The sequence below is a fragment of the Gossypium hirsutum genome, chromosome A10, assembly GCF_007990345.1.
Source record: "Gossypium hirsutum isolate 1008001.06 chromosome A10, Gossypium_hirsutum_v2.1, whole genome shotgun sequence".
Taxonomy (NCBI): Eukaryota; Viridiplantae; Streptophyta; class Magnoliopsida; order Malvales; family Malvaceae; genus Gossypium; species Gossypium hirsutum.
The window spans coordinates 7,766,331-7,910,509 of record NC_053433.1 but is presented as its reverse complement, the minus strand read 5'-3'; the positions used below and the strand labels follow the sequence as shown (position 1 = coordinate 7,910,509).

The 144,179-nt window shown below is 32.4% G+C and overlaps 9 protein-coding genes and 2 non-coding genes across 17 annotated transcripts; 5 read left to right on the top strand and 6 right to left on the bottom strand.

Annotated features, from left to right (window-relative positions):
- The first annotated feature begins 16,680 nt into the window (after positions 1-16,680).
- On the top strand, positions 16,681-19,852 carry LOC107897354 (auxin-responsive protein IAA26). Of its 2 annotated transcripts, XM_016822789.2 has the most exons (6): positions 16,691-17,236; positions 17,352-17,958; positions 18,287-18,555; positions 18,985-19,132; positions 19,478-19,542; positions 19,616-19,852. In XM_016822789.2, exons 2-6 carry the CDS (start codon positions 17,453-17,455, stop codon positions 19,648-19,650), a joined length of 1,023 nt encoding a protein of 340 aa, XP_016678278.1. In that variant the 5' UTR covers positions 16,691-17,236; positions 17,352-17,452; the 3' UTR covers positions 19,651-19,852. The 2 variants fall into 2 exon arrangements, with proteins under 2 accessions (XP_040935671.1, XP_016678278.1); XM_041079737.1 differs by having other exon boundaries at positions 16,681-17,958.
- A 10,445-nt stretch (positions 19,853-30,297) lies between these two features.
- Positions 30,298-33,640, bottom strand: LOC107897355 (hexokinase-2). The gene is made up of 9 exons (XM_016822792.2): positions 33,202-33,640; positions 32,689-32,839; positions 32,418-32,600; positions 32,214-32,288; positions 31,948-32,103; positions 31,722-31,820; positions 31,497-31,627; positions 30,975-31,056; positions 30,298-30,870 (listed from the first exon to the last, which is right to left on the bottom strand). The coding sequence occupies exons 1-9, from the start codon at positions 33,471-33,473 to the stop codon at positions 30,526-30,528; spliced, it is 1,494 nt and encodes a 497-aa protein (XP_016678281.1). The 5' UTR covers positions 33,474-33,640; the 3' UTR covers positions 30,298-30,525.
- Positions 33,641-35,340: 1,700 nt separating this feature from the next.
- TRNAI-AAU (transfer RNA isoleucine (anticodon AAU)) lies at positions 35,341-35,414 on the bottom strand. The gene has a single exon. It is a non-coding gene; the product is annotated as a tRNA-Ile (tRNA).
- A 3,114-nt stretch (positions 35,415-38,528) lies between these two features.
- On the top strand, positions 38,529-38,602 carry TRNAI-AAU (transfer RNA isoleucine (anticodon AAU)). Its single transcript has one exon. It is a non-coding gene; the product is annotated as a tRNA-Ile (tRNA).
- A 923-nt stretch (positions 38,603-39,525) lies between these two features.
- Positions 39,526-42,208, top strand: LOC107897356 (uncharacterized). 2 transcript variants are annotated; one of them, XM_016822793.2, is made up of 3 exons: positions 39,526-39,691; positions 39,822-41,737; positions 41,845-42,208. In XM_016822793.2, the coding sequence occupies exons 1-3, from the start codon at positions 39,625-39,627 to the stop codon at positions 41,938-41,940; spliced, it is 2,079 nt and encodes a 692-aa protein (XP_016678282.1). In that variant the 5' UTR covers positions 39,526-39,624; the 3' UTR covers positions 41,941-42,208. The 2 variants fall into 2 exon arrangements, with proteins under 2 accessions (XP_016678282.1, XP_040935670.1); XM_041079736.1 differs by having other exon boundaries at positions 39,555-39,691; positions 39,805-41,737.
- A 6,266-nt stretch (positions 42,209-48,474) lies between these two features.
- LOC107896108 (probable 2-oxoglutarate-dependent dioxygenase AOP1) lies at positions 48,475-50,043 on the bottom strand. Its single transcript, XM_016821245.2, has 3 exons — positions 49,559-50,043; positions 49,133-49,457; positions 48,475-48,885 (listed from the first exon to the last, which is right to left on the bottom strand). Exons 1-3 carry the CDS (start codon positions 49,999-50,001, stop codon positions 48,640-48,642), a joined length of 1,014 nt encoding a protein of 337 aa, XP_016676734.1. The 5' UTR covers positions 50,002-50,043; the 3' UTR covers positions 48,475-48,639.
- A 21,522-nt stretch (positions 50,044-71,565) lies between these two features.
- On the bottom strand, positions 71,566-74,037 carry LOC107895717 (uncharacterized). Its single transcript, XM_016820949.2, has 4 exons — positions 72,917-74,037; positions 72,211-72,339; positions 72,069-72,119; positions 71,566-71,700 (listed from the first exon to the last, which is right to left on the bottom strand). The coding sequence occupies exons 1-2, from the start codon at positions 73,541-73,543 to the stop codon at positions 72,319-72,321; spliced, it is 648 nt and encodes a 215-aa protein (XP_016676438.2). The 5' UTR covers positions 73,544-74,037; the 3' UTR covers positions 71,566-71,700; positions 72,069-72,119; positions 72,211-72,318.
- A 129-nt stretch (positions 74,038-74,166) lies between these two features.
- On the top strand, positions 74,167-78,054 carry LOC107897357 (30S ribosomal protein S16-2, chloroplastic/mitochondrial). Of its 2 annotated transcripts, none has more exons than XM_016822794.2 (4): positions 74,167-74,624; positions 76,108-76,340; positions 76,473-76,518; positions 77,576-78,054. In XM_016822794.2, exons 2-4 carry the CDS (start codon positions 76,208-76,210, stop codon positions 77,805-77,807), a joined length of 411 nt encoding a protein of 136 aa, XP_016678283.1. In that variant the 5' UTR covers positions 74,167-74,624; positions 76,108-76,207; the 3' UTR covers positions 77,808-78,054. The 2 variants fall into 2 exon arrangements, with proteins under 2 accessions (XP_016678283.1, XP_016678284.1); XM_016822795.2 differs by having other exon boundaries at positions 74,171-74,624; positions 76,114-76,340.
- Positions 78,055-108,899: 30,845 nt separating this feature from the next.
- On the bottom strand, positions 108,900-117,091 carry LOC107897358 (DNA repair protein RadA). 2 transcript variants are annotated; one of them, XM_016822796.2, is made up of 15 exons: positions 116,166-117,091; positions 116,013-116,068; positions 115,768-115,826; positions 115,552-115,623; positions 115,276-115,359; positions 114,972-115,079; positions 114,626-114,688; positions 113,827-113,907; positions 112,991-113,056; positions 112,630-112,785; positions 111,505-111,582; positions 110,537-110,575; positions 109,986-110,068; positions 109,626-109,698; positions 108,900-109,238 (listed from the first exon to the last, which is right to left on the bottom strand). In XM_016822796.2, the coding sequence occupies exons 1-15, from the start codon at positions 116,885-116,887 to the stop codon at positions 109,068-109,070; spliced, it is 1,911 nt and encodes a 636-aa protein (XP_016678285.1). In that variant the 5' UTR covers positions 116,888-117,091; the 3' UTR covers positions 108,900-109,067. The 2 variants fall into 2 exon arrangements, with proteins under 2 accessions (XP_016678285.1, XP_016678286.1); XM_016822797.2 differs by lacking the exon at positions 115,552-115,623.
- Positions 117,092-119,732: 2,641 nt separating this feature from the next.
- Positions 119,733-123,340, top strand: LOC107895718 (polyadenylate-binding protein 6). 3 transcript variants are annotated; one of them, XM_041079734.1, is made up of 8 exons: positions 119,733-120,110; positions 120,851-121,160; positions 121,253-121,512; positions 121,613-121,909; positions 122,016-122,299; positions 122,380-122,445; positions 122,637-122,855; positions 122,937-123,340. In XM_041079734.1, exons 1-8 carry the CDS (start codon positions 119,861-119,863, stop codon positions 123,141-123,143), a joined length of 1,893 nt encoding a protein of 630 aa, XP_040935668.1. In that variant the 5' UTR covers positions 119,733-119,860; the 3' UTR covers positions 123,144-123,340. The 3 variants fall into 3 exon arrangements, with proteins under 3 accessions (XP_040935668.1, XP_040935669.1, XP_016676440.2); XM_041079735.1 differs by having other exon boundaries at positions 119,734-120,110; positions 122,956-123,340; XM_016820951.2 differs by having other exon boundaries at positions 119,736-120,110; positions 122,952-123,340.
- An 87-nt stretch (positions 123,341-123,427) lies between these two features.
- Positions 123,428-125,275, bottom strand: LOC107897359 (GDSL esterase/lipase APG). The gene is made up of 5 exons (XM_016822798.2): positions 124,806-125,275; positions 124,581-124,711; positions 124,254-124,487; positions 123,875-124,130; positions 123,428-123,760 (listed from the first exon to the last, which is right to left on the bottom strand). The coding sequence occupies exons 1-5, from the start codon at positions 125,059-125,061 to the stop codon at positions 123,567-123,569; spliced, it is 1,071 nt and encodes a 356-aa protein (XP_016678287.1). The 5' UTR covers positions 125,062-125,275; the 3' UTR covers positions 123,428-123,566.
- Positions 125,276-144,179: the final 18,904 nt, after the last annotated feature.

The following is a 144,179-nucleotide window of genomic DNA, read 5'->3' as shown; positions in this document are numbered from 1 at the left end:
CATGTTTATCTTTTGGTTGATTTAATTCTTTAACTATATAATAATTCTTTTCAATATTTTAATTCCAATTACCTCAATACCTATTATACTATGCATTTGACAACTTAATTTCATTTTTCACAATTTCTCTAAAGTTTTACAGTTTATTCAAATTAGTCCTTAAAACCGAAACAACTATAACTTTCACATTTAACCTTCATTTTTCAAAACGTTTTCAATTACACCCTTATATAGCCCTCCAATTAAAAAACTACAGAATTTCAAGCCAAATTTAGTTAGTTTTCATTTTGGTCCCTAAACTCAAAAATAACAAATATTACTTTACAAATTAGTCCCTGTTTCATCTCTAAGCTTATAAACTAGCATATTGACTCTAAAAGCTTCAAAATTCATCAATGGTAACTTTTATAAACTTTAAAAGTTTCACAAAATAGTACTTGAGCTAGCTAAATCAAGCTTCCGAGATTTCAAAAACATAAAAATTACAAGAAATAGGCTAGTATAACCTACCATGCACCAAGGCCGAATGTTGCAAGCTCTCTCAACGATGGCTTTCCTTCTCTTTTTAGTGGAAACAATGGTGAAGATGATAGAAGAAAGATGGCCACTTTCTTTTGTTTTATTTCTTTCATTTTTAATTATAATTTAACATAGAAATTCATTTAATATTAAGCATTAACCATCTACCTATTTTCAAAATGGTCTAATTGCCACAAAAATCCTTGAACAATCACTATTTAAGCTTTTAAAGAAATAAAATTCAACAATGATTAACTTTTACGGTTTTTACGATTTAGTGATTATACCTTAATTTCTAACCATTTAATAAAATTACCGAACCAAAATTCAACATAACTCTTAATATACTCATAAATATTAATTAATAATATTTGCGGACTCGATCATTGAAAAACGGAGTTTTGTAACCTCCGTTTTCGGTACCACTGAAAAACGGGTTGTTACATATACCAAATGTTGTAAAGTAACTTTCCTAGCAATCACACTTCGATAGCGTTTGGTGTTTTACCATGTTACGATTCCAATGGAATGTGATTGCTAGGAAAGTTATTGTCGGCAAAGTTACTTTACAATGTTTGATATACATTGGAAGGTATTGATTAAAATCCTAGGTAAGTTACATGATCACATTTGGTTCAATAAGTATTATCCCAGGAATGTAATGATAATTTACGAATTTACCCTTATTAAATAAAAGATAATATACATGTATTTAATTTTTATAATAAACTTCATTCTTAACAAATATTTGGATTAAACATTTAATAATAAATTTTAATTGATATTTAAAAAAAATAATTTATAATGTTAATTGGAAGAAAAGTTATTTCAAATTTGCCCTACATATATTTTCTAAATATAATAATGCACATATGAAATCATGCATATATAAAACTTGTTTTGGAATAAATTAAAAAATTTATGTATATATATAATACTTGTGAAGAATCCGTAGAAAAAATAGAAAAAAAATCAAGTAGTAGGACAAATGAAGAAGACAATAGCTTCTCTTTTTTAGTTTATTAGTAAACTAATATCCTAAACCAATACAAAATAGGGTTAATTTCGTCTTTATATTTTTTTAACTTTTCAATTAATTAAATTCTTTAGAATCACATTCCACTAAAATGATAACATGGGAAAGCACAAAATGCTACCATGTGTTAAGGAAAATAGGAAAATTCTAGGGAAAGCTCATTATGGTAAGCTTCATAAGCTCGCTTGTAATAACAAATGAGATACTTAGTAAACAGTTAAAAAATTTTGACAAATAAATTCTTTCATATTTTTTTGGTATTCTCACATAATTTTGGGTCGCTTTCATAATAATCTCTCATAATTTTTTATGTACTTTCAAATTTAAGTTTTGACATGAGAAATCAATTTTTGATATAAAAGAAATATTTTTGCATACTAATAAAATTATTATATATACTAATAACTTTTAAAATTTAAAAACTAAATAAATAAAACAAATTTTATAAGATGAACTAATATTTGGTAGTCCCTCATAATTTTTGATATTCCCTTTTTTTTTTTACTTCATAATTTTAGGTACTTTCCCAAGCTTTTTGGTACTCACCTTATAATTATTGACATTCCCTTTTAATTTTTGGTACCCCATGTTTTTAGTACTCCTTTATTATTTTTGGTATTCTCTAATAATTTTTGGTATTCCTTTATAATTATTCACAATCTCTCGTAATTTTCTATGTTCTCACATAATTTTTATATGCTTTCAGAATTTTTGATATGCTTTCAAAATTAAGTTTTAGCATAAGAAATCAATTTTTGGTATAATGAATTCATGTTTACATATATATATTACATATACTAATAAATTTAAAAAAAATAAAAAAAATAAAACAATATTTATAAGACAAAACGAATATTTAGTGGTCCCACATAATTTTTTATAATCCCTCGTATTTTTTGGTTGGTTATACTAAATTTCTTTCATTTATTTAATTTTTTTAAAAATTAAAAACTATCATTATATATAATTTATTCCGTACGAAATATTAGTATAAAAACAATAATTTAAAAGTTACCAATTTTTCCATTACAAAATCTTTAATGAAATCTTTAATATTAAAAAACAACATTTTTATACACAATAATTATATTCCTAATTTCAAGTCTTTATTTCAAAACCATACAAAAAAATTATGAGACCATACAGAAAATTATGAGGGTGTACCAAAATTTTAGCATTAAAAAATTATTCTTTCTTTACTCCAAAATTTTATCTCGTACCAAACCTTCTTTTCGAAACAATACAAATAATTATGAGGAAGTATCAAAAACTACGAGAGAATAAAAAAATTATGAGAAAGTACAAAAAATTATGAGAATGCATCAAAAATAAAATTATGAGAATGCATCAAAAATTATGAGGGAATACCAAAAATATATTGGAGAATACCAAAAAATCGAAGGATATACTAAAAAACATGAGGAAATACCAAAAATTATGAGGGAATACCAAAAAATCTAAAGAATTACAAAAGATTTTAGGATGTATTTAATAAAAATTTTAATGGTGCTAGCAATTTTTAAAAATTCACATTATCGTTTTAATTAGAATGAAGTATTAGACTAACTAATGACATCATAAAAGTTGAAGTATCAAATTATGTCAAAATTAAAGTAAATAAATTAAATTTCAAATTTGAACAAAATATAGGGAGCAAATTGAAATTTAACCATTTTTATAGTCTAAAAATTAGAGAGACTAGAATTAAAATTTACCCCTAATATTCTCATGTCAAAAAAAAAAACAAAAAACAAATGAAAGAAAAAAAAATGGACAGTTGTCCATTGTGGAAGGCCTTAATGCCTTCATTTTATATAAAGTGGTAAAGATTCTACTTTTTTTTTCTTCTTCTTTTTTTTCTGTTTTTCCTTAAAATTTCTTCTTCTTATTTTTTTTAAATTCTATTTCTAAGATTTGTATGCATTTTTTTAGTATAATAGCCTTCGATTTAGTGATGGTAGATAATATTACCGCTCAAATTCGAAAGGAGATGTAGCAAACACAATATTGTCAAATTGAAAATTGATTACAAGAGTTTTGTAAGGAAATTGAAAAACGATACATTTTCATGCCCTTATGATTTTTTTTATTAAGTTATAATCATTTGCCTAAATTGTAACAAAAAAAAGTTTAGCTTAGTAGTATCTAAAACTGTTAACATTTAAATTAACCACTACTTTATATTAGGCCAGTTGTTACTAAGGAGCATCCAAATTAGAAAGAAGGTACAACAATCCTTGAAAGCATATAGTCCATTCTCTACCCTATTTAAACACATAAGATAGTTTGCAAAATGTATAGTGTGTTTGTTGAATAAGGTTTGTTTGATTGGAATGTAGTTGTTGAAAATTCTTCACATAGTGTGTAGAATTTTAGAAGAACGCTTATGCTTCATAAGTGTTCGTAGAATTTTATACATGAAGTGTCTACATTTGTCTCTGTACATTTGTTTATGGTAGCCTTTGAGCACCTTGTAAGCACTTTTCATGAATATTGCCCAATAGTATCAAACCTCCATACCGAAGAATCCAAAGTTGAGATATTAGAAAGGGGAATTGTTAATACCAATTCAATTGTTAGGATTTTGTGCCCTTAGTGTAATGATTTTGTCATTGTACTTGTATTTTTTTTAAATCTTGATTGATTATTCTAAGATTTATCTACCTAATTAACTTAAAAAATATCTCAAAATATATGGGGCTTCACGTATTTCAATACCCTCCCTCAAGTTGGTGCATATATATCAATCATGCCCAACTTGCTTATAAGAAAATCAAATCTTGTCTTAAAAATCCCTTTGGTGAGTATAGCAGTAATCTATTGTTTCGAAGGAACAAACGACATGCACACTTAGCCTTCTTCAATCTTCTCCTCGATAAAGTGTCTATCAATCTCAATATGTTTAGTTCTGTCACGCTGGATTGGGTTGTGAGCAATGATAATGCCAGCTTTGCTATCACAGTACACTTCATTGGTGAAGTTATTGGATTCCTCAACTCTTCATAATTCTTTTTAATCACATCATTTCACAAATTCCTTGAGCCATTGATCTAAACTTAGCTTTTGCACTACTTCTTGCTACAACACTTTGTTTTTTACTTCGTCAAGTCACAAGGTTTCCCCAAACAAATGTACAGTACCTTGATGTAGATCTTCTATTTGTTACTAAGCCTGCCCAATCTATATATGTATAAGCTGCAATTTCCCTTTGCTCGAATTGCTTAAAGAATAAACATTGCCAGGTGAACTCTTCAAGTATCTCAGAATCCGAAACATTGCTTCTTTATGTTCCTCCATTGGGGAGTGTATAAATTGACTCACTAAGCTTACTTCAAAAGCTATGTCTGGCCTTGTATGTGATAAGTAGATTAACTTACCAACTAATCTCTGGTATTGCCCTTTATCAACTAATCTTCCTTCTTTATTTTCGAATTTTACATTTGGATCAATTGGTGTGTCAACTGGGCAGCAACCACTCATTCCAGTATCCTTTATATTTTTTTCTGAGAGACCACAAGACCCTTCTTTGATCGAGTAACTTTTATTCCAAAGAAGTATTTTAAAGGACCCAAATCTTTGATCTCAAACTCCAATACAAGATGCTCATTGAAATGCCTTATTTCATCTACATCATCTCTTGTAAGAATGATATCATCGACATAAACTATAATAATTGTTATTCTACATCTTTGTGAGTTTTGGTAGAACATTGTGTGATCAGCTTGCCCTTGTGAGTAACTTTGTTTTTTAACAACCTGAGTGAACCATTCAAACCAAGCTCAAGGAAACTGCTTTAGACAGTACAAAAATCTCCTAAGCGTACATACTCGAGTTCTAAATTTTTCTTCAAAACCTTGAGGAGGATCCATGTAATCTTCTTCTTCAAGTTTCTCATTTAAGAAATCATTATTCACATCTAGTTGTTGTAAAGACCAATCAAGATTAACAACAATGGATAAAAGAACTCTAACAAAATTTAACTTAGCTATTGGAGCAAATGTCTCATGATGGTTTATCTCGTATATTTGAATGTACCCTTTAGCCACAAGCCGAGCTTTGTATCTGTCTAAAGATCCATCCAGTCTGAATTTGGTTTTGAATACCCATTCACAACCCATTGTATTTTTTCCTACAAATAATTCAACTGTTTTCCATGTACCTATTTTTTCAAAAGCTAGCATCTCCTCTAAAACAACCTCCTTCTATTCAGGAACCTGTAAAGCATCTTTCACATTTTTGGGTATTTTCACAATATCGAGATACGAAACAAAGACTGAGAATGTTGAAAACAAGGCTTTATAGGACACAAATTTAGACATGGGATATTGAACAACATTTCTAACACCTTTTATTTTAGCAATTGGAATATTTATATAGAAAAAAAATTCATTGGCCAGTTTGCGAGTTTTACTTGGACTTTTGACAAGATCTTGTAGGTTGGATTTTAGGTGATGAATCTAAAAGATTCTACTTTCTTGATTTTGATTCCTTCTTGAGTAAACCATCAACTCCTTTATTTGTTCTTGGTTCTCATTATCAAACTCTACATATTCATACTCCTTTTTATTAACAACATTAACATCATTTGAGTCATTTTTAATTAACAACATTAACATAATTAATTTCTATATTTATCATAAATTTGCCTTCCCCATTATTAGAATCCCTATATTATATATTTTTAGTCTTTTTTTTATTAATTCTTAAACCTTCCTTGCTATAGTTCCCTTCCTAAAGATTAGAATCAAAATAAGATTGTGTTTCAACAAATGTGACATCCATGATAACAATAATCTTCCTATCAATCAGATCATAACATATATAACCCTTTTTATTAGAAACATACCTAACAAAGACACATTTTTTTGCTCTAGGATCTAGTTTGTAACACCCTTAACCCGTATCCGATGACGAAACAGGGTTCGGGGCATTACTAGAATTTGTAGATCACCTAAGAAAAAAATTCAATTAAATACTTACTGATTCAGTGTATCATATAAATAAATATATTACCATTCAATTAATAGCTTGGCACTTGTATAAGCATCAAACAACGACATTGTTAGTATACTAGTACATATTTCATATAAATTCAACACTGATATACTTATTTTCTCGACATGTCATACTTAAGTTTAATAATTGTCTTTACCTACATAATTTTCTTGTATCAACATATCAAAGATAATCATATATGTACATGTCATGAAACATATCACTCTCTTACCGTTTCTTCATAAGTATATATAATTAATTTCATTATATCAATATTTCATGCTCCTTCATTTCCATATATTTTATGTATATTTATTCCAGTAATAGTTTATATCAAACTTAATATAAATTATATTCCATGTACTTATACTTATTTCGTTTATCTATCTTCATAATTATTTCATACAACTATTTTGTACATATATTTCCATATGACCAATTCTTGTAAACATTTCACACAACCATTTCATATAACCATTCGTCATTTGATACATATTACCTGAATATCAATTGTTCAACAAATGTCATAGCGTCTCCCATCCACGGTCTTATTTATCTTTAACATGATGCCATAATGTCTTTCAACTATGGTCTTACTCATTTTCTGTCATGTTGCCATGGTATCTTTCAACCATGGTCTTATTCTTTTCATGTCACGTTGCCATGGTATCTTTCAACCATGGTCTTACACATTTCATATCACGCTACCATGGTATCTTTCAACCATGATCTTATTCATTTACCGTCATGTTGCCATGGTATCTCTCAACCATGGTCTTATTCTATTCATGTCACGTTGCCATGGTATCTTTCAACCATGGTCTTACATATTTCATTTCAGAGAGCACACTCCCGCGAACCTCATCCTTACAGCGGGATTACCAGTCCAGGCTAAATCCCCTGTAATATAAACTCATAAAGTATTATCGGGATTACCAGTCCAGGCTAAATCCCCTGCAACGACAATTACTCTAATGAGCTTGGATCTAAATTACCAATCCAGGCTAAATTCAGACCTTAATTTGGATTACCCGTCCAGGCTAAATCTATTTTACACATATTCTTCGGAAAGGCTATATCAGGATAGGATCACCCGTCCGGGCTAGATCCTTTTTTACCGTCAATTCCTTTTCAGAGATCTATCGAATTTTCCTTTCATTCAACTGGGATTACTTTCCCTTTTTATCAAATATATCAATGTTTCATAAATTTTCATACAATGAACATTCAAATCATATTCACATCAATAACATACATTTCAAGCATTTAAGAATATAATTCAAGTTGCATGAACTTACCTTGCGAATTTGCAGAAATATCAAGATTCAGGGGCATTTTGGTAATTTACTATTTTCCCAATTTTCACCCGATCTTAAATTGATAATTTCATTCAATTTATTAATTTAAATAATAATAAAATTCATTCCCTTCAATTTGGTCATTTTTGACATTTTTACAAAAGTTACTTTTATTCAATTTAGTCCCTAAGCCTAAAACATGCAAATTAGCCATGCTAGCTGAATATTCATATATATTTTCTTCCTCCTCCTCTCCATTCCACATCCTTAATGTATATAACACACTTGTAAGTAACATTATCTATAATTTTTATTATTTACTTTTATGAATATTCAAATTGTCCATCTGTGTCACAGTCACTAAATTATTTATATCTGGAGCTATAGAACTCAAAATTAATATCCGCTAATTTTTACTGAAACTGGACTAATATATATTCTTACCATAAAATTTTAATAATTTTTGGTTTAGCCAATAAGTACAGTTTATTCTTTAAAGTTACCCCTATTCTGCTGTCTGACAGTTTTGACCATTCTTCACTAAAAATTAATTATCTCCTTGTACAGAATTTGAATGATGTTCCCGTTTATTTATCCTGAAAATAAACTCATTCAAGATTAGAAAAATATAAATTTAAGCCCCTAATTATTTTTCTCCAATTTTTTATGATTTTAAAAAGTTAGAATAGGGGAACCCGAAATCATTCTTACCTTGTCTCAAACAATTTATTATATCTCATGATTTACAATTCCATTGCTTACATAATTTATTCTATAAGAAACTAGACTCAATAATTTTTAATTTAATATTTTATTCATCCTATAATTCGATTTCTACAATTTTTGGTGATTTTTCAAAGTTAGACTACTGCTGCTGTCCAAAACTGTTTTAGTGCAAGATATTAAGTACCATGTTTATAACACCCTTATTTTCTTTTTCTACATTATTTCTCATCACTTTCTCTTATTTTCTCTTCACTAACATATCAAGAACATAGGACCTTATGTAAGGAAACTCTACATTAACATTAATTCCATACTTTTTCAATAATATCGTACTTAAAAATATATTAAAATCATGATGTTCTTACCTTGTTCTATTGAGTTCAATCTTCATCTTGATTTTCTCTCTCTTTCAGCTTCCATTTCTTGAATCCAACTTGATATTCTAACTTCCCATAGTCTCCTTAACATTTTTTCTCTCTTGGTAGCTATGGAAATTCTTTTGATTTTTGGATGAAAATGGTGAATTTTTGGTAAAAGGACCAAATTATAAAGAAATGAAAACTTCTTTTCTTCTTCTTCTTCTCACGTTGGTTTTGCATGAGAAAAATGGATGAGGATTCCTCATCTTTCTTTCTTTGTATACTAATAAAATAATAAAATATCTTATTAAAATATTAATAAAATAATAATTATCTAATTAAATAATTATAAAATATCAAAATATCTCTAGCATCATTATTACTTTCTAGATTTCTCTCTCTTCCAATTAACCATTTTCCCTTTATTATCTTTTAAAATTCCATCATTGAGTCATCATTTAATTTGGTAAAATTGTAATTTAAGTCCCTCATAGTTCTTCACCTATTCAATTTGGTCCTAATTCATCCATTTTTCTTAGTTTCTAGATCATTCCACACTTAAAATATTTACACTGTTGGTCCTTCAAATTTTTTATATTTACACTTTAACCCTCAAATTTTGCGTATTTACTCTTGTGCAACAAAACTTTTCTCTCTTTTACAATTTAGTCCTTTCTTAAATTAATATATCATAATATACTTCCCAATATTGACATAACTCAAAATTTCCCTTTTTGTCACTTCATTTTCTTATTTTACTATATCAAGGGTAATATCTTATTGTAAAAATTTTTGGGGTATTACATAGTTTACCCTAGTTGTGAAGATGAACAAAAATCCTACAACCAAAAACTTGAAGGGGAAATCTGTGATCAATTTAGCGTTAGGAAATTTATCTTTAAAAAGATTGAAAAGAGTTCTATAATTTGGAGTTTTACTATGCATTTTATTAATAAGATATGTAGTCGTTAATAAAGCATCTGCCCAAAGATAACGTGGTACTTGACTAGTGAACATGAAGGCTCTTATTACTTTCATACAATGATAGTTTTTTCTTTATGCAATCCCATTATGTTGTGGCATATTTATACAAGAGCTTCAGTGGACTATTCCATGTTTGGTTAAGAAAATTTCTAATTAGTCACTAAAAAATTCCTCACCATTGTTACTTGGAAATATTTTTATTTTCACACCAATTTGTGTTTTCACCATAGCATAAAAAGACTTAAACACATTTTTAACTTCAAACTTATCTTTTTAAAAAAAACACCCAACAAATGCAAAATCAATAATTGTGACAAACCAATGTTTTCCTTAATAATGTTTTCCTGAGGTAGCACTAGTTGTGGCAAAGCAATTATCAGACACTATTTTAAGGCATGCCAATTTAGTTCCTAAATTGTTTATTGATGCTGAAATGCACTCTATTAAGCATGTTAATTTAATTTTAGTTGTGACATATGATGTTTATCTATGCTGTAATCTTTAGGATGCAAAGTCTACAATTTGTTATCTCATCTTTGTGTGGATTCAATCGTTATCTTCCTCTTCGCCTCCGTATTTACTTATTATTATTGATGTGGTTAACTAGGTATTTTAGCCTTGATATTGAAACTTTGAGTTCCCCTTCTTGCTTTTTACTACTTGCTGAAGCACACTGTCCAGTTATTTTATCTAAATTTGTTGGTGTTTTGTTTTTATTGAATCTTTTTACACTTATAAATGTTTTATTTCAAAACTGTTCCACTTTGAATCCTTTTTTTCATTATGTTCTCAAACAACTTTTCATATGTGATTACAGCTCTGGCATGATCAATTTGAAGCAACTGTCATTGGTTAGTGGAAAAGCTGCTTGGATGGCATATTTGGTACATGATTATGGTTTTAAAATGTCTTAATTATCCATCTTAGGACTTGCAAATTGTGTAAGATTTTGAACATAAGCCATCTAGTGTTCATGCAAGTTGATATGGAAATTCAAGTAATATCATAGTACCTTTGTTCTCTTTGAGTTTGGAAGTAACATAGTATTTTATTTTTTTAGGACATATACTGTTGGTTGCTATTAAAATAGAGGTCATGACAAGTAGTTTGGCATATAGCCTGTTTTTTCTATGTAGTTTGGTATGACAATTCCATTTCATCTTAATTTGATTACCTATAAAAATGTCCTCTTAATTTTGCATTCAATCAAATTTCGGTAGGGTAGTTTGACATCCTAATTTTGCATTTAATCAAATTTTGTTTGGCAAGGCAGTTTGGCATGACAATATCCTACACAAAGTTTATATAAACCCTATCTCATGCAATGCAAAACAATCATCAACAAATCAAATCAATATATACATAACGGAGGAAAAATCAGGGGTGTTGATGTTCTGCTTACTGTTGGGGATCTTTGTTAGTTCCTCACATCAAGTTGTTATAGCACTCATCCAATTGGGTTAAAGTATACTTTTTTAAAGTACCTGTGTCGCCAATGGATCTTTCCTGGAAGACTGCATTCAACATTGTCTGGTGTAGAAAGCACTGGTGGAGACTCTGGAAGACACCTACCACACTAGCAACTCAATATTTTACACTTGGATGTGCCACCACCAGGTGTTCAAGGCTAAGCAGCCAAGGGAAGCCTGATAGTTTTTTCTTTTTTCTTTTTATATTAATATTTTATGGTAAGTAAGAATGTATATGAACTCAACGATTTGTTTTGTTTTTATTAGCTACAAGGGAAGTTGCAGGCTATGTCAATACTTGCATTGAGCGATGCGCCATGAAGAATTGATGATCATCGCCTATGAATGAAATAGTAATAAAAGGCCTTGAATTACAATGTTTCCTTGAAAATTTTGGGACTCTTAAAAGTAGTGATGATATCAAGAAGGACTTTTATTCTTAAATGGATAAGGTAACAAATGTCTTAAATAGTAAAAATTAGGGTGTCCAAGCTTATAATGCCAAAGTATAACCTTATTAAAACTAGAAACAAAGTTTAAACCCAAGTAGTTGATGGTCAACTTAGATGATCGTCATCAAAAAAGTAAATCCCACCATATTATTTAACACTGCTAATCATCCTCCCCGAGATAATGTCCTAAAGTTTCCAGATAGATGAGTTAAATATAGTACGACAATTCGAGGACTGAGATAATTTATTGACAGATATGAGATTAAAAGCTAGATTTGGCACATGTAAAACGAAGGAAGGTGAAATTTTAATAGTGCATTTTTTTGCTATTGCCGTGAACAAGGTGTATTTCTTGCACAAGGTGTGTAAGTTGAGAAAAGGAAATGACTATTAGTCATGTGATCACTAACACTAGAATCAATGATCCACGTGTTTGTTTTACAAGGCTTGACATTGAAAAAAAATAGAAAAATCAATTGTGTAAATGAGTTAGGAATAGAAAATTTCATTTGAAATTGTGGTGATTGAAAAAGCTTGTATAGATGCTCTAGTTATTCCTTAGTGAATGAAGACTCTTCCAGAGAATTTTGCTGCCCATGATTTTCATTAGTCATTTGGAAAGCTTTGCTATCCTTAGATTATGAACCACAACCATTGTCACTCTTTTTTTCTCTCATTCATCGATTTTTCATGGGAGTTTCCAACACGTTTGTTAAGTGTGCCAATATTTTTTGTAGTGGTCGCACCAAAAGGTTTCTTCCTTTTTCACTATCATAATCATTTTTAATAGTCACAATAGCAGAATTTTCATCATTAGCTTCAAATCCTGACCTTAACATTACTTTTCTCTTAGTCTCTTCTCTTCTAACCTCAGAAAAAATCTCACAGAGTGTTGGAAGCGATTTTTTTTCTTAAGATTCGAGATCTCACTTCATCAAATTCTTTGTTTAAACCAGCCAAAAATAAATAAGCTCACTCATTCTCTTCTTTTTTCATAACTTTAACACTATCTCCAAGACACTCCCATTCATAATTATAACATTGATCTAGTTCTTGCCAAAGAGACATCCTCTCATTATAATAAAAAATAACCTCCTCTTCCCATTACCTAGCCTTTTAGAGTTTTACTTTTAACTCAAAGATTTGTGGAACATTTTCTAAATTTGAATAGGTGTTTTTTACAACATCCCAAAACATCTTTAACAGTCGGGAGAAAAAGAAAAAGGTTTACTTATGGATGCTTCCATGGAATTAATAAGCCATGTAATTATTATAGATTTTTTTGACCTCCACATGTTCATCCTCGGATCACCCGTCTATGATTGCTTGACTTCTCTAATTAAATGACCTAGCTTGTCGCGCCAATCAATTGCTAACTTCACAAACTATGACCATTCGAGGTAATTCTTGTCATTTAACTTAGGAGATGTCAGCTGAAAAGAGAGGTGAGATGCCTTTATCCTTTGAGTCATTGCACTCTCTGTTGTTGTTCCTACTACAAAACTTTCTATCTCCATTTGGTTGCTAGATCACTTATTTCCAGTGAAGCTTGTTTTAACCATGGTTTTCTTAAAGATTTAACCTAGCTTTGATACCATTAAAATTTTCAAGAGTGTATTCAATAAAACTATTATAATTTTATTAGGTAAAGAAGTAAGTTTAAATAGAAAAAAGACTCATAACCTAGTTAGGAAAATTATTCTCTTATTCTAGTAAACTACTAAAGATAAAAAAAATATATTCCTAAAAGATCCCAATTGGTTATTCTAAGGCTTATCTACCTAAATAACTTTAAAAGCATTCCAAAATATATGGGGCTTCACGTATTTCAACAAGTTGCATCATAAGGAAAGGATTGTGATACAAGAAGACAATTTATATTAGTAGGTAATCTAAAATTGCTAATAGTCTACAATGTTTTTTAAACTAGATTGATGGTCGAACTGGTCAAGCCATCGATTTTCGATTCGATCGGTCAAACGAATCTAATTAAAAATTATTAAAAATAAAAAAACTAATTTAAAAAAAAACTCATTTCAATCGATTTTTAGCCGATTCAATTGGTTTATACTGATTCCCGATCTAATTCGTTCAAAGTCACTCTTTAAATTAGTACCCGATTGATTTTTGATCCAATTGGCCCAACCAATTGATTCGGTCTGGCTCAAACATCACTGATAGTCCAAGAAATCAAAATGAACAATTGATTCAGAAGGCTATAATGTTATTTATTAAGTTTAAATTGAAAGATACAATTTGTTGGGTATCAGAGCAGTTGACTCTAAAAAATAGAAACATATATGTGATTATTTGGATTGATAATACATCGAACAAGACCTAAATAACATTTATCCTGGATTCATTTATGTAATTTTTTTTCATTTGTGATGTTCATGATGTAACTTTCTTCAATCTTGATTAAGTGACTGATCACATTTACCTAACTCATATGCTTTGAAATATCGAAAGCTTGTGTTTCATTGGTATCGAAGCTAAAAGCTGATATGTTGGCTATATAGCTTATGTATGACATGACTACACTTACAATAGTCGAATTCATAGTGGCAATTGTGGAATTCATAGCTTAGTTAGAAAGTAAATAACATCTTCTCACTAGTATTTCATGTATTATGAAAAAAGAACGTGATCGTGGGTCATTCATCGCTTAGGAAAGACTCTGTTCCCATGTGTACCTAATTGCTAGTGTACACTCACTTACATAACATATATATTCATCACTTTCTAGCACGAAAAAATTGCAAGCATAATGGTCTCAGGTTGTAATATAGTAGTATTTATTTACAATGGAAAACTTAAGTAAGCATTCCAATGATTGTTTTTTGCAAGGATTACTTAGTAAACTATGCAATAGTTATTCACTTCACTAGTTAGGCAATTACCACTGTACTTAACTTAAGGATTATTAATACAACTCAAATCAAGTTGATACAAAACTAACCGAGAGTATTTACAAAGTAAGCAAACCTAAAAATCCTCTTTCTTTCTGTGACTAATGTAATTAAGAAGGTAATGGTCGATTGTTCAAATAGTTACTAATATAGCCACCATACACATTTTAGATTGTATCAATTGCTATTCTTAAGAAAAAATCTTCTTTCAGGTTCATTTGTACTTAAGAACTACTACCAATGATCTCCTCTTGGGCTCAACTAGTTAATAGCTCACCTTTCGGCCTCACTATTCGACATGATTGTATTAAGGTTCTAGGCGATAAAAATCTCCTCTCGGACTCATCTATCAAAATCTTCAACTAGAAGCATCAATTATAGTTTACTAAGCATATTAACACATTTAAACAATCAACCAATCATTATGTATCTTAACTACATTAGCAACTAGCATTCCAACCAACCATCAAAGAATTTTAGAACATCATGGAATGCAAAACGCAAGTAGTCATTCTAAACATCAAAAAAGTTAAAATGAATTAAAGTAAAGAGTTTAGAATTGCTCATTCATGGATAAGAATCCATATTCAGAGTTGGAGCTTACTTTGATCTCTATATTACGTTGTTACCCATAAGAAACAGTTGTGATATCTATAAAAAAAATATACTTTAAACAAAGTCTCTGCAAAAGTTTACATTTCAAAGTCTAAAATTTGAAAATTTTTAGAAAAGATCTCTCTAAAAAGTTTTCAAGTCTCTTTAATTATGATACAAAGCAAGTATTTATAGTGAGGAGCTAAATGACCATCTTTTTACCTATTAAAAATAGCTTAAATAAAGGACGCAGACAAAATTTCCCTTTAGTAACCTTCACAACTTCCAACTCTGCAAATAAACATCATGGCCTCTATCCATCATCGCGACATTGACGAAGGACTTCTCACTTGTTGATGTCTGGGCATTAATGTCTCGACCTGAAAGATCAACATATCGCGACATAACATGCTGACGTCATAGCTTTAGCACCTCCTCTGTTGCAATATAACTCACTTTCATTTTCTCATTCAAGCTAAACCCAATTAATGTCGTGCCCTTAAATCACTCACATCACGACGTTACATTTAAGCCTCATCTCCTCATTTCAAGTAGTTTATGAAGTCGCGGCTTCTTTTTCATCCATGTCGAAACATCCCAAGCTAAGCATTTCTTTGCATCCTAAAACAACAACTCACATCGTGACATTGCCTTGTTTCAACTAATCTACCAAGCCTTGCATGCCATGGTCCTCTTAACTCTCTTATATAGCCAAATTAAGCACCACTTGAGTATCATTTACTACATAAAACTAATTTAGTATTAAAAAAAACACTAAAATTGGCATAAAAACACAACTAAAACTAAATACAACATGGCTAACCACTAATCAATTAAAAGATTCAATTTCACTTAAAAATAAGCTGAAGTAAACATGAAAATGCCCTAATTGCATATGCCAAATTATAACATATCAGTATCAACACCTCCTAAATTAGAATAGATAACTTAATCCCTTAAAATAGACTATCATGAAGATTTAACTCTATATTCACTTATTCAAATCTCAACTTACTAGACTATCATGAAGCAATCTTCATCTTTTATATTTTTTACAATCTTTAACTCTTTAACTCTAATAATAAATGAGTTTATTCAACTTCAATTTTGTTATTTATAAGCTTGAGCACAAGCTCAAGTTGATGTTCAAAACAATAATTGTTAATATTAATTAAAAATATAAATATATAAAAGCACTCAATTATTTATATATGGCCGGAGTTGTGATTAAAAAAAGTAAAAATTTTATATAAACTTTTATAAGTTTCACCATTTCTTATTCTTACAACAATTCACGGTGCATAAATATGCTATATATATTTCTATGTAATAGCAGTATATTTCATATTATATTTTAATAATATTCAGTTGTATGCACTGATTGTTGTATATCATTTGTGAAATGTGCATCTTGTCCTCCCTCCTCTAAAGAATCACGTACCTATATGGAGTCCTAGAAAGAGATAAAAGGGACGGTAAAGAAGAACCCACTAAAGCGTGCCCAAAAAAAGGGGAAAAAAACTCTTACCATAGCTCCCTCTATACCTTTGTAGTTTTGAGTTGTCAATAAAAACACTTTGTTCTTTTGGGTGGTTTCCTTTCACTTGGTGGGATTTCTCTATTTCAAAGGTGGCTTTTCTTAACATATTATATATATTATATTTATAATATGATATAGCGTTTTTGGTCTGATTTTCCTCGTTTAAAGGTGTCGGTTTGTAAAGATTTTAATGGTTGAGAGGCTCTATAAGCTGGACAGTTCTTGCTTTGTCAGCTAATATCTTCACAAGTTTAGAGTTGTATCATTAGTTCCTTCTTTGCTCATAGTAAAGATTTGTTGGTTTCATGATGTGGGTCTTCATTATTTTGAGCTCTGGTTGAGTGACTCCTTTAAGGTATACCTGCAACTTCCCATCTTTGCATGGTTTTAAATAACCATTAGCTCCTTTTCATTTGTTCTCCACCTTTGTTTTTATGGTACTTGGCTTCTAAACCTGGAACACTTTATAGACATATATTTTCAGATTATTGCTAATTGTCGGTCTTCAAAGTAGTTGAAGAAAGGTGATCCTATTGGTGTAGTTGGAGATCATATCTGGTGTGTGAAGGAGATGGAGAGTGGTTGCTCTAAGAATGTTGAATCATGTCCTAAACTTCTTGATTTAATACCTCAAGAAAGAGAGTGGCATTTGAAGAGAGAAGAGAGAAGGGATGGATCCTCAGAGGAGAAGAAGCTGGAACTGAGGCTTGGTCCCCCAGGCGAGAGCAACTGGTCCAACAAAAACAACACTGAGAGAGATGAGTCTTTACTCTCACTAGGGTACTTCTCTTCCCTGAAGAGCAATGGAAAACAGACACACAAGTTTCCATGTCCGGAGGACCACCCTGTTGGGTCAGTTTTGTCCACTCCATGGGCCAAAAACCACCATCAACAGCAGACAATGCCTCCATTTCTCCAGTTCCCATCAACAACAGCCCCACCACAGACCTTGCCTGTTATAGCTAAGGAATCGTCACAGCCCTGTTGCAATAAAGCGGTAGACTTGCAGGAAGCTGAGAGAAAGGCATTTAAACCTCCTGCAAATACAGCTGTGCCTCTCAATGGTTCTCAGAAAAGGTACTCCAGCTTTTTACATCTCTCTCTCTCTCTCCTGCACCTCTTTTAATTATAATTTTACTTTTTAAAATCTTTTTTTTTGACAGAGGATATTCACCGCAAGTCACAAGTGTATTTACCTTTCTTGATGTTGTATGTGGTCCAGCATCCATGCATGCTTGTTACTTGGTTTCATTTCTTTATGTCTCTCATGTTAACCTGAAATACTTCATTAATTCTTTCGTATGTAGTATTAGTGCAAGATTTTACTTTTTATTATCTTTCAGATGTTCTTAAGAAACCTTTTTTTTCCCTTTTTTTGGGGTCTAATTATGATCATGGTAAACAGAACTGCTCCTGGTCCAGTTGTTGGTTGGCCTCCAATTCGTTCTATAAGGAAAAATCTTGCCAACAGCAGTTCTTCAAAACTAGCTTCTGAATCACCAACTCACAAGGCTGCTAATGAAAAACCAGCAGCTGAACCTAATGGCAAAGGCCTGTTTGTGAAAATCAACATGGATGGAGTTCCCATCGGTAGGAAAGTGGATCTCAAAGCCTATGATAGCTACGAAAAATTGTCAACTGCTGTCGATGAACTCTTCAGAGGCCTCCTTGCAGGTAAATTTGTTATGAAATATATAAATATACAGCTGAGGTTTTTTTTTTCACATGGATTAGGTAACTTAGAAATCATAGTACTGTCCATTAGCCACTAGGGGTGAATTTGTTTTATTCATTGTTTAATATGGGCATCTATATCATCATCAGCTCATCTAGTATTCGACTATCCCATCATTTTGTTCAGTGTATTAGAAGCTTTTTGTGTTGCATCTGGGTTACTATAATGACCCATCAATTCACATCAGTGTTAGTTTTCAACTGTTTAGGTGACGGAAGTGGGGGAGGGATTGCATATTTCAAGGGCCAAAGTTTTGGACTCACCTGCTTGTTGTTATTGCAATTAAACTCGTAGCTTAAATTAATGGGATCCTAATTGACAGATATGGTTTGATCTCATGTGTTTGTCTTTTGCTGCCATCCATGTAGCTCAAAGAGATTCCTCTGCTGGTGGAATAGTGAACAAGCAAGAGGAAGAGAAAGCGATTACGGGCGTATTGGACGGAAGTGGGGAATATACACTTGTTTATGAGGATAACGAAGGAGACAGTATGCTTGTTGGGGATGTCCCATGGCAGTAAGCATCTTTATCTTTATCACTGTTGATCTTTGTTGCAATTTGTGATTATACTATACCATATTATATTATATTCCCACAATTAGTGACGGAGCATATAGTAGAGTACCCTTTATATTTTGCATCTTTTGTCCTCTAGTTTCCCCCTAAAAACAGCATTAGATTCCTCATATCTTCACCCAAATTATGATTTCTTTAATGTTGGCATGTTCTTTCTTAACCTACGTATTACCCAAACACTAGAGAAACCAGTTTTGTCTTATTATGGTTATTTAATTATTTATATGTTGAACTAATACATGCATAAATTTGTAATATCTGGTTTTTTTTGCATTGGATGTGCAGCATGTTTGTGTCGACTGTGAAGAGGCTGCGTGCGTTGAAGAGCTCCGAGTTATCTGCCCTTAGCCGTGAGTGTCGGTTTTATTATTAAAAAACAACTAATCATTAAATGTTTAATTATGTGTTGTTGTTGTTTCACAGTTGGAAGCAATAAGCAAGGAAAGCTACAGGCTTGAAGCTCTCTAAAGATCCTGATCACATTTCAAAGAAAGAGACTTTGAATTATGTTTCGCGTTTTCACAATTTTCTCCCCTATTTTGGAATGCAACTTATTGCACTCAACAGTATAAATATATATATTTAAGTGGTTTTATATGTAAGTTTTGATGTCTTTCCCTTAAATGCTTAATAGCAACTATCTCGAGTTTGTTATGTAAATTTTATACTTTTAACTTTGCATTGAAGTATCCATCTTGAATGCTGAAAAACCCAAATTGAGGCCTATATTAAGTTCAAGTTTAATAATTTATACAACAACCAACTTCAAAGGGAAAATTGAAAGAATGATGGGTTGTAAAGTTGAAACCATTTCCTTCTATGTTGGATTCCATTGAAGTTTTCACTACAACCGAGAAACAGTAGCCTAATTCAATACAAGGGGTGTGTTGTTTAGGGTTAAAGGAGAAAGTGGAGGAAATAAGTGGCCTTTTTGTTCCAAGTGACAGACAAGACAACGCAACAAAGAGCTAAATCTATATTCCCTTTTGGAATTGAATTTTGACCATTGATGAAGCAAACACTAGTCAACCAGATATGGTTTGATTTGGAGCAGTGTCTGTAAATGTTCAAGTGTAGGGGCGGTACCAAGCTCAATGAATGAATGTGTAGGAGGGAGCAATAAATTTAGCTTTTAAAACAAAAAAAAGGGTAAACTAAGAGCGTTTGGGGGGGAAGGGTTGAAGGGTCATTATCGTTGAGAGTTGCCTAACTTTGGGCCCTAAAATTAGACTGGTCGGGTCTCCTCTGATTTGGTCTAATTCCTTTCAAACCCCTCACGCGTCAAAATGTTTGCGTGTTAACACACCTGCCCACTTGCTGCACTTATTCATCACTGCTCGCTACGTAGTGCCTGAAACATTTAACACTGGTCTTAAGCATTGCTTTTGACATGGCTCGAATTTACTTGCAAATATCATTTTATAATAATAGTTTGTGTATAATATGTTTCTTAATATCTTTGAAAGGTAATTTTTTTTGGAATTTTATAAGAAAAAAATTATCATTTTTAGAAATTATACATTTAAATTTTGTTGACACTCCCTATTTATGATATAATCTAACAAATATAATAGGTGTAATAAACATAAAAGTAGTATGAAAAAAAATTATATTTGTGTATATAGTTAAAGGAAAATATATGGTACATTATCAGTGAAATTTTTAAATTTTATAAACTGAATTAGAGAATTGATAAATATATTTTAAGAGTATAGTAAAATATTTAGAAAAAAAGATACATGTCAATTTTTAAAATTGCTAGTGGAATAAAAATATATATATTACCAATTTACCAAATGATTACTCATAATTTTAATCCATTAAAATGTTTAATTAAAAAAAATTCATATATGAAAGAGAGTTTGGCTTAACCTCGAAGAAGAGAGTTGAGGTATGAAGTTTAAAGATGTGAGTTTGGCTTTGTTTATTTCGAGGATTAGGAAAAGTGATTGAAGAGCAAAATGACAACCATAGGAACAAAAGTGAACTTGATAAAGAGTTGAGACGACGATGATTGCCTTTGCCAACGTTTAATCAAATCAATTCCGTCATCAACTAAATGCCATTTTCCCCTTTACACATGTACCTCCCGTTAATCCTCAGGTTCATGAAAAACCAAAAACCATGCCAAATCTTAAGTTTAGCTACCCCAATTTATAAGAAAATTTCGAAGTTACGGGTGGTCATAGATTCTGGTTTTTGGTAAAAAAGTTGTGCAAGGAGCTGTTTGGTTTGTGGATTCAGTTGCAAAGATAGGAGTGGAGAAACCCCTGTAAGAGTTTGGGTGTTATGTTGGTTTAGCGTAGGGATTAATCAGATTTGTTATTGGTTATGTAGGTGCAGTTTCCAGAAAAAAGAGGAAACAAGCAACTATGGAAGCATCATGCATGAGCTAACCATCCCACAATTAATTTAGATGAAAACAACGAAAACGAAAACGAAAACAAACAAGCGCTTCCACAATTGCATCTTGGTTTTAAACCATCTTAAGCTTCGGGTTAGCCATATGGTTTTTGGGCCTAAATCTACAACCCCTACTTCATTATATCATTCATAACCCTTATTTGGATTTGCTCCTTAATTAATTAGGAGTTTTGAAACATCTTCGTCCTTATCGATTTGACAAGGTCATGGTGCTGCCGAAACTATGATAAACTTTACATAATTGAGATCATCGCTATTGAACCGCCTTGCATTGGGAGTTTTTAGCATTTAAACAAACCCAATCGCTGGTGAAAACCAATTTATAGAGCACACATTTACATCAAGTTTGGTTTACTGGAATAGAATATGATTGAAATGGAATAAAATTGTAATAGAATAAAACTGTAATCAGTAATTTAATTGTTTAATTGAATAGAATGGAATAAAGTTATAAAATATTCTTGTATTTGGTTGAATTGAATAAAATAGAATTATAATAATATTCTTGTATTTGGTTTGATGGAATAGAATTGTAACAGCATAAGAAAAAAACTTAAATAACCAGAGTACCTTAGCAAAAAAAATTTAGATAAATAATTATTGTTATTGTTATTAAATTTTAATAAAATTATTATTAAATATAATTAAATAAAAATAAATAATTTAATCACAATTTAATATAATTATTATTCAATATGTAATATGTATATTCATATTACTTCAATAAAATAGTAAATATTTAGTAAATATAGTAATTTTTAATTAATATATAAGCTACTTTTCTTTTCTTTTTTGACTTTCTTTTTTATTTCTCTAATTTATCCTCTCGCTCAAATGCTTTCTCGCTCTCATTTTGAAAGATGAAGTTCATCCTTTTTTCTTTTCCTTTTTTTTTTCTAGAAAATCATTTCTCTGGTTTCCTTTTTTTAATTCAAACGGAATGTTAATTGTTTGACATAAAACTTTTTATTAAAGTCTAAATTCTGACAACAATCGTCACTGCTTCTGCTGCCACTTTGTTTGTGACCAACTCAGAAGAATCATTTGATTTTCCTCTTTTTCTTTCCTATCTTAGTTTTTTTCCCTAAAATTCATCACAAAAGTTTAGATCTACAAAAATTACTTGTGGCTTTCACCATTGTTTTTGCCATCATCTGTTGCTTGCATGTCATATGTTGCCATCAATTGTCGATGTTCACTCTTCCCTCTCATGTCTCATTCTCTCAAAAACCTCAAAATTAAAAATTCTTTTTTCAGTTTATGGTCGTCAACTACCATGCCCATCGTTTCCATCCATCATTCACAACCAATTGAATACCCAAAAATTTAAAGAATTTCCATTTACAATGACTATGAATTAACTCAATCAGAGTTTCTCTTCAATTTGCCACAAGTTTTCCTCTTGGGGATGTGTTGAATGATTTTTGTTCTTACCATTTTTTCTTTTCCCTCTTAGTTTTTGGTAGGTTAAAATGGAAATAATAGAGAAATATCTATTTTGAATTATTTGAAATAAACATTTAGAGGATGAAGTAAAAAATGACTATTTAGAGACTTTAAGAAATAGTCTTATAATGAACTATTCTACTAAATAGCATTCGGCCACTCAAATATATGGAAAATCATTACGTTTAAAATAGACATGAAACCGATTAACTATTACATCCAATCCAACGTGGCGTTAGTATAATCTAAGACATTGAAACTTCTCCAGATTCTTTCACTTTCACCCCAACACCGACACTCCACACTTGCATTTCGTTTGAAATAAAATAACATTATTGGTAGCAAAATCAAAGTTGCCACCATCAAAAGAAATCAAACATGTCTCCAGTAAGCTACCATTAATCAAATGAAATGTCTTTTCAATTTAGGCAAACTCTTGGAAAGTTGGGCCAAAACAAATATAAGCTTAGCACCAGCATTTTCATTTGGGTTCACCCCAGATTATGTCGAAAGACAATCATCTTTTCAACAAATGTTATTTATTAATAATGTTGGATGTACTCACTGAATTCCATGATGGTAACATCGTCCATAAATTTTAAACTAAATCCTTTTAATTGGCGTGACTATTAACGCATTAAATATAAATAAAAAATGATGAAAACTAGAAAGGTACAATCAAATACTACAATCATATCAAAATTATTTATTAAATCAACTATATAATTGGGGCAAACCCCATATATATAAGTATTAATTATGTCAAACTTCACCCTAAGGCTTTCAAACCTCTGTATCTCATAAGGAACTGCTTTATAAAAATCACACAAGTTACTTTCTCCATTTTAATATATTAGAAGTTAATTCAATTACCGATAAATAGATAAATTTTAATTGTTGATTTTTATTAATTTTTTGTATTTCCTTATATTTTACATTGTGATTTTTTGGTCAAAGTTTAACAATTGAACTAAATTCTCATTTTTTATATAGTAAAAAACCAATTTTTGATCAATAAAAATAAAGTGATTAACTTCTTAATTCTTATAGAATAAAGGGATATACTTCGAAAAGAAAAGAGTTAAGATTCAACTGTGAATTGGAAATTGTGATCATGAAATAGATTCTTACAATACTATAGTTCACCATTAATATTGATTCGATATCTTGCTAAAATGAAGTCACAAAAGATTATTAGTGTTTAACATAATCAGCAAAACTTTAGATAGGATCTATCATATTCTAAACAACTAAACAAGGAAAGACATAAAAACAAAACCACTAAATTCTTAGAAAAATAAATCATAAATTAGAAACATTAATAGATCAAACATAATACCATCAAAAGAAACAGAATAAAAACCCATCAAATATCAAAATTACATGACAAACAGAAGGCAAATAAATCCAATATTTATTCTCTCTTGATATTCTTTTTTAATAATAAATCAAGAGATTAAAATAGGGATAGAAATACAGACATGTTAGAAGAACATGTGAGCTTATAACAGTTATTTACCTTTTACTTTTGGTTTCCCTGCCTGGCTTCACCCTGTGTGCCATTCATCTATTTAAGCCGTATAGTATGTATAGGCTGTGTTTTTCACCGTATGCTCCACTGAACCCGGCGGTGGTGTCGCCAACAACGGTGGGGATTTGCAGCTTGATGAGTTGCCATTGAGAGGATGAAAGGTTTCCAGGCTATATGTGTGTGTTTTATCTCTTTTTCTTTTTATATAATTTTCTCTTATTTATATATAACAATAACACGTTCCAGCTGTTTTTTCATGGGGAGAAAAACTTGTTACGTATTGGTGGGGTTTTAGGAAGTTAGGTTTCTCTTATTAGGTTAAAAAACCACAATAATGATATTTGGACATTGATCTTCTAATTCAAACCTTTGGACATTGATATTCTTAGTGGAACTTAATTATTATTAGAAGAAAGTAAAAGGACTCCCACCTTAACATTTACAGTTCATGTAGTAAATTTAAAGTTGAATCTCGATATTTACAATTTAGGCTGCGACTTATTTTTGGTGCATATGTTTAGTTTAACTATGCCTACCATGCTGAATATAACCCAATACAATTTTTAATCCTAAATTGTTTTATGAAGCAATTGAATCAAAACATGTTAAAGTTGAAGCAAAATGCTGAAAAATAATAAAGGGATTATTTGTTAGGTGTCCTGAGTGGCCCTTGTATTTAGATTCTCTGTGCACATACCGAAATGGGTGGTTGATTATGCCCTTGAAATGTTAGACTTCTCTCTTTTGGACTATAGCTTGTAAAGTTAATAATAAATGAAGTTATTGAAGGCAAAAACTATAGTTGATATATATATGTGTGTTAAATTGAGAATAAAAGCAAATAATTTTTTACTAATTCTATTTTGTTATGAAAATTAGGGTGCTTGAGTATATAATATAGTCATGGCGTGTGGAGTTGGAAGTAGAAAAATATAATCTGATATATAAAATAGGGTCCAATATAAAATATATAGTGGTGAGTGGAGACGACAGGGAATCCTTTCAGGAAATTCAACTCGGGAATTCATTACCATTTGGACTCAAAACATACAAAAGAAGGGAAACATTTTATTCAAGGGAGAGGGCAAGTCAAGGCAACAATACATGGTCAGTTGGTTGGGCAGCCTCCACTCATTTTATTTTGGCATAATCTTTCTTTTACCCTCAAACTAAAATATTAAATCATTTTATCTTTTTATTTTCTATGCAGTTTTTTTAATCCTCAAAACTTTTAATTTTTATTAATTTGATTATAATCTGATGGAGAAGTTGACAACAGCATTAACTTATTAATGTAGTATCCATGTGATATTCTATATGTATTTATTGTCGGAATATATAGTATTAATTTATCTTATACGTTATGTCAACAAAAAAAAACTACGAAATTTTAAAAAAAATCTAAAGTTAATAAACAATTTATAACAATAAATCATCAAAACTATTAAAATTTTTAAGAAATTACAAAAATTATAAAAAATTGAAAACCTTGATCAAAAACCAAGTTTTGTATGGGATTTCGGATATATATTTGGTTCAACGTTTTCTGGGGACAATTTTTTTTTGAGGATTTTGGAAGGAGAGGGGAAATGGAGGTTGACAGTGTTGGATTGGTAGCCAAGTCGAAGTAATGACGGTGCCGGAGTGAGGAATAGTTTCTGTAGTTAGGATAGGAGGAGGCGCGGCAGGGGCGGAACAACGTTGGATTTTTTGTCTTTTAATAATCTTTCTATTTTTGTTTAATAACCTTTTGAATTTTTAAAATTTTATATAATTTTATAACTTTTTAAAATTTTCTTCATAATTTAATAATTTTTTTTATTTTTTCTTTTGCATTTTTGTGAATTTTTAAAATATTTTTATTAATTTTTTATGAATATTTTTGCAATATTTTTACAATTTAATTTTTTTATGTTTAAATAATTTTTGAATTTTTAAAAAATTTTAATAATTTTCTAGCCATTTTTTTAAAAATAATTTTAATTTTACATTTTTTTCAATTTTAATACTTTCTTTATAATTATATATATTTTTATTTTCATAAAATTTTAATTAATTATTAATGTGAGATATAAATATAATAATGACGCGCTAATAATAAATACACAAACAGACTTACCACATCAACACTCGAACTTTTTCACCTGATCATGCTTGATATGTTAAAAACACCATATTTAAGCCATTTGCATTAAGCCTATCAATTACAAAGGAAGAATTATAGGCAAGTGTTGAAGGTTGTGCCAAAGATGCTCTGGGACGCTTAAGTCAGTGAAGGGGGATGTTACTTGATAATGTTTTATCTGGATTTGGGTTTTCTGAGTGACTTAGCTTTAATAATTAAGTGGTAGCCAATTTTGACAAGAAAAACTACAATGACCATAATTTACGAAATGAAATGATGCATGCGTTTTTGTTAAAATGTGGATTTTATTAATGTGAAGTAAACATTATATCGTTTGAAGAAATGGTGTTCAAGCGTAACGATGGGCGAGCGAAAGTTTTAAATTCGTTTTATTGTTATCTAATTTACCGCAATTTGTTGTGCAAGATCATTTCAACACTTAACGACGAGTGTTTTTATTGTTTTCAGTTTTTATTATCTTCAGTTTAATTTATATAAAATAAGTGTTTTTACACAATTTTGAATAATGTCACAACCTAATGGATTACTATGGGCCTAGGTATGATTTAGCGGCTTCATTTAGTGTGTAAGACACTATTTTCGGACTAAAAAGACGAAGGACGACTGTAGTGTTGCAACATTGAGGAGTGGTGTTGTAACACCGGACTTCGAAGCTACATTTTTTTCATTCGAAAGGTAGTGTCGCAATACCGTTCCTATGGGCGACGATTAGAATTTTTAATTATGGGTATTTTAGCCCATACAATGTAATGTAGTAATATTTTTCGGCTGCTAATCAACCCTAATTAGATCAGATCATAAACTTTATAAATAGACATGTTTAGGCTCATTTGAGGAGGTTTTGGTCAAGCGAGCCACTTATAGGTTTTTATTTCAGTTTGTATTTTCTTCCAATTTAGTCTTTTAAACAATTTTTTTTCTTGTTTAACTTGAATTTAATTTTGATCCAACCTTTCAATTTAATAGTTTTAGTTACTTTTTAGTTTCCAATTGCAATTGGAATTATCTTTACAATTGTTAAAGGAAATCCCGCTTTCGTGCAAAAATTGACATAGAAACAGATTTATTTTCTTTTTCCCTTTTTTTATTTAATTTATTGTTCTATATGTTGAATATGAGTTTAAGCATTATTGCATCTAGATCCATGAGTGGCTAGTTTCCTTAGAGAGATTAATGAATGGATGTATGACTGGTTAACAGATGAATAAAGGTTTAAATTATGTACGATTAACCTTAGGAAGTGGTGACCCTAGGAAGTAATTTAGGATAAACGAGATCGAGAGATACGTTTACCAAGTAAATTATAATTTATCCCGGTCAAGAAATTGAGGTCGAAAGATAAGCGTGTATTGGTCGATTAGTTAATTAGTTAGAGACTGAGAGGTAATAACTGGTTATGTAACACCCACACCCAACCTGTTAGCCGAATTCGGGTACGGAGCGTCACAATTGAACCGGGTTGATGTACACACTTAGAATTCACTATTTAGAATCAGATTGTATTACCTATTTAATTAAAAAAAAAATCTTTACAACAAAGACACTCATTTTAATCCAAGAGTTCACTATCTCAGCTTCGGACACTAAGGGAATTTCATAATTACAACGTAATAAACTCCGAGGCAAAGCCTCACATACTACCCCCTTCCTATGTGCATAACATCGTATCGACGTTTAATCCTTGAATTAACTCAGTTTGGCTTAGTCCCTTCTCAAGTTCCTTGGCACACGCGTCTTGCAGCCATAGGTTGAACCCTTGTAAGTTCGGATGAACTTAGTGAGTTTCTACGTTACACGAAAATAGGCTCCATCTTACATTGGTTTAAATAGAAAGAACTAAATATAAATAACTCTATGCTTCTACGAGTATATTTCTCTTAAACCCGACATTGCGAGCTTTGATTTATTTTTGATCCTATCCATTAGCGAATAGATCGTCAGGCAATTTCCTCCCTGTCAATCCTATCAACCATCAATCAGCCTTGACGGTTTCTCTTATGTCTCGCCCTCTCTACGGGCTCTATCCTTTCCTTTACGTATTTTCTCTCTTCCACTTTTCCCTAAGGTGGATTCTTCTTTACACCATGTACTTATAAGTTGGTCCCTTAGGTCTACCCTCTTAAAGGTCCTTGGGTATGTTTCCCCTTAGTGATCATTTCAAATCTATTCAGTCCGTGACGGACTCCTTATCTTACCATAGCTTGCGAGATAAATTGTTGGCTTGGTAATTTCTCAATAATTTTCCCTTTGAAGAGGAATAGTGTTTATAGACATATCTATCACCCAAGGTATCCCTCTTTGTCAATGGATTCGACTAACCCCTCTTTTCCTTATGGACTAACCGACGTGCTTTCGATCAACCACTAGCATACGGGGTTCCTTGAGTAGCCCCTGGAGGCTCTTGGTGATGGATCCTTTTTTTGTGATCCTCAGATAAACCTTAATTCATTTGCCTGTGCATCAAGCATTACTGGTACGTCATCTCCCGTGACTATTTCTTGCTGGGTTACCACCCATATGCTCTACTAGTTTCTACAACTACTATTTTAGTTGTCTTTTTCCAATTTCATATGCTTCCCATTCATTGGCGGATTCCTTCGGCTTCAGCTCGCTGGCTAACTATTTCGCCTCATACTTCCACTTTACTTTTAACCCTTTTTCCTAGTTTGCAAAATTTCTCGTGATTACCGTCATGATTCACCTCCTGTGTTTATTGTTTCGGCGAACTACCCCGTGTTTACTGTCTCGGCGAATTACCCCATGTTTTCTTTCCTGGTAAACTTTTTCGTGTTTACTGTTCTGGCAGACTACCTGTTACCATAACCAAATTTTTATTAGATTTGATTGGGCATGTGTTTATTTTAATTGGTAAATATTTCAAAATTGAACTACAGTTTTAGAAAAGCATGGGCTATTTCTTTATTTTGAGGTTGTGTTTTGGGATTAAGTGAAATAATCTGCCTTGCCTCAACCTTGTGGAATATTATAAGATTTTTAAATTAGACTTGAGTGCTAAATTTTCAATATTACTTGTGAATTAACAAAATCTTATGCTGAGAATATGAAAATATTAACTCCTACTAAGACACCCAAACCAAAGAATAAAAGTGTTGACAATATTTTCTTTATTTTCCAAATTTTTATGTTTGAATGTTTCAAAATGATATGATTCAAAGGTTGCTTCTTAATCTATATTTGTCGGACGGACCACTGTCATTTTCTGCCAACATGCCCCAACTACATGACACAGCGGTGTCATTTTCTCTCACAAAAGTCTCCTCCACTTAAAGTACATACAATCATTTTATAACATGAATATTTTCACATAAATTTCACCCATGTCCAAGAAATATGCTAACCTATAATAAAATTCTCTCAACCGGGTCACACCTCTCAACTCAATAAATGCATCTTTGATTCATGATTGAATTTACAGCCCTCCAATTTTAGCTAAATACAATCATCTCAATTATATTAAAATTCGCAATTTTCAGATGGATTGAATTTATCTGATATATATCATTCAATTGAGAAATAATTGAATTGACTAAGAACTCGTTAAACCGGCAAAAAAACATATATATGTAAAAAACTAAAAAAAAAATACATCAAAAGAAATCAAATTTGAACTTATCTGTGAACTGAATGCCTGACAAACAATAAGGATTAGGAATTATTTTCATGAAGCAGCACTAGCCACTTTTAGACCACAAGAAGGAAACACAAATAGTGAATGCCAATAATTTCTCACAAAATAACTTGGAAAAAACAGTGCAGAACCAGTTTTTATTCATCCGTTTCCAGATACTTTGAATGACAAGCAGCAAGAATAGCAGCTCCAATGCCAGAACCATCATTTGCAAGCTCGAGTACAACGGTTTCGGACACCTCTTTTCCGACCAATTCATTTAGGGTGTTCTCCAAGCAATTACGGTATTCCGTATAGTGTTCATATAGTCCGCCGTCCATTGCTATCACCGTCCTTTGTTTCTCCCCTTCCCTCATTGTATCTCTTCCCATTTTCTTCAGAATACTTAGTATCCCGGCAGCCGAAAGACGTGCCCCGCGCGTTGCTACAATGTTGCAAAGCTCAACAATTACTTTTCTCATCTTCAGGGAGGTATTTGATATCTGCAATTGTGATGATATAAACAGGCAGTAAAATACATAACAAAAGTTTTGATGATCAAGAATCTGAAAGAACCAAGTTTTGGTGATCAATAATCTGAAATAACCTCAAGAATGTCTTTCAAGCGATTGGCTACCACTTTGAGGTCAGGGGAAGTGTCCTGATGCATGGCAGATATGATAGGTGTTCTGCAAGTTAACAAAGCTCAAAAATATTCTATTTTGCAGATCTTGAACACTATAGGAAATTGTAACTTTCATTATAGAGAAGGCAATAATATCTGATAAAATTTTCAAGTAAAACAAAATTATTAGCTATGTTACTTGGACTCTTCGTTTTTCTTAAAATAGCGAAAACTGAAATCAGATGAGCCACTAGGGATGAGAGGCTGTGGAGATTGGAGGTCCTATGAGATATTTCATTGCAAGGGAAAAAAAAATGTCAGATACCGGTTTTCTTATTTCGAACATGGAAATGAATAGCATGTGCACCAAGCTATTGCAGGGAAAATGTTAACCAATTTATAAAAATTAGAGTACAGCTGATGAACAATAACCAGAATCAAACAAAAGGAGTACCCGGAGTTTGAAAGAAAAGAAAAGATCCATAAAAAGCCAGAAGAAATTACCCCAATATAAACGGCACTTTAAGTTTCGGTGGAACTGTGTCACCAAAAAAAGCGGCTTCCTCAGCCATCCTACGCAAGACTTTACGGACTATTTCTCCCAAGTACATACCAGATGTTACCTTCTCATAAATCTATAGCAAATCAAAGGAATATAAGATGAACAAATTCTGTTATAGAGAAAGCAAAAGCTAAAGGAATCAGAAGAGTATGAAATTATGAACTTACCTGCTCACCAGGGTGTAAAGTCTCAGCATCAAGTTCATGATCGTACTCTGTTAGTGGAAGATGCGACGACTTAAAGTTACCCCACTCCGTATTAATGACCTTCACAAAAATACCAACAGAAACTTTAGTTAACCTGAATAAATATTTAAATTGTGACATCAAGAAAGAAAGAAACGATCTCGAAGCTATACAAAGTTAACAAGAGAAATTAAAAAGATCAGCTAACCATCTCTCCTGATTTGAGCGGTAGACCATGCCATTTTGGTATCGCATGGGCACGTTCAACATATGCGGCATTTGATCCAGTACCGAGGATCACAGCAGCAACAACATCGTTGTTGGTGAAACGACCTCCAGCTAGTGTCCCAACAGGATCATTGACCTGGTTTCAAAACGGTTGCAGTAAGGCATGGGAATTGGGAGGAAACTAACAATTAAGAAAAAGCAAGATGCTGAAACTCAAGCATGTAAAGGTCCACAACATGAACCTACAAAAGCTGAAACACGCATGTTAAGGCCTTGTTTTTCCATGGCTTTCGTCAATTCTGCTACCACATCTCGGCCGACCTGTCAATTCAGCACCCAATAACAGTAAAGAAATATAAGTCAATGACAAAAAATTGTACATTCCTTAAAATTTGAGAAACACTGATGCATAATAATTATGAAAAGAGCGAATGAGCAATTAGCACCGACTGTTTCTTCTATAGAGAAGCCTTTTGTCCACCTAACAAGTGTTCCAGAAGAAATGGATGATTGCAACACGGGAAATGAGAAAGTAAAACCAAGTTCCCTCTGCCTACCGGGACGTAGTTCAAAATCCATGCCTTCTTGAGCTACAAATTTTGCTAGTTCTGCTACAATAAAGTCAAACAATGCCTGAAACCAAGATCACCTATCATACATTAGAGACCTCCATATGCCTCAACCAGTTTCCCTTCATCTATCAAAAAACAGAAGCACTTACATCTGAAGTCCCTGTCATCAAACTCCGAGGAATTGACACCTCCTCAAACTGTTTACTGACGATACCACGGCCCTTCCCTCCCAAATGTAATCGTAACACACGGAAGTTAGTTCCACCGAGGTCCAATGCATAAAACAATCCCTTTTCATTCCTTATTTAGGAAAAGAAAACATATAAAAAATATTTACAATCTCAGATGAAATATAAATTTCTAGATGTGCATCTATGTAGAGACTCCAACATGAATTTGGTCCTACAATCTCAAAACACAGACAACCTCATATTAACTGATTCGACAAAATTCCATCTAAGACTTAGCTTGGCTGATGCAAAATACTCAGGCGTATGTATATAAACACACACATTTATAGAAGCAATATATGAACGAACATTGATATTTTATGCATGTTAAGTTAGACACAAGTGAGAAAACACCCTATATTTAAATCCAATCAACAGCAGTAAATACATAACCACTGATGTTTATAAACGAAGTAAAAGAAATTGAAATACCCAGTAGGTAAATTGCCAACATAGCTGATGAGCATTTTGAGTTTGCTGCCACCTTCAGAGGCAAGGCCCGCATGCATCTCTACAAGCATGGCATCAGCAACTTGTCTCAGTTTCGAAATCGGGGTCGCGCATTTCTCTTCGAACTCTTTCACTATCTCCATTGCCTTCTCCCACTTCCCTGACTTCTTCATTTTACAATGAACCACCACCGCTGCTGTCACTGCTACCGCTACCCCACATACCACCGCCACCCTAACTGCAACCTTCCCCATTTTTCCACCCCAAAAAAAGGAAAAAGAGAAGATCTTGGAAAATTTAAATGGGAATTCTGGGTGTTTTCCGATTCAAATCAGTGAATGGTCATTGAATCTATATTGGTTTACAATCCGAGCAATGGTGCGTTGGTGACCTCCACTTCATTCTTTGAACTTCAATAACAAACAAAAGTCCGTTCATTGATAGAAAACAATTCTTTGACTAATTCTCTTATATTTTAAGGAGAAAATAAACCCTTTTACAGAATGTCATGACTACACGTGTGTGTAAAGAACAAGATAAAGAGTTCATTTGCTTAGTCAGATGTTAGATTCGGTGGGCCTACTTCGTGTTATATTTTATATTTTTAATCTATAATATTCAATGGGATTATATCATAAATAATACCTGTAATTTGGCCAAATGTTCTATATTATACCATTAATTTTAAAATTATTTATTTTGATACCTAAAGTATTCACAATTTAATGCCCGTTAATAAGTAGCAAGACAATCAACACAATTTTGATACGTCCAAATTTGTTATCTAAATTTATTTCTTTTAATATTTTTTTTCTTCAATTAAATTGATACTTATCTAACTCATGACACCACGTCTATTAGAATGTATAAATCTATAATATTACTTAAACTCCTGATTGAGTTGGTGTCATACTTAATTGGATCACCAATTCGATTAGGAAAATTATGAAAATACCCTTCCATAAATAAAATAAATTATATTATTAAAAGGTATTTTACTAAAAAAGTAATAAGAATATGCATAGGATGAGAATTAAGCCCAAACAAATTGCATTAGTAAATGCTTTAATACACTACTAAACTAAAGTTTTATTTTGATAGTTTTATATATTTTAATTTTATTATGCACACTTTATTACTTCCATCAATTGTATATATTAATAATATATTTGATTGAGTTGGTATCAAAAGTTAAATCGACACCGACTCAAGATTTAGGACAACACAATGATAAATAATTTTATTTATTTTTTTAATTTTAACGTCGTAGATATTTCATGTGTTATTATTAATTAGTTTCAAGCCATATATTTTATTATTTATTGTATATTATTTTTAAACACACATTTGTGTTTTATATTTGAGGTTTCCACCCGCATGTTGAAATGTCTTGTGAGTATAGGTATTCATAGGCTAAGTTGAGCTTAATTTTTTTTTTATTTTAATCCAAGCTCAAGCATAAACCTAGCCTCATGCCAGGGAACAATTCATTTCAATATTTAAAAAAATAATAAAAATATCGTTATATTTAGATCAAATTTAAGTTACACCTTAAACAGGGTTTATGTTTGAGCCTAAACAAAGATCATCATAAAGGCAGAACCATCTCAAGCTTAGGTCAACATATAAAAAACCCTTCAACTCTAAGAAGAGAGACAAGTAAGAGACTCTACTAAGATAACTTCCAAAAAACCATCATCCGTTAAGATTAACAGTTGTTCGTATCTTTTATGGAAGATTAACTTATTTGTCTACTAAGATAACTTCCAAAAAACCTTAAAATGTGAAGCACACTTGTTACCATGTCTTTTTACACACTTTATGATAAAAGAAAAACTTCATAACTTTATTTAAGTAAAATTTATATTTTTATAATATCCCAATAACTTTTTAAATTTTTACTAGGATAACTCATAAAAAATAATTTATTCCTGCATAAGCTTTGCAAATGATAAAAAGAATTCCATCTTAAAGAATAATAAAAGACTAACAACTTGGATTCAATAAAAGTATAAGGATTTATTTTGAAAATAAAAAGAGCTGCAAAATCTTAGTCTAATAAATGAATAATAAAATGAGTTAAGAAGAGCTACAAAAGCGAATGGGAAAAATATATAGAAATGGCCCATGCAGGTTTCGAACCTGCGACCTTCGCGTTATTAGCACGACGCTCTAACCAACTGAGCTAATAGGCCTTTTTGTTGGGCGTGCGATTTTATTGTATTAGTTTCTAAATAATATGGGTTTTTGTTCATCCATTGTTATAATTTTGAAAATTTAAAAACGTTAAATAAATCTTGTGCGCAATTAAGTGAAATTATACTTAGACCAGTATCCTTTCACAAATTTTTAATTTCATTTATTAGTTATTTTTTGATAATCAAATACATACATTATATGTAAAAAAACAATTGTGAATCGGCAAAAGGGCATAATGCCAATTTTGGTTGGGCAGAGTCAGGTGAGCTTTGTCACAGGTCGCTCAATCACAAATAATATTATGATTGTTCAGGAGATCATTCATTCAATGAGAATCTGGAAAGGGCGACAAGGATGGATGACCATTAAGATCCACCTTGAAAAAGTTTTCGACAGAGTTCGTTGGGATTTCTTAAATGACACTCTTCGGGATGCAGGTTTTCCTTGTCACTTAATTACTCTAATCATGCGCTCTGTTTCTACTTGTACTATGCAGATTCTATTGAATGGTCCTATGGATGAAATTGTTCCTTCGAGAGGTGTTCGTCAGAGTGACCCCTTGTCGCCATGTTTTTTCATTTTGGGGATGGAAAGACTTGCTCATAGGATCAATAAAGCGATTGCCGAGGGTTTTTGGAAACCTATTAAGTTGTCCAAGGATGGGCCTAGTTTATCTCTCCTTTTTTTCACAGACGACTTAGTTCTGTTTTCTGAAGCAGATATCTCTCAGGCTAGTTCTATTATGGCTTCCCGTGACCAGTTTACCTATTTCTCGGGTCATAAAATCAACAAGCAGAAAACTCAACTTTATTTTTCGTCTCAACGAGTATTTCCATTCAGAATTCTGTGAAAGAGATTCGCAGCTTTAAGCAAGTAAATGACCTTGGGCGATATTTAGGTCTACCGCTTTTTCTCAAACGGATAACTACAAGTACTTATAGTTTCTTGGTTGATAATGTCAGAAGCTGCTTGAATGGTGGGATGCCCGCTTCCATTCTATGGCGGCAAGAACTACGTTGGTGAAGTCAGTCCTATTAGCCATCCCAAACTATTTTATGCAAGTAAGCATAGTTCCCATTACTATTTGGAAGCAAATTGAAAAGCTTGCAAGAAGCTTCATTTGCGGGTCAAGATTGGATAAGAAGAAATTAGCGCTGGTGAACTGGAATGATGTTTGTCAACCATGCCGGAATAAGGGACTTGGTAACCGTAGACTAAATGAGCAAAATATGGCTTTTTTTTTATAAAGCTTGGTATGCAATTGATCACTAAATAGGATACATTGTGAGTCCAAATTCTGAAAGCCAAAAATACGATAAGCGAGAGTTGTCCGCAAAGCATACATCGCTCATGGTGTTCGTTTTACTGGCGCTCAATTGCAAAGTTTGGGATATTGTGCGAGCTAATGTTTTATGGTTGGTTTGTGATGCCCGAATGGTTCGTTTTTGGACTGATAACTGGGTTCCTGATATTGGACCCCTTTGTTATCATGTTCTGAATTCGGACAGTCTTAATATGGATGCTCGTGTTTGTGAGTTGGTGACGGATTTGGGGGAATGGGATTGGCAAGCGGTATCCCACTGTTTGAACCATATTATTCTTAACCGGATAGCTAGTATTTTGCCACCAAATGAGGGTATTGGGTGTGATCAAATGATTTGGAAAGGGACCAGCAATGGTCAAGTTACCGTTTCAAGTGCTTGTGAAGTTCTTAAAGGCCATAACTGGAATGACACCGTTCCTATTTGGTTACTGATTTGGAGGATAAAATACACTCAACGCATCATGAATTTCTCATGGTTACTCACTTGAGGCAGGATCTTAACTAACGTGGAAATATGTCGAAGAGGACTTAATGCTCATCCATCGTGTATGCGTTGTGGTAATATTCAGGAAGTTATTATACATGCAGTGCACGAATGTCCGACAGCAAAGTTTGCTTGGCTTCAAATTATTCCTGCTACCCTTAGGAACAGGTTCTTTAATCTTGACCTTGTGGAATGGATCGTAGATAACCTCCAGTATAATGGTTCTAATTTGAATTCTAGTATTGGGTGGAATGTTTTATTTGCTATGGTTTGTTGGAATAATTGGAAGGACAGAAGCACGTTTATTATTCAGAGTAAAAGTAGCTCGACATTGGCTTTGTTTTACAGAAGTCTAACTTGGGCTGAATATTTTGCGTCTGGACAATCGGTTACTGGCCATTCAAGGCAGAAGGAATGGCAACAAATCGGATGGATGGCACCGCCGCAAAACTGGATAAAGATCAATGTTGGTGAGGCTTCTTTTGGTGGCTGTAAACACTCTAATACAGCTGGTCTCCTCAGCAATGACGAGGGTGGTTGGATCCGGGGATACTGTCGGCGAATTGGTGGCTACTCTGCGATTAGAGCTGAGCTATGGGCGATTCACGATGGTTTGATGATTACTTGGCGAGATACAGGAAGATCTTGCTTGAAACTGATAGTTCTCTGGCTATTCATATGATCAAGAACACAAATGGAGAGGGCGCTAATACTCATTTGGTACGCAGCATTATTCAATTGTGCAAGAAGGAATGGGAGGACCAATTAATACCATGTTTTTCGAGAAGCCAATCACGAAGCGGACTTCATGACGCGCATGGCCACCATGGAAGAGTTTATTCTGAAAGAATTTGCTGAAGCCCCGGTTGGAATAATGCATGTCCATCTAGGAGATAAATGAGGTGTTACTAGGGATCGTTTGTTCTTACTAGTTCTTAAGCCTATAGTACAGGGACTCATCAGATGGTTTAACTAGACTGTGTTAGTTGAATTTAAAAATTAATGTATTATTTATAGATATATTTAATTTATGAATATTTTTATGCTAACATAATTTTAAATTTGAAATATTTATATAATCATTTAAATTTAAAATTATATTTTTACAGATTTCAAATATATTGTCATATTAAATAATAAATGAAATTCATGTGAAAGGTCACTACTCTAAGTGTAATTTCACTTATTTAAGATTTGTTTTACATTTTCAAAATTAAAACAAGTAAATAATTGGTGAAACGTTAAAGATAAATCCAGATCATTTATAGTACTAGTATAATAAATTCGTATTTTAAAAAACATGGCCTATTAGCTCAGTTGGTTAGAGCGTCGTGCTAATAACGAGAAGGTCGCAGGTTCGAAACCTGCATGGGCCATAATTTTCATATGTTTTTTCCACATATTCTTTCGCTTCTGGGCTTGTGAGTTTTGCAGCTCTTCTTAACTCATTTGGGCTTTAGTATAAACACAATTTTGTTTTCTTCGACTAAATAATTTCATTTTTATTTTGAAAGCTTATTTAGGTATAAATTATGTATTATGAGTAGTTAAAAAATTAAAGGATATTGGGATATAATAAAAATATATACCTTACTCGAATAAAGTTTATTGAGGTATTATTTTCCTAAAATGTTTAAATTTTATATCCCTATAACATCTATCATATTTATTAGATGAAAGTAATATTTGATAACTAGAATTACGTTTCTAAATTTAGATTTTATTAATTAATATTATTGATATATTATAGTCTTTTTATTTGAAAATTTAAAAATATTTAAATCTCAAATATTATTATAGGTGTATAACAATTAATTTTCTCTAGCATTCAAAATTTTGATAGAAAAATTGAATTGTTATAGAGGAAATACACTATAATATATAATACTATTAAATACTAAAATAAAAGTAATATAATTTTTTTCAAAAAATTAAAAATAGTATAAATAAGAAAATGAGTTTAAATTAATTATTTACATGTCCAAATGATCCTTTATAAAATTTTAAACTAATATTTTGTATTGAATCAAATTTAAACATGTATTAAATGTGTTAAAATTATGGTTAAACTAATTTTAACCCAGCCCGGCCCAACTCATAATTGTTACGTAGACCTCTCTGCCCAAGCCCCGTTAATATTTAATAATTAATAATTTCGCGAAGATTTTTTTTTTATTTGTTCTAAAATAGGTGACTAAAATGCGGATCTCCATTCTACCGTTAGACAACGGCTAGCTTATCCAACGGTTCAAAAATACAGTGCACTTTAAATTTTCAAATACATCTCTCCCAACGGTCACCAGATTTCATTTTTGTACGTTCTTTCTTCCTGATCTGCCTCCGCATTCACCAGCAAAACAACTCCAAAAAATTCAGTTCCAATCAAAAGCAAAAAAAGATGAAAGGTTCTGAGAGAAAAGTCTCTTTCTCGTCTCCTCCTATCAAATCATATGCTTCTCCCAATGGTAAACTTCTCTCTCTGACTCTTTACCTGTTTGTTTTGTTTGTTGCCCCCCCCCCCCAAGCAAAGAACATTAAGTTATAGTCTTTGAATTCGTATTTGTTTTGATTTGTTTAGTTTGGGATTTTTAATAGGTTCGGATGAGAATGATAGAAGCAATCAGCAAATGGATTTGAATCTGCAAACACAGAAGAAGCAAGCTGGGAAGACTTTCATGTCACCCACCATTTGTGCAGCTTCAAAGGTCAGTTTCCCAAGAAAGAAAGTCTTAGCTGAAAGAAATGAATCTCTAGGATCCAACTCCTACAATACCCATTTCTCCAAATCCCCTTGTCTTGATTCTAAGCGCTCCCCAAAGATCATTTCCAAAGCTTGCCAGAAGAATTCCCCAAATCTTGATCCCAAAGTCGCTTCTAAAGACCCTTTCTCTCACAACACACCCTTATCTTACAATTCCAGAGATGGGACACCCTCACCAGGTCCTTATGACCCATTAAACAATTACCTTTCCCCAAGGCCTCAATTCCTTAGGTATAATCCTAGCAAGCGAAAGGAGATCTTTTTACGCCTTGAAATGGAGGGAAAAGAAGGAGATGATGAAGCTGATACTGTATCTAGTGACAATTCTTCTCTGGCCTCTTCTCCTTCACAAGAAGATGAAGAAATAGGTGACAAATATGAGAGTCTTTTGGAGCAAGAAGATGAAGAATCTGACACTGAATGCGAAGAAGAGGCAGAGGAGGAAGTAGCATGGAGTTTGAGAGGAGTGTTGAAATATTTCCTTTTGTCGGTTGTGTTATTACTAAGTACATCATATATTTCCTCCATGAATTCCTCCGTCTCTGCACCAGCTTTTGAGGCCCCAATACTTGGTTTTCATAATATCTCCTTTGGAGTAGGTGAGGGTTTTGAGATTGGATACAAGTTCTTGGATGGAAAACAGGAGCATTTGGGTTTACTGAGCTTTACCCAAGCTATTGCGGATGAGGCAATTGAGGAAGAGATGACAGAAAATGCTAGCATGGGACACATTGTTAATGTTGGCTTGGAGCTAAAGGATAGAATTGTTGAAGCTGAAGAGTTGGTTGAAGAAGAAAACAAAAAGGCATGTGAAGAAGAATTGATTATGATGGAAGAAGCTTCTGAGGAACTTGCTGAGAATATTGAATTGCAGGAGATAGATGAAACTGGGGAGAAGATTGAAGATGTAAAGGAAGATGGTGAAACACATGATGTTATTGAAGAGGAATTGGTGGAAACAGGAGAAGTTTTTGATGAGATGGCAAGGGATATTGAGCAGCAGGGGCAGCAAACTGCTGAAGAGGTTGGATTCTTACAGGGTGATCATCAAGCAAGTCTGTTGTCTGAAGGAACAGATTCTTCAGAGGAGATAAGGGAGGTTCCAAAGGAAACCAGTGATACTGACATCGTTCAAACCCAAGTTATGCGATTCAGGAATGCAGTCAGTATGCTGGAGAAGTGGAGCGAATCCCTTGCTCTAAATCTTCAGGAAGTGAATCCACTGAAAGGGCTCAACCAGCGCATGGGGACTGAAGTATTTCTCAAAGTTGCGTTTGGGGTTTTAACAATTTCTGCCATTGTTGCATCCTTTGCATTGGGATCCAACATTAGGCGAAAGGGAACTGCGGCCTCAAAGCAATCATCTTTGGTGGATAAGCAATCAACCCAACCGGCAGTGAAGGAAAAACCAAGTTTGCCACTTCCAGTTGAAAGAGAGGAGCCAAAAGAGCTTGCCATTCCTAACACCATGCCTTTGATTACCTCGGCGGTGGAGAGTGGAGCACCTTCAGTTGAGTTGCTGGCTGAATTCGAGGTCGGCGCAATAAGTAGATCACTTAAGAGTTCTGCTATAAGCAGCAGAATGAATGAAGAAATGAGCAGCAGCCATTCTTATTCTTCAGAGAAGGAGTTGGGGAACAAGGATCATCAACAATGTTTCTCAGAGATGTCTGCTGTGAACTCCACTTCATCTGAAAGATCCACCGCCAAGAAGAAACATTTAGGGAAAGAGTTGGGAAGTATTGACTCGGTATGTTTTTCATTCAACTAAATTTAGCATTGTCATCTTTGATGAGACTGTTTTGCATGTTTCAGATTCATTTTATAACAATTGTGTTCGTTTGTTGTATGCAACAGGCAGGAGCGAAGGGAGAAGGGAGGAATAAGGAGGTGACAACTCCACTGAGGCGATCAGCCAGAATCCAAAATCGTGCAGACATTGTATCCCCATGAAGGCGAGAGTGAAGAGTATAATTTGAATAATTTTGGGCATTATCAGAAACAGCATCTCTGCTGTTTCATGTTCCAGAAAAGTAATGTAACGTAGGTAGAATTAGAAATTGTTCTACTCTAATCTTGTAGGAAATGATCATTATAAGGCTGACAAATTGTTGGTCACTTCCAATTTTATGTTAACTATCAGTTTATCACCTTTATAATCTTTAATCTTTTGGCGGATGTGCAATGTGATAGGTTCATGAAAACCAGATTTTCATTATAACAATCTTGTTACTCAATGTACCGTTGGTGACCATTTTTGGTCTTTTAATGAATTTTCCCAAGCCAAAAAATATTAACATTTATCTCATTGAAGTTCAAATTTATAGAGCTCAATTTAAGGTAATTAAATTGGTTACTTTAATAGCAATTAAATCCTAATCATTCATTTGGTAACTTGGCAAAAGTACCTCTTTCTATTAGGAAAAAAAATTAAGAAGAAAAAATCAAATTTAGATTGATGTTTTTCTTTGCCGATTCCAATTTTGCATTAAGTATAACTTTGTTATTGTGGAAATCATATTAGCATGTTCGTTTACATCAAGAGCATAATGAAGCTCAAATACAATTGAAGTAAAATTTGAGGGGCAAAGTCAAAAACTATTTTAGGGAGGACTAAAATTGAATTATAAATTTTTGAGAGGTCAATATGTAATTTTATCATTATTAACTTATGATTTCATCATTTTTTAAGGGGCTAAATAAAAATCTCTTCATTTTTAGTGAAACCAATATGCAATTTTACCATACATTAACTTCTAATATCATTATTTTTAAGGGAAGTAAAAAATAATTTTCCATTGCATAATTTATATATGGTCAAAAAAACTCTTCTGCCCTCCTTTGTGCCTCTTTTCATGCCCCTCTAATCATATTTTGATTATGATATTTTACGTTTGACTAAGGCTGAGTAAAATCCAATTTGATTCGAAAAATTCAATAAAAAAATTTAAAATTTGAATTAAATAGTTCGAGTTATTTGAGTTAATCAAGTTATTTGAATCAACTTGAATAAAAAATTAAGTTTTTTGATTTAACTCGAATATGAATTACACAATTCGAGTTATCCAAAAATCCTAATAGGAAAAGGCAAAATTACGTCGTTTTGATAAATGTTTACTCATTAAGTTAAAAGACAAAACCATTATATTATTTATGTAGTTAAATAATCTTATACTTTGTCTACTAGTTAAATAATCAGTCTATGTAAATGCAATGTTGAGTATAAATAATAGGATTCGTTAACTCGACTCGACTTGGCTCGAAATTTTTTGACTCGATTTGATTCGATTAGAAAAAATTCAAATTGAGTTCGGCTGCTAAAATATGATTCATCAACTCGACTAACTCAAAATTTTTTAACTCAATTCGACTCGACTTGATCGAATTCTTACCCTCTACATTTAACCGAGTGCTTAATAGATTTTGCTGTTACTCTAAACCTTGTCAGTAACCTTTACAACTAAAAAAGAAAAAAAGTCTGAAAGAAAATTATTTATATACATATATACATATTTTATTTGGAAACTTCCAACTCGATTGGTTAATGTAGTTTTGGTAATGTTGTAAAGACTAAAATTTTGGATTTACATAAGAGAATAGTAATTAAATTTTCCCTTACCACCTCAAAGATCATAATATTAAATATCATTTAGATATCGAGATTTCTTACAAGAGAAAGAATTTTATGAAATATTGATATTATTCATTTTCAATAGTTTAATATCACATTAATAATTTTATTTTTAATTTATAAATTTTTATTTGAATTTGATTTTTTTTAAAATAAAATTATTAATGTAACATTAAACTATTAAAAAATACAGATAACATAATGTCACTATTTCGTATAATCTTTTCCTATCTCATGATACCCTTTTGAGATGATTCACTTGTATTTTCAATTAACACCAGTACATCACAAGCGATTTGCTCCTCCTACCATGTTTTTGTATTGTATTATTCTGCTCTTAAAAAAAAATTTCAATTTAGTTATTATTTTATACATTCAAAAATTTATAATTATAAAAATAAAACAATTCAACCATTTTTTATGAAATAAAATTAAATCATGAAAATTATAAAAATATATTTTTTCTAAAAAATACAAGTGAGTGAATATATTTTTTAACAAATTAGTAATATTATCTTTTACTCTTCAAAACTAATCATTCTTGTAAATGATTTACTTCATTTTCGTAATTATTTTTTTCCGTCTAAAAAACCCACAAAATTTCCAGATAAATAAACTTCTAAACTGAAACGGCTCGACCAGATTGGAAAAAACCGAAGTTTCAAGTCAGCGTCATTGAATAGCAAAAATTGAAAATCTTAAGTTTGGGTCCAAGTTTTTTTACATTAAAACCTCGAAGTTTTCTTTCTTTCTTTCTTTAATAAGAAATCAAAGCAATTGAAAGTGGCGACACCATGAACAACATCCTGAAAAACCCATTTCATATTTCTACTATTAACGTAAGTAGATAGGTAGTTATTGATCACTTAATGTTAAAAATATTAGTACGGTTTTATTTTATTAAAAAATTAAAATAAATTATTTTTTTCAAAAAAATTTAAATTATTATATTTATCTTTCATCCAAAACAATATAAAATATTATATTAATAAAATTAATAATTAATAATTAATAATATTTTAAAAATTAATAATTACTTTTATCAAATAACATAATTATATTTAATATTTATATTTACTAATTTAACAAACAATTTTATAATATAAACTCAACATTTATAAATTTTAGCAATAAAAATTCAATACTTAATTTTTTAGCACTTATATTTTCAATTTATCAAACATACTCTAAGTTTTTGGGAAGAGAGATATAACAACCTGTTTTCCAGTGCTGTTAGGAATAGTGGTTTCGGGATCACAATTCTAGTGGATAAGTCAGTAAATATTATTATTTATTATTTACAAGTCAATTATATTGAAATAATGAATTTTGATATGATAATTTTTATTAATTGGATAATTAGTTAAGTACAAGTGGTTTCGTCCTAAAGTCTAATGATTTTAGAAAATGAGATATCGGGATCTCATTTCCATAATTTGAGGTCGTAAATATTTAATAAACATATTTACGGAGTCGTATTATAGCTAAATTGCATTTTGTCCCAAAAATTTTAGTGATTGGATGGTTAATTAAAGTATAAGGACTAAATCATAAAAATAGTAAAAGTTAATCTCTATAAATTTTAAATAGCTAATGGGTCAAAATGGTGAATAGATCATTTTCAAAATTCCAAGCGGTGGTGGATCTTATTGAATTCCATTAACTTTTGGGTTAATTGCTATTAGGCCCTAATTAATTAAGGTTTAATTGAAATAAAGCTTGATTAATTAATCAAAGGACCAATTGAGCAATTGGATCATTTGTATAAGTCTAAACGGCAGTGGATGCCAATTGTATCCCACCAATTTCGTTAATCATGTTTAAAGTTTAATTAGTAATAGATTAATTAAAGTTTAATATAAAATATCTTAATATTTACAATTTTACCAAGCTATATAAATTTATGTTTGGATGGACGGTGCAGTGTGTTTAGTTTACTTTTTGTCTCACACTATAATATCGCTATATTATCTAATCTCACTATCACAGTTGTTTTTACACTAACCATAGGTAAACGCAACACTCAACCAAACCCATCCTAAGTTAATTAAAGAAAAAAAATGACATTTTATCATCATCTTCTTCAACTTTCTCTTCCATGGCCAAACATGACAAACAAAAACAAGGGTTTGGGTTTCAAGCTTTAACTCATCAATTGGTAAGTCAATTCTAGTCCTTTTTTTATAATTTTTATGTTTTTGAGATTGTTGCAACAAGGTCCAACTAACTCATATCTCTATTTTAAAAACTGATAAAGATTTCTAAATTTGTCATTGATGTTAATTGAAGTTTTTGAATATCTATGGTAGAGTTTGAAGCTTTGATGGAAAACAGGACTATTTTATAAAGTGATTTTTGTTAGTTTTGATCATAAGGACTAAATTGTTAATATCTTAAAATTGACATGTAATTTATTTAATTTTTATAATAGGAGATTGTAATTGGATATATTTGAAGTTGGTTTGGAATTTGGAGTCTAAATTTGGAAGCTATGATAAGTTTGATTTTAAGGATTAAATTGAACAAAATGTAAAATTTGAGAATTGAATCAGATTAAAATGGATTGTTGCAAAATGGTATAATGTGAGATTAAACCCCGATGAAATTAGTAAAAGTCTTATATATGAGGTTATGGGTTATTGCCTTCAAGTTTCAAGCTTCAACATGTGTTACGAACTCGAGAATACAGGTATATTAAGCCCGAGCTAGGCTATTTGTTGTGTAGGTTCAACCCCAACGGGTGACCAGGCATTATTATATGATTTGTGTAGGTTCAACTCTAATGGGTGATTAGACACTATTATCCAGTTCATGTAGATTCAACCTTAACGGGTGACCAGGCACTATTATCCAATTGGTGTAGGTTTAACCTAGAAGTGTGCATGGGCCGGGCCGGGCCGGCCCATAAAAAAATTTTGGCCCGTTTTCAAGGCCCGGGCCGAAATATGGGCTTAGAAATTTGTCCAAGCCCGGCCCGGGGAAAAAATTGTAAGCCCGAGCCTGGCCCGGCCATATTAAATTTTTTTTTGCTTTTTTTTATTAAATAAAAAACTTTAAAATATAATAAATCAAATACATTTAAAACATAAAAACAAATATTAAAACAAAAAACAAATAAAAAATAAGACTAAAATAATTCTTAAAATAATACATAAATTAAAAATAAAATAAAAAGTAATTATATTAAAATTGAAAAATTGAAACAAATTAAAATTAAATTAAGAACTAAATTATATTAATAACAAAAGTTTTACAATATTAAAATAACATTAAAAACAACAAAAAGAGTAAAGTAAAATACTAAAGTTACTTAAAATTAAAAATAAAAATTTTTAAAAATAATTTAATATTAAAATTGGGCAGGGCCGGGCCGGGCCCGGGCCAAAAAAATCTTACCTGAGGCCCGGCCCATTTTCTAAACCGGCCTCGTTTTTTGTCCAAACCCATTTTTCGAGCCTATATTTTTACCCAAACCCTCCCATTTTTTGAGCGGGTCTCTAGTTTAACCCAAATAGATAACCAGGTACTATTACCTTCACCTATGTACGAAGTTCCTTTACGAAGTTTCATCTAGTAATATTGTAAATGAAAATGTGGTGATATGTCATTGAATGTTGGCAAAGATTATATGATTTGGAAATAAGATATAATTTGGTTTGAAAGGAAAAATGTGAACAAATGAGATTATAGATATGTTTGAGCTCAAAACCTTATATGTTAATGATGTTGTTTGAATTCTTGATAGGTGTATTTGTATTACATAATGATTTTTGTATGTGATAAGAAATTGAGGTAAGCAAATATTTATATTGTATGAGCTTATTAAGTATTTTAAATACTTGTGTTACTACTTTTCTGTAGATTTTGGACATTCGAAACTTATTGATCAGACCAACAAGAAGCCCACACCTGTCGTTTCTCAATTTGGTAGACTTTGATGTTTTGAACTTAGTTACTTATGGCATGTACATAGGATGTTCTGGCTTTGTTAAGTGAAGGAATATGTTTTGGTATGTGACATTCTGTTTGATGTCAAACTTGTACTTTGAAGCTTAAAAGAAATGACAAAATTTGAATGATGTTATGCCTATGAATTAACAAGTGCTTGTGGTTTGACATTGTTGAGTTTGGATATATGTTGGTGCCAATGAGGGCATATTAGTTGAATGTTTAGATGGTTATGTAGATGGATGTTTTAGCTTTGACATGTATGTGTTTTGGATTAGGTTTGAATGGTATGAATGGCAATTTAGGTCACCTTGTAGGATTGGTATGTTCCTTGCACAAAAAAGGTTATATATACTGCACACAGTCTGCCACACGGTTGTGTGTCACACACAGGTAGGTGACACAATCATGTGCACTGTTTGTTCAAGATGATTTTGGTTTCAAACGGTCCTAGTTAGTTACACGATCGTGTGACCTTGGATTACACGGCCTGACCACACATCCGTGTGGTAGACTATGTGCAAAATTTATACCTTTCTTTTTGTAGAAGTTTCAAAATAGTTCTAGATTGATTCCAAGTCAATTTAATAGCTTTCGTAAGCTTGATTGAGACTCAGTTTTTGTTTGTAATGCATGTTAAACAAAAGACTTGACTTGTATTTATTGATTTATTGAATGTTCTTGATGAATATGTATGATATTGTTTTGTTCACAACTATAGCATCTTGTAGCTTGGGTCTTGCAACCGGATCGGGTAAGGGATGTTACAAGAGAATTATTTATTTAATTAGTTGTAAATGGAATTTAGAGTAAGCATAAGATTTTGTTAAATGTAAACTATTATATCCATGCGTCAAAAGATTATTGGAGAGCATGAAAAGAAGGGGGGGGGGGAAGGAGAGGAATTCTGGTACGAAAACGCCAATGTACTCAAAGAAGATAATTGACTTATTAACAAGTTTAGACATTTAAAAAATAAAACAATATAGGACCCCCTTTATTAGATGTCGTCAAGCCCTTTTAATTCCTCGAAGAAAAGATCTGTGGATGTGTATAACATAAAGCTGGTCAGGTCATGCTCCGCATTTGGCTTGGGAAATAAAGTCAACATATTTCTGAACATTTTCAAGGGAATATAGGCGAAGCATGTCCATATTATGAAAGGGCTTAAACAGCAATGGATGAGCCTCATCCACAAGCTCCTCGGGCGTTTCTATAATCTCCCCACTAAAAGAGAAGAATGCAAGGCTATATCTTTCCTTTTCAGCTTCCACTTTCACACGATGGATTGGAGAGTGTATTCTTCCATTGCTCCATGCCTATTCAACATAACAATCCCATTCGTTAATTTCCATCATCCTTTCAATTTGAATCAACAACTTGTCTAAATATTCAAGAAAACTTCTTTTGTATTTTATCGCTAAAGATGAAAATTTTCATTAACACCTAATCTTAAACTTGTTTGATTTGATTCATTTTACTTAAACTATAGTTATATTTTTACTTATTATTGTAACTTGATAAAAAAAGAAGAAGAAGAAGTAAGAATTATGAGCAGGAACTAACCAAGAATGCATCGCCAGCCATGACAAGGAACATAGAACCAGAGGGCTCAACGCCAATCCAATCACCATCCTTTGTTTTTATCTGTAGACCTGCAACATCATTATCATGAAGTATGGTGATGAAGCTCTTGTCAGTGTGATCGGGACTTCCATTTAAGTCACGCTCATCCTCATGGGGCACCCTATATTTGATGGGTCGAAGAAGATATTCAGTAGATTTGACGTGGGAATCGTAATACTTCCCTACACCATAGCTTTCAAACACCATTTTTTTCACCATTCGATCCAGTTCCGACACCAGCTTCGCGTACGCATGTATTCTCCCACTGATTAACCATTTTCAAACAAAAAAAAAACTGTTAGTAAATCATGCTCAAAATATGGGGTTTGAACTGTGAAAAGAATGAGACTGTGTATCAGAGTATACCAGAAAGTGTTGTTCCCATTAGGCCACATGAGATTGGTGAAACTTTGAGTTGCTTGGAGAATGGTGGGGTTATCAATGCCCATGCTTTCAGAGAGAGGCATGGAAGGGTGTTGAAAGTAACCAAAATAAGGTTTATCAGAAGTGTTTTGAACCTTAATTTGTGTAGGAAGATGGAACAATTGTTGCAAAGAGAGGAAGACATCATCCTGATTTTGTAAAGAAACTCTGTCAAATGTGGCTAAGAAGCACCCGTATTGCTCGAACGCCACTCGAACGTCTTTGCATTTGGAGATCCAAGCCTGAGTACCAGGCTTGGAATTCTCATCAAAAAGATCAATGGCGGGTAGCTTCATAGCAGCTGACTGGTGTGCCATTAATTTCTGCTGGGAAATGCAAATATATCTGGCGTTATAGATAGGAATTTGTTGCAATATTTGTTGCATGGCCTAACCCTGGATTTGATTTACTTATATAGACGAGGAGGGGGGTGTTAAGGCTTGCATTTATTATTAATTAAAAAAATGTAAAAATTGTTAATGTGAAATGAAATGTTGGGCGGGTTAGAGTTGGAGGATAGTCCGCCCCTTGTATCTGTGAGGGCTGTTTTACCGCCTATCCGTCAATGAATTGAGAATTAGTGATACGTAACATTAAAGAAATGTTGCTGACTTTCTTTAAAAAATTAGACTCAATCTCCGCCCAAATGAAAAACTAGATTTCGTTATCAACGAACCAGTTCGGTACTACTTGAACCGACTTTTATTGTTTATCTCTAAATTGATTTCAAAATCTTTATTCCATTAATTTGGATTTAGTACAACTAGTTCATGCAACTTACAGTTCTGTTGCATGATTTTCGATTTTATCCAAAGAAGTTTGTGACATTTACTGTTTAGAGTCACGATATTATTCTTCATCAGGGTTTTATTTCCCTCCTAAAATTGGAAAATATCACTTTTCACCTTCTAGGATTTATAAAATTGTCAAATTATAGTTTGGCTTGCAAAAAATTATAAAATTTTATTTTAGTCTTTTAAAAATTATAAAAATTTAAACTAATACAATGATGAAATTATATTTTAGTTCTTATAAAAATACATAATTCAATTATAGCCCACAAACTTTTTTTGGCTTCGTCCTTGCTCCTGCCTCTACTAAAACACCCAAGTATTTGAAGAGATAGTAAGTTCACATTGTGGGAGTACCTTGTCAAATGCTTGAACAAGCAAGATCATAGTAAAGTGAAGAGTTTGCACATCTCAAGGCTCAAACTCCTAACCACAAAGGCTTAGAGTTAAAAAGTAATTTTATCATTATATTAGCTCATGTATTTATAGTTTTTATAAAGACTAAATAAAAAAATATCATTTTATGAGGTCAAATTACAATTTTATCATAGATAACTTAAAATTTCATAAATTTTAAAGGACCTAAGCGTAATTTTTTCATTTTAAGAAGGCTAGGGCTCTACCTCCCTGACTCCCTCTAACCTAACCTATAGCACAATAATACTTGAGCTAACTCTAGACAAACAAGATTTTGTAGACTTCACCCTAAAGAATTGAAAATCCCTCAACACTCGTAGATCTAAGTTTAAATCATATTACATCTATACAATTCATTCCTTCTTATGCCATTGGGTAAAAAATAATAATGAAATCCACCAATTTAAATTTAATTATGGTATTTATATTTATGTTTATAATTTGTAATTTGTAATATTAAAATTATGTATATTAAAATTATTTTCTGACAATGTAGTTTTTATAGTTCAAGGGCAGAAAAAAATCATTTATGAATTATTATGCACACTTATTAAATAATAAGAAAAAATAAATAAAAATTGAAACATAAATTTTTAACATTTTACAATTATTTTAATTAGAATTTTAGATTATTTTACTATTGGAATATTTTATATATTTAATTATCATTAAATAGCAACTACTTATATTAATTACATGAAATGAATACATATTATTAAATAAATTAAAATAATTAATTACATATTTTTAAATAATGATTTCTTATATTGATTAAATGAAATAAATGTATACTTAATAATAATAATAAAAGAATTAAGAGCTTAAATTTACCTGCAATGCACGTGGCAGGTCTAATTATGCTCTCAGTCCTTATATTCTTTAAAAATTTAAAATTTAGTCCTTATACTTTTAATTCTTTTGCTCTTATGATTTAATAATTGAAGTCTAATTGATAATGCGATAAAAGGATTTTTGTTAAATTGGAGTATCATACCAACTTACATACAGAGAATGCCAAATAAGCAAAGCAAAAAAAAAAAAAAAAGTGTTTGAATAAGGGGTTGTAAGTTTTTAAGCACCATTTTAGAGAAAAAGAGTGAAAGTCAATTCTTTTATTCTTACATGGCTTCCACACATCTTCAGATTATTTTATTTTAAAAAAGTTGCATAATCCAATTCAATGGAATCCTATAAACTGAAATTTAATTATTAGATCAAAATAGTTAGGGCTAAATTCTTAAATTAAAAGTTGAAGGATTAAATTTTAAATGTGCTAGGAGTATAAGGACTACAAGCATAACTAAATCCACGCGATAAAAGAAACTATATATACTCATGGGCGGCGTTGAAGGGGGGCAGGGAAAGTTTTTACTTTAGTCCCTTCAATAATTGTAAAAATTTAAGTTAATTCAGTGGTGAAATTACTTTTAAACTCTCTTAAAATTTAAAATTCAATTTTGTTCCTTCTAGAAATCATAAAATTTTATGCTAATATAGTGATAAACCCTCTCAAAAAATTATAATTTTAAAGAAGCTTCTAAAATGATTAAGAAAAACAAAGTTAAGGAGATTTTTAGAGGAAAATGATTAAAATAATTGATGCATATATGTTAACATAGTTTGTTAGAATAAAATAACATCATTTATTAAAAAAATAAAAGATGGAAGCATTTAAAAATATTTAATTGAAACATAGCTAAATAATTACCAATCATCATAAAAAAATGCATACATAATTTTTTTTTTTTAATATTGTTAGTATTATGATATTATCTTTACCTCATCTTAGTTGGATTTAACAATTGAAATACTAAATAAAGTTTGAGAGAAAATAAAAAAAAATGCATACACAAAATCTATGAGTAAATGTAAGTTCTCCATCCCATCAACACTTTGGATTTTGTTATTATTAAATTTTAAATATTATAATTTTTTATTTTTATATTATTAGTAAAAAATAAAATTTTTAAATAAATAAAATCATAACAATATTACACTTATTACTTTCAATTAATTATCATTTTAGTTATATATCAATTTAAATCAAAATTCACCTTCGTAGAGATAGAAATATTTATATCTAAAATTATACATTAACTTTAATTTAGTATAATTATACATGTAAAACTCTAATTGTGGTTAAAAAAAATATCAAATCATATTTGAACAATAATAACATAAAAGAGTGATTGAGTATTATTTTAATTGATAATAAAATAAAATAATATTATAATATAATATATTTCTAATTTTTCTATAACTTATTTATAGAATACTCTTAAAATCATTTATTTTTTTATTGTAAACATCTTTCATATTTATTATCATAATGGTTGCAAATTGCTTGACCTAAGTTTTTGTAGGGGAGTGTGTACAGCTTGGTTTCCGGCAGTTAGTTGTTGCCTATTGGGTAATGTGTTGTATAAAAAGATGTTAGTGATTGGCCTACCTCATGCCTCTTTCTAAATTAAGAGATGATTCATTTAACATATATATGACTTTGCAGAGTCAAAACCAAGATAGATAAATTGCCCCACAATTTTAAGATCACAATAGATTTGGTCATTGAATCTAAACTTGAATCCTGGTTACATTGCAGCTAGCACCCACCGTCCCATAATACAAAAGAAACAATTACATCGTCTCATTTATGCTAAATTAGATTATGAATATTTATTAAAAGTTTATAATAAATAAATTGAAATTTTGGTTTAAGTGTTTATAATATGTATTGTTTTAATATAGAATTATAAAAAAGACAAAAAAGTGTCCTCTTAATAAAATAATTTATTGTGTAAAAATAATAATAATAATAATAATAATAACATTATTTTAAATTATTTTACAATTAAGTTGGGGATAGAATAAAATTTTATTAGAATAATTGAAGAATAGAACATTTATATAGATAATGCAAGTAGGAATAAAAGAAATTGAAAATACCTGAATTGAGGGACTGCAAAATGAAGTCAACCTTAAAATAGGAATGCTGAAACAGCCGCCCCCTCACTTTCTCACCTCAATCCACATGCTCCTAACATTAAATAAAATTAATATCTTAGGTGATACCAATTACAAATGGGTGAAATTTCTCAAATGTACATTGCATCCTGAATTTCTCTGTAACTTTTGGAGACAGTTATCCCGACATTAATTATGTATTTAATAATTTGTATTATGATTATCTTGATTTAATTAATGCACAAAAACATATTAAATAAGCCGTAAGAAAGAATTTATAACAAATTGATAAACCCTAAATATAAAACAAGTTTGATGCAAATTAAAGAGTTGTTTTCCAGCAAAAAGGGAAAATGGTGTTATCTCTTTATCCATTCAACGCAAAATTAAAGTTGATATTAGTTTGTTAATAGCAATATATTTAAGTTGTTGTGAAAGCATTAACTTGTGAGGTTTAATTAAACAAATATTTTCCCTCTATTCCGTAAAACTTTGTCCTCTACGCAATACTCTATATTCAACTTGTTAATTTTGTCAATGCTACGACTTTGTGCTGAAATTAAAATTAAATATTTAACTTTTAAATATGATTTGATTTTTAAATTCGTTTGAATGCTGTTTTAATTGGCTAAATTAATTATGTTTTTACATCAGCTATAATTACAATTATAAATATTACATGTAGGAATTACTTATAATTACAATCAATTATAATGCACAATTAAATAAATACTCCGAATATATGCAAAGTTAAATTAAAATAATTTAAGAGACCATTCATACATGATGAGATTTAAGATGGAATAAATCTGTAGACAATCTAAACATAATTTATACATTGTAAGAATCAAACTTAAGACATCAAAATCTCAACGCGTTAGCCTTTACCAACACTATCAAAACTTCACTGGTAACTAATTAAAACTTGTTTTTGATACAATGCTTAAATTATCTGTAGCCCTCAAATTTTTAAAGTGGAGGATATTATATTTAATGGTGTTTGAATTCATGTTTTCATTATAACTATAACAATGCCAATTGAGTTAAATTAAATAGACATGGTAAAATTTATTTGTTTATATAAATATAAATATATATATATTTTGCTTATTTCACGATTTAGCATCTAAAATATATTTTTTTTGTATTCAACCTTTTTTTTTAGCTCACTTTGGTACGTAAAGTATTCTACCATTATAGTTTTTAGTCCAAAATCTGTGTGTGTTTTTTTTAAACGGCTTATTAATTCATGACATGTATCTTTTTACTTATTCATTTCATTAAATACTTCTATTAGAATTTTTTAAGAAAAAATATTTTTTAGAAAAGGGTAAACTGTCCAGTTGGTCACCCAACTTTTAAGGCGCTTTTATCTTGGTCACTCAAAATGAAATTCTTGTAGTTTGGTCACCCAATTTTTAAGGTGCTTTCATTTTGGTCATCCAAGCATTCAATCTCTAACGATGATTAACTGTTCACGCCACATCATGTTTACACTTTCATTTTGGTCACCTAAAAAATATTTCTTGAAGTATTGATTGGGGTAAAAAAATCAAATATTAAAGTAAAAAAGCAATAGAAACTAAAATAATATACAAAAATTGTTAAATTGTATTTGTTTAACCCATTGTCAAAATTCTAAATTCATTTTTCTTTTAATATTGAAATTTCAAAATTCAAAACATTAAAATGAATTGAATAAATTGTTAATGTCAACCAATTTGTTACTATAATATTAAAATTAATTAATTTATTCTCCTTTTGAAATTTTATTTATGTTTCCATATTATCCTTAACAAAATCAACTCAAAAAACTCATATTTAATAATTGTCTATGAAAAATTAAATTTCTTTTGATTATATAATTTCGGATATTCAATGTTAAGCAAAAAGTTAACGAAAAATTATTTGCAAATAATTAAATTAATTGCTTGTTTTTGTTTAGGTAAGGAAGCTGCAAAAAAATTATGAGTTTAGTTTGGAATAGAGGATAAAATTAATTAATTATATAACATCCTTAATCCGTATCTGTTGTTGGAATAAGGTTTCGAAGCATTACCGAGTAATCGTAATCTAAATCATTCATTTCAAAACATTTCAATAATCATAATATAATTTATCATTAATATGCATAACGTCCCTTATTCAAGCCTTCGGGGCCTAAAGATCACTTTAGAAACGATTTAGAACTAAATCGGGAACATTTGAAAATTGTGAGAAAAATTAAGAAAAATTTCATGTAATGACCCGAATTTTACCGTTACTGGAAAAGTGTATTTCCGGGTCTCCATTTCTGAAAAATGGATTCGTAAATATTTATTAAAAATATTCACGAAGTTAATCGAGTGGTTAATTAGAGTTTAATTAAGTGAATTAGCTTAAATTAAGGATAATTGGATAAAAGGATTAGATTGAATGAAGTGTGAAAGTTTAATTATAGAATAAAAAAATTAAAAGGACTAAATAAGTAAATAAGCCAAAAAGAGTGCCAAGTGTATGGCAAAAATAAAATACAAGTGTAATAAATATAATACACACATTTGTAATACATGTATGTATTTGCTTATTATTTAAGTAAATATTAATGTATTTATTATTAAATTGATATTATATGATAAATAAATAAAAATAAGGCAAATGTGTGGTAATGATTGGGTACAAGTGTATTAATAAAAATACATATACTTGTAATGCTTGTATTTAAGTATTAATAGATATTTATTATTTATAAAAGGTATTTATTAATTAAATAATTATATTATAAGATTTTTATGTGAAAAATAAATACATAGTTGACAAATGTATGGTATGTATAGTGACATGTGTAATATTAATATATGTACATTTATAAAATACATGTATATTTACTTATTATATAAGTATATTATTAAGTTATTATTGTTATATATATATATAAAACAAAACAAAGTAAAAGAAAAAGAAAAAGAATAGAAAGAAACAGAGAAGAAACGAAACAGGGGAGAAAGGAGGAGAAAAAGAAAGGACAGAAAGGAAAAAGGGGAAATAGGGATTTTGAAGCTTGGAAGTTTAATAGATAAGTCAATTTAGCCTTTTTTACTTAATTTTGATGTTTTAGAAGCCTTGGAACAAGGTTTTGATGAAATTAATTATGTTAAATAAAATGATGAATTAAAAGCTAAATTGATAGAAATTCAAGTTAGAAATGAAATAAGGATTGAATTGTAAAGTAATTCATAAGTTTTATGTTGTAGGGGTTTAATTTGAGGAAATTTCAAAATTAATGAAATAAGCTGAAATTTTAATAGTTAAATTTGAGTTTGGATGAAATTTGAATAGAAATGAAGAATGAATTAAGTTAGTAAAGTGAATGAATTAGTTAAGACCTAATTGAAAATAAGGTGTAAATTGAATAGAAATTCAATTAATTGTTATAATGAGTGCTGAAAGTTAATGGTATAATTATTTTAATTTCCGTAGCTAATGTTGTCTCGGGAAATCTCGGCTAAGCAAGACAAGACAAAGACAACGGGAGTTAGCTTGGAAACTACGGTTTGTATTTCTATAAACTGAACTTAATAGTTAATTGTTATGTTAATATTTGAATTGCTTGATAATGGAAATGCTAAGGTAAGAATTATAATGTTTTATAATTTATTGAATTTGATTATTAATTGTTGTATCATGATTGATATGTGACAAGTAATTAAAGTATGAAATATTTGAATGTGTGATTATTGGAAAATGAATTAAAAGGTATGTTGTATTAAAATTGAATTACATGTGAACTGATAAAGAAAGGTATTGAAATGAAGTGAAATTAAATTACGAATGAAATTGAATATTTGAAAGTTTACTAAATACCCTATTAACAGTGTCGGGCTAGTTGGATATAATTGGCATGCCATAGGATTGGAAGTGTTCAGGGATATTCTGACTGTGTGTCGATGAGACACTATATGAGTCGACTACTGTGACTGTTCCGGATTCGTTCCGAAGAGGTACTCCATACCTGACTGTTACTGTTACTATTTCGGATTTGTTCCAATGAGGTACTTTGTGTACCGCTACTGTTACTGTTACCCTTACGGTGTATTTCGGCTTCGGCCGATAAAACGCTGTATACTATCCCCGGTGTGTGGGTTGGATCCGTGTATCTGTCCAGGTCTGAGTCATGTTAATAGGGGTAATGAAAAGTATTAAAGACTGTCTGCTACTGAATAATTGACTTTTACAGAATAAACGACTGATACTGAATAAATGAATATTACTGATTAATCGATTATTACTGTTGACTGACTAGTACTGAATGATAAAAATCAATTGGTTGTTACCAAAGAATATTGACTATTATTGAAATGAGATAGTACAGAATATTGAATGAAAGGTGGATAATATTATTACTCAAATGAATTGTAAATAAAAGTACTGAAAAACTAATTGTTACTGAATAATGGACTACTACTAAATGTCTGAATGATACTGAACACAGGTTATTACTGAATAAATATGAAAAAAATCGACGGATAATGAACAAACATTGAAATTGTATGCATTTCATCGAAAGTGATTAACAAGATCTTAGCATTATATTTCAAAAACAAATGATTGAACTATTAGGAGTAATAGATTGAATTCTCAAGGTTCATTGATATATGATTTATTATTGACTTAAGTATCGGTTTATAGAAATACCATTGAGTTCATACTCAGCGTATGGTTTGTTTCCGTGCGCAGGTTAGGTTAAAGACAGATAGTCGAATCAGCATCATAAGCCGATCTCGAACTCAAAAAGGTAAAGCATGTTAATTATCGGTAATGGCATGTACCTAGGATGTCTTAAGTGTGTTATATTGGATTGTGATTGTAATAGTGAAATAATTAAATTAATAATTGATAATAATACATGATAAGTGTTTAAATTTAAGTATTAGATAATATATAAAATGCGTTTGGATTGGTTTAATATTTGTATTTATATTGGTTGTAGATTGAAATTTACAGGATTGGTAAATTTTTAAAATACAAGGTTCATTTTGAGTTCACATAGTTTGTTACACGGGCATGTGCCTTGGTTGCCACGGCCGTGTCATAAAGTCAGTTTAGTACACGGGTAGGCCACATAGACGTGTGTCATGGCCGTGTTTAAAAGTCAGTGTTGCACACGTGTTGAGGAGACGGACGTGTCCCATGCCGCACGGGCATGTTAAATTAGTCACACGGGCGTGTGGTACTGTTCAAAAGAAGAAAATTTAAAATTTCACGAAAAATTTACTAAGCTTTAGGATCGAATCCCAGTTTGTTTTAGTTACACTTGTAAAGTACTGTGGACCCATTAAAGTTATATTTAGATGGATAATATTGCATTTATACTTGTTTATGTGCAAATATACTGTAATGACTAGTAATACTCTGTAATCCTATTTCGGTATCAAGATGGGGTTGAGGGTGTTACATTTTAGTGTTGGGGTCACACGCTTATATCATCAATCCATCATTCAAACCAAAATTATAAACATGCCAAAATCCTTCAATTTGGCCTAGCTCATATCTACCTAAAACATCAACTTTAATTCACATACACATAACAAGTTTTGATTCAATTCAACATACCCTATTATGGTTTCAAACAAAAACACATGTTTACATATATATATATATACCAAACCAACATAACACTTATAACTTCATTTACAATTCATCCACAAAATAATTATCAACTAGACATCCTAGATACATGCCAACACAAAAGATCAACATCACCATATTTGAGATCGGAATCGTTGTTGGATGTTGAATCGGTAATCAAAAGTGAAGTACCTAACCTGCGCACGGAAAAAAAACCATACGCTAAGTAAAACTCAGTGATATTTCTATAATCCGAACATTTAAAACATAAAGATACATAAATGCTCAATTTAAATTACATAATCACATTTCTATCTAACAAGCAATTGTAAATTTATCACCATTTCAATTTCATGTATAATAGCATATCATTTCATACTATACTCAAATTGCACATGCTATCATCTTTTATTTGTTTAACAAATATCCCAATTCACATCCCTTGCTATATAAATAGCTTTTCACATATCAATCAACATTGCATTTATACAATGGCACAATTCATTCCATGTTTAATTCATGAATACATATCTCATATATTTCATTTGATCACAACATGTTTCACTTTTCATGTTTCAATTCTCTATCTCATTTCCATTTCACATAAGATGTCATTCCAATCTCAATATAAAAATTAAATATTTAACTACCCCTATTAACACGACTCGAAATCGGACGGATACACGGATCCAACCAGTACACCAGTTTGGCACCTAGTGCCTCATCGGATAAATCCAAAGTAGTAACTGCGCCCAGCGCTATATAAATTGACACCCAGTGTCTCGTCGGTTAAACCGAATTAAATTGGCACCTAGTGCCTCATCGACTCGAAGTCGAAAAAATCCTTGAACTCTTCCTATCCTATGGCATGCCATCTATATCCAACTCAACCCGATACAGTTAATAGGGTTTAATTTCACATTTCAATTACAATTAATATCCAACTTTCATATTAGCACATATATTCATTTCAATTCAAATAATCAATACATTCATAATATATATACCAATTCAATCCATTTCAATCAACTATCAAAATGTCAAATACTCACCTCAAAAACTTACCATATACATTAAATCGAATTACAATAATTAAAAACTAGATTCGGATTTATAGAGATACAAACCGTGAATTCCAAGCTATTCGACGTTGATTTTATCCTTCTCCTTTTTAATCGAGGATTCCGATACGACGTTAGCTATGTAATTAAAACCATTAAAATACATCAATACAACAAAAATCAATTTCACATTGAATATTTCAATTTTCACTCAATAATTGCTTAAATTCCAATTTAATCCTTAAACCAAGACTAATTTTTATTCTTCACATTTAATCCTTAATTTTTACACTAATTTCACTTTAAGCTAAATTTAGTTCCCTATTTTCAATTAAACCCCTAAATTTCAAGTTTTTTTACAATTTAGTCCCTAATACACAAAATTTGCAATTTGTTCTACAATTTAATCCTATTCCATTTCTAGCTTAAAAATCTATCAATTTAATCCCTAATACTAAAACTATTCGCATTAAAAACATTTAAAATATTAATAATTGAAAAAATTTAGACATAGGTTGGGTAGTACTTAATATCGAGATTCTAAAAATATAAAAATTACAAGAAAAAAATAAAATTGACTAACCAATTAAAATTGCAAACTTAAAAGTCCCTATAGCGGTGCGTTACCTTTCTTCTCTTCTTTCTCAAACTTTTGCATGTTTTTTTAATTCTTTTTCTTTATTTCTTTTATTATTATTATTATTATTATTATACATGTTAATCCCATTTTATAATTCATAATATATAACATATATATTAGCTATTATATATGTATAAATACCCCATTAATGTCGTCCACTACCCAATATAAAGGTATAATTACCACTTTAATCCCTCAATTGATTTTTAATCTATAATTCAACTTTCACCTTATACGCGATTTAGTCCTTAAACTGTAATAACTCTTAATTCATGCAAATTTACTTAACCGAAACCAAATTAACTACACAACTAACTTTGTAAATATTTATTAAAAATATTTATGAGTTCGATTTACGGGAACGGAGTCTTGGGAATGCACTTTCCGACACATTTGACTATAAAGTAGTTACAAATTAAAAGAACTTTTCTTTACTTTTAGCTTAGCATGGAAGATTTAATATCATATAATCAATCAAAATTTAAGTTTCATTGACAACTATTAAAGACAATAATTTCCATAGATAATTTTTGAAAATAAATTCAAAACATCAAAATAAATTAAATAAATTATCGAAACTTTTTTTATCCATTGATCATTTTCAGCAATGGGATAAACAAGTAGAATTTGGTAACTTTTGTGTATTATTTTAGTTTTTACCACTTTTTCAGTTTAATCCACGATTTTTGTTATCTCAATCAATACTTAAAAATATATATATATTTTTTAGGTGACCAAAATGAAAATGACCTAAAAGTTGAGTGACCAAAATAAAAGTACAAATATGATATGACATGTGCAATTAACCACCATTAAAAATTTAACACTTAAATGACTAAAATAAAAGCTCATTACAAAAATTTTATTTTAAATGACAAAAAATTGGTTCAACAACTAAATAGTTTATCTTTACAAAGTAAAGCATTATTATTAAAAAACCTACCCTAAACCCATCCCCTGCCGCTGCACACAAATCATTCATACAAGCCTTTGATCGTCCGACTTGCCTGGCACCATTGCACGCCGATCATCCCACATGCATTCGCGTGTTCAATTACTATTATTAAATATAAGTTAAAATATGCTCAAAGTAAATTTACTCTTTATTCAATTGGAATTAGAGGTGAGCATGAGTTGGGTCGGGTCGAGTCCGACTAAAAATTTAGGCCCGTTTGTTAGGCTCAGGCCTAGTCAGGCCCGAAAATGGGCCTAAATTTTTACCCAAGCCCGACCTGAATAAAAATGTTAAAATTCAGGTCTGACCCGGCCCGCCCATATTAATTTTTATATTATTTTTATATAATTTTAAAATATATATAATACATAAAAAATACTAAAAACATAAAAATAAATATTTCCCAATAAATTGAAAACAAATTTTAAAAAATATGTATACTTAAATAACACTAAGATAGATGCAACTTAATAAGCAAAAGTCTCTAAAATAATAACAAAATTAACAAATGTCTTTAAAATAATAAAAAAAATTAACAATAAAATAAGTTTTATATAATATCCAAACAATAACAACAAAATAGTAGCAACATAATAGTAAAATGGTAGCAAAATAAGGAGAAAATAACAAGAAAATAATATTTAAAAAATCAAAAAAATTTTGTCATTTAGTGGCCTGGCCCGGGCCAAAAATGCTTTACCCGAGGTCCTGCCCGTTTTTAAATGGGCCTTATTTTTTTGTCTAAGCCCATTTTTCGGGCCTATATTTTTGTCCAAACCCTCCCACATTTTGGGCGGACCTTCGAGCTGGGCCGTGTGGCCCGAACCATGCTCACCTCTAATTGGAATTAGTCTTTTAATTTTTAAAATTTTAAATTTAAATTCAATTATTAACATTATTAAATTTTTAATTAAATTTAATAATGTACCATTTTGAAATAAAAAAAAATACTTACTTTATAGTCATATAAAAAAAAAAGGTCGATGATGAACCTGAATTTAACAGAATTTTAATAATGTTAACAATAATGCTTACATTTTTAAATCCAAAAAGTAATACTAACTTCCTTGAAATAAAAGTAAATAGATTACATTTTAAGGGTTAACATGTAGTGAACTTATTCAAAAGTATCTAGCTGGTATTTAAAACCTTTTTTTGTCTCTTGTTGTTACCTGAACTTGTATTTTATCACCTAGTTTGGTACCTATGCACTAATCGGGGTTTAAAAAAAGTATGTTTGAAAAGTTGTATGCCTTTGTATTGCCTGCTGTCTCTAGCAAAAAAAATTAGTATAAAATAGATATAGGACTAACTGACCCCCATCCTAAGGAAAATGCCTGGGAGACCCCCCCAAAAAAAACAAAGTAAAAGAAGTGAGAGAGAGAGGAGCGGGAGTAAACTGTCTAGAAAAGAGAGAAAGATAAAATGCCACAAATGTTTCATGGTTGGACACAACTCCAGAAGCTGTCAAACTTCATCTACTTAAGTGTTTTCATGACTAAAAATTTTAATGTAATTGTTAGCTAATTTGAGAACTCCTAATATGTGAATTTTGTATAGTATACCTCCACCAGCTCTTGCTCAAACATCTGCATTCAAAGCATTTGCATTATCATTATTAGCTCCAACAACATCACCCTTATTTGTACCAAGACCAACAATAGCATATCGTTCAGCCCCAAATCATGCTACAATTACATCTTTTATGGTAATCTTTTCAAGACTTTTATTACTATTCTTTCATACTATTAGACTAATGTTACAACATCTATTACAGACACCACCAGCTCCTTCAACACGACCAACTCCTTCCACCATGCCAACCTCTTCAACATAGCAAATACTTACAAGATTCGTAACAGGGGAAAACAAGTTGGCAAGGGATTGGGTTATACACTAATTAGAGGATACAAATTTCGAATGTAAGTTACCAATTGTTAAATTGTATAACAATTCTTGTTTTGTTTATTGTATTTTGGGGACATGTTTTTTATTATGTGTCATTGCATTGCTGCCTGGTATGATAGGGGAAACCATAGTAACTGTCCCAACCAAGTGCACCAATAAAAGGAAAGGAAGCAGCAACATTCAAATTGCTGGTGGGACTCAAGAAAATAGAAACACAAAAAAAACTAAGTCCAAATATCCACTCAAACACAATACTAAGCTATGGGGATGGTTGATGTTGAGTCCAAAATCCTAAGCAAACATGTTTTGTTGATGTCAAGCTGATTTCGTGAATGAGTTTTGGATTCTATTTTGTTGCTTATACCTCTCAATTGGGTTCAATTAGTTAACATGCTATGGATAATTTGATGATTCTATTTTGTTGATGTCAATCTGATTTTGTATTTCCAATGATCCTTTATATGATGATTCTATTTAAACATGTTTTCTCCATGAACTTCAAACCATCATTGTTACCTTTAACCCATCGAAACAAATTTAGATTATGAAAAATCTCAGAATATATCTTCAACCCAAATTGTAATGAAATGTCAATACACAAAATCTTCAACTAAAATAAAAAAACCCTATGTTTCTCACACACCTAACTATGACAGACCAAAACACAAAACCTAATTTACCTCTTTAAAGTTCGCACACCCAAAGAATTTTCTTCCTTTATTCCGTGGAGTATTCGCGTTGCAAACAGGAGCCCTTAACCCACAATGGCAGTACAAAACTCTTTTTTTAAGCACTTAATTTCTTGTTTGGTGAAGGATGCATTTTTGCTTGTTTTCTTCCTTCAAAAGATGTGCTATGAACAGATAAAATGGAAGAGATAGAAAATGAAGAGGTCAAGTAGAAAACGAAACAAATGGTGAAAGAAAAAAATGAAAAAAAATGAAAGAAATATAAGTGAGGTAGAAGACAAAGAGGTAGAAGACAATGGTGAAAGGAAAATGAAAGGAAAAAAATTAAATGAATAATTTTTAAAGGAAAATTAAAGAAAAAATAATTAAAGAGGGTTCGTTTGCAACTAAAGAGGATGGCATGTGGCAGTGCACGAATGGCCAATTCTGCCATGTTAGTGACATTAGGCTCGGTATCAAAATAGTGGACAGAAAAAAATATAGTGGACAAAAAAAATCGAGTACTACTCTAACAAAAAAAACCATAAATACCAATCTAAGAGAAATGACCAATTTTAGATTTCACATTTCCTGATCCATGTGTTCAACTCCTCCCATGGTAGATTCCTATAACTATATACACCAATAATTAGAATAATTTAAAAACTATGTACTTGTGAACTGGCAGAGACCAAATTTAAATTTTGGTTCTTGAACCAGAGACAACAACAACATGCAAACATTTAACCATTTTCATCGAATCCAAGACTATATTTAGCCAACAAAATTTGTAAAGAGATCTGCACTCACAAGCTCATTAATGATGCTTCTTTTAGTTCAAGCCAGTAGTCGGAAAATGTAAAGGTCTTGAGGCTGCACACCACTTGCTTAAAGCCAACATCAAATCATACTAAAAAGGAGAATATCAATCTTTCTCATGAAAAGGAAATGGCGGGGAGATTTAAAATGAATGATCACTGATTAGAGAAACTCTATTGCAAGTCTGCAGCCGCAGATATTTTGCTTAAAACTTAAGATTCTTAGAGGCTGCTCCATGCTGGAATTAAACTCGTTGGATAGCTGGATAGTGTACCTGACAACATTACTGCTAGCCTGATTTTATAATATGGAGTAAGAAGATGTTGACTCATGAATTTCAAGGGAAAAGAAAGGATTTCACCTCTGTCAATTGGTAAAGCCAGGGCGATGATAACCTGCCTATGCATTAAATTATGTATGCTCAATAGTTGGCCTCAACCCTATCAATTAATAACTGAAATGAATGTCTGTAATAACAGATATATAGATGGCACTAACCAGAGATGTCTCTTTACAGCTTTAATCAAATTTCTTTCACTTGTGCAATATCCTACCCACCCCAAAATCAAAACCCGTTTTCAAATCAAATGCTTCTGCGATATTAACCATTATTAAGTTGGTATTCATTTCTACTTTATTTTGCTGCCAACACTAGACAAAATGTCCGAAAGCTTCCAAGTTTTTGCTGTGTCAGTTTTTGTCTTCACATGTTCTACTATCCTCTGTTTCACTATTAACTGCAGTTCTAAAAGCAGACTGATTTTTCTTCATTCCAAACTCAAACATTATTGTAAATGCTAGAGTAGACATTAGTGCTTTTTGAGATGAATTTGGTGTGCTTTTAGGTGCTATCTTCTCTGTTGATTGACTTTTAGTGAGTAGGGAAGCTGGCATCTTTCATGGGTTTGCATTGGAGTCGTATTGTTTGCCAGTCAACTGTTGACTTCCATGAACAGAATTACCCTTGACATTATCAAACTTTTTTTGCCACTGCCAGAGTAGAAATGAGTGCTTCATGAGCAGAATTTGGCTTGCTTTTATGTGCTAACCACTCTGAGGATTGATTTGAAGTTTGTGGAGAAACCGATGACTTATATGACATTGCACTCGCTATTCACCAGCTGTATAATTAATCTTTGGATGAGATCCATTGTTAACATTATCTGAACAGTAAGACAAGCTAGATGATGTACTACTTTTAGAGCTAACCAGTTTTCTCAGAGTGAGATTTATTCCCGGTGGCACCACTGCTAGATGAGTTTTCTTTTGATCTATATTCGATGTAATTGGGGTAAGTTGACTGCTGAATTTACCTCTACCTTCAGTATCACTAGGTTGTTGCTTATATCCAGCTGCCCATTCAACGCCAAACTAACTTTCCTAGTGGAATCTTCTGTTAATTTTTTGGCCTGCAATGCAACAGAAAACCAGCATCCAAGCCTAACCAGTGTAGCAACAACTTTTGTTCATTTGTAACTTGATTTAGTTTCTTTGTAATGTGGCTTCAAGTTAGTAGGAGTTGTTGTTGCTCATTTATGTTTGATGTAATAGCTGATATGTCAGCTTCTTTTGTGTGTAATTTTAGCTTAACTTAAGTAATGTATTAGTAGTAGTAGTTAGATATTAGATAACTGTCTTATTCTATTGTATCATATATACTTTAGCCAGATGAAATAAAAAGTAAGAAAAATTCATTTCTTCCAAAATTTTCTGCTTTGTTGGTAGTTTTTCTCTGCAAGTCTCAAGTTTTTGAAGTTCAAACTTCTTTCATTCTTCATCCGGATTTATTGCTTTGTTGTTCTAGCTTCTAATAGAGCTTCATATTTCATCTGGATTACTTGCTTCTGTTTTCCTTCTCTGCTGTTAAAACCTAACAAATGGTATCAAGAGCCTGTCATCTTTGAGGGCCTCTGTTGTTGGTATTTTTTTTTATGGAGAAAACATAAAGAGGAAGAAGTTGAAGTTGTTGTTTTGTTGCTGTAAGATGAGTTTTACACCACCACCACCTGTGTTTGCTGGAGAGAACTACCACATTTGAGTAGTGAAAATAAAGACATATCTCCAAACACACGATTTGTGGAATGTTATAGAGAATGATGCTGAACCACCTCCATTAAGGGCCAATCCTACCATTGCACAGATAAGGCAACATAGTGAAGATTGTGCCAAGAAACACAAGGCTATGGCTTGCTTGTAAAATTGAGTATCCGATGTGATTTTTACTCGGATAATGGCTTGTGACTCACTGAAGCAAGCATGAGAGAAGCTAAAGGAGGAGTTTATGGGGTCAGACAAGACAAGGCAGCAGCAGCTAATCAACTTTAGAAGAGAATTTGAGAACTTGAAGATGAAAGAGTCAGAGACCATCAAACAGTACTCTGATAGGATAATGGCCATAGTCAACAACATTAGGCTCCTTGGTGATGATTTCAGTGAGAGCAGAGTTGTTGAAAAGGTCATTACAACTCTCCCTGAGAAATTTGAGTCAAAGATTTCTTCATTGGAGGACTCGAGGGACTTATCAGATATCTCATTGTCTGAGTTGGTAAACTCTCTATATGTACTTGAGCAAATGAGGGCCAATAGGCAGGAAGAGCACCCTGAAGGAGCTTTCCAAGCAAAGGCCAAAGAAAGCTCAAGTTCAAGCTACAAAGGCAAGTATTTTATGCTATTTATTGACGATTTCAGTAGATTTTGCTGGATCTATTTTTTGAAGCAAAAATCAGAGGTGTTTGAGGCATTCAGCAAATTTAAAGCCTTAGTTGAGAATCAATCAGGCTGCAAGATTAAAGCTCTGAGATCAAATAAGAGAGCTGAGTACATGTCAAATAAGTTCCAGAAGCTGTGTGAGCAAGCTGGAATTCAACATCAGTTAACAACAGTCTATACTCTTCAGTAAAATAGAGTTTGTGAAAGAAAGAATTGAACAATGCTCGATATGGCCAGATGTCTGTTATTTGAAAGAAAATTGTCAAGCAAATTTTGGCCTGAAGCAGCAAACACTTCAGTGTATCTGCTCAACAGGTTGCCTATCACTGTTGTTTAGGACAAAACTCCTTTTGAAGCTTGGCAGGATCTCAAACCAACAGTGTCACACTTAAAAGTGTTTGGTTGTGTTTGCTACACTCTTACACCAACTGAAAAGAGAACCAAACTTGACAAAAGATCTATGTTTGGGATCTTTGTTGGTTACAGCAGCACTAATAAGGGCTACATGGTGTATGATCCCTCTACAAAGAAGATTTTAGTGAATAGGATATGAAGTTTGATGAAGAAAGAGTTTGGAGTTGGAATGATGCAGATGCAAGTTTGAGTGAAGAAAATCAGCTAGACAGCAGTTTGGAACCAACTGAAAAAGGGCCAGCTGATGAAGACTTTGATAAAGAACTTGTGAGAGGCACTAGAACTATTGCTGACATCTACCAAAGATGTAATGTTGCAATAGTTGAGCCTTTAAACTTTGAGGAAGCTGCCAAGAACAAGAGTTGAAAGAAGGCCATGGAAGCTGAATTAGATATGATCCACAAGAATGAAACTTGGGAATTGGTTGACAGACCAGATCATAAGAAAGTCATAGGTGTCAAGTGAGTGTTTAGAGCCAAGTACAATGCTGATGGCTCATTGAACAAGCACAAGGCAAGGCTTGTGGTGAAAGGCTATAGTCAGCAATATAGCATTGATTTCATGGAGACATTTGCTCCAGTAACAAGGCTAGACACAATTAAACTTCTGTTTACCTTGGTTGCATAGAAGCAATGGAGAATTCACTAGCTTGATGTCAAGTCAGCATTCTTAAATGGCTTCCTAAAGGAAGAGATTTTTATTGAACAACCAGAGGGGTTCAAGGTTCCTGGTGAGGAGGAAAAAGTTTACAAGCTGAAAAGGGCCTTGTATGGTCTAAAGCAAGCATCAAGGGCCTGGTACAATAGGGTTGATGAGTACCTATCTAGGCTCAGGTTCGAGAAAAGTGTTAGTGAACCTACGCTTTTTATAAAGAAGTCAGAAAATGAAACTCTTCTGATTGTCTCGCTTTATGTGGATGACTTACTTGTAACTAGAAGCAAGGGAGAGCTGATCGATGAGTTCAAAGTGCAAATGCAAGAAGTTTTTGAGATGATAGATTTGGGAGTCATGACATACTTCCTTGGCATGGAAGTAAACCAATCTGATCAAGGCATCTTCATTAGCCAACATGCCTTTTCTTTGAAGATTCTTAACAGATTTTGCATGTCCAATTGCAAAATAGTCAGCACACCAGTGGCTCAAGGGGAGAAGCTGAGTAGTTGTGGGAATTAAGAAAGGGTTGATGAGAAGGAATATCGAAGCTTGGTAGGTTGTTTGCTTTACTTAACAGCTACTAGGCCTGATATTATGTATGCTGTTAGCTTACTGTCTAGATTCATGCATTGCTGTGATGTTATCCATTTTAAAGCAGCAAAGAGAGTTCTTAGATATTTGAAGGGAATTTTGAATCATTGAGTGAATTTTGAGAAGGCAAAAGAGCTCAAATTGACAGGGTATTCAGATAGTGATTGGGCAGGGTCCATTGATCACATGAAAAGCACCTCTGGATACTTTTTTACTCTTGGCTCGGGAGTTTTCTGTTGGAGCTCAAAGAAGCAACAAACTGTTGCTCAATCTACAGTTGAAGCAAAATACATTGCAGTTGCTGCAGCTGTTAATCAAGCCATTTGGCTTAGGAAACTTTTGTGTGATTTGAATGAAGAACAAGTTGAAGCAACTGAGATCAGGGTTGATAATCAGTCAGCAATTGCTATAGCTAAAAATCCTGTTTTCATTGGCAAGACGAAACATTTTAAGATTAAATTCCATATTGTTCGAGAGGCAGAACAATCGAGGGAGGTAAATTTGGTTCATTGCAGCTCAGAAAATCAGTTTGCTGATATTTTAACCAAGTCTCTCAGTGCTACATAATTTGATGCTTTAAGAAGAAAAATTGGAGTTTGTTGCATACAGTCTAAGGAGGAGTGTTAAAATTTTGGCCTGCAATGCAACAGGAAACCAACATCCAAGCCTAACCAGTGTAGCAACAACTTTTGTTTATTTGTAACTTGATTTAGTTTCTTTGTAATGTGACTTCAAGTTAGTAGGAGTTGTTGTTGTTCGTTTATGTTTGATGTAATAGCTGATATGTCAGCTTCTTTTGTGTGTAATTTTATCTTAACTTAAGTCATGTATTAGTGGTAGCAGTTAGATATTAGATAACTGTCTTATTCTATTGTATCACATATACTTTTAGCCGGATGAAATGGAAAGTAAGAAAAATTCATTTCTTCCAAAATTTTCTACTTTGTTGGTAGTTTCTCTCTACAAGTCTCAAGTCTTTGAAGTTCAAACTTCTTTCCTTCTTCATCCGGATTTATTGCTTTGTTGCTCTAGCTTCTAATAGAGCTTCGTATTTCATCCGGATTACTTGCTTCTGTTTTCTTTCTCTACTGTTAAAACCCAACATCTTCTAATGAAGATTTTCCAAACGATAGAAAATTTATACCCCTTGGTACCATTTCTGGCTTTTTCTTTGGACTATCATTCCCATTCTGAATTGTGTGTGATTCACTTTGGTGGCCCTGAATCCCAAGTCTGCCACTTCCATTCTTCAGAGATGAGCTACCTTGGATAATTTTACTTGATTCTGCCGGAGATGGCTTTGAAGCAGGACCACTGACACCTAACATCCTTTGATTACTTGGAATTCCAACTCTTCCACTTTCATTTATCTTTTTAGATAAGCTGCCTTGACTAAGTTTAATTGATTCAGCGATAGACGATTTTGAAACAAAAAGAAAGTTCACACCTTTGCAAGCAAGATTAGGTGTTTTAGCGGGAGTATCTGCCACAATTTGTTTTCTGCTTTTGTCAGAAAAACCTCCTAGAGAATAGAACGAGGCATTAGCATTCTTAGGCCTAGCTCTGCTGATATTCAGTCCTTTATCAGAATCACTCTGCAATGACGACTTCAGTGGAAGATCAGGAGCAACTGACAAAGATGCAACATCTCCCTCCAGTGGCTTCTGAAATGAAAACAAAGTCATTATTACCCACCCAAAATCAAATAATTGAAAATATAGTGCCGTTTCTTTTGAGAAATAAGGTTACCTTGTGTGAAAACAAACAATCATCACCTCTGCTGCAGGAACCTTTAGTCGTATAATTGATACAAGGATACTTGGAGACCTGGTGATCAAATGGACAGTCATCTCCCTTCATTCATGACTGACGTGCAAAATGGCTGCAAGGCTGCAACAATGGAATAAGAAACGTTGTAAGACAAGCATAGCTAGAGAGAGAGAATTAAAATTCAATTATTCAAACTAGGGACAAAAAATCTATGCAACTTGTGTTCCTATCAGCTAGTAGGAAATGTTCATGTTTTTTTACGGATTCTTAACTAGAAGGATGCAAAATGAATAGAACTGCAAAAGTTGTTGCTAATAGTAATTAACAATAGCAACAATCAATAAGTCAATTAAAAAATAATAATCTAACAAGCAGGTACCCAACCTGTATAGGTGATAGTGGCTACCAAGTAAACAATGAATTATAACAGAATGCAGCTACTTGCATAATGTAAACAAGGTACCTAGCCAAATGAGTGATGACTATACCTGAGATTTTGTCAAAGGTACTGTATCATGTGAGAATTTGCACTTCTCACCCTGTGTGGAAAAATGATATTTAGGCCACTTAATACCATACCAACATAGAAAACATGTTTGAGAAATTTAGTTAAAGAAGTAGAAGTATAACCTCATGACATCTTCCTTTCAGATAATGGCGACAATATGTTACAGTTTTTGGTTTCAGAACTGCCTGCAGTTTCAACCTTTTAACACCAAGCTGCCGGTTTTTCTCAGCTCATTTCTTTCGTTTATTCTTCTGCAGAACAGAACCATAATAAGTGAATCATTTATACCTGTGAATAGAATTGAGAGAATGTGGAAAACATGAAAGCTATTTCTTATGACTATAAAGTGCAGAATTGATGTTCCGAGAAATTAACTTGAACCATGAGCTGTAAAGTTAGCTAATAAGAGTCCACTTAAAAGTTCAAAAATACAAAATAGCAAACTGAAGTATCTTTTTATTTTCTTTCTTCTGTGCAGGAGTGAGACTTTTGCTTTTTCTTATTGCTGAGACCAACATCCTTGTGCAAAAGATAGGAGAAATCGCACTTGTCACATGTCAGAACTCTCAGACCAATTCTATTTTGACAACATGTAAATAACCTAGTTCATAGGCCCTCATTTACCTTCCAGATAAGATTTCTGGCAGACTCTTGAACTCATTACATGTCTTTTGGTGCACGAAAATGCAGTTGCTCATATGTGCATTCGTGAGAGCGTATGTGTGAAAAGAAGAGGGAAAGACAGAGAGGTGAACATAGTTTACTATTTTACTTTTGATAAACTATTTATCAGTTGGACCTGTTCTAGATCTTTAAAATTTGGCATACCTTTGATTTAGTTTCAATGACTCTATTTTTGTGTCCAATTTGCTTCTGAATCCTTCCACCACCTTCCTTTCTTTGCATCATTCCTAGTTCATACACCATCTGACCTGTCTCACTTCTTTTAAATCCCCCGGGTGTAGCTTTGTTTGCAATTGGAGCAACATTTGTATTAACGAAAGTAAACTCATCACTAACGGTTGTTTCTCCATTGCAATAAGGGTGTTTGTCATCAAAGGAGCCTCCAGAAATTAGCTTCTCCACCTTTTTTCCTGATACCACAGTATCATCTAAGAGTATATCAATTGACTCATTCACAAGCAGACTCACCAAAAATTTCTCCCTCTTCAAGTTCTCCTTTTTCAACCACTGGACCAGGAGAACACATTCCCTCATTGGAGGGAAAATATTCTCCAATTCCATCTCTTTTTGCTGAATTTCATTTTTCTCATGCACCAAGTTAGTCTTCAGCGATGAACTTTGGTCTTTGACTTTCTCACTCGATTTTGATACTTCAACTGCCAAACTCTTATCGGAAGAGATTCCAAAGGGGCCAATATTCTTTTGATGACCACCCTCCATGTCTACTTGTTCCAGATTCCATAACAACAGGTGGACAATCATTATGTTCATCTTGATTATTCAACAATATGGCCGGACAATTATCACCCTGATTCTAGCCCAATGTTGCGGCCGAGCAGTTACTAATCTTATGACAATCTTCATTGCCTTTCATGATATTTTCGAAACCAGCCATTAGCATTTGTTCCAGACCAATCTCTCCATCCTGAAAACCGTTGCCTTCCATGCTACTATTAACCATCATATCATTTTGATTAAAAAAATCCTGACCATCGTCCATTCCCATTATCTGCTCAATTTCATCTATTACCATTTGTGTGTCATTCCCGGAAAACAGCACCTTCAGAACCTCCATTAGCCACCATATTTACAGGCTCCCTGACATCATCTCCACCTTGTTCACCTCGGTTACCACCATTATCTTCAACAAAAAACAAAGAACATAAACAACAAAGTCACTGAACCTAAATAATGAAGGAATTAGTGTATTTACTTGGATTGAATTTATCTAAAAAATAATGGAGTGAATGATGGATTCCAAAAATCAAATGAAAAGAAATGCTAATTACTTTATCAGCGTGGTAACAAAAACAAAATTACTTTAATTTCAACTCAGCCTCTTTTATTATTATTTTCTTAAAAAGAAGTAACACAAAATCTGAAGAATTCAAATAAATACATTACCAGGTGTTTGTGGAAGAGGGGCCGGGCATCGGGCAGAGTATTTTTGGCCCATACCGACCCGAACAAATTTACTAATTTTTTAATAATAAATTTATATTTTTTAATCCCAAATCAGGTTTTAGGTTTTCTACTTTCTATTCCCAAATCAGTTTCTTATTTCCTAAAAAAAAATTTCACTTTCTATTCCCAAATCAGTACCACCTCCACCTGTCCAACGCCGCTGCCGTCGCAGCCGTCTCCACTCCGGAGGCCGCTCTGTCACCCGCTTCCTCTGTCGCCGGCGCCTATCACCGTTGCGTCGTCCTGTTCGTTCTTCCATCAAGACACTGTGGAGTGTCGTCGTTCCGGTCAAACTGCTGGTTCATCTGTCGCCGGCGTTCACCACTTTCGTCACCTTCTCCGCTCCAGCCCTCAGCCGTCTCCGTCCCGCTGTGCCGCCGTTCAACAGGTGTCTTCTAATTTCCTCCAAAAAAAAAATCCCTAATGTCTTTCTATTTTTTAACTGGCTTCATTGTTTTTCTTTTTGAAAATCTGATTCCGATGCTTCGAGTTGTTTATTACCTGAGAATATGTGCGAAATAAGAGGGAAACAGGCCTAGGGTTTAGGGTTTTGATAAATTAACCCCCTCCCCATCACTTTCTCTATGCTATTCTCAGGCTTCTTGGGAAAATGTAATCTGAAGTTTATGCTTAGTAAAGTACTGCATTGGATCCAGATTATTATCTGTTATTGTTTAGTTCTTTCACTGGAGAAATACAATCGGTTGTTTCGTGAAATACAAACTATTTGTTAACTTTCAATGACAAAAACGCTGGTTTAAGTATCAGAATAAATCCTAGAAGCCAGCTTTAATTATTAGTCTCTCATTTCATTTATTAAGGTGTGCTTTACTTAACAGAAATATTATTGCTGGCTTTTTCTTCTTTTTTCCATTTCTTATCGGTAAGAATATGTTCCCAAAGTTTTCTTTAGGCAATCCTAGAAATATTGACAGGTAAAGATTGTTTTTAATATAAATTCCTAAGAATAGATGTGCCACATGGGGGATACTATTTATTTCTTGGAGTCTTCGTAGCTATAGGATGATTTAAGTGTTAACTGGATTCAATGAGGAGGTGATGATTTGCACTTACTATAATTTAGAAACTTAGCTCTATCTGTATTTCATTTAGTTTTTACCTTATAAAAGGGAATTGGAGAGCGAAGCCTTCTTTATGATCTGAATCTTTATTTATATTTATATTTTCAAATTCATTATTACTAATATATGTGTGTTTGCAAGACCAAACTTTGTTTATATTTTGTAAAAATTTGCTATATAATTCAACTTTTGACCTTATTAATGGGGCATTTGAAACCGGTAACTTGATATTTTTTATACATGTTATATTGAGCTATACAATGGGATGGCCCTTTTGCATAGCATACCTCACATCCTTGGGGACAAACCACTTACCTGATGATAATGTACCAGTACTACTATCATTGCTTAATATTTGGTCCAGACATGATCTTTTTATGTTTTCAATTCTTAGTATTTTGTTTTTGTTTTTTTTCTTTTACACTAGTTATTATTATGTTTTTAGTGTATTTGATATATTCTATTATTTAAATTTGTTTTATGTAATAAAATACATTTTTTAAAAATTAATACGGGTTGGGCCTGGGTTTGGCATCTATAATCCGGGCCAGGCTTGGACAAAAATTTAGACCCATTTTTCAGGCCTGGCCTGGGCCTATCAATCAGGCCTGAAATTTTGTTATGGCCTGTCCCAAACCGGCCCAGCCCATGATCACCTTTATTCATGAAGTGCTAGCGTTAATACTCTGTCACTGAAACGACGGCGGGTGCGTTAGAGTTAGACGCTTCGAACCGTTTTACTTTGGGAAGTAAATAATCTTTTTTTCTTCTTTTTTTTTTCTTAAAAAGGAACAGCAAAACCCAAAACCCTAGCAAAACAGTGGTGTGTGTTGAACGGGTTATCGAATCATATCGGTAAGAAGCTAAGAGACTGTGGGAAACAAGAAAAATGGTAGTGAGGATTCGATTGTCTAGGTTCGGATGTAAAAACAAGCCATTTTATAGGGTGATGGCTGCCAATAGCAGATCCCCAAGAGATGGGAAGCATCTTGAGGTCCTTGGTTACTACAATCCTTTGCCAGGTCTTCTTCCTCTTTCTCCGCTTATTAATCTTTGATCACTGTTATTTTTTACCCCTGAGATCAAAGGATAGCTGATTTAATTAGCGAAACTGCTAATAATAAATTTCTATTTCATTTGTTTCTTTTGTACAGGCCAAGATGGAGGTAAACGAATGGGTCTTAACTTTGAAAGAGTCAAGTAAGCTTCAATTTTTCACTCTATTCTCAACTTCTCATTATATATATATTTTCCCATGTGGAGATATTACCTTTTTGTTTGATCTCATTGTCGAGAATTAGAAGTATCTTTCATTGTGAATTACTAAATTTGTGAGGTATTGTGGTGGATTACAAACGTCACGGATTCAGTTTCAAGATTGCTATAGTGTAGTGTTTTTCAAATTTTTGTCGAGTAGAAACAACATAGGGTTTATTTCTTTGGATGTCTGGCTCTGACCTTGATAGTTAAAGGATAAGAGGGAGCTTACTGATGTGATATCCTATGAGAAGTATGACTATTTATAAAGAAATTATTTTGAATGTATACATTATTGTTATAAAGTAGTAGAATGAAAGGATTAACGAGATGTGAAGAAGAAATGCTTTCTGGTTGGAAATTGGCAGGAAGACCCTCTTTGCTCTGCCAGGCAATCAAGGTTGGCAGAATATGGGAATCAAATAATTATATTTAAAAAAAAAAAGATATGAACACTTATATTTGAATTCTATGTAATTACTAATCAGTGTGAAAGGAAGCTTGCAGCTCTTATATTTGCTTCATTATTAATGCATTTTTATACCAAAGGAGAGTCCTTGAAGCTATAAGAACTATCTTGAGGAGTTGCTTAAAGGAGGATGCAATTCAGTTCAACTAGAGTTAACTCAATTTAACATGGAATTAGTTCATGGAATATTCAGAGTTTACAAAGCAGAACAAGTTACAAGTCAACTTTTTTGTTTATATTAGGGGAGACGGTAGGTGCTTCCTGTAGGTCCTTGTATTCATGTAATTGAATGTTGTATCCCTTGCTTGCTCGATATGTTAAAGTTTTGTAGAAAAGAGGGGGGAAAAATCCTACAGTAGTACTACTTTTTGTATTGTTCTGGAGAATGTGATGAATTACTTTTAGTGCATAAGCTTAGCAACTTCTGTAGCCTTGTTCTACTAATTGGCAGTGAAACCACCCAATATAATATAATTTATTTTTTTGTGCTCTGCAATCAATAAAAATTTACAATGTCAATTTTTTTTACAGGTATTGGTTATCAGTTGGGGCACAGCCTTCAGAGCCGGTCCAACGCATCCTTTTCAGGGCTGGAGTATTGCCTCCGCCACCCATGGTGGCAATGGGACGCAAGGGTGGACCGCGTGACATGCGTCCTGTTGATCCTATGACAGGTCGTGTTTTAAATGAAGAGAAACCAGTTGCTGGCAACCAAGAAAAAAGTGGCAATGATGAGGCTGTTGATGAGTCAAACTCTGCATGAAAATTTTATATTATCCCCAGGAGTCCTCACTCTGCGGTATAAGTTGGGGAAAATGAAAAGGTGGATCATATTGGATGATTGTAAGTTTTTGTCTGAAAAATAACATTTGCCATTTGCAGAAACTGCCAGCTTATTTCCAGTGGCCTGGTCCTGGGTACAAGATGAGTTTAATTAAATGTGATCTAATGACAAACTATTTTGGATTTTGAATTCACTTTACAATACTAAACCAAACATGTTGAAATTATTGCTAGGTTTCTTGTTTTCTCTATATTAGTCGTGCAGATTAAGGTGCTTGCTGCTCGAGTAGTATAATTGCTTATTAATTATTGGGTGTATCAGCATGCTTTATATCAAATAATAATGACATATTTACCGCCCAAATATTTGGTTTTAAACACTTGCACCTTTTGTTTAAAATTTGTGTTAGATATGAAATAAATACATGTGTGTGTATGTACAGGAAGAAAAATGATTTTTTTTTCATTATTTACTATTTTGTATAAATACAAAGCTTAATTGTGTTTTTAGATGTCTTGTACCAAGTATATGAAAGAAGGTAAGGTATAAAGTGAGAGCAAACTCACCAATTGTAGCATATCTTTTTATGAAAACTTAATACCGTTTTTCCTTTCAAGGAAGGAATAAGATATTAGTCAAATTACGAGATATCTGGATTTTTATCAATTCTTTTTTCCTAATAATAATGGTTTAGCCACGTTTGATAATCTGCATCAGAGTTTACATCTGTTAATAATATTATTTATGGAGAGGAGTGATTAAGATGAGGTAAAACTAAATAATTTCACACTTTTTTTTATTTAGGTTATTTTTAAAGGAACAACAAAACTCAAAACCTAAGCAAAGAAGTGGTGCATGCTGAACTGGTTACCGAATCATATCAGTAAAAAGCTAAGAGAATGTGTGAAAGAAGAAAAATGGTAATGAAGATTCGATTGTCTAAGTTCGGATGTGAAAACAAGCCATTTTATAGGGTGATGGCTGCCAACAGCAGATCCCCAAGAGATGGGAAGCATCTCGAGGTCCTTGGTTACTACAATCCTCTGTCAGGTCTTCTTCCTCTTTCTCCGCTTATTAATCTTTGATCATCATTATTTTTTACCCTTGAAATCGAAGAATAACTGATTGAATTAGTAAAATTACTATAATTTTCTACATCTGTTTCTTTTGTACATGCCAAGACGGAGGTAAACGAATGGGTCTTAACTTTGAAAGAGTCAAGTAAGCTTCAATTTTTCACTTTATTCTCAACTTATCATATATATATATTTTCCCATGTGGAGATATTACCTTTTTGTTTTATCTCATTGTCGAGAATTATAAGTATCTCTCATTGTGAATTACTAAATTTGTGAGGTATTGTGGTGGATTACAAACGTCACGGATTCAGTTTCAAGATTGCTATAGTGTAGTGTTTTGCAAATTTTTATTGAGTAGAAACAACACAGGGTTTATTTCTTTGGATGTCTAGCTCTGACCTTGATATAAGGAGCTTACTGATGTGATATCCTATGATACGTATGACTATTTATAAAGAAATTGTTTTGAATTTATACATTATTGTTATAAAGTAGTAGAATGAAAGGATTAACGAGCTGTGAAGAAGAAATGCTTTCTGGTTGGAAATTGGCAGGAAGACCTTCTTTGCTCTGCCCGGCAATCAAGGTTGGCAGAATGTGGGAATCAAATAATTATATTTTAAAAAATGATATGATATATTAGTGTATGTTATATGTTATGATATATTAGTGTGTATATTATGTATGTTATGTATTTTATGATATACTAGTATGTTATGTATTTTATGATATACTAATATGGATATTATGTATGGTATGTGTTAGACTCTAATCATTTTTGAAATCTCTTTTTTCAATGTAACAAAGGACGAAAAAAAAAAGAAATATTGTTTGTCAAAAAAAAAAGGAAACTCGCAATTGTTTTTTTATTCCCAAGACAAGACTTCTTTCCTTTGGTTCTATATTCCTATCCTGAAATAATGAATTGAGTTTTTATAGGCATTTTTGACGCCGCTATTGAAATAGCTTTTCTGGCTATATTTTCGGCTACTCCGCTCATTTCATAAAGTATTCTGCCCGGTTTAATGACAGCTACCCAATAGTCGGCTTTATTATGTAATTGCTTTTGTCTATGTAGTGTTTTATCATGACTTGGGATAAATGTGTGGTGCATATACATTTGGGTGGAAGTTTTGTCATAGACTTGTGCAGCCTATGTAGGAGGGGAAGTGCTGCAATGGGATTTCGATCTACATTTCTTATCTTATTACACTTTGTTTGAGATGGTATTGGAAGTTGGGTATAGAGTTGTGAAGAACTTTATATACCATGAAGGTGGATTAGATTTTAGTAATGGATTGAGTGTTTGCTATGGTAATTCATCATTCATACCAATGATTAACCATATTAGAAATATATAGCCCATACATGTAGATGTTGAACACGAGGTAGACACACCTGATGTTGTTGATGATATGATGTTGTTGCCTACCACTAGGGAAAGGGAATTAAATAGTGGGGTGAGATGCCAAATTGTAATGAGGAACTAAATAGTGGGACAAAGTTACCAAATTACAACAGGGAGTAAATAGTGGGGTTGGGGAACCATTTACTGAGTTAGGTGGGGCATCTAATGCGAGACTAGAGTTGGGTGAGAGAAATATAACACGTGCTAAGAGCGGGGAACAAAATTCTGAAAGTAGTTGGTCCACTAACATAGAAAACTCATTGGGCGGTGAAGAGTTTTTAAGGCAAGTTTTGAAGATGAAGAGGTAAGAAATATCAATGCTTGGTATAAAAATGATAAAGGCAACAAAAAGAGCCAAACAGATCCACCAAATAGGGTGAACAATGAGGGTGTAAAGGTAGGTGAAGGCAGTGAAAGGAGAGAAAAAATGATGAGGTATCAAATAAATCAGGTGGAGGAAAATATTACGTTGATTCATCATATTTGGGGTCTAATGAAAGTGATTTAAATGGTGAAGTAGTCTGTAGAAGAGGACAACATATATGTTTTGATCCTACTAACCCAATCCCAAATTTAAAGCTTGGTATGGTGTCTAATGAACGAACAAAATTTAAGATTGTTTTAGCAAAGTATGTAGTAAATAAGAGGTTTAACATTGTCTATCTTAGAAATGAAAAAGGGATGACTAGGGTTAGGTGTAGAAAAGATAAGCGCCCTTTTAAAATATATGATGTCATAGATAATAGTGATGAGTTTTACAAGATAAAAACTTTTATATAAACTCACGAGTGTTCAATAACTTTTAAAAACAAAATGATAACTTACAAGTTTGTTGGGGAACATTTTGTAACAGCTCGTTTTCAGTAAAATCGAAACAGTAGTTTCATGACCACAAATTCGAGTTCGAAAGAAAAATAATTTTAATATTATTTCATGGTCTGCATTATGATAGAAATGTCGTATGAAAATTTCCTTAAGAAAAATTTACTGATTACATGTTTAATTTGATGAAAAGGACCAAATTGCATAAACTGCAAAAGTTGAATTCTAGTAGCTAAAGGGATCAAATAGCTATGAAATTCAAAATTTAAGGTTCTTATATGGCAAATAGACCATTTGGAGGAGTTAGTAGATAATTATGCTTAGCCATCCATGGAAAATTAAATAAAGAAAAAGGACTAAATTGGAAAGAGAAAAGATAAAAGATGATAAATAATAAAATAATTGAAAATATCATCACATTATCATCTTTCCTAAATTAAAAAGATGGAAACCCTAGCCATGAAGACTTGAGTTCAAGCAAGTTATTTTGGCTTAATTAGGTGAGTATTCTTGTCCCGTTTTTAATAATTTTTATATTTTCGAGATCGTAATAACTTAATCTAGTTACCTCAAGGATTAATTTGTTAAGTTATCAAAGTATTAGGGTTTTGCTATGGATGAGTATGTACGAATTATGAAGTTTTATGGTAGAAAATGAAAGGTTGTTGATAGATAAATAACTTTTGTAAAGAGAATTTTGATGAAATTATGGTTTAGAGACTAAATTGAAAAGATGTAAAATTCACGAAAAATTTTTGAATTTTTTGAAATACGTGGGCTGCTAATGTTATATGTAAAAATTGGCTAGGCTTGGAATAGAGATTAAATTGCATGAATTTTATTTTTCGAGTCTAGGAACAAAATTGTAATTAATTAAAAGGATAGGGGCAAAACGAACATTATCAAGGTAGGTTCGTGTAACTAAATTGTATAATTATATATTTGTATTGAATGTTTTGTATGTGAATTGTGTAATTTTCATGTATGAAAATCAATCACATATCCAACAATGTTTGATAAGTATTAAGTCTCGTTTGAATAAATGAAATTTGATGGATATAGGGTTCCTGAATTAGTTGTGGTCCTGCATGTGTTGTGGACACACTACAACTCGAAAGAGCGTCCCGTTATTAGCTCTCATGAGCATCTCGATATTTGGTTTTCATGAGCTTCCCATTATATGGTTCTTATGGGCTTCCCGTTAATAGCTCTTCAGAGCATCTTGATTGGTTGTGATCCTGCATGTGTTGTGGACACATCGTAGCTCTTATCAACATCCTGATATATGGCTCTTCGGAGTTTCCCGATTATGGCTCTCATGAGCTTCTCGTTACATGGCTCACATGAGCTTCCCATTATATGGCTCGAATGAGCTTCTTATTTATGTGCTTGTATGAGCATTCCTGAATATGAATTGATAGAATAAAAATTTGTACACTTTGTGTGTACTACCCGAGTATCCATTAATATTTTAAATGGTTCAACGGGAAAAATTCTGATATGAGATAACATGAATTCAAGAAGAAATATTATGAGTAAATACTTGAAATACATGGATATGGTTTATACATGATATATGGATACATGATGTGGAAAATATATGTATATGGAAATTTGATTATTGTGAGCTCATACATGTTCTTGTTTTTTATATGTAAAACATGATTAACATGATTGTGGAGGATATGTGCTAGGGCTTTTGGCCAATTTGCTTGAGTATGCCTTGTATGCTTATTTTAATTGTAATTAAATGGTAAGTTAATTTCCCGTTATACGAACTTACTAAGAATTAAATGCTCACTCTGTTTTATTTCCTCTGTCCTATAGTACTCTAAAACTCGTAAAGGTTGGAAGCTGGTAAGAGCTACATCACATTATCTATCGGCCCAATTCAGTATATATATATAGAAAATTAATTTTGGTTATAATGGCATTCATAGGGTAATTTAGACAATGTTGGCTTTAAAATATTTTGTTGTAAATAGCCATTGAAATGACTTGAGTTGGACATATTTTGATATGTTTTGTATGTGTGGCTTAATATGTTTATTGTGTTTAATGTGGTTGAGTAATGGATAATTTATGAATATGATAATATATGGATTGAGATAATATGATTGGAGAAATATGCATATAAGTTTATAAAGTCGATTAAGTAAGTTGAATACTTGAATATATGGGGTATTATGATATGTGTTAAACTTGGTTTTGGCTTGATTTAAATGTCTTGTATTGGCTTGTGAATATGTTAAAGTGTTGATGTAAGTGGAAGACAAATTGGGTAAGAAAAGTGGTCCACACGGGCAGAGACACAGGTGTGTGTCTCAGCCTTGTGTGACACACGGCATAGCACACGGGCGTATGATCTGGCCATGAGTCTCCTGCATCTTTAAAATTGAGAAACAGAATGCTCAAAAATTTTACATGGCCTAACACACGAGCGTGTAGATTGGCCGTGTGACCCCTACACCTTATTTAATGCAAGTCAGTATGCTCACACGGCCTAGCACACGGGTGTGTGGCTTGACTGTGTGACCCAAGCCAAAGAGCACCCTAAATTAGAGACAGGCTGGGACACGGCCGTGTGCCCTTGTTTCGAATGCCCACACGGCCTAGCCACATGAGCGTGTGTCCCCTGCACATTGGAAAAATTTTGACACTTTTCGAAAAATTCTTTGAGTACCCGATTTAGTCCCGACTTGTTTCTAATGTGTATTTTAGGCCTCTAGGGCTCATATAAAGGACAATATGATTGATTTATGATTGATTCTGATATGAATGTGAAGTGATATGAACTGTTTGTATTAGATCTGTAAGCTCCTATAATACTCCGTAACCCTATTCCGGTGACAGAAATGGGTTATGGTGTTATACATTTCTTAAGTATAATCAAAGTGATTCCAAAGTTGAAGTTAATTGAGATGCAGAAACTAGCTAAGGAAGAGTTGATCTGAATAGGGATACATGCAACAGGGCTAAGAGATTGGACTGGATGAGATCAATGTAAGGTAAGTTATGAGTTTAACAGACTATGAGACTATTCATATGCACTTAGAAAGACATATTCGAATGCTAATATTTTAGGTTCATGGTAGAAAAACCAACTCCTAATGAGGTTTCCATGTTTAAGAGATTTTATGTAGGGTTTAGTGCATTGAGGAAAGGGTTTAGGGAGTGTTGTAGACTTTTTATTTGTCTGGATGGATGCTTTCTAAAGGAAAGATTCTAGGAGGAACTTCTTTCTGTTGTCGGTGGAGATAGAAATGACCAAATCTACCCTATTTCATGGACTATTGTAGAGAATGAAAGCCGAGATACATGGTGTTGGTTTCTTAATAATCTTATTTCAAATTTACAAGTTGGTGATGATATTGGATTCACGTTAATGACTGATAAACAAAAGGTATGTTTGGGACCTTACTTAACTAATTATGTTCTAGTATGCTTAATTTATGAAACAATTCATCTAATACCATTGTTTTTGTTTGTATTTAGGGATTGATGAAAGAGATAACTGAGTTGTTTCCAAGGGTGGATCATAGAGTTTGTGCAAGGCAATTATATGCCAATTGGAGGAAAGAAAATCCAAGATGAGATCTGCGACAATCATTTTGAGGAGTATACAAATCATACATAATTGTTGAATTTGAAGATAACATCAATAAGATTGACCATATCAAATCTAGTTCCAATGTAAGTCTACTTAGGATTGATCCTGAGCAATGATCAAAGACATTTTTTTAGTAGGTCTATATGTGATGCAATTGACAACAAATTTTCTTAGTCCTTTAATGCAGGAATTGCAAGAGCTAGGTCAATGTCTATCATCTCTATGTTAGAGGAAATTAGGCAATATGTAATGGAGAGGATTGTAAACAATTTGGCCAAATTTGAAAATTGGAATGAACAGTTCTATCCCAAGGTATATGTTAAGTTACAATTGTCATGTTGTCAGTTAGACAATATTCAAATGAGTTCATTCTGTCATGTTAAATGGAATGGAGTGAAGGGTTTGAAGTGGAAAACTTTGGTGATGTTATTGTCAACTTAAGTGTGTAGTCATGTAGTTGTAGGAGATGAGACCTCACTGGCAACCTATGTCTACACGCAGTTGTAGCCATTTTGTGGAAAAAAGTTAGATATTTCTGATTTTGTCTATGCGGGGTTTACAAAAGATATGTTTGAAAAGTTGTATGCTTTTGTATTACCTGTTGTCGCTAGTGACAAATTTTGGTATAAAATCAATATGGGACTAATTGACCCCTACATCCCAAAGAAAATACCTGAGAGGCTGAAAAAGAATAGAGTAAGAGAAGAGAGAGAGAGGAGTGGTAGTAAATTGTCTAGAAGAGGGAGAAATATAAAGTGCCACAAGTGTTTAATGATTGGACACAGCTTTAGAAGCGGTCAAACTTCATCTACTGTAAGTGTTTTCATGACTAAAAATTTTAATGCAATTGTTTGCTAATTTGAAGATTAATATGTGAATTTTGCAGAATACACCTCCACCAACTCCTACTCCATTAGCTCTTACTTAAATAGTTACAACCAAAGCATCCGCATCATCACCACTGGTTCCAACAACATCACCCTCATCTGTACCAAGACCAATAGTAGCATTTCGTTCAGCTTGTGTAACACCCTATACCCAATCCGATTGTCAAGCCCGAGTAACAGGATGCTACATCAAGCATCGAACTCATACATATTTACACAGCCTTAAATACTTGCAGCCATCATCACTTTCAAATATTTAGAGGAGTAATGAGTCTTAAACACCTTAGACAACATTTAGAATGACTTAAAGTACCTTAGCCAACATTAGAAATAATTTAAAAACATGTTTAGGGACCATTTGATAAAATTATAAAGAACCCACGTAGGTATTGATACGTCATCACAAGTATCGATATTTTGGAAGATAAGTATCGATACTAGTAAGAAAATCGATGCCAAACTAGCATTCTGTCAAATTTTAAACGAAAGCATTTTATTGATACATGGGAAAAGGTATTGGTATTTTCACCCTGAGTATCGATACTCGTGATTGGGTATCGATACCAAATTAAACTACTGACTTCACGAAGATACAATTGCACTCCGAGGTATCGGTATTTATGTCCCTAGTATTGACACCTCTGCTTAGATTTGCAAAACCATAGCAAAACAGAATATTAAACATGCTCAACATATCTCTATTTTAACTTGCATTAACCATCACAATATTAAGCATCAAACTTACCCAAAACACAGTCTAACGAAACATCTTTTCCTTGTCGACCCAAATCATGGTAATAGCAATTAAAAATAGTAATAATTACCACAAAAAAAAATTCTAAACATTCACAATCATACTAAACTAACAAGAACATAATGATAACCAGCCAAAGTTCTAACCACATTGCCTTTATTTCCACAATTAAACAAATAATAATATCATCTACTTAAATACTAAAGTCTAACTTGGATCACTTCCTTGGAACTGCACTGTTCACACTGCAAGCGCTATATATTTGCAATGGTTAGAAAGAGTGGGTGAGCTTAAACAAGCTAAGTGAAAGTCAGAATAACCACAAGGTATACACAACATCAACAAAGGTTAAACAAAAACATACTACAACACATTCACAACTAGATTTTAACCAAGTCAAAATAATATATTCACGCTTCATTAAATCATAAAAGTAGCATACACTCTCACATACAATTACACTCAACATATATATATGTAATTCATTTGACGATAATTCATCAAGACAAAATGTATTTATGCTTTAATGACCCACAAGTCTAGCTTATATCTTCAAATGAATTTGCACACAACATTTTCATGTATTAATCAATTAATGATAATTTCGCAACTTGGAAACATGAAACATAAAAGTGGACTCTAGTACTACACATTGGATACACGGATCTCTATCACACTAATGACTCAAAGAGTCTAAAATATCCCATAAGTGTAGCATAAAACTAAACACTCTCCAACACACTAACATATCCCAGTAAATGGAGCTTGGCTTGACATTTCCTTATCCCTTCAATTTGTCTCGAGGCCTCAATGCCCAAATCACAAAACATAAAGATGAGTACTCACAATCCAATGGCATGTCAACTATATCCAACGGTTTCACGATGTCAAAGGCCAAAATATCTGCAAATACACACATTTAATTACTATTCTTATGCATTTAATCTAGGTTCATAAACATCAATTCACATCACAATCTGTACACATAACACACTTATCAGACTCACATTTAATTGCACTTTAAGTGACACAATTATGTTTATTAAGCTATCACATATCCGTTCACATACGAATGCATTAAGAATCAGATTATCACATACCACATATCAATATTCGCTTACTTTACCTGTCATACCAGCATCATATTCCACAATTCAACACATTTGCACTTATCGTTTTCTACATATTTATATCGATAACACAATATCATCACTGTCATTTGACATATTTAATATGACCACAACTAACACATTCACAAGAGCTATCACAATATATATATCACAGGTCACATTATCACAACTTAATACTCATTCAGTTTCACATAGTCACATACTTTGCAAATTAAACGGGAGTTTAAAAAAGCTTACACTCAAAACTTAGGATAGGGATCTAGGATATTCCTAAGCTCTCGATTAACACTATAAATCGTGTTTACAAGTAGCGATTCTAAACACTCACCGTTCACTCTTTCTCATAGTTGCCAAAAGTTTAAACTAGCTTTTCATTTCCTTTTGTCTTGCTCGTCAAAGGCTCCAACAGTCCCGAATCTTCATCAAAATTGACTACACAACAAATGTAATTAAATTATAGCTATAAACACACCCAAACAATAAAAATGCATTTCTAAGATTTCTTCCTCTTAGAACTGAAATTTTTGACTTGCAAATTTGAAACTCTAATATCTTAATATTTACTCATTCTCTTACCTAAAATCGATTCCAATAATCTAATTATTTATCTAAGAATAATTCTGAACCTTCAAACCATTCTAAACTACTCAGAAACTTGGTTTCAAAGTTTCAACATACAATGACCATATTTCATGAAAATTTAACAAAACCTTAAAACCTTTTAACGAAAATTTAAGGAGAGTTTAAAAATCTTCTAATCATTTTAAAACAAGTTGAAAAACACTTTGAAACATCTATTTCATTCAAAATCTTGAATTTCACCATTATTGTCCCAAATTTCATCATTTACACAAATCCTTCGATTCAATAGATAAAAAATCGATTTAGATAGCTAGAGTTCATCAAAAACTATATGGAAAATGAAATATTACCTTGGTTGAGGGGAAAACAAAGGTTTGGTCCAAATCCAAGAAAACCTACAAGTTGAACAATGGTAAAATCAATGGTATTTTTTTATGCTTGTCTTGGAATTCTAGGAAGGCTTAATGCTTGGAATATAATAGAAAACAAGGGATTGGAGCTTTTAAATATTGAAATTGAATATGAAAGTTTGAGATTTTTCCTTCCTAATGGGAAGCACAAGAAAAAAATGAAATGTTTCTCCTCTTTTCTTTTTAAACCTCAGAAGTAGGGTGAACAGGGGGAAAATTAGGTTGATTTTAAAACTTGGTATAATTGCTTTAAACCTACTATTAAATTAGCCTCTTTTACAAAATAATCCTCTATTCAAAATTCAATGTCTTCTATATTATTTTTAGATTTTGATTTAACCTTCAAAAAGTCATAGACTAAGACATTTTTGGCTTACCATGCTTCAAAATTTTGAACTCATTTCGAACTAAAATCTCTAAATTACCCTAAAAACTTCTAGACCTAATTTCGAAATATAATAGCCCAAAATCATGTTATAACTACATCTTTTGTGGTAATCTTTTCAAGACTTATATCAACTATTCCTTCATAGTATTACACTAATGTTACAATACTTACTGCAGACACCACTAGCTCTTTCAACACAGCCAAATGCTTCCACCATGCCAACATCTTCAACATAACAGGGGAAAACAAGTTGGCAAGGAATTGGGTTATACACTAGTTAAGGGACATGGATGCAAATTTTGAATGTAAGTTACCAATTGTTGAACTGTATAACAGTTCCTGTTATGTTTATTATATTTTGGGGACATGTTTTTTTTTATTACGTGTCATTGCAATTACAGCTTGGTATGAGAGGGGAAACCATGGTAACTGCCCCAACCAATTGCTCCAATAAAAGAAAATAAAGCAGCAACATTCAAACTATTGGTGGGACTTAGGAAAGTAGGAACACACACACAAAAAAAAAACTAAGTCCAAAGTTCCACCCAAGCACAATCCTAAGCCATGGAGATAATTGATGTTGTGTAATGACTCGAACTTTACGGTTATCGAAAAAGTGTGTTTTCGGGTCTCTATTTCTGAAAAATAGACTTGTAAATATTTATTAAAAATATTTATGAAGTTAAATGAGTGGTTAATTAAAGTTTAATAAAGTGAATTAGCTTAAATTAAGGCTAATTAGGAAAAGGATTAAATTGAATGAAGTGTGAAAGTTTAATTGTAGATTAAAAGAAAATAAAAAGGATCAAAATGACAATTAAGCCAATTTACTATAGATGAGGCGGCAAACTTAGATAAAATCTAAGATTTTTATTAGATTTTTATATGTTTAAGGTTTTAAATTAATTATATTAATTATTATTAAATAAATAAAAGAAAGACAAGTGTATAGTAAAAATAAAATACATGTGTAATAAATATTGTACATACATTTGTAATACATGTATGTATTTACTTATTATTTAAGTAAATATTAATGTATGTATTATTATTAAATTGATATTATATTATGAAATAAATTAAATAAAGACATGTGTATGGTAATAATTTGATGCAAGTATATAAATAAAAATACATACATTTGTAATACACGTATTTAATTATTAAAAGATAATTATTATTTATAAAAGGTATTTATTAATTAAATAATTATATTATAAGATATTTATATGATAAATAAATAAAAGTATGACAAATGTATGGTGATTTATGGATACATATGTAATAATAACATACACATGTATAAATAATAAATAAGTATTATTTAAGTATAAATCATATAATGTTATTATTATTATATATATATAACAAGTAAATAAAAGAAAGAAAGAAACAAAACAATGAAATGAAACAGAGAAGAACAGGGGAGAAAGAAGGAAAGAAAGAAAAGGGAAAATTGGATTTCAAGGTTTGGAAGTTTAATAGGTAAGTCAATTTAGCTATTTCTACTTAATTTTTATGTTTTAGAAGATTTGGAACAAGATTTTGATGAAATTAAGTTGATATATTGAAAGTTGCTAGATTTTTAAATATTGTTTATGTTGAATAAAATGATGAATTAGGGATTAAATTGATAGAAATTCAAGTTAGAAGTGAAATAAGGATTGAATTGTAAAGTAATTAATAAGTTTTGAATGGTAGGGACTAAATTGAAAGAATTCTGAAATTATGGTTTTATGCTGAAATTAGAGAGCTTAAATTAGTTTAAAGTGAAAATTGAATGAAAATATTGAGTTAAATGTGAAGAATAAAAGTTAGTCTCGGTTTAGGGACTAAATTGGAATTTAAGCAAAAGTTGAATAGAAATTAAAATTGAATGGTAGTGTATTGATAATATTTAATTAATTTCCGTAGATAGCGTTGTTTCGGAAATGTCAGCTAAGCAAGGAAAAAGGCAAAGTTGACGGGAGCTAGCTTGGAAATTACGGTTTGTATTTCTATAATCCGAACCTAGTTATTAATTATTATATTTTATTCAATGCCTTTAGTGAATGTTGAAGGGAGAATTATTGTGTTTGGTAATGGAAGAGGGTTGATTTGGTATGTTATGAATTTATTGAATTAATATTGAATTGAATTAGATATATATATTATAAATATATATATGTGTGTGAATGTAATATTGTGCAATTATAATAATTAAATTTTGGGTAAATGTTATGATAAATAATTAAGATGTGAATTATTTGTATTGTGTTTTTTTTTTATAATTGAAATGAATTGACTTAGTATGTGATGAAATTAATATGAATAAGTGACTATTGTGAAATTGAATATTTGTTATTGAAAAGTGAATTGAGTTATATTGAATTGGGAATAAATGTGATTGTTGAAGTGTATAATGATTGGAAACTGGAAAGTGAATTGGAAACCCTATTAACAGTATCGGGCTAGGTCGGATATAATTAGCATGCCATAGGATTGGAAGAGTTCAAGGATATTTCGACCTCGAGTCGATGAGAGATTGGGTGTTACTATATTTCTTCGGATAGATTCGATGAGGTACTGGGTACCACTTTACTTCGGCTAGGCCAATGAGACACTGGGTGTCATTATATTGCTTCGAACTATCCGATGAGGCACTGGGTGCCATTCTGGTGTGTTTGGTTGGATCCGTGTATCCGTCTGAGTCCGAGTCATGTTAATAGGGGTTATTAAATATAACAGTGATTACATTGATATTGAATGAAGAATTGAAATATGGACTGAAACACACGAATTGTATTATACAGTGAAAGCTATCTGGGATAGCAAGTCGATTTGATATGAATGGTAATGACTGTTATTAAAATGGATATGTACAGAACACTGATTGAAAAGTGAATATTTGAATATGGTTTATTGATATTAAACAGTGAACTAAAGTATGATTGAGACAAATGAATTATGTAGCTCTAGATTGGATAAAAGTGAATATTATAATTGTTTAATGACTTGTGAATAAATCGTGGAAAGCTATATAGGTTAGTAAGTGAAAAGAATAAAATAAGTTATGTACAGGCCAATTTTGGCCCACCCCCAAAACCCAACTAACCTACCCTAACTAAACAAACCCAACGGGCCAACAAAAATAAACCCTAGCCCAAATCAAAAAATGACAGAAACCCTAGCAGCCCTATGCCCATGTGCGCCGCTCAGCCTCGTCTGCCCCTCAGCATCGCATGCGCGCCCTCGCCCCCACGATGCCCATACCGTCTGACACTCCCACCACCAACACCGGCCATGCCCTGCAAGAACAACAGACAAGCAAAGCAGAAGCAAGAATAGTAAAATAATAACAAAGTGTGTAACAAAACAGGCTATAAAAAGCCGAATGAAACACTGTATTCAGGGGGGGTTTTTCTTTGTTTTTTTTGGCATTTTAATACAAAAAGCAGAGAAAAATACACAAAAAAAAGGAAACAAGGAACGAAAACATAAATCGGAAGGTGATTTTGTTTTTCTCTATTATCTTCTTAAATCCATTTTTTCCTTTTTCTTCCACATTTCTAGCATATATATACACATAAAATCGAAAAATAAAAAAAAAAACAAAAAAATAAATTTTTTTTACCTTTTCCGGCCACCACGTGCGGTGGCCGGCGCCGGCGCCGGCGAGCCTCCGGTGGCCGTCCGGTGACCGGCCCCCCTGGCCGGATTCCCCTTCCCCCCTCCCTTCTCTCTCCCTTCTCTCTTCCCTCTCTTTTTTTTTTCTTTCCCTCTCCCCAAATGATTTTTTTTTGGTTAGTTTAGGCCTTATATAGCCCTCCAAAACGACGTCGTTTTGGGGGCTACACTTAAGCCCCAAAACGACGTCGTTTTGGCCATGCCCGACCCATCCGACCCGACCCGCAGAGGATCCGCGTGTTTTCATTTGAATGGGATATTTATGCGCGCAGTCCTTCCGCTTTTCTGATGCTTCACAATTAAGTTTCTTATGGTTTTTAATTTGGCCCTATAATTTCTTGCGCTTTTCGATTTAGTCCCCGCCAATGTGCTGCGTTTTAATGGAAAGGAATAATTGTTGTTTCGGTCCCCAACGTTTCACGCGCGTACAATTAAGTCCCTTTTCTTTGTTTTCATTTCAAATTGGCCCCACAACTTTGTTTTTAATTCAATTTTAGTCTTTTTTTTTCGTTTATTTTTATATCTTTATTAAATATCCTTGTTATTTTTATATTATTAGTATTATTAGTATTAGTATTACTATTATGTATTAGTATATATTTTTATTATGTACGTGTATACATATATATATTTTCATATTTAATACTTTTATTTCATTTTTATTCTAATATTTTATTAATCTTATGTTTGTTTCTTTTATATTCCAATGTTATCATTATTATTATTATTATTATTATTTTTATTAGTTTATGCTTTGTTATATATTTATATATTTATAATACGTATATATACTTGACATATTTGTATATACCTCGGTAATATTATTACTAGTTTTTAATATACGCATATATTACCTAAATATTTTAGTATTATGTATATTCTTCATGTATTATATATGTGTTCTTAATACTATACTTTATTTGTGTCATGTTTTTTATATCGTATTATTATATTTTAATATTATATTATATAATTATATATACATATATCTTTTATATATATTATCATTGTATATATTTTAATATTATTAGTTATATTTTACACTATTATATATATTTTTCTAATATTATATTGTATATACTGTCGTTTATATATATACGTGTATGTATTTATGTAGTGTAGAAAATAGTTTTATTATCATTCTTATCATTTCTAAGGTATGCATATACTATATATGTTCTATGTATGTTATATGGATTTTTAATATCGCTAAATATATATCTCATCATCTTATATATTATTTATATTAAAATATTTTAATATTCATAATTTCAAATTGTTGATACATTTTTATAATATATTTACGTACATACTTTTCATTTATTATAAATATATTTTTTATATTTTTATATCTCATATTTTTATGTATACATAGGTATAAGCATAAATACATACATCTTAATTCATATATATGTATATATACGTACTTATACATACTTAAATATATTTTTCATATTTCATAATTCTTATATACTTACATATATTTATGCATATTTTACATCACATACATACTTATATATATTCTTTATATTCTTAAAAATGCTTTTTGTATATTTCACATATTTTATAATTCACATACATATATTTTATATTATCACAATTTGTAAATATATATAAACACATTTACATTTTATTTTTATAATACTTACCGATTTTATATATATGTATATATTTATCTATGTTTCATATTCTATAATTTATATGCATTTCTTATTTTATGGCTTTAAATTATACATGCATATACATTTTTACATAATTGTATTTACTGTCATCATTGTTATTTGGTGTTTGTTTATTTATTCGTGTACACTTGTGCCTTTTTAAATGTTAGTTCTATTTATTTATTTGTATGCTTTGTTTATGTAATCGCCTCGTCATTTCATTTTGCCTATTGCATTGTTGTTACTCACTTTACTTTGCTCACCTTGTCGTATTCGTTATTGTTTTGTCAAGCATTGACACTAAACACCAAAAGGAAAATTTTTCTAAATAAGGCAATATTTCGCGTTTGGAAACTCGAGAAAACGTGCCCTAACGTGCTGGGTTTCGATTTCTCGTTTGACTAAATAGCCAAATATCCTCTTAAAGCTTCAAAGTATGGTTTCATTAAACTATAAGGTGATCTTGGTTTCGATGGTTTAGAGTATCGTGTCCTAACGTGCTGGATGTGATATTCCTTCGGAACAAGAGAATTTTATGTTTCAATTCACGATATCAGATTTTCTTTTAAGGATCGTATTTTTTAAAACTCTTCAAATTTTCAATTTTCGACACTAAGACACTAATTAATCAACTAGGTACCAATTTTGGGCGTATCGAGGGTGCTAATCCTTCCTCGTGCGTAACCGGCTCCCGAACTCATTTTTCTGAATTTCGTAGACCAAAATCGTTGTTTTAATAAAATTAAATCATTTATTAAAAACAACCACTTTTTGAGGTGACCCGCTCACACCTCGTCAAAAAAGGATTGGTGGCGACTCCCGTTTTCATTCTTTTTTTTTTAAATCCAAGTCGACCCCGTTTTCATCAAAAAAATGGTGTCAACAGCTTGGCGACTCCACTGGGGACTTTAAATAAGAGAGTCAAGCCACGAGTTGATTGCTTTTTGTCTTTGTGTCAAAAATTGAAAACTTGCTTTTTGCCTTTATTTTTGCTTTTATTATTTGTTTATAATTACTGCTTTGTTTAGAGTTTAGGTGTATATTTCTGCACATTCCATTGCATGACCGTTGGTCACACCTTTTAAGTGGGAGTGAGAAACTACGCCTTCGTGAGGTTTTCACCTCCGCATGGGATAGTGAATCGCTTCCGGGATACATCCGTACCTATGTCTTCGTGAGATTTTCATCTCCGCATGGCCATAGAGAAATGTATCCCCCTGAACCGAACTCGGTCCGCATGAGCCTATAATGGGTGAGGATCGAGGAATCTGCAGGTTCGGGTACCCTTACTTTAGAACCAAACCTCATGTAGTGAACCTTAGGAGCCCACCCTAGGTAGAACCACTTCGAACCCCTAGTATTCACCCAAATAGGTGTTCTATTTATTCTTGTTTGCTTTTGCTTTGTACTAACCTGTTTTCTTTTTGTTATGATTGCATTGCATTTTCATCATAAAAAGAGGTGTTGATTCACGTTCAGTTGTTAAATAGAGAGCTTGTCATAAGGAAATGGGTTTCTTGATAAAGTGGATAATAATACGGTTGTCCGAATGTGGTCCAAGAAAACGTGATAAGAGAAGGATGATAGTTTAATGGAGGACCACACAACCATTGCTCCGTGGCCCGAGAATTTAATGTGACAAGGATTATTCGAGAGCCGCTGAACTTTCTTAAAAGAGAAGCCAACGAGCACTATGAGGTTTAGTGAGCAACGAGTCACGGCCCGGATTGAGTAAAAAGAGATATAAGATACGTCCCTTTTGAAGAGTTCGTGAGACTTATCTTAACGCTCGAATGAAGAAAATGATCGAATGTCTCCGCATATGAGGGCAAAGCCGTATGAAGGATGATAGTTTAATGGAGGACCACACAACCATTGCTCCGTGGCCCGAGAATTTAATGTGACAAGGATTATTCGAGGGCCGCTGAATTTTTTTAAAAGAGAAGCCAACGAGCACCATGAGGTTTAGTGAGCAACGAGTCACGGCCCGGATTGAGTAAAAAGGAGATATAAGATACGTCCCTTTTGAAGAGTTCGTGAGACTTATCTTAACGCTCGAACGAAGAAAATGATAGAATGTCTCCGCATATGAGGGCAAAGCCGTATATGTATCCGCTTTATGTAAAGAGATTTGTTTTCTAGTAAAGTTGTTCTAATAGAATTGAATCAAGAATCAATGTCTCTTTTTGCATTCATACATCTGCATTACATTGCATGTATCTCTTCATTCATTAACATTACATTTCATTACATACAATAAATTTCCTAAAATCCAAAAATACGCGTTCATGCATTAACATTACATTTTATTACATACAATAAATTTCCTAAAATCCAAAAATACGCGTTCATGCATCAACATTACATTTCATTGCATACAATAAATTTCCTAAAATCCAAAAGTACGTCGAGTTTAGAACTCTAGTACAAAACCAGATGGATTGGAATTCTTTGAATATATCGATGGTTCGAAAGGTGAATATGTGTATGCCTTTGAAAAAGAACTAAAAAATGAAAAAACCTATCTTGAATTTGTTTCTGCATCCCTAGAGGCGTTTTAAACAACTGGACCGTGGAGGAGATTCTTGTAATTTTTAGGACTATTTCAGAGTAATATTTGGAACGCTCTTATTGTTCTAAGCCTGGGAGCAATAGAAAATCCTTTTGTGAAAAGGCACATGTCCACTATTCTTTATTTCAACGAAATGCATCTGTGTGTCTTGTTTTGGCAAATATTCTTTTGTTCCTTCCAATTCACTCATACTCATACCACCAGGTAATTACCCTTTGATTCGTTAGCTCTTTGAGACTTCCTTCGTCCCTAGAATAGGTCTCCAGATATCAATGATATGAGCGACACTGCTATTGACTCAGAATCTCCTTTTGAGCAAGATATGTGTCTAGGGGAACTTCAAGACTTCGAAGATGATCGAGACTGTAATTTATCTCCTGATTTATTAAGGATGGTAGAGTAAGTCGAAAAGCAAATCCTACCTTACAAAAAATCAGTTGGAAATTGTGAGCTTAGGAGAAGAGAAAAAGGTGAAGATCAGAGCCTGTATCACCGCAGAGACGAAGCGAGATGTCATTGAGTTACTCCAAGAATTCAAAGATGTTTTCACATTATCAAGATATGCTTGAGCTACAAAGACGTATGGACGCCCTTAAGGAAAATAAGATCTTGGAAGAGGTCTATACGGGTGTCTGAGGAACACATGCATTGATTTTGCAATGGCCAAGTGAATCATGAGATATGGGTACTTCTGGTCCACCATGGAAGGGGATTGCATAAGTTATACCAAGAAACGCCACAAGGGCCAAATTTACGGGGACAAAATTCATGTACCTCCATCTATTCATGTTATGACTTTTCCATGACCTTTCTCTATGTGGGGGCATGGAGGTCATTGGGCTAATCTCGCCAAAAGCTAGCGGTCTTCGAGTCATCTTTGTAGTCATCGATTACTTCATTAGGTGGGTGGAAGCTGCTTCATATGCCAATATCACAAAGCTGACAATCAACAAATTTCTTGAAGAATCATATGTCAATATAAAACGCCAAAAAGGATCATATTAGACAATGCATTGAATTTGAACAACCGTACGACATCAGAAGTTTGCAGTCTGTTCAAGATTAACACAATGCCACCCAAAATGAACAGTTCAGTGGAGGCAAAAAAAAAAGGACAAAAAAAGACAAAAAGGTAAAAAAACGAGAAAATAAAAAGCAAAAAAAACCAAATAAAAGAAAAACCTCTACTGGAGCAACTCAGTTCTCACTAGTATATGGAATAGAGGTAGTTTTACCCATCAAAGTTGATATTTCTACCCTTCAAGTCTTGTCAGAGCTGAATCTGGATGAAGCAAATCCAAACCCGATATGATCAGTTAAATTTGATTGAAGAGGAAAGATTCAAGGTTATCCGTCTTGGTCAAAAGTACCAAAAATAAAATACGCGAGCTCACCAAAAGTTCGCCCCAGAGACCTGATATCGAAGAATATTCTTGCCATACAAAAGGACTTCAGAAGAAAATGGATGCCGAACTGGAAAGGACCTTATGTGGAAGGCCTTATCTGAAAAAGCGTTGATATTGACAGGATGGATGGCAAGAACCTGCCTAATCTCGAGAATTCTGATTCAAGAAATAAATGCTTCACTTGAAAAAAACAAAAAGAAAAATGAAAAAATGAAAAAAGAAAAGAAAAAAGAAAAAGAAAAAGGAGAGGCCAAGGTGAAAACCCACAAAGGGCGCCTTGAGACCAGAGGGGCTTGAGTTGAAAACCCAAAAAAGGGCGACTCAAATTTTGGATCAAATTGGGGCATGAGGCGATCAGAACAGCTCAAATTTTGATCAAATCAGGGCATGTAATGATCTTGCTATACCTGATTCAACAGGAAAGGGTAGGTAGCATCTTCGGGCATCGACAAAGTCTTGTAGATCTCCTAAACACATGTCAAACACAAAATGGTCTTTCAAAGAGTTGGTACAGAGAAGTTCAAGCTACGATATCTGGGGCATCTTGTCCTCATACTTTTTTTTTCTCTTGGAATACTTCATTCTTTTTCAAGATACATGTTCCCAATTAATTCCCCTTTTATTCTTGCTATCCTTGATAGTTTATCCATTTTGAGCTATGCTCTCAAATCAATTCTATTTTATCTATCGTTATGATCTTTTGCAAGCATGTTGCATTGGAATAATGATTAATGGACTAATAAAATTTTCACGAAGGAAGTTTTGCATATTACTCTGAAAAGTTTCTAAATAATATAGGAGCCTGAAGTAGGACAATTGTTTAGAACACTCCAAATTTAAAGGTTGGAAATTTGGGAAGGAATAGTCTAAATTTAGACTTTCTCTTTGGATTTTTGTTGTCAAATGCGTTGATTGACAAGATGCCATGTTGGTGACAAAGCTTGAATAAACAAGAAAGTGATGATCTTCAGGCAATAGGAAGAGGTTACCTCGGGAAGGAGAGCCCTTGTTTGCGCATGAGTCTTTGGTACGACACCTTGGGAACGATGTAAGGGACCAGAAGGATTTAAATCTTATACCCTTGAATTACGATAGGAGAAGATTGAAAAAAGCCATATCTTTCTACCCTTGGGTTACAGTAGGAGATTGATGGTACAAATTTTATGTCACAATGGATTGAACTACGATGTTCACAGTGGGGGCAATCAGATTACGTGTTTCTTTGGAAATACCGGCTGGTCAAGAAGGCATTGCGACACGTTAGTGATAAAGCCTCAATAAGTTTTTGAGCGATGATAACCTAAGCATTAAGGAATTATTTTCATGACATTCTGCATTCATTCAAATAGCATTCACACATGTCTAGTTAGGAGCATTTGATTCATTTTGATCATGCCATCCTAATCATTAGGCATAATTAGGTTCATTATACAGGTCATGTTCCCTAGAGAACAGATCAGTAAAATTGAAGATAAACCTTGCCTCTCTCGGTCGTAGCAGAGCTGGTTGAAGTTATCAGATCTTGCCTTCCTGCATTGACAGCGAAGCAGATCGAAGACAAACCTTGCCACTCTCGTTTGTAGTAGAGCTGGTTGAAGATAGCAGATCTTGCCTTCCTGCATTGACAGCGAAGCAGATCGAAGACAAACCTTGCCACTCTCGTTTGTAGTAGAGTTGGTTGAAGATAGCAGATCTTGCCTTCCTACACTGACAGCGAAGCAGATCGAAGATAAACCTTGCCTCTCTCGTTTGTAGCAGAGCTGGTTGAAGATATCAGATCTTGCTTTCCTGTATTTGGCAGCGAAGCAGATCAAAGATGGCAGATTTTACCTCCCTGACAACAGTGGAGTACATTGAAGCCGATAACTCTATCTCCCTGTATTTGGCAGTGGAATAGATTGAAGATTGCAGATCTTACCTTCCTGTATTTGGCAGCGAAGCAGATCGAAGATGGCAGATTTTACCTCCCTGACCACAGTGGAGTACATTGAAGCCGATAACTCTATCTCCCTGCATTTGGCAGTGGAATAGATTGAAGATCAAAGATGGCAGATTTTACCTCCCTGACTACAGTGGAGTACATTGAAGTCGATAACTCTATCTCCCTGCATCTGGCAGTGGAATAGATTGAAGATCGAAGATGGCAGATTTTACCTCCCTGACTACAGGGGAGTACATTGAAGCCGATAACTCTATCTCCCTGCATTTGGCAGTGGAATAGATTGAAGATCAAAGATGGCAGATTTTACCTCCCTGACTACAGTGGAGTACATTGAAGCCGATAACTCTATCTCCCTGCATCTGGCAGTGGAATAGATTGAAGATCAAATATGGCAGATTTTACCTCCCTGACTACAGTGGAGTACATTGAAGCCGATAACTCTATCTCCCTGTATTTGGCAGTGGAATAGATTGAAGATCAAAGATGGCAGAATTTACCTCCATGTGACTACAGTGGAGTACATTGAAGCCGATAACTCTATCTCCCAGTATTTGGCAGTGGAATAGATTGAAGATTGCAGATCTTGCCTTCTTGTATTTGACAGCGAAGCAGATCAAAAGATGGCAGATTTTACCTCCCTGACCACAGTGGAGTACACTGAAGCCGATAATTCTATCTCCCTGTATTTGGCAGTGGAATAGATTGAAGATTGCAGATCTGGCCTTCCTGTATTTGGCAGCGAAGCAGATCAAAGATGACAGATTTTACCTCCCTGACCACAGTGGAGTACATTAAAGCCGATAACTCTATTTCCCTGTATTTGGCAGTGGAATAGATTGAAGATTGCAGATCTTGCCTTCCTGTATTTGGCAGCGAAGCAGATCAAAGATGGCAGATTTTACCTCCCTGACCACAGTGGAGTACATTGAAGCCGATAACTCTATCTCCCTGTATTTGGCAGTGGAATAGATTGAAGATTGCAGATCTTGCCTTCCTGTATTTGGCAGCAAAGCAGGTTGAAGACGGCGGATTTTACCTCCCTGATTATAGTGGAGTACATTGAAACTGATAGTTCTATCTCCCGGGGCAAGAAGTAGATCGAAGATAGCTGATCCTATCTTCCTATATTGGTAGGAAATAGATCGAAGATGCAGATCTTGTCTTCCCATATTGGTGGCGAAGTAGATCGCAGAAAGCAGATCTTGTCTTCATGTATTGGCGTGAAGTAGATCGAAGGTAGCAGATCCTATCTTCCTATATTGGTAGGAAGTGGATCGAAGATGCAGATCTTGTCTTCCCATATTGGTGGCGAAGTAGATCGCAGAAAGCAGATCTTGTCTTCATGTATTGGCGTGAAGTAGATCGAAGGTAGCAGATCCTATCTTCCTATATTGGTAGGAAGTGGATCGAAGATGCAGATCTTGTCTTCCCATATTGGTGGCGAAGTAGATCGCAGAAAGCAGATCTTGTCTTCATGTATTGGCGTGAAGTAGATCGAAGATAGCAGGTCCTATCTTCCTATATTGATAGGAAGTGGATCGACGATGCAGATCTTGTCTTCCCATACTGGTGGTGAAGTAGATCGAAGAAAGCAGATCTTGTCCCTGTATTTGACAGTGGAATAGATTGAGGATTGCAGATCTTGCCTTCCTGTATTTGGCAGCGAAGCAGATCGACGATGGCGGATTTTACCTCCCTGACTACAGTGGAGTACATTGAAGCCGATAACTCTATCTCCCTGCATTCAATAGTGGAATAGAGTGAAGATGACAGATCTTATTCCCTTAAGCAGTAGTGGAGCAGACTAAAAACACAAATCTCATCCCCATGAAGTCGTAACAAAGTAGATTGAAGCTACAAGGCGTATCTGAAGTTGTCGTGAAGTGGATCAAAGCAAGAAGACGCAGTGGACTGAAATGAGGTTACTTGAAGAAGATAAGCACCATAAAATCAAGACTCGGTGAGACCGGGCAAAATTGGCCTTCTTAGTCTTTGCTCTGTTCTCGTTACACGACAACAAGCAAAGAGGGGCAGCTGTACAGGCCAATTTTGGCCCACCCCCAAAACCCAACTAACCTACCCTAACTAAACAAACCCAACGGGCCAACAAAAATAAACCCTAGCCCAAATCAAAAAATGACAGAAACCCTAGCAGCCCTATGCCCATGTGCGCCGCTCAGCCTCGTCTGCCCCCCAGCATCGCATGCGCGCCCTCGCCCCCACGATGCCCATACCGTCTGACACTCCCACCACCAACACCGGCCATGCCCTGCAAGAACAACAGACAAGCAAAGCAGAAGCAAGAATAGTAAAATAATAACAAAGTGTGTAACAAAACAGGCTATAAAAAGCCGAATGAAACACTGTATTCAGGGGGGTTTTTCTTTTTTTTTTTGGCATTTTAATACAAAAAGCAGAGAAAATACACAAAAAAAAGGAAACAAGGAACGAAAATATAAATCGGAAGGTGATTTTGTTTTTCTCTATTATCTTCTTAAATCCATTTTTTCCTTTTTCTTTCTCATTTCTAGCATATATATACACATAAAATCGAAAAATAAAAAAAAACAAAAAAATAAATTTTTTTACCTTTTCCGGCCACCACGTGCGGTGGCCGGCGCCGGCGCCGGCAAGCCTCCGGTGGCCGTCCGGTGACCGGCCTCCCTGGCCGGATTCCGCTTCCCCCCTCCCTTCTCTCTCCCTTCTCTCTTCCCTCTCTCTTTTTTTTTCTTTCCCTCTCCCCAAATGATTTTTTTTGGTTAGTTTAGGCCTTATATAGCCCTCCAAAACGACGTCGTTTTGGGGGCTACACTTAAGCCCCAAAACGACGTCGTTTTGGCCATGCCCGACCCATCCAACCCGACCCGCAGAGGATCCGCGTGTTTTCATTTGAATGGGATATTTATGCGCGCAGTCCTTCCGCTTTTCTGATGCTTCACAATTAAGTTTCTTATGGTTTTTAATTTGGCCCTATAATTTCTCGCGCTTTTCGATTTAGTCCCCGCCAATGTGCTGCGTTTTAATGGAAAGGAATAATTGTTGTTTCGGTCCCCCAACGTTTCACGCGCGTACAATTAAGTCCCTTTTCTTTGTTTTCATTTCAAATTGGCCCCACAACTTTGTTTTTAATTCAATTTTAGTCTTTTTTTTTCGTTTATTTTTATATCTTTATTAAATATCCTTGTTATTTTTATATTATTAGTATTATTAGTATTAGTATTACTATTATGTATTAGTATATATTTTTATTATGTACGTGTATACATATATATATATTTTCATATTTAATACTTTTATTTCATTTTTATTCTAATATTTTATTAATCTTATGTTTGTTTCTTTTATATTCCAATGTTATCATTATTATTATTATTATTATTATTATTTTTATTAGTTTATGCTTTGTTATATATTTATATATTTATAATACGTATATATACTTGACATATTTGTATATACCTCGGTAATATTATTACTAGTTTTTAATATACGCATATATTACCTAAATATTTTAGTATTATGTATATTCTTCATGTATTATATATGTGTTCTTAATACTATACTTTATTTGTGTCATGTTTTTTATATCGTATTATTATATTTTAATATTATATTATATAATTATATATACATATATCTTTTATATATATTATCATTGTATATATTTTAATATTATTAGTTATATTTTACACTATTATATATATTTTTCTAATATTATATTGTATATACTGTCGTTTATATATATACGTGTATGTATTTATGTAGTGTAGAAATAGTTTTATTATCATTCTTATCATTTCTAAGGTATGCATATACTATATATGTTCTATGTATGTTATATGGATTTTTAATATCGCTAAATATATATCTCATCATCTTATATATTATTTATATTAAAATATTTTAATATTCATAATTTCAAATTGTTGATACATTTTTATAATATATTTACGTACATACTTTTCATTTATTATAAATATATTTTTTTATATTTTTATATCTCATATTTTTATGTATACATAGGTATAAGCATAAATACATACATCTTAATTCATATATATGTATATATACGTACTTATACATACTTAAATATATTTTTCATATTTCATAATTCTTATATACTTACATATATTTATGCATATTTTACATCACATACATACTTATATATATTCTTTATATTCTTAAAAATGCTTTTTGTATATTTCACATATTTTATAATTCACATACATATATTTTATATTATCACAATTTGTAAATATATATAAACACATTTACATTTTTATTTTTATAATACTTACCGATTTTATATATATGTATATATTTATCTATGTTTCATATTCTATAATTTATATGCATTTCTTATTTTATGGCTTTAAATTATACATGCATATACATTTTTACATAATTGTATTTATTGTCATCATTGTTATTTGGTGTTTGTTTATTTATTCGTGTACACTTGTGCCTTTTTTAAATGTTAGTTCTATTTATTTATTTGTATGCTTTGTTTATGTAATCGCCTCGTCATTTCATTTTGCCTATTGCATTGTTGTTACTCACTTTACTTTGCTCACCTTGTCGTATTCGTTATTGTTTTGTCAAGCATTGACACTAAACACCAAAAGGAAAATTTTTCTAAATAAGGCAATATTTCGTGTTTGGAAACTCGAGAAAACGTGCCCTAACGTGCTGGGTTTCGATTTCTCGTTTGACTAAATAGCCAAATATCCTCTTAAAGCTTCAAAGTATGGTTTCATTAAACTATAAGGTGATCTTGGTTTCGATGGTTTAGAGTATCGTGTCCTAACGTGCTGGATGTGATATTCCTTCGGAACAAGAGAATTTTATGTTTCAATTCACGATATCAGATTTTCTTTTAAGGATCGTATTTTTTAAAACTCTTCAAATTTTTAATTTTCGACACTAAGACACTAATTAATCAACTAGGTACCAATTTTGGGCGTATCGAGGGTGTTAATCCTTCCTCGTGCGTAACCGGCTCCCGAACTCATTTTTCTGAATTTCGTAGACCAAAATCGTTGTTTTAATAAAATTAAATCATTTATTAAAAACAACCACTTTTTGAGGTGACCCGATCACACCTCGTCAAAAAAGGATTGGTGGCGACTCCCGTTTTCATTCTTTTTTTTAAATCCAAGTCGACCCCGTTTTCATCAAAAAAATGGTGTCAACAAGTTACAATAAATTTATCTCTGAATTAAATAATTGAATAGTCATGATTGTTATATGATTTTAAGTGTTTGTTATATTTTATTTTATTAAGCGTTTGGATTATAGAAATACCACTGAGTATACTCATACTTAGCGTACGGTTTATTTTCGTGCGCAGGTTAAATTAAAGTGAGAATGTCGAATCAGCATCCCAGGCCGATCCCGAATTCAACAAGGTAAAGCGTGTTAATTGTTGATAATGGCATGTACCTAGGGTATCTTATGTGTGTTATTCTGAATGGTGAATGTAAAAGTGAAATAAGTAGATTTAGATTTTGGTAATGGTATATAATAAGATTTGACTAATTTAGTATGAATTTGATTTATTTGATAATATTTGATAAGTAATTAGAATTGAGTATTGGATAATATATAAAATGTGTAAATTTAGCAAGTTTTGAGCAATATTTAAATGTGTTTAGATTGGTTAAACATAGGTGTTTTATGTAAATTGTCCGATAGGTTCGGTAATGCTCCGTAACTCTATTCCAGCTACGGTTTAAAGTTAGGGGGTGTTACATGTTGAGTCTAGAATCCTAAGCAAACATGTTTTATTGATGTTAATTTGATTTCGTGGATGAGTTATGGATTCTATTTTGTTGTTTATACCTCCCAGTTAGAGTCAGTTAGTTAGCATACTATGGATAATTTCATGGTTGTATTTTGTTGATGTCAATCTAATTTTGCATGTCCAAGAATCCTTTATATGATGATTCTATTCAAACATGTGTTTTTCATGGACCTCAATTTTGGTATATGTAGATTTTTTTACAACAAAATAAAAAGTTTTTTCATTTAATTCATTCATTCTTAACAACTAATGCAACAAATACATTTCACAATCCACAAGCAAGATAACCCAAAAAATCATCCATGATACAATTAACATCTTATAAGCAACTATTACTCCATTATTCCTTGACATTTTTAGCCTTGTACAATGTGATCTTCTCCTCCAAATGAGTTACCTTCAATCACATTCTTTGCATTTCATCAATATTGAGCTTATTGTTCTCAAGTCTTAATTTCCTATTCTCTATCAATAACATCTTATTTTGAATAATCATTTCATCGATTATGCATCATTATTCTTTTATAGTTGAACTCGTCCCATCATTGTTACCTTCAACCCACCAGAAAAAATCAAAACCCTAATATTCAAAAAAATCAGAATATTAAAATTCTAAGAATATATCTTCAACCCAAATTGCAACAAAATGTCAATACAAAAAATTGCACAATATCTTCAACTAAAATCACAAAACTTTTTGTTTGTCGCACACTTAGCTATGGCAGACCAAAACACAAACCCTAATTTACCTCTTTGAAGTTCACACACCCAAAGAATTTTCTTCCTTTGTTTCGTGGAGTAAACGCGTTGCAAACGGGAGCCCTTAACCCGCAATAGCAGTACAAAACTCTTTTTTGAGCACTTGATTTTTTGTTTGTTGAAGAAGACATTTTTGCTTGTTTTCTTCCTTCTAAAGATGTGTTATGAACAGATAAAACAAAAGAGATAGAAAACAAAGAGGTCAAGTAGAAAATAAAACAGATGGTGAAAGGAAAAAACGAAAGAGATAGAAGTGAGGTAAAAGACGACGGTGAAAGGAAAATAAAAGGAAATATAATTAAAAGGGGGTCGGTTTGCAGCCAAAGAGGGCGACACATGGCGGCACACGAATGGCCAGTGCTACCATGTTAGCAAAAAAGTAATGGCGTTAGGCTCGAGCACCAATATGATGGACAAAAAAAAAGTTCGAGTACTAATATAGGACAAAAAAATCATAAGTACCAAACTAGGAGAAGTGGGCAAGTTCGGGTATCAATTTTATATTTAACCCTAAAAAATAGTAAAGTAATATAAAATGTGTTAATATTTGGTATTTATTCTACAAATAACTTTAAACATGTGTTTTTTTAGAATATTTATTTATTATATATGTTACTAAATCTTTATAGGATATTTTTCAACCTCCTAATCCCGCTTGTGGAGTCTAAAAACCTAGTAGTGTATCAAATATTTTTCCATATAAATATAAATAGGGTTAATATGTGGTACATTGGCAATGTATTTTTTATTAAAAAAATAATTCATACAAGCCTTTGATCATTCAACTTGCTTGGCACCATTGCACGTCGATCATCCCACTTGCGCACCACTAACACACTCTGACCGTTTGAGAGATAACATGCATTCGTGTGTTCAATTACTTTTATTAAATATAGGTTACAATATGCTCAAAGTTCATGTATTCTTTTTTCATTTGGAATTTAGTTTTTTCAATTTTAAAATTTTTAAATTCAAATCCAATTCTTTACATGGTTAAAATTCTTTTGTTAAATTCAATAATGTGTCATTTTGAAATAAAAAATACTTACTCGATCATCATGTAAAAAAAGTGGTGCGATGAACCTGAATTTAACATAAGAATTTTTAATGATGTTAACAATAGCATTTACATTTTAAATCCACAAAGTAAAAGACAAACTTTCTTGAAACAAAAGCAAATAGACTAAAATTTAAGGGTTAATATGTAGTTTGCACCCTAAATCTGTCCAAAAGTACCTACTTGGTACCTTAACTTCTTTTTGTACCTACTTGGTACCAGAACTTGTATTCCATCACCAAGTTTGGTACCTATGCACTAACATCTCTTGTTTGTGTTGACGTGGCACTAATAGCCAATCTAGTGTTGGCATGTGGTAACTTTTTAGTAGGCTATGTGACGAGCATAAATTTTTAAAAAATATTTAAATTTTCTTTAAATTTAAATAAATTAATAAAAAAAAGAGTATCTTTAACCTATAAATTAATAAATTAAAAAAATTTCTTAGCTTTGCCTTCCTCTTGTAATTTAAAAAATAAAAAATTTCAAATACCAACTAAGTACTTTTGAACAAGTTCAACGGACAAATTATATCAACCCAAATTTTAAATATATGAAAAGTACAAAAATTTAAACATATTTTAACCTTATTTATAGTTAATGGAATTTTGCTATTGACCGGAGCAATTTCAACTCAACTAAAAATTTATTTTAAAAAAATAAAGTTAATATTTATAAAAATATCAGTATTTTAATTTGTATACAATAATACTTTAAAAATTAATTTAATAACTCTTTTGGGAAAAACATCTTTGGAAAACTACAAATTTTAAAAAAAAAAAACTACTTTTCATTTTTTTCTAAGAATACTATATATATATATTCATTCACGTAGATGAGGAATGCGTTAATGGGCGAGCTTCGCTGTTGATTTTGTACTCAATACGAAAAAAATAATTAATTATCACATAAAATACGAAAAATACTGTCCCGCTCCTGCGTTAGCGTTAAAATAGGCTACAGTGAGAGGAGCTTGGTCTTTCTCTTGTTAGTGTTATCATTAAGAGAACATCTTGTATGAAAACCAAAATCCTTATAGCAATATATTGAGATTACACATCCTTTAACAAAGGAGGCAACTAGCAGCTTACATACGGGAGATTTATAGCAAATATTATCAACTCAACAAGTTTGATTTCAACATAAGAACACAACCTAGTGATAATTATATTAACAATTTTTCATGTTCTACCTCCAACCTTGTTTGTTCCTGGGGAATCATTACACTCACAAATCACAAATTTAAGCATACAGATCTAATATATTTTACATAATTTGTGAAGCAATGCTTGCTAAACTCTGTTCAATTTTTAGTAAACACTGTATTGATGACCCCCTTCAAATCATTGCAGCCAATAATCTCCAGCTCCCCCAAATCCAGAGTTGCTAATGATTTTTTAGCTGACATGGGCACTATACACTTCTTATATCCTAGTTTTGCCACTGTGCTTACTCTTTTGTCCATCCTTGATACCTAAATCATAAGCAACAAAACAATGTTTTGCACCTGTCAATGTAGGGTCTGTGAAGGAACGAAAAATAGCTTGAACTTGGGTCTTCTTAGTAGCCTCAAGTTAACCGAACAATAAAAGATGATAGCCGCACTGGTCAATGCAGTACCAAAAAGTTTCAGCATTTCAGCTCAACAACACTACCCTCCAAACAATATCAAAGTTCATCAACTATGGTATAAAATAGATTTTCTAAGACTAGATTCCTGTTTTCATTAGAAAATAGAATTTGAGATTCAGCATAGGCAAACTTAAGTAACACTGCCTCTGCCCCACCCCCACCCCCCCCCCAAAATAAAAAAGGGGCGATTGACAAGGTAATTGTCGTAATAGGGAAAGTAAATGTTTACCATGCGAAGCTCACCACCAAGGCCAATTTCACCAATGAATGCAACTCCACTGGGAATAGGAAACTCTAAGAAGCTGATCAAGACATGAGAAACATGCTTGCTTATCAATTTAGATCTCTCTCTATATATATATCAAGAATTTGTCGCAATAAACAGGTAAAGATAAATTGTTTAGATGCTGTGTTCAGGAACTTGAGGGCCTGGTTTACCAAGTACTATACTATGGTGTCATTACTAATAAAATGGAACATAGCCACGTTATTATATGAACCAGACATGTGATATAATGGAAGTGAAATAAAGAAACAAGTAAAAATGTATATTCTAGAACCATCATCTAATAAAAAGAAAAACTCATGCCTGCTACAAATTGAAGCTGCTATTGCAAGATCCCCAGCAGTCTCTGTCAATGATACTCCACTGACAACATTTAGAAAAACAGCCTGGTTGAAAGAGTAACTAAAGTTACACAAGTTTATAAGAAAGAACATCTAATAAAGAATATAAACCATACTTGGATGAAGGAGTAAGAATTAAACAAAATTAAATACAATGGCAAAGAAGTACGGAGCAACTTATGTCAAACAAAGTTTAATTTCATCTTTTTCTAAAACTAAAAGAACCACATAGTCAAACATACTCTCTAACAAATGAAAAACAATGGTTAAGAATTAAACAAAGTTTAATTCATCTATTTCTAAAACTAAAAGAACCACATGGTCACCATACTCTGCAAAATGGAAGTTAAATTTCAACATATTGACAATGACTGACAAAACACACTAAAAACGCAATGGATCACAATCAAACAAAATTAACAATCTCTTTTGATAAGGGTGAAGAAGGAAAAGAACTTTAAACCAGAACTGGAGAGCACACCATAAAAGACAAACAGTAAAATAGTAACTTACATTCTCTTGGATCTTTAGACCAGCTTGCTTGGCAAGGACCTATATTAAAAGAGTCAATAAAGAATTGCAGCCTTGTAAATGCAGGATAGTAAAATATACAGAATTGCAACCTTGTAAAGCAGGATAGTAATATCAGTGTTACCAAAAATTGTAAAAGCACACTATATGATTGATTCCATACTCAAGTTATAGCAATTGATTAGCCTAATTTTTGAGAAGAAAGTATAAAGGAATAAAACAAATAACTCTTAAATGGTTCTGATATATTTTTGAGTAATATGAAAATAAGTCTCCAGTCCTAGCCCCCCGGAGTAGAGGAGAGGAGAGGAGAGGAGAGTTTTCTGATATGAGTTGACTTAAATGCCAATGTCAAAGAAAAAGTCCTAATCCAGATGACGAAAACTGAAAAGTCAAGTAATTTAAGTTGTTCAGCTAATATTAAACTATTAAATTAATTATAAGAGAATTTACTTCCGAGATTCATAATAAGAAAAATTATCCACATCCTGATCAGAGCACTTCATTCCTCAACTTTCATTCATGATTGACATTTAGGAAAGCCTTTAGCAATGCTTGCCAGCAGAGATAAAAGAGGGATACTTTCAGAGTAATACTCCTAACTTCTATATTTGACAAATTTCTTACATGTTAATAAGTGGGCAATTGCCTAGCCTTGAGGTTATGGAACATTTGAAGGTTGGCCTCATTATCTTACTAAAGGATCTGCCAGCATTGCAATTAAAGTAATAAACCAGAACATGACGACAGAGACTAGCAGTGAGAAAATGAGCATTTAACTACCTCAATTGAGGTACGAGACTAGGAATCACAGGATACAACATCAGATACAACTACATTCTTCTGCAGAAAAAACTTATAAATCTACATAATTAAAAGTAACGTATTGAAAAAGACAAACTTCAAGGCATATAGATGAAATGTTTACAGGAGAATGAAATAGCACTTACAGAGATAAGCATGTCAGCTCTACTTGCTTGGATTCCATTCACATGTCTAGAAACCGTTGAGCTAGATACACACAAGGCCTAAACATGATTATAGAAGTCCATTAACATCATTTGTTGGACAAAGATACTAACAAGAAGCATAGCAAAACTATGGCTATAAAGAATACTGGAAAGTTTCCCCTTTATTTATTCAATGTCTCATGTATTTATTGTATGCCTCACCCTTTTCAATGCTTGCTAAAAACCATCAACAATAAACTGAAAAAATTAAAGATTTACAATCTAATACAAGCAAACGTCATCAGATTCATTTTTCATAAATATACACAATCATAGCTCTTCTTGGTAAAATAAGAGCTTCAAAGCAATGTTTTAATTTGTTCGTTGAAGAACTCTTTGCAAGAAAACATTTTTCTACCAAATCTTCCAGGAAACCCTACTCCAAACACAGAAGGATTTTCCCCCATATATATTCACTCCAGTAAGGAAAGAGATCAAGTTGTTTAGACCTGTTTTACCACAAATCACTAACTATGCTGCTGTTTCTGAATTGGATTGTGGTTCAATTTGGTACTATTAATGTCCAAGGACTGGTCTGAGAAAAAAAAACACTTGTTTAAAGAAAGAAAAAGGGGCAGTTTTTTTAATGTACAAAAGCTCCACTGACAGAAATGGAAGGTAATAAGAGGTAATATCTTCACTGGTATATGGATTTTGAAAACTAACCCCACAAAACCTTCCAAATTCGTATTTAGTGAATCCTTCTAATGGGAGGATTGGGAAGGAAAGAACCCAGTTGAAAGTTACAGTTATATGGAGGAAATAACCAATGATATTTTATTTCAACAAATAAAGGATGCAATTCTAGAAGTACATGATAAAAATAAACTATCCTTCATATATCATAATCCCCACGCAAGGGAAGAAAATCTAAAGTATAATTATTTAACTTCACTGCTTCTCCTGAACTCCAGATGATCATTTTAAATATATTACTCGATAGTCAACAAAAGAATAGAGCCTATACCCTTTGCATTCACTAAAGGGTCAAAACTCTTGGATGACAAAACATTGTTAGAAACATGAAGCAAATGAGAAAAGAAAAAAAGCAAAAGAAGAAAGTACCTGAATTTCAATAAGGAAAGCCCGAGATCCATCCATAATTACAGCAACAGCAAGTCCAGCTAAAAACTCCGAATCAGAGTTCTGGTCACTTAAAAACATCTCACTGGGGTTTAAAACAACTTGCAGTCCCAGTTGTGACATTTCAAATATTCCTAGCTGATAGTAGGTAAGCCCATCAAGACAAAAACCAGTGATTGGTTCACATGAAATATTTTGAGTAGAAATAAATCAAACCCTTAACAAGATCTTTAACACAGAAAAACTAAAAGAATGATGATGATAGGATACAATCAAGTTGAGCATCTTCAAGTCATTCATCTTAAAATTGAAACAAAAAGAATAGTATCTCGGTCACTGGTACCTCATCAATTGACCCAAAACGATTCTTCACAGATCGAAGCAAACGATGTGATGAGCACTTTTCCCCCTAGAAATGATTGAAGTGTTATCAGAACCAAAGAATATGATCTGAAGAACTAAATTGTGGAGCAAAGCATACTACTTCTGAAATATGAAATATATCAAATCTTTGAAGAGTATAAAATAGTACAATAGGTTGCAATCAGCATAAGAAACTTTCAACAATTCCAAAATTACAAATTTAAGCAAAAAAAAAGATAATCTAATCTGTTATATTTTAATACAAATATCCTGGAAAACAGAAGCATCCTATTCATCATCCATGAAGATTAAAGAGAATGCATCCAAACTTTTGCAAAGTTGAGGAACATTACGCTATTTAGATTTGAGTTAACAACCGACAATGAACTATTTAAATATGCTTTATTTTCTCTGTTTTATAATAACAGGGCACTAAAAAACAGTCCTAAATTGCAATAACCTGTAGATTTGTGTCAGGATTTCACTCTATTTCAAAAAAAAGAGAACTTTTCTCCCTTCTAAAATCCGTGCTAAATTTTCTCCATTTTTTGCTGCAAATACTTTGCAAGTCCATAAAAAGGCAGATATTTATTGAAATATGAATGCTCATTTTACTTATGCAGGTTCCCCGAGAGACAAGCTATTGAATATGGACAAGCACCAAAATATGCCACTTTACAAGATTTCTTCTTAAAAAATGGAAGGGGGGAATAAGCTCAACAAAGATTAAGAAAATGAGAGATATAATAAAGAAAGAAATCCACACAAAGACAACAAGATTAGTAATAGTGAAAGAAAAGAGGCAAAGGTACCAACTTCCAGATATAAGACAGCATCTACAATGTGCTCCAAGACACGAGGTCCTGCTATATCACCAGATTTTGTTACATGTCCAGCCTGACATCATAAAAAAGGATTAGAAGAATAGAAAAGTAGACTTGAGAACCAATAGTGTGACTGGATAAAATTAGAGCTGAAAAAAATTCAGTATGATACATATATCAGGCTACTTGTGCAACATATTCATTCAACAATTTTTTAATATTTCTAAAAGTGAAGTGAAGACTAAGGAGGTAAACTACTTGAGCACCTTTTTCATAGAAACAAAGTGTTATAACCGAATTTATGGCCAAATTCTGCAAATACTATGAATGTTCTCAGAAATAACCCTCTCCATCCCTAACTCTTTCACATCCCTCTTTTCCTTACAGATGATCAGCCATCTTATCTCCTTTCCATTTTTTACCAAAAAGCTTAGCAATAAAAATAAATAACCAGTATTTATCTCACTTTTGCAGCTTATGAGCAGTTTCAAAGCCAAAACGCATCAAACACTTCTATTAGAAATAAAAGAGCTAAAATAAAATCAATCCAAAACCACATGCATAAAAACTAAAATTACAAAAAGCCAAGCAATGTTATAGGAAATTTCAGATTTCAAACAGCTAAAATAAAGGAACAGCCAAAAAGAGAAACGCTTAAGAGCCATCCAAACCACATTCATAAAAACTATCTCTAGATTAATCAAACCACTAAATCTCATTTAACAAGTTAAACAAATATATTTTTAAAAAAGGTAAATCAGCCTATTTGAGAGTAAGAACTTTATGCTTACCAAAAGAACTGGGATGTTGGTTTTCTTTGCAAACCGCAATAAAGCTGATGTACATTCCCTGACCTGTCATTGACTAACTAGTGTCACTACTTAGCAAATATGCTGACCTCCCCTTCCCTAAAAGTTACACATATATTGTTAATCCTAACACCTTAAAAAGGAAACTGGTTGGACTTTATTTGAAAAATGCAGGATTACTTGAGGAAGAACAAAATATTACCAAGGGAAAATGGTTTATAAGTAGTGCCAATTACTTGAAACATATAAGACTCAGAAGTAAAACATTTCCATATGTAATGCAAGATTAAGGGACTCCATAAAGGTCATGGTGAGAAAATATTCCAACCTGAGAGAGACCTCCAGCACTTCCGGTAATTTCCTTTAAGTATACCGTCTGAATTGAATCAACAATTAGAGCCCGTGGTGAGAGGGACTGAATTTTCGTCAATATGTCCTGAAAGGTAGCAAATCCACCAATTATTTTAGGATTCACCAACTGGTTCTCTGTACATGGAAAATCGTAGATTTCATTTTCACTAGAGTAAATCAGTAACATTCATTCAATTTGGAAGATGTGGACAGAAAAATTACGTGGGAAAAAGTTATGAATAATATTTCTCAACTATAAGCATTTAACCAGAATCATTTACCTCAATCTCAGTACCAGCATAAAGGTAAAGTTCATTTGCTCCAATCTTCATACGTTCGGCTCTGCTGCTAATTTGTTCAACACTCTGCCATGAGGAACCCAGACACAGATTTAACTCTCTATATACCAAATAAATCATGCACGTGGTAAAACAGGCACAATGATTATAGTGCTAAGGTCAATGACTCATCTATATGTACAACTATAAACTAGTAAAGCTTTGACAGTTGAGCGTGATAATATAGATAGATGAGTGTGAGGCTGCACCAAAACTAACCTCTTCACCAGATACATATACAACACAAGTAGGTTGACCAGAGTCATGCCCTTCAGCAATTAGCGCAGCCATCTTTCAAGGAAGGATAGGACTTAGCAGTATAAGATGGGTATTACCAATTAAAAAATGTGAATATAAGTTGATGACAGAAGAACCTTCTTTTTAAAAAAATCCAGAACAAAGAAGCGTGAACACCCCAAATGCTAAAAACTCTACCTGCAACAGAAGGGTGCTCTTTCCAACACCAGGATCACCACCAATCAAAACCAAGGAACCTGTAAACCAGGAAAAACATGCACACAAGAAATAAGACATAAGCTTCCACTATGAACTCAATATATCAATTTTAAGCAATTAGTTAAAGACAAAATTGGATCACACTGTCATGTTTTCTTTCTTTCTTTTTCAAACTTTTTTGAAGCAATAATCGAAAAATTAATCAGCACGGGGATTATGCAGACCAGGAACAAGGCCACCTCCAAGCACTCTAGCAACTTCACTTCCAAAGGGTCCAAACCTACATATCACCAAACAAAAAACATATATCAATACAAAACTAAGCACAATCAAATCCTTTAACATTTTTTTTCTCGGGTGGGGGGGGGGGAACCCACAGTGGAATCCGGTAATCCGTCTTCTTAACCCCACTGTTAACATCAATCAATTTTACAGGTTCCACATCCCCTGTATCCTTTGGTAGCCAAGACCGCGCCAAAGTTTCCGAAAATTCCAACCCTCTGTTCTTAGTCTCCACTTCCGAAAACCTCTTCATCGTCCCGGAAAAATCGCAAGAACGGCAAACTCCCCACCACTGTCCATCTGAGTACCCACAATTCTCACAAACCCACTTAACTCTACTTTTTCCTTTCTTCTTATTCCCAACTATGTCCCCCAATCCCAACCCATTAACCGAGAACGCCTTCTTTCGACTCATCCCATCAGTGTTTTCATTGGGGATATAACGAGCATTTTTGGCCATCTGGGTTTTGTCTCCATCGCTCAAATTAGCATTTTTTGCCTTCCCATAAGTCCTATGGGTCTCAAAATCCGCATCGGTTTCGTCTCCTGAAGCCGACTCGTTACCCTGGGTAATGCCTTTGTGTCTGTTGGTAGGCGTAGAAAGGTCGGGGGTGAGTCCCTCGTAGGCGGTCCAGGCATGCGGTGCTCTTTGGGTCCCATCGGTTTCCAGGGAATTTAGAGAGAAGCGCGGATTGGAGGAATGGAAATGGCGGGAAAATAAGGAGAGGGAAACAGGGGTTCTGGAGAGATTGCGATGAAGGAAGTGAGTATGGGTGTAGTAAATTGATCTCAACACTTTCATTTCTATGATCTGCATAAGAGAAGCCGTGAAGTAGAATGGAAAGGGAAGGGAGAGCAGGACGGTTTTATTTCTCCATAAATCAGGGTTTAGCTTAGGGTTTTAGTGGAAATTGAAACAGCAAGAGAGATAAAAAGGAAAACACCCCGCCAATGTGTGGATTCATACTTGGGCTACTCCCGACTCGTACTATACTTCAACTTAGAAACGATAAATTAAAAACACCATTTGTTTTTATCAATCCCACCAATTAATTTACGTCCAATTTTAAATATAATATTTTATCTTTTAATTAAATTAATTTTTTATTGTTTTATCAATGGTTTGATTATACTTAAATACAATATATTTTGGATAAAAATCCCATGTTATTGTTCTTTCAAATAAAATAAAACTACAAACATTTTAATCAATTCATTGTCTTTCCACAGTTTCTTTCCATCGTTCATCATCATCACCGTCACTATTGTCCAACGCCGTTCAATCCGCTTTGCTCCAAAATACTACTCTCTTTCCCTTCTTTCCAATTTGTTTTCTCATAAAAACTCTTTGAAAACCTCGAAATCCATCCTTGAGCCTTGACCTTCCTTGTTTCTATTTTTTAGTATATATTTCCTCTCGCTGAACTCTTTCTTCTTACCGTTCGGATTGTCGAACGGACACCTGGAAACCCTCCGACAATCTAGTCTTGGTCTCGGGTTTAAGACTTGTCTTTTTTTGGCTGCTAGTTTTATTGTCTTGTTCTATTTAGTTTATTGTATTGTGGGGTTTTTGGTAACAATGAGGGTTTTGGGCGTGGTGGTTCAACAATGGGAAAGTGGGTTCTATTAGGGATAGGGGGCGATGGCAGATGGGTATCGTGGTTCTGTTAGGGGGCAATGGGTTTGGTGGGTATGCTACCCCAGGGTTCTGACATTCTTGTATCCAATTTGCTAAGACACAGCTTGAGTTTGAGAATAGCAATGAATGCTAGCACATTGGAAGAAGCTAGAAAATGTTTGAATAAGCTCAAAGATGCAAGTTTGTTGCTTAGCAGTGATGAAAATGAACTGGAGATTCAGTTGGAAAATGGCGCTGGTGGAGGTGTGTGAACGATGCTGAGTGGGGTTTTGAGCGGCGGAACAAAGATGATGGTAATTGTGAACGGTGGTGTTGGGAGAGGAAGAAACTATGGATGAAAAATTAAAAGAAAGAAAATTGAAAAAAAAAAGTTAATTAATTAAATTTTTTTATTTTTCCCTTTATAAAAAATGGAAATTGAAAAAAATAAACTAAATGATTTTAAAGTCCGTACTAGTTAGATTGGAAAATAGTTTTAAGCAGTGTAAATTATTAAATTCAAGTTTATTTGATTGAGATGACGTATTTCATCATCAAGAATAAATCACATTCAAAAAAGTAGCACTAGGATGATATTAGAATCTAATTTACAAAATTTTGATATAATGGCTCATTTGATCCATTAATTTTACAAAAAAAAATATCATTTAAATTTTAATTTAATTTTTTTCTATCTTCTAACAATTAAATTTATGTTGTTTATTAAATCATTCAAAAATAGATGGATAAATTAACGGCTTATTAATTTTCTTAATATAATATATATCACGTAAATAATTAATTAATTTTTTAAAATTTAAAATATTCTAAAAAATTATAAAATTATTTATAAAAATTATTAAAGAAGTATACAAATTATAAACGATATTTTTATTTTTAAATTTTAATTAATTATTAATGTAGCATACGTATGAATGTTAAATCAACAAAAATTTTCATCTATTTTGAAACGATTTGATAAATAATACAAATTTAATAATAAAACGATAAGTAAAATTAAATTAGAGCTAAGAAAATATTTTTTAAATAATTTCATTATAAAATTTAATTATATCTACTTTTTTAAACGTAACACTTAGAATTACTTAAAAATAATCGGGAAGAAGGTAAAATAAGTATTATGCGAATTATAATTGGAAAATGCAGACAATATATTCTCAATCCTTCCTAATTATGAGGTGGTTGTTTTTTGGTTGCGCACAAATGCAAAAGCATTAAATGAAAAAAAAAATGAGCAGATAGATAAATAGGAAAGCTGATGGTGAATTTTTAAAGTACCAAATTTGTAAGTTGTAAAAAGTATTAACAAATTTCATGTTCATGCAGGGTGGACTTGATTCCGATTCAGTTATTATGAAATTGAGAAGCTTAAGAATATTTCATCAATCTAGAGGTATTTATGGATCGGATAGATTTTAGGTCTGGTTTAAGATGATATTAATATATTTTATGTTTGTTTAAGTCTAATTCAAAGTATCAGTTTAAAATTTTAATTAAATTCGTCCATATTTGTAAAAAATTAACTTAAATTTATTTTATGTCCATCAATATTATTTTTAATAATATTTTTTAAAAAATTATTTTTATTTTATTTTAATATTTTAATATTTTATATATTTTTTATTTATTGAATTTTTTTATATAATCATCTTATCATTATTTTAATGTGCAAAATAGAATTATATACTATAAGTTTATTTTTTTAATATATTTTAAATTACAAAATATATATATATAAAATAAAATATTATAAAATTAAAAACAAGTCAAGCAAAAACAACATTAAACTTGACTCATATTTTAAATAAATTTAATTTTTTATCTCAATTTATTTTTAAAACTTAATATTTTTATCCTAAATCTTTTAAATTTCGAATGAAGATGGGCATTGTTAAGAAAAAGTTAAAACCCCAGTAAGTAACACGTGTCAATATAGAAAGCGAGTATCCAAATGTTGTAGAAAAAAAAGAAAACCTTAAATTGCGTCAGGAAGCCGTACGAACAAATAATCCAAAAAATATCAATATATAGCGTAGCGTACTACTACACAGCTCACCGTTAGAACGAAACCAACTATAACCAGAAAAGCCCTTCGTCTCTCTCTCTCACTCACTCTTTCTCTCGGGGTTTAACTAAACGAATCAAAGCAAAATGGCGTCAGCAGCACAGCCACCGTCTCTTCCACTGCCACTACAGTCGTCGAATGTTGCAGGAGGAGGGTGGAATTCTCTTCAACGAGCTTCACTGTACGTGGGTGATTTAGACCCGGACGTTACTGAGACTGACCTCATTAACAAATTCTCTGCTATTGCTCCCGTCTCTTCTCTTCGCCTTTGCCGTTGCCTCCGTACTAGGAAGTCTCTGCGTTACGCTTACATCAACTTCTTCTCTCATTTTCATGGTATCTTTTATTTCCTCCTCTTACTTTTCTTACATTCTTTTTCTCAGAAACCTCTGTTTCTCAAATTTCTTGAAGTTTTTGTTTTCCCCCCCTTCATTTTTGTTTCATGTTAAGAATTTGGGTTTCTTTTTTGTTTGTCTCTCTTTAGTTCGTTTATTTTCTTGCATGCTTTCGTTTCTTGGAACTCCTACTCTTAAAGAGTTTCCAAAAGCTCTTTTATGCTCTGTTTTCTCTGTTTCTAAAGTGTTTACGTTATTTCTTTACATGGATTTCACTTCATTAGGTTAAAAAAGAAGGCATTTCCCATAAATTTTTATTTGGTTCATATTGTTTTCTTCAACTAACCGTGTTATCTTCGTTGTTCATTTTTTCTGCTGAGTTCCTGGCTTGTTTCCCTTTCTTTTTTTTTTCTTTCCTTTTTCCTTCTACGATTTATTTTCTTGGCTAGTTTTACGATTTCCAGATTTCTTATCTATCATTCATGTCTTGTTTTTCCAATTTTGCGTGTTTCTGTTTTGTGCATAATCTATAGACATTCTTTTTGCTCCGTTTGGTCTATTTATTGCGAACTTTCCCTTTTTAGTGTTTTGCTTAAGTTTTTTCTTGCCCCTTTATGTGATGGGTATTTTTTTTTCTAACATGTAATTCCATTCCTCTGTATTTCTGGTTTCTTTAATAAATCTTGTTTTTCAGCTGAGGTCTTGAGGTGTTTTTAATGTTTATCCTCTGTTTTTTATCAGCACGTAAAGCTTTCGCTTGTCTAAACCACACTGACCTAAAGGGGAAACCAATGAGGATAATGTGGTCTCAGAGAGATCCTTTTCCAAGAAAGATTGGTATCGGTAATCTTTTTGTCAAAAACCTGGACCCTTCTATAAGCAGCGCTTGCTTGGAAGGAGTCTTCTGCCGTTTTGGGACTATTCTTTCATGTAAAATCGCTGAAGAAAATGGCAAGAGTAAAGGATTTGGATTTGTACAGTTTGATTCAGAGGGATCAGCTATGGCTGCCATGACCGCACTCCATGATACTATGCTTGAAGGGAGGAAGTTGTAAGACTATCTATCCTTGTATAGTATAATTAACTGTTAGACTTTTATTGTGGATTTCAGTATAATTTCTGTTTGTTGCACTTCCTTGGCAGATATGTGGCCAAATTTGTCAGGAAGAGCGAGAGGACAACTACTTCTGAAGAAGAAAAGTTCACTAATCTCTATGTGAAAAATTTGTTTGATGACATGACAGAGGATCTTCTTAAAGAAATGTTTTCTAGATATGGGAAGGTTTGCAGTGTTGTAATCATGAAGGATGGCAATGGGATGTCAAGAGGTTTTGGGTTTGTCAACTTCCAATCCCCAGATGATGCTAAGAAGGCTCTCGAGGCTATGAACGGTTTACAACTTGGTAAAAATGAATGATCATGTTCATGTTTTTACCTTTTAAAACTTAGTAGTTCATCCAAAATTGTAATCAGGTACACATATGAAATTGATTTGTTGATCAGGTTCAAAGAATTTGTTTGTGGGAAGGGCTCAGAAGAAGGCTGAAAGGACAAAGCTATTGAAGAACAAGTACAAGGATGTGTTCAACTGCCGTTTTGAGAAATTGAAGGCTTCGAATCTCTACGTGAAGAACCTTAATGAGTCCATTGATGACAAAAGATTACAAGAAGTTTTTGGTCGCTTTGGACGAATAACCTCAGCTAGGGTGATGCGCCTTGAAAGTGGAAGGAGTAAGGGATTTGGCTTTGTGTGCTTTTCCTCTCCTGAAGAAGCGACGGCAGCTTTACATGGGCTTAATGGTAAGACAGTTCTCCATGTCCTTTTTCCTTTGTCCTAATAGTTCAAGTTTCGATTTCTTTTGAGGAACAGTTTATTGTTACTAATCTGAATGTTGAAATTGCTTAGGAACCTTTTTTGAGGGAAAGTTTTTATACGTAGCAGTAGCTCAACGTAAAGAGGATCGCTGCAAGGAATTGCAGTACTACTTTATGCAAAACACCCCAATACAATCCTCATATCAATCTAGTTGCAATGGTGGTACCCCTCAGTTTCACTCATTTTACTTCAATTTCCCCCCTTGCCCTACTGTCTCCCCTCTCCTGTGCCAGCCATCCTTATATCAGCATTTTGTTACAAACGTGGGCCAGTATCCTTTATCAACAACAGATGAACAACAAAACTTCTCATATGTAAGCATGTCTAATTTTTCTTGGAAACTAGACTTTTTTTCTGCATCTCTGTTCTGACTATTATTCTTGAATTGCAACAGGATCAAATGAGACACGTGCACCCGAGCATTGCTGGGATCAGAAGAGAATGCATGTACAAACAGCATGTATGAGCTACCATTTTTTCCCTTAGATTTTTAATTTCTAATTCTTGATATTTGCTAATGGAATTTCATAGCACGTTTTTTGTATAACATTTTCTTTTGTTGTTTGTTTACTTGTGTGACTGATTGGTTTTGTCTTTTCCAACAAGATTAAGCTTGGATTCCACTTGACCATTTATTCCCTTCTGTTACAGTCTATGACATATAACTCTAATGTTCGGCTCCGAGAGCTGGACCATGTCAATTCTGGGAGTAAGAAAGTAGGTTTCAGAAAGAAGGGGAACAAAAGGTCTGAACCTGCGGAAAACTCTTCGGTAGCATTAGCAGCTATCGAACCTGTTACTGCAGCAACATCCCCTGGAAACTCTGAAAACAATGAAAATCTAACTCACCCATTTGTAGAGAATCTTAAGGTTTGCAATTTCAGTTCCCAGTAGACTTCTTTTAGGAGAATGTTTCTTTTGTTTCGTTTTAATATTGTGCTTTGTAATAAGCTCTCTATCACTCAGCCAGAACACACCGCGAAGGTATCAGGAGTGCTGTTGGAGATGAACTCTGATGTACTCAAGCTACTTAATTCTCCAAATTCCTTGGCCATTAAAGACAAGCCAGTCCAAGTGCTAAAGGAGGCAAATGCCAGGACTAGCACCGATGCTGTTACTTTTACCAACCCTAAATCTGCCCGTTGCTTGAGCTATTAGCCGGTGTCATTAGACATTCCTAACATGCCTACTCTTTGCCTAGGTAGCTTTTCAGTTTTGCCAATCACTTGCTGCTTATGCATAAGACAGTGTTATATGTTGTCTGGAATATATTTTCCCTGTATCCAAAATTAGAAGGGACAAAAAACAGTTTTCTTCTTTCTTATTTCCTTCAACATCTTTTTCTTTGTTGTTCATTTTTTTGCCAACACTGTAGCTGTATCACATTTTCTTGGTCCTAAGATACATTTAGGAATTGTAAATAATCTAAAAAGAAATATACGTTGAGGAAAAAGGAAGGTTTAACTACAAATACAAGATTCTACAATACGAGTCACTTTTTGATTAAGATAATAGAAAAAGGAGTAGTGACAAAGCTTAGTACAGTTTAAAAATGGCAAGTAGACACAGTGTCCTGGCGAATCAAAGGAGGGGAATGCCCTGAACAATCAATGTATCTGCAAGGACCTGATTAGCAGCCTGCGATGGATGAACACTGTCCCAAAACACATACTGGGAGGCATTGGGACAAGTTCCCAGTGTATGCGGATTGCATAAGAATTCAGTTGTCTCTACAGTCCCTGTGCCACAGCAGCCTCTCGTCGCTTCTACGAAACCTACCAAATCAAAACAGTCATTTGCAGTGGTTACATAATATCGATTCTCTTCACCATTAAAGAAATCTCTTTTTTCACCCACTAGACTAAAACATGGAAAAACTCTGCCCTTACCATAGTTTGAAGGGGTATTAACAACATCAAGAAGGGCCTTGTAAATGTCAAAAACCACAATCTTGAGATCAGGGTGTTGCTTCTGGAGATTGGTTGCTGCTGCGTTGAGCTTTTTGTTGAATTGCTGAGCGTCGGTATTGAACCTGCTCACACATCCCTTCTCATGGTAACCAAACAATGTTCTTGCTAAGGGAATGCAACCTAACGGAGGAAGAGAAGTAACACCAATTTTCCTCGCTCCCAAGCCATACACGTTCTGTTTTTATCAACCAAATATATATGAAAAAAAAGAAAAACTTTATAAAAAATTGAACATACTGGTGTCAGATACATACTTGTATCCGAGACTCACTCCTAGAATACAAGCAACAGTATGTACCTGGACGAATCTTGTGAAGGCATCAATAAGGAAAGAGCCATACTGGTCTGGAGTATAGGCATGGTTAACCAAAGGATTGACATAGTAGTTCTGGAGAAAGTCACCGCTTCCAGCACTCAATACATAGAGTGCATCCTTGATGATGGCTGCTGACTTGCTACTACCAGCTACCTTTGCTAGCTTTGCCTGGTACTCCTTGAAATACTCTACTTGCTGACTCAACGTGATAGCATGCTGCAAAAATGACATTCAAAAAGAAGGGAAAATTAGAAGTTATGCTGCAAAGCTACGATGCTGAGATTCAAACTTATAGGATCAAAATCTCACGTTCAAAGAGGCAGCTCTATCGTCATAGCCAGATCCAGCTGAAGCAAAATTGGCTCCAATAAGAAGGTTGCTCCCTGATGCTTCAGGGCTTAGATATGCTGGTGGATAAGTAGTAAACCCCAGAGTTTCAGCTGCAAGTTTCAGTCAAAATATCAAACTTTAGTTTCATTTGAACTACTTAAAGAAAAGAAAAAGGAAGAAATTTGACTACCATCTTCTACTTACCAGTGATGTCAGTGGCCAACTTGCCATTACAAAACCTCCCAGTAGGCTTTTGGTTGGCGAAGTCCCTCCCATAAGGAGGGTAATTAGCCCTGAAGATGGTGGGGAGATAATCATTATTGCCCACATCTACCACTGAGTCACCAAAAGTCAGTATTGCTGGAACCAGAGTGGTCGAGTTCGACTCTTGCGCGTACCCTATGCTTACTAGTGCAAATGCAAACACCAGAACCATTAGCCTTCTGCTGTAAACCTCCATTTTCACTTTCACCAGGGGATAGTATTGGGGAAGCTTTGAGCACTGAGTTAGGCCTTATAAGCCGACGGAATGAGACTTAGCATGTGATGAATGAAGGAAGATGGTGGTTGATAAAGTCCAATAAATGAGAGTAGTTCAAATGAATATTATTATCATTCATGTCGTACATTACAGATAGATATTAACCATTTTTTTGTTTTTCGTTTTAAGATTTTTCTTTTTCCTTTTTAAAATCTCTGTTTAGTCATAAAATGAATGAATGGGAGAAGCTTACATTTATGAAATTGTGTGTGTATTTAATCAAAACGAAGAAAAGTAGTTGGGATGATAATAAAAGAGCAGTGACGTTCATGGTGTGGAACGAAAGAGCAACTGCATGTGCAGGAGTTATTTTGCAAAAAATACAGAGGGAAAAAAAGTTTATTTAATGTAGTTTTGGTACAAAGACAAGAAATTCATCCACCTCTCATAGATAGATACAAATAAGATATTACCTTTTCACAGAAAAAAAGAAGGTTAAGTATCCAACAAAATGCATCTTCACTTGACTTTCCAGAGCGGCTTCCTTAATTAATTTCTTTAATTTGACCACGTGGGTTACCAGGTTAATAGATGTCTCTTTGGCACTTTTTTTTATTAGAGTTTAGAATCAATGTCCTAAACTCTAATTACCTTTAATATATATCTTTTGAATCATTTAGTTGAAACAGAACAGATCATCTAAAGGTGTAGATAAAGATGTACGTATAGTGAGGATCCAAGTCAAGCCAAGGGCCCACTACTGAACTGAACTTCATTCCTTACATCATTATGTAACCATAGGGAAGTATATTAGGACACAAAAAAACTCTCTTTTTTCCCTAAAATGGTACACATAAATTGTATCTGATTTAGAGTTATAAATCTGATGCTATATAATATATATATATATTACCTGTAAATAGCAGGTTTTAGAGGATAGAAATGAAATTGGTGGGATAGAGGCCGTTTTTCAATGTAGAATTAAAGCTTTGCCTGTGGTCTCTCATTATTGCAGTTTAGGGTATCCCTTCGCTTTCCAAATAGATTTTCATAGATTCTGGATTTGAGTTAAAGCCATGCATATGCATCGCTATAATTTCAAAATTTTAAGTGTGTTTCGGTAAAAAATTAAATTAATTTTTTTAGCATTTTAAATTGCTTATTTGTGATTATTGCATATTAATAAATAATTATTTTAGAAAATTTAAGGTTATTAAAATTTCGTTAAGTTAAAAAAATTTGAAAATAAGAAAATTAATAACATTAAAAATAAATTATAATGAGAACACATGTATTCAAATTCATGATCCCTTTTCAATCCATAAATAAGAGCATAATGCGCTTCAGCATATTTAAACTCACGTCATCCTATATTAGCAACAATGTCCATGCCAACCAAATTAAAACTCAATTAGCATTCTTCAAATAAAATTTGAATAGGAAATTTGACTTATTCAAAAGAAAGATAATTTGTATTGTATTAATAGATGTAGTGTTTTTATTCTACTCTTAGTACATGTTAGTATTGACATGTTTCCGTGTATCGTTTTGAATTAATTAAAATTTTTAAATATTTTTTATATATATAATATTATTGTAAATATAGCTTTGTTACATATCAAAATATTAATTTTAAAATTATTAATTATGCTAAATTCATTAAATAATTACATTTTATTTTTAAATTTAATTATGAACAAATAATTAAAATAAAAATATTAAAAATTAGTTTAAAATATTAAAATTTGTACAAATCAGTATCGATACATACTAAAATGGACTTAAACACATTGATACAATTAGTATCAACTTAAATTTACACCGAAATGAAAACTAAAATTTATTGTTTTGATTTATTACTAAAATAAAATGTTTCGGGGATTCAAATTTCTTAAACTTTGAAATTAAAACCTTTATAAAAAGTGATGCTCAAAATCACTCATGCAAAATAAAATAAAAAAATTAAATTTTGATTTTTGAATCCAAATATTTTGTTTGGATCTCGATATAATTTGGATTTGAATTTTCATTTTAAAACTTAGAAATTACAAAAATCCAAATAATATGAAAATAAAAGATGAAATTTAAAATAATTAAACTTTTCTTGTTTTATACAGAATTCGAGTAGCCTACTCTATCTAATAGGCCTAATTTGATTTATACTGAATTTGAACAAATTTTTTTATCTCGGCTTGCTTGGTTTTACCTGAATTCTATTTAAATAATAAAATATTTTAAAATTTAAATTTATTTACAATATATAAATATTAACCTAAAATATATTTAATTATTAATATTTAAAATAATGAAAAGAGATTTTGGAGTGGTTTAAAAAATGAACTTGGGCCTGAAAATTTTGTGATAAATAAAAGCAATCATTGAGTTTTGCTTTTGATATTTCGTTTAATTTTGCGATATTATATTAAACTTAAATCATTAAAGTTTTACTTTTAGTATTTGGTCAGAGTGGTTAAAATTTTATATATATATATATATATATAGATATATATATTTAATTATTGAACTTTGAAGTGATTGAAATTTAAATATTAATTTAATTATATATACTTTTTTAAAATTCAACTTGTATCAATTTGATTTTTGTTATTATTGCTATAGTATTTACCAGTTTTTTTTATGCCGCCTGTTAATTACAAAATATTAAATTTATTTGTAAAATTTGTTTTTATTATGTGTTAAATTATTATTTTTAAATATATATGATATCAAAATTATGTTGTTTATTTTTAAATTTAGTCATAATATGATTTCAATTTTGTCCTTTTTTTTAAATTTAATTTTAAAAAATTTATTTAACTTGTTTCAAATTTTATTTTAATTAACTTAATTAAAGATTTTAAATTAAGTTAAAATAATAAAGCGAGACTTATCAACTCAATTAACTCAAAATTTTTTATTCAATTTGACTTAATTCAATCAAATACAAAAATATGATCATAAATTTAACACTCACTAGAGCATGCATAATATCTTTCCACACAAATCTACACATTTTTACCATTTTGGTAATAAAAGATGTAATCTCTTACATCAATCAGGAATTATAAAACACAAATGCTATCTCAAAGTCAGTCATAAAGCATTATTCAGCAATACCTTCCAAATATCCATTGATGGATTGCTAAGACAATTACAGTATGTTTGGTTGAGTGTAATAGGAATAGATTACATTCAATTATCATTTTAATATTTTTTTGTATTTTATGTTTTTTTGGAAAGAAAAGCATGTTTTTTTAATTCTATAAAAGTTTTAGAGTCTTTCTTGATTTTAATTTTTTTTAGATTTTTCCTTAATTTTATCTTATTTTTCTTATTTTCTGTAATTTTTTGGCACTTATTTAAAAAAAAAAACATAAAATTGGATGATATGAGACATTTTTTTTTGTAATGGCAGTAACGGTTGAGTCAACGTGTCCGATGTTTCAAAACTTTAAATATCAAACTGATAAAAAAAAATTTAGATACCAAAATAATAATTTGATGCGACTTTGGGGGCAAATATAACAATAACCCAACATTTTAATATTACCATGTTTATTCCCGTAACATAACAAACAGTGTCATATAATGTTACCGGGAATATCATATTGAAACAAAACTTAATCATTGTATACAAACAAAATTTGATGATTCTACATATATTCGGATATGGAAATATACAAAATTATATTACAAAGATAATTTGCAGTTAAAAGTATCATTTGAAATACACATAGAGACACACGCACGCACCAAGAGTTTGGTGATAAAGATACTAGCCATAGAATGCTACTGAAATGTGTTTTAAGAAATTACAATTCCAACGAATTTTGGTCCGAAAGAACTCTCACTACCTAGCCTTTGGAAGCGTATATGAGTTTGACGCCAGCTCCAAAGAGGTCATCTCGCTTTGGACATTCTCATCATTTCTTCCAATACATTCCTTCACTTCTGCTATTACATGACTGATGTCTGGTCTTTGTTTTGAAGTTTGTTGTGCACACCACATAGCTATTTCCACCCTAAACATACATGATACCATCATCCATACAAAATAAATGCTGCCTCAGGTTTCCATTAGACATGAACTCATAAATAAGTGCCATGTGGTCATCCTCCTTGCAGTAACCGATTAAAGAAACAAGGTTCTTATGATGTACGATCATCAAAGATTGCTCCTGTATTATTTTAAATAATTAATACGTCATCTTATATGCAAATGAGCATGTAAACATTAGATGAAACTTTCAAACTTATAGTTGAAAAGGGTAGCAACACATCTAACCTCTGCTTGGAATTCCTTGCATCCTTGCTTTGATGATGAAGAAAGCAACTTCACTGCTACTGATGTGCCATTGTTTAGGTGACCACGGAAAACCTTTCCGAACCCTCCCTCTCCAATTCCGGTCTCGAAGTTAGCAGTAATTGTAACAATCTCAGAGTAAGTAAATGGCTGATTCTTGGATTTCAGAAACCCTTCCTTATTTGATGCAATAGTATTATTAACAACTTCTACAACAATTAGGGAAGCAGTATTAAATCATACCATCATATTAGCAAAAACATTCATCTTTTTATTTTCATTTCTTTCTTTGTTTCTGGATGAATAAGATATTTACTTAAAGCTCAAACAAACTGAACACATTATACAGAAAAGTGCAACCAGCCAAAAGAAGGAAAAGAAAATTAATATATGGACATGAAAGAGTGAAAATACAAGTTTGTTTTCTCTTTCTTTTCCTATGAAAGATGAATAGAACGCTTAAGAGGATAACAAGGGCCACAGCAGCTATAATGGATACGACAACTGGAACAATAAACTTCTTGCGATTTCCTTCACAAGGATCCCTCTGACATGATGTTTGGTTTTCATCTAAACTGCCATTCATCGGAACAGATAAATGCCGGGATGCATCAGTTGAAAATATGACCAAAATGATCCAATAATACCATAAGAAATAATTTTGAAATGTGAAACGATAAAGAGAATCTACATAAGAAATAATAGGCCACTAATCTTAACCTAAGAGTGAAAAGAAAAGATCATGTTCTCTCTTTATCTGTATATATATATATGTAGGATAAGCTGCGTCATAGGAACTTGACAGTAAGGTGAGCTAGAAAATTTGTGCTAGTGTAGGAAATGAGAGAGAACCTTAGAAGCAGTGACCCATGATCAGATTTATCCTTGAGAGATTGGGGAATTGGACCCTTGAGCTTGTTTCCCGATATATTTCTACGCAACAAGTGTTAGATTTATATCATTAACAATTTTCTTAAACAGGCATTGCGCATATATAATATATTATATCACAAAGCCTATAAATAAAAATCGGTTCAGTCAAGAAAACTTACAGGGATTTCAATTTTGGCAAAGTTGCTAAAACATCTGGCACAGATCCAGTCAAATCATTGTATGATAAATCAGTGCAGGAAAAAGGGTGAAATATGTCAAATGTGGAATGCAAACTTCATGACCTTCCTAAAACTAGAATCTGCAAACATGGAAGAGAAGTGTTGAGTGAAGGATTTAAAAGGAGATGCTAGACCAGATATCATGCAGCTATGGGCTGGGTGCGTTTCTGAATTATCTTGGACACTATAAGTTCAGTAAAATACATACATAGGCTCTAGCTCCAGGAGATGAGCCAGCGATGGACATATCTCCCCTGTTAATTTACTTGAACTCAGGTTCCTGCACAGAATCAAATGTGGTGTACCATTATCAAATAGAATGGTACCATCTGATGGGTCTGTAGCAGAATCGGTGAATTGTTCAAGTAGGTAATACTCAAGCGCATTGAGGATTGGAGGAAGGCCAGACTCCATTGTTGTAGAAATAGGAAAAGTAATGTTCCCTTCAACTGTCCGTAATCTCTGGAAACTTATGGAATGGTTTTAAGTATTCAAGAGTGAAAGGTCCTTGCGTGATACCATTCACAGTTATACTTATTTCTCTTTGTTTATCTTCAAAAGACTCAAGTTCAGCAAAGTGAAAGTAGAGATTATATTAATAGCTAGAAGTAAAAGAGGATGAGTGATTCAAGGAATTGGAGCCTGTTGTGCGGAAGCGTGTAAAAGAGTAAAATTATTGTACTAAAAAATCACACTAAGTTCAATTCCCAGGAAAGAGAGGTGGATCGCAAGGATCGCTTAAGTACCAGGTCTTTCCTAGCCAGAATATCCCTCAATCGTAATTTAATAGCACAATAAATTACTACAATCACACACACAATTCATGCAGAATAATACAATAAAGAACACAAGAATTTAACGAGGTTCAGCAAATTTTGCCTACGTCCTCGGGCACTACCAAATATATTTCACTCCAAAATACAAGTGAGAATTTACAAAGAGAGAGAGAGAAAACAATGCCTTAAGTAGAGAATGGCAAGTTTGAGATACATAATGAGAGATGATTATGCCTATTTATAGTTGAGGTTCAGGGATCAACTTGCAAAGTCACTTTACAATTTAGGGACCATATATTACAAATATCTCAGATTTTATTATGCCAATATCTCGATACCCATATCTTTGACTTTCCAATATTTGATACCCATATCTTTGACTTTCCAATATTTGATACCCATATCTTTGACTTTCCATTATTTGATACCCATATCTTTGATTTTCCATAAATATGGATAATTCCCAATAATCTCCACCTTGAAGATTTGATTCGAGTAATCTTATCTTCACACAATTCTCTCTGCCTTTGTCAACAACACTTGATAGTGCCTTCTTCAACTGTTAAACATGCAGAATATTGATCAAGTTCAAACAATGTTCGAACTTGATTATTGTTACCACCTTGGTCATCATATCTGCGGGATTATCTGCAGTCTTAATCTTCTGAAGGTGAATTTTCCCCTCATCAATAATTTACCGCACAAAGTAGAAACGTACATCGATATGCTTTGTACGTGCATGATAGACTTGATTCTTTGCTAAATGAATAGCACTTTGACTATCACAATACACATTAATATGCTCCTGGACCAATCCCAAGGTTTTAACCATACCTTGTAACCAAATAGCTTCCTTTACAGCCTCTGTTACAGCCATGTATTCAGCTTCTGTGGTTGACAACGCAACTGTAGACTGCAGTGTAGACTTCCAACTTATTGGTCCTCCAGCAAGAGTAAACACATAACCAGTGGTTGATCTTCGTTTGTCCAAATCACCGGCATAATCAGAATCAACGTACCCAACAACACCTTTACCAAGTGTAGTATCCTGCTTGAACAGTAATCCAATATCCATGGTCTTATGAATATACCGTAGAATCCATTTCACAGCTTGCCAATGTCCTTTTCCAGGATTATGCATATACCTGCTCACTATACTAACTGCCTGTGAAATGTCGGGTCTTGTACACACCATTGCATACATCAAGCTACCCACTGCATTAGAATACGGAACTTGCAACATGTATTCTCGTTCCGTATTCGTCGAAGGAGATAGTTGTGCAGAAAGCTTGAAATAAGAAGCCAACGGGGTACTTACAGGTTTTGTCTGCTCGTTCATGCCAAACTGTTGTAGTACCTTTTTCAAATACTGCTTCTGAGACAAGCTAACTCTATCATGAGCTCTATCTCTCCATATTTCCATGCCGAGAATCTTTTTAGCTTCTCCTAGATCTTTCATCTCAAACTCGAGATTGAGTTGAGTCTTCAATCTTTCAATCTCAACTTTGCTCTTAGATGCTATTAGCATATCATCAACATATAAGAGCAAGTATATGAAAGTTCCTTCTTGTAGCTTCTGAAAATACACGCAATGATCAAATTTACTTCTTGTGTACCTTTGCCCTTTCATGAACTGATCAAATCGCTTGTACCACTGCCTCGGAGATTGCTTCAATCCATAAAGCGACTTTGTCAGTTTGCAAACCCAATTTTCTTTTCCAGCAACCTTGAATCCATCTGGCTGAGTCATATAGATTTCCTCTTCCAAATCACCGTGTAAAAACGCGGTCTTCACATCAAGCTGAACTAGTTCAAGATCATATTGCACAACCAAGGCTAGCAAAATTCGAATAGACGAATGCTTCACAACTGGAGAAAACACTTCATTGTAGTCTATTCCTTCTTTCTGAGCGTAACCCTTTGCTACTAATCTAGCCTTGTATCGAATTTCATTTTTATCAGGAAATCCTTCCTTCTTTGCATATACCCATTTGCATCCAATTGCCTTCTTTCCCTTGGGTAGTGTCACCAACTCCCAGGTCTTATTTTTATGAAGAGACTGCATTTCTTCATTCATTTCTTGCTTCCACTTTACACCATCAGGGTTACTTATTACTTCTGTGTAAGTAGAAGGAACATCATCATCTGTAATTGGAAGTGCATAGGCCACTATATCATCAAAGCGAGCAGGCTTACGAATCTCTCTTCTTGGCCTTCTATATGCAATTGAATCTTGTTGCTGTAGAGATTCTTGGGTAGGAACCTCTTCATCATTTGTCCCTTCAATATTAGCTGGATCATCGTTAACCTTTTCAAGCTCCACCTGCTGCAAAGTACTACTGATTTTGTCATCCTTTTGTGAATTCTTGTACTTCAACATGGTTGATTCATCAAAAGTCACATCTCTACTGAAAACAATCTTCCTTGTATCAGGACACCAGAGACGATATCCTTTTACTCCATCAGTTATACCCAAGAATAATGCTTTCTTTGCTCTTGGGTCTAACTTAGATTCTTTTACATGATAAGCAGTGGAACCAAATACATGCAAAGAATCATAATCAGTAGCAGATTTACCAGTCCACATCTCCATAGGAGTTTTTTCATTTATTGCAGCTGATGGCAAACGGTTAATTAGATGGCACGCATATGTAACTGCCTCAGCCCAAAATTCTTTGCCCAATCCAGCATTGGACAACATACATCGAACTTTCTCCAGTATAGTTCGATTCATTCGTTCTGCCACCCTATTTTGCTGTGGTGTATCCCGAACAGTGAAGTGTCGCACAATGCCCTCATCTTGGCATACTTGTAGAAATGGATCATTTTTGTACTCCGTACCATTATCTGATCGAAGTCGTTTGACCTTTCGACCAGTCTGAGTCTCCACCATCTTCTTCCATTTCAGAAATGCATCCAAAACTTCACTTTTTCTTTTCATTAGATACACCCATACTTTTCTTGAATAATCATCAACAAAAGTAACAAAATAGTGCATACCTCCCAAAGAAACTACTTTGGTAGGTCCCCACACATCACTGTGAACGTAGTCCAGAATTCCTTTTGTATTGTGAATTGCTGGACCAAATTTTACCCTCTTCTGCTTGCCCAGAACACAATGTTCACAGAATTCCATTTTGCAAGAATTTGCACCTTTCAATAAGCTTTGCTTCACCAATGTCTGCAAAGCTTTTTCACCAGCATGTCCCAATCGCATATGCCATAACCTGGTAGCCTCTGAATCTGCATCTTCCGTAAAAGCTGTTGATGTTGATCCAATAACTGTACTTCCATTTAAATAATACAGATTATTTCTTCTTGTGCCTTTCATCACCGTCAATACCCCAGCTACTACCTTTAGTAATCCATCTCTCAAAGTGATTGTGAGCCCTTTAGATTCTAGGACCCCTAATGAGATAAGATTTTTCTTCAAGCTAGGTATGTAGCGAACATCTGTCAAGACTTGAATTGAGCCGTCGTGATTCTTCAATTGGATTGTACCTACTCCCATTGTCTTACAAGCGCTATCATTGCCCATAAAAACAACTCCACCTTCTAGTTCTTTAAGACTAGAAAACCAGTCCTTATTAGGACACATATGGTAAGTACATCCTGAATCCAAAATCCACTCATCTGTATGACATGCCATTGCCATGCCAACCAAGCTAAAGTCTGACTCCTCATCATGCTTTGCTACACATGCATCAGAAATAGCTTTACCCTTTTGTAACTTAGGACAATTATTTTTCCAATGCCCTTTCTCACGACAAAAAGCACATTCATCTTTGGCAGGTCTCCCTTTGGACTTACTCCTTCTACCAGATTTGTTGCTGCGCGAACGACTTCTTACTGTTAAGACTTCTGTAGTTGTATCTCTGTGATCTTTTTTATCTTTCTTTCGAGTCTCAGATCTATACAACGCACTACAGACTGCATCAAATGTGATTGTATCCTTCCCATGAAGCAATGTGGTGGTAAGATGATCATATTCATCAGGAAGAGAATTCAACAACAGTAATGCCTTGTCTTCATCTTCAAATTTCTCATCCAAATTTAGCAAGTCTGCTAAAATTTTATTGAATGAGTTCACATGGTCATTCATCGACATACCGGGTGCATACGTGAATCGATAAAGTTTCTTTTTCATATAAAGCCTATTTTCAAGACTTTTTGTTAGAAACTTTTCTTCCAGTGTATCCCACAACTTCTTCGCTGATGTCTCCCTCATGACAGAGTACTTCTGCTCTTTGGCCAAACATAGGCGAATTGTTCCACATGCCTGTCTATTGATCTTGGCCCACTCCTTGTCATCCATCTTGTCAGGTTTTTCTTCAAGGGCTATATCCAGCTCTTGCTGACATAAGACATCCAGGATCTCACATTGCCACATACCAAAATTATTGGTACCATCAAATTTCTCTACTTCAAATTTCGCATTGGTCACAGTAGTCTTTGACGATGACTTTTCCATTTTTTTCTCCTCAATCCCAACTACAGTACGTGAACAGTGCCGTGAACGATCGTATTCCCCAAGTACGAATCTAGCTCTAATACCAATTGTTGTGCGGAAGCGTGTAAAAGAGTAAAATTATTGTACTAAAAAATCACACTAAGTTCAATTCCCAGGAAAGAGAGGTGGATCGCAAGGATCGCTTAAGTACCAGGTCTTTCCTAGCCAGAATATCCCTCAATCGTAATTTAATAGCACAATAAATTACTACAATCACACACACAATTCATGCAGAATAATACAATAAAGAACACAAGAATTTAACGAGGTTCAGCAAATTTTGCCTACGTCCTCGGGCACTACCAAATATATTTCACTCCAAAATACAAGTGAGAATTTACAAAGAGAGAGAGAAAATAATGCCTTAAGTAGAGAATGGCAAGTTTGAGATACAGAATGAGAGATGGTTATGCCTATTTATAGTTGAGGTTCAGGGATCAACTTGCAAAGTCACTTTACAATTTAGGGACCATATATTGCAAATATCTCAGATTTTATTATGCCAATATCTCGATACCCATATCTTTGACTTTCCAATATTTGATACCCATATCTTTGACTTTCCAATATTTGATACCCATATCTTTGACTTTCCATTATTTGATACCCATATCTTTGATTTTCCATAAATATGGATAATTCCCAATAGAGCCATTAAAGGACCGGACAGCTGTTCTCAACATCTCAATAGGTAGTTTATACAAATTAGCACTGCCTTGAGTATCAATATCCGATGAGGTATTAATTGGAACAGAACGTGGAAGTTGGGAGGGATACGAGATACGGTTATAAATATCATCCTTGTACTTATTCCAGAAGATACTTTAGCGTCAGTACAATACACTCATTCACTTCACAACAAAACATTCATAGTAGAGAAAGGATCCATGACAAAAGGATCAAAGATGAACTAAATGAACCATAAAATTACCCCAAAAATAGCCACTTCCAGGGATAGGGTTTTAAATTTATAAAACAACGATTTTTACTCTTTGAATCTGAAATAAACGACTTTAAAAGGGGACAGCAAAACTCCACATAAGAATGGAAAACATCAAGTCCGAATCCATTCCGAATGAAAGTTTGATTTGAAAAACAAAGCTTAACATAACAAATGTCCATGCATTTGATAATCATTCTCGGAGCGATTGTGGAAGTACATTGCTTCAAGCTCGTATAATTCTAAATATTGTATAAACTTTTTTGAAGAAAGTTTGTTTAAAGCAGGAGAAAATTAGTGAAAACTTGCTTTCATTTATAGAAGAAATTATAAGAATAAAAATACCTTTAATATTATGTGGGATTGTTTAAAATTTTCAATTTGCATCAATCCAAAAGATAATTATTTGGCTATATATAATAAAAAAATTACTATACACCCATTAATATTGAAAAAACAAAAACAAGATTTATTACCTGGATTTTCATCGATGGCCAGTGTTCTTCTTTGGAGATCCTTATTGTTGATTACTTCGGCGGTGGCAGTGGCCAGTATTAAATATCTAAAAAAGTAATGACGACAACAATGAGAAGCAATGATTACGAAGCATCTTCTCTCTCAAAATTGAAGTGTTTCTTAGGTAATAATAGGTTGGAGCTAGCAACGCTTTCCACAAACCACCTTCTTTGTATTACTCATTTGTAGTCACCATTGTGAAGTGAAGACCTTATGGTTTCTGGTCAACTCATTGAGCTCGGCTTGTAGTATCCTACTGAGAAAAGGGAATGGCCGCATACGGATACTTTAGTATTGGTTAAAGTGCCTCGGAGTTTCTTGTATTACAGGGACAGGATCAAATTAGTTTATTTATTTTTAAATAAATTAATTTAATTCTTATATTATTAAAAAAATAAAATAAGTTTAAATTATAATATAGTTTACATTTATTATAAAAAAAAGTCTTGAAAATTATTTATTTTAATCGTCGTTTAATTCCAAATAAAGAATTTCATTTATAGAACCATAGAAGCTTTAAAAATATTAACTCTATTAAATTGTAAATAATATTTTTTTAAATAGTAAATGTTAACTCTATTTCAATTTAGCCTTGGTTGATTTTTTGTAATAATACAAGGACTAAATCGATCCATTTAATAGTAGGCAAGCTAATTTGATTAGGTCTTTAAAATAAAGGGTTCTCAGAAGTACATTTACCTTTTTGTATTTGGTCCTAGAAAAAAAGGTTAAATTCTACTATTAGTCCAAGTACTTTATGAAAATTCTAGATTTAATCTATGTTTTTAATTTGGTCATTTTTAATCCATGAACTTTTCAAAATTTAAAATTACAATCCTCCCCCGACAATAACTACTAAATTTATTAAGTTATGCTATTTTCAAAATCTAAGAGACAAAAGTATTATTATATGTGTAATGTCATGCTAGCTTACCAAATATTATCCATTAAAAATCCAAATAATTGATTAACAACAATCATTTGCATTAAGACCAAATCAAAATTCGAAATGTACAAAAACTAAAATCGATCAAATTAAAGTACAAGAACTAAATCCACTACTTTCACCTAATAGCATAATTTAACCAAAAAAGTTGAAGCTTTTCCTCATGTTGCTCCTTTTTTTTTCACTTTTAACATCTTGAAAAAAAGGTAAATTATATCAGTAGCCATCCAATGTTTAAATAGCAAATTATAAAAAGTTATCAAATAATCACCAAAACTAATCACATTTGTTTTTTTGGTCTAGTTATGTTAATTGGGTAACATAAAGATGACATGTATAATTGGCATAATAATAAATTGGTTAAATTCTACTATTAGTCCCTAAACTTAGCAAAGGTTGTGGATTTATTCCCTGTATGTTTATTTGGTTATTTTTAGTCCTTGTACTTTCTAAATTTTAAAATTTTAGTCCTTACCAAACTATAATTGTTAAATTAATTAAAGTTCTGCTATTTCCATTATTTCATGTGCCAAACATATTATCATATGTGTAATGTCATGTTAACTTATTATTTTCACATATTACTCACTAAAAATCTAGTTAATGGATTACCGACTGTCATTTGCATTAAGATTGAAATTTCAAATTTTGAAAATTATAGGGATTCAGAATAATCCAATTGGAGAAAATAGACTAAATTTATAACTGTATGCATAATACGTGACTAGCAATTGAATTTAATCAAATGAATTGAACTGCGATTATTTGGGCCAAGACTAAAATTTCAAATTTTGAAAAGAACATGGACTAAAATAGATCAAATAAAAGTATATGGACTAAATCCACAACTTTTGAAAAAGTACAGGGACTAATAAAAATTTTTAACCTAATAAATTCAACGTTTACACATTATGTCATTAGTCCTAATTCTAAAAAATTAACCATTAATGTTTACATATTCTGTAATTTAATCCCAATTCTAAAAAAAAATCAAATAAAATTGATAAAAAGTTCACTTAATTAAAAGGATTTTTTTTTGTTTACTTCTTCTCCCATGACAAAAAAGAAGAAGAAGAAGTATTTACTCTTCTTCTCTAACTTTTCCAACCTTAGTCGCCACTCCTCCTTCATTGAATCATTGTTATCCAATATCTGGTTAACCTAATTTATATGCCAAAACACTACTCTTTCTCTCCTCTAACAATCTATTGCTTTGGATTTTTAAGGAACTTCCTCAAAAGCCACCAAATTTATACAAGACGGATCTAGTGATATTTATAACAATAGACTATTTCCAAAAAATACTTGTGCTTTGTGCGAGACGAATCCTTGACACTCCAGCTTTTAACTAAATGACTTTCTCCGCTATTCTCGTACTACGAACTGCTTCGAGTGCAGGTCAAACTGTAATACCCCTAACCTTTATATATCGCCTTAATAGGGTTACAGAGCATTACCGTAAATACATAACTTAAATAATTCATTTCCAACATTTCATAATTATTGCAATATCCAATCAAAACATGCATGAAGTCCCTAATTCGAGCCCTCGAGGCCTTAGAAACACTTTAAAAATGATTCGGGAATAAATTGAAAATATTTAGAACTTCATGGAAAAAGATAGAAAAATTCACACTGCAGGGGTCACAAGGCCATGTGGCCAGGCCATGTGACTCACACGGCTGATACACTCGCTTGTGTCTCAAGCCATGTAACATTCGAAATACAACCTTTAAAACTTATAGGGGACACAAGTTGTGTCGCACGGCCGTGTGTGAGGCACACGCCCGTGTTTTAGGCTGTGTGGACAAGAAATAGGCCAAATTTAGGCCATTTCTTTCATCCAATTCAAACACAAACCTACAAGCTATTTGCACATTCAATCAAACCTTAAAACATACTTAAAACATGCATAATAAGACCAATTCAAAAGGTCATTTATCCATACAACCAATATGCCAAAAAGGCACCTCCAACTCAATGTAACAAACATACCTAAACATGTGCATTTTTATCCATTTGTCAACTAACTTGTTTCCCTGCCAAAACATATCACAATTGACACATACCAACCTTACCATATTAGATTTGTGCCATATCAAAATAACTTTACAATTTGGAACACTTCTCACATGCAACAAAACCATTTAAATGACACCAATCTAGCCAGTACCAAATGGTACCAACAACTAACATATAAACATACCATATATCAATTATGCACATCAATTCAAAACATTTCCAAAGCATACCATAACTTGACCATGTTGTGGTCAATTCATCACCTACCATTTTAGCCATTTAACATGCTTTAACACATTGTCAAAATAACACACATCAAGAAGACATCAAAAGTACCAAGTTTTCATCAATCAAAATGACATATACATGCCAAACTCATCAACTATTATAAACCACAAGTCCACCTATACATGCCATTATAACCTTAACCAAGATGTCAAAATCTACCGATATAATTGTTGGATAGTATGATAGATCTCTGACAAGCTTCCAACCCGATCGAGCTTCCGGTAACCTGTAAAGTAACGAAAAAACAACTACGTAAGCAATGAATTCTTAGTAAGCTCGTATAAACTTTAAACATAACATTCCATTTCATCAATGAACTTTATAGATTAAATATAAACATTTACCAATGCCTCAAGATTCGTCAACTACATAACCATTAACTCATAAATGAGTAAGTCTATTAACATCATATATATATTTTTCATTCCTAACTTAATAGGACTTTATAAACATTATACGCCATCATTAACCTTTTCATAGAACTATGAATTACTTCCTTTACTCACTTTCCATTCCATTTAGAAGCATAGACTTAAATAACAACATCAATGCACTGATTAGTATATTTATTTACATAATAGGTAAGTTCATCCATAACATATGTAATTTCTCATATATAAGTACATCATTCAAATTAATCAATCCCTTTTTCGACATATCACATTTCGATAATGAACTTACCGTTTCATTACCTTTTCTTACCCATTTCATTTGTATAATACTAGATATAAGTAAAAACATCAATCATGATCTTAAGCTTGACATAAGCCTAATCACCATCACCAATACACAAGTTAGTGTATTTAAGTATACAACTCATTTGGAGTCAATCACATGATAAATTATTTTATAAGAAAAATCACCTTTTGAATCATACCAGCTTTTCATGAACATAAGCATATTCCCATTTTTGTAATTTATCATTTCATTGTATATCATTAATATTAAACATGATATAATGTAACCATAAGCTTAGCATAAACATAAGCATCATCCACAATCTCAACTATTGAATTCATTTATGTTTAGATCAATATTCAATAAATAACAAATCTTTCAAAATTCATTAAACAAATTACCTTACCGAGATTTTCAATTCGAATAACAACTTATGGATAAAAGTACATCATTAACAGAAGCTCATAGAGCTGGTCCACCAGAACACGCCAACAAAAGCTCGTGAGAGCTGAACAGAAGCTCTTAAGAGCTTATCCACCCAAATCACTCTAAACAGAAAGTAAAACGCGAAAGTTCGCAACAGATGCTGAACCCCAGTTTACTTGGGTAATATGTCGATATCTCCCTCCAATACCATCTCCACTCCAAACCCCCATCATACATCAAAACACAAATGTGCTCAAATCTCGTGTTCAATTCAAACCGAATATCCAATTCAATATTATAATTCAAACAATAATTCATTTCCAATAATAAAATATATATAATACCAATCACCAATTAATACAAATGTTAAATTTAAATGTACGAACTTACCTGGCAAAATTGCAGAAATGTCAAACTATAGGGGCATTTTGGCATTCTCCTCGATTTTCCACTCTACCTTGATATAAATTAATAATTTCATTAAATTTATTAATTCAGATAGTAAAATAATTTATTTTATGAAATTTAGTAATTTTGACATTTATACAAAATTTCCCCTAACATTTTACCTTTATTCAATTTGGTCCCTGAGTCTAAAACATGCAAATTAACCATTTTTAATGCAAACCCATGCTATCCGAATATTCTTGACATTCAATACATCCCATTTTTGCAATAATTTCACAAAAAAACCCTTGTATTTTTACTATTTCAATAATTTAGTCCCTAATCAAAAAATTCATCAAAAATCACTTAATAAAATACTTTTAAATAACAAATAATATCTCAAATTCATCATTTAAAATCTAAAATCACAAGGTTAATCAATGGCAACGTTCAAAATCTTTAACAATTTCAAAATCGAAGATATGGGCTAACTGGACCTAGTTGCAACGATCTCAAAAACAAAAAAAATTGTTAAAAACAAGGCTAAAATCACATATCAATTTAGCTTGTGAAGTTTCTGAAATTTTAAAGATAATGATAGCTTTTCTTTTTATTTTATTTAATTTAATTCATCAAATTACCATTTTGCCCTTGGTTAAATAAATAAATAAAACACCAAAGTCATGTCCATATTTGTCCATCATATACATATATGGCATAATTACCATCAAAGGAAGGTTTAATTTCACAATTGGTCCTTCAATTTAATTAAATTTTAACTAAATAAAACTTATTTACAATTTAATCCTAAACTAATTAGGACTAAAAGAACAATTAATCCAAAAGCTAGTGGATTCAATCATAACACCACCACTTGGAAACTTTGACCATAGTTTAATTACCTTTTAAGTCCCTTTTTATTTATTCAATTAACCATTTAATCACTCAAATCAAATAGTGATTAAATTTTACATCTTTTATAATTTAGTCATTTTTAATTAATTAACTATAGAAACGTTAATATTTTTCAACGAAACTTTAATATCACCTTAATGACACTCTGTAAATATTTATAAAATATTTACGGCTCAATTTATAGAAACGAGGTCCTGATACCTTATTTTCTAAAACCACTTAGTCATACCACTTGAGCTTAATAAATCGCTTATAAAACAAAATCACTATATCAAAAACTTTTTTTAAAGTCACAATTATATTAAATAATAATATTTATGAACTTAATCGTCGGATTTGGTGGCTCCGAAACCACTATTTTCTACACCACTGAAAAATAGGCTGTTACACGAATAATTGTGAATCAAACACAGAATCATAATTAATTTTCTTACTTTCAGTAGGAGCTATTGAAAGTAAATTTCTCTCTCTTATAAAATCAGTAGAATTGTTATTTCTAGAGAATAGAATTTATACTTAGAAAATAAATTCTCATTATTTTTAGGCAGAATATATACCAGTGCCATTTATTTATAGGGAGAGATAGAAGAACCCTAGTTGAATTAGTAGAATACAAACAATACTTATTTAATATAAAAAAATCAATCCCCTAGTTGAATTAGGAGAGAAAAGGGTGGCTAACCCTAGTTAAATACACTAGGATTGTCACCCCTCATACATATTATGAGGGGTTTTGGCCCTCTCATATATTGGATCCAATTATACGTGCTTCTTGAATTTTTAACCCAACCCTTTATAATTTAATCAAACCCGATGCATGTTTTTCTATTTCTCAAAATAAATATTATTAAATTAATTTAAATAAATAAAATTTCAAATTAAATAATTTACTGAACCCAATTCTAATTCCGTTAAAGTCATGACAACTTTACTATAAAAGAATCTATGAGAAAATATATTTAATTTCTACATTCAACGGATTCACAATGATTAATTAATTTAAATCTATTTTTGAAATTCAATTATTTAATTAAATAATAAGTCAAAAAAATTAAATTAATTCTAAAATAATTTCCATACTTAGTGAGAAACCACACTTATTTCTAAATGTAACCCAATTTTCTAACTTTATCATTTTTTTCTGTTTTTGTTCATTTGATTTTATATGCAATTCATTTCTAGTTTCAACGAGTTAGCGGAAGGATTGATTGGAAATATGTGATTAGGGCTTAAATGATTTATAATTAACTTCCAACTTTTTGTCTATTAATTATAAAC

What these genes read in the sequence shown, in the direction of transcription:
- LOC107897358 (XM_016822796.2), bottom strand. Translation starts at nt 116,887, where the DNA reads ATGCAGATCATAGAAATGAAAGTGTTGAGATCAATTTACTACACCCAT. An exon ending in ATGCTGGTACTGAGATTGAG is followed by an intron (nt 115,080 to 115,275) that starts GTAAATGATTCT and finishes GCTACCTTTCAG; the next exon opens with GACATATTGACGAAAATTCA. An exon ending in CCAACATCCCAGTTCTTTTG is followed by an intron (nt 113,908 to 114,625) that starts GTAAGCATAAAG and finishes TTATGATGTCAG; the next exon opens with GCTGGACATGTAACAAAATC.
- LOC107897354 (XM_041079737.1), top strand. Translation starts at nt 17,453, where the DNA reads ATGGAGAGTGGTTGCTCTAAGAATGTTGAATCATGTCCTAAACTTCTT. An exon ending in CTTCAGAGGCCTCCTTGCAG is followed by an intron (nt 18,556 to 18,984) that starts GTAAATTTGTTA and finishes CCATCCATGTAG; the next exon opens with CTCAAAGAGATTCCTCTGCT. An exon ending in GTTGGGGATGTCCCATGGCA is followed by an intron (nt 19,133 to 19,477) that starts GTAAGCATCTTT and finishes TTGGATGTGCAG; the next exon opens with CATGTTTGTGTCGACTGTGA.
- LOC107897356 (XM_016822793.2), top strand. Translation starts at nt 39,625, where the DNA reads ATGAAAGGTTCTGAGAGAAAAGTCTCTTTCTCGTCTCCTCCTATCAAA. An exon ending in ATCATATGCTTCTCCCAATG is followed by an intron (nt 39,692 to 39,821) that starts GTAAACTTCTCT and finishes GATTTTTAATAG; the next exon opens with GTTCGGATGAGAATGATAGA. An exon ending in AGTTGGGAAGTATTGACTCG is followed by an intron (nt 41,738 to 41,844) that starts GTATGTTTTTCA and finishes TGTATGCAACAG; the next exon opens with GCAGGAGCGAAGGGAGAAGG.
- LOC107895717 (XM_016820949.2), bottom strand. Translation starts at nt 73,543, where the DNA reads ATGAACATAATGATTGTCCACCTGTTGTTATGGAATCTGGAACAAGTA. An exon ending in TCATTGAAACTAAATCAAAG is followed by an intron (nt 72,340 to 72,916) that starts GTATGCCAAATT and finishes TCTGTTCTGCAG; the next exon opens with AAGAATAAACGAAAGAAATG.
- LOC107897359 (XM_016822798.2), bottom strand. Translation starts at nt 125,061, where the DNA reads ATGGAGGTTTACAGCAGAAGGCTAATGGTTCTGGTGTTTGCATTTGCA. An exon ending in ATAGAGCTGCCTCTTTGAAC is followed by an intron (nt 124,488 to 124,580) that starts GTGAGATTTTGA and finishes TCATTTTTGCAG; the next exon opens with CATGCTATCACGTTGAGTCA. An exon ending in CCTTCACAAGATTCGTCCAG is followed by an intron (nt 124,131 to 124,253) that starts GTACATACTGTT and finishes TGATAAAAACAG; the next exon opens with AACGTGTATGGCTTGGGAGC.
- LOC107896108 (XM_016821245.2), bottom strand. Translation starts at nt 50,001, where the DNA reads ATGCAACAAATATTGCAACAAATTCCTATCTATAACGCCAGATATATT. An exon ending in AATGGGAACAACACTTTCTG is followed by an intron (nt 49,458 to 49,558) that starts GTATACTCTGAT and finishes ATGGTTAATCAG; the next exon opens with TGGGAGAATACATGCGTACG. An exon ending in TGGCTGGCGATGCATTCTTG is followed by an intron (nt 48,886 to 49,132) that starts GTTAGTTCCTGC and finishes TATGTTGAATAG; the next exon opens with GCATGGAGCAATGGAAGAAT.
- LOC107897355 (XM_016822792.2), bottom strand. Translation starts at nt 33,473, where the DNA reads ATGGGGAAGGTTGCAGTTAGGGTGGCGGTGGTATGTGGGGTAGCGGTA. An exon ending in AAAGTGCCGTTTATATTGGG is followed by an intron (nt 31,057 to 31,496) that starts GTAATTTCTTCT and finishes GTTAACTTGCAG; the next exon opens with AACACCTATCATATCTGCCA. An exon ending in GCTTGAAAGACATTCTTGAG is followed by an intron (nt 30,871 to 30,974) that starts GTTATTTCAGAT and finishes TCACAATTGCAG; the next exon opens with ATATCAAATACCTCCCTGAA.
- LOC107897357 (XM_016822794.2), top strand. Translation starts at nt 76,208, where the DNA reads ATGGTAGTGAGGATTCGATTGTCTAGGTTCGGATGTAAAAACAAGCCA. An exon ending in TTACTACAATCCTTTGCCAG is followed by an intron (nt 76,341 to 76,472) that starts GTCTTCTTCCTC and finishes TCTTTTGTACAG; the next exon opens with GCCAAGATGGAGGTAAACGA. An exon ending in CTTAACTTTGAAAGAGTCAA is followed by an intron (nt 76,519 to 77,575) that starts GTAAGCTTCAAT and finishes TTTTTTTTACAG; the next exon opens with GTATTGGTTATCAGTTGGGG.
- LOC107895718 (XM_041079734.1), top strand. Translation starts at nt 119,861, where the DNA reads ATGGCGTCAGCAGCACAGCCACCGTCTCTTCCACTGCCACTACAGTCG. An exon ending in TATGAACGGTTTACAACTTG is followed by an intron (nt 121,513 to 121,612) that starts GTAAAAATGAAT and finishes TTTGTTGATCAG; the next exon opens with GTTCAAAGAATTTGTTTGTG. An exon ending in AGCTTTACATGGGCTTAATG is followed by an intron (nt 121,910 to 122,015) that starts GTAAGACAGTTC and finishes GAAATTGCTTAG; the next exon opens with GAACCTTTTTTGAGGGAAAG.